Below are 144,179 nucleotides of genomic sequence, written 5' to 3'. Positions count from 1 at the left end.
TAGAAGTGATAACTCCCACTTTCTGTGTGCAGTAGGAAAGTAGTCTGTGCCCTTCAAATATCATCTCTACTAGCCATCAACACCATTTTATGAGAGCTATCATGATCGTGGTTTGTATGGTTGATCCACAGCAGCACACTGTTAAGTATTTTATTTCAAATCCAGTATACAGTAGCAATTCCAGCTCTGGATCACTCTAATATAAAACTCACATTGACCTTCTTTTCAACATGTGGCACAGTGGCTAATAAAAATTATAGATGCAATAAAACATCAATAAAATCATTTAATTAATGCTAAATTATTTAATTAATATTCAATAACTTCAGATTTCTTCCTTATTCTTTTGCACAGTATTGGTGCATTCCATAGTTTTTTCTTAGAAACTAAGCAAGATAGGTCCTCATACAATAAATGCTACTTATTGTAAAAACTATTTAAAAATATCTTAACAGAAGTAAAAATAGGTGGGTCATATTAAAAGTGTCTACATAGATGTTAAAATGAATGGCGTGGTATATAAAGAGTGAAGAAAACAGGTTTACATCCAGGATGAGAGGGTTTAAAACTCTCTCCAAACTCCCAATACTAACTTGTTGTTTAAAAAATGTATTTTGGAAAGCTATTGATTAGGGTTAGATTTTCATGACAAAAATGGTATTTTTCATCTCAACAAGAGGTAGGGTTTGTGAGTGGGGGTATTATGTGTGAGTTAGGAACATAAATAAATGATGGACAGGCTGTTAGCCTTGGGAATAGAGTTCAGAGTTATAGCAAAGTATGGCATTAAAAAACTACAGTTCTCTATAGATTGTGGTTTGTATCTGGGCACATTTGGAGACTGTCAAAGACTCAAAATGACTAAAACTAATGTGAAAACAAAACGCTTTACCAAAAGTGATCTTAATCTCATTGAGTAAAGTGAAGTGGGCATCTAGATAGGTGCACATTTTAAGGGAAACTATATGCCAAACATTTTGGTTTCTAATGAAGACAAACTGATGTTGCAGTAAGTCTACAAACCTGATGGTTTCAGTCCTAAAAGTTCATCTTCATGACCTTTAATTTAGGATATCACTCTGTGTTTAAAAAATAGTGGTAAGATGATCCCATTTTCTATATAAGAATTTGAAAAGCATGTGTTCAACTCTCCATTTTAAGGAAAGTTGTCCATATAATCATGACCTAAAAATTACTTATTTACACAATGGAGTACTACACAGCAGGAAAACATAATGAAATGTTGAAAGTTTTAGGCAAATGGAGGGATCTAGAAAACATACTGAGTGAGGTAATCCAGACACAGAAAGACAATCATCATATTACTCACTCATAAGTGGTTTGTAAACATAAAACAAAGAAAACCAGCATACAATTCATAATCCCAGAGAACCTAGACAACAATGAAGACCCAAAGAGAGACATATATGGATTTAATGTACATGGGAAGTAGAAAACAACAAGATCTCCTGAGTAAACTGAGAGCATAGGGACCATGGGAGAGGATAGAAAGGGAGGGAAAAGGAAGGCAAGGGAGCAGAGAAAAATGTATAGTTCAATTACACACACACACACACACACACATGAAATTTGGAAAATACCATCACCTGCACACTAAATATCTATTATGTCGTTTATTTCTGAGTAGGTTCAACCATTATTCAGGTGTTGGTAATTATAGGGTACTCATTTATAAACAAAAATCTCTGTCCACATTAGAAAGTTAGGTTACAAAAAGACAACAGTGTAAAGAGAACAATAAGATTATTCTACTACTATGTTACAATGCCATTTTCTTAAGCTTCTGTATTTGAAGAGGAGCTTTTATGTTCATGGCACTCTGAGCTTTTATTGACATTTTTTATCTTAGTGATTTCTCTAGGTGGCATTTGCAGATCTCATCATGGGGCTAGTCAGCTAGCTCTGTCTGTAAAAATCCTACATCAAACCTGGGCACAGTGGGCAAGCCTGCAAACACTGCACTGGGAAATACAGGCAGAGGGATCTCTGGGGCTCTATAGACAGCCACCTCATGTAATATAATATGTGAGTCTTAGACCATGTGAGAAATCATCTCTAGCAATCAAGGTTGATATGACCTGGGACACTGATATCTACATACATGCACATACATAAGTAGCACAATACACATATGTTTAACACACACATGTGTATGCAAAGACATCCTACCCTGTTTGTCAGGGCTTTTTTTGTGAACAATTTCCATTTCAGTATTAAGTGGTGCATGCATATATCCTGTTCATTGTTCCTTCTGCACACATTGATATAGAATTACTGTAGTATTGCTCTGAGGAACTTTCCACAAGGCAGCACCTTCAAGAGGGACTGTCCAGGTCCCTTATTTGATGCCTGACAGTCAGCCAGCAGTCAGTGTTCAGTTTCAAAAACCCTCTTACCCTGAATTCACTCAGTTTAGAGGTATTGTCATGTGAGAGGGAAAAAAATCCATCTGTTTTTAAAGGGAAGTACACTTTTTCATTTAGACATCATCCCAAAAGGCATAAAAAGCAATTTTCTACTCTGGAAAGTCCTGTGCTTAATGCTTTATCTTGTCTGATATCATGAAACTTGATACAGATAGGTATCACCGGGCCTGTAAGGAGTCAAAAGTCCTCAGCACAATTAGACAGTTCTTTCATTAATATGTGCCAAGCCAAACCCACACTCATAGACCTAATGACGCAGAAACAAAACAGAGAGGTTACCACAGAGAATATAATCTTACCAGTTCCCTCCAAAAAAAAACCCTTTTTGTAATGAGATATGTGCCTTTTGTTTTGCAAGGAATTTTGAGACATCTGATTTTTGCAAAAACAATATGACTTAAAAATAGATAATTCTCCCTGTGTTAGAGATGAGAAAACAGAGTTCCAAGACATGACAAGACTGGCTCAAAGCCAAGTATCCAGGACCCCATGAAAGGGACCAGCTTTCAAGCACGATGCTGTGTGATGAGCATACATGCCTGTTATGAGAAGTGTGAGCTCTTACCTTGAGGGAGATCATGGTTTCTAGAGGAAAGAATAATCCAAGCAAAAAGAGATGACTGTTTTCCTATTCAATGATTGTTTGTTATTTAGATCTTTATAGAGCACAGACAAATGTCTCACATTTATTTACCACATATTTTTAAAATATTGTGATTATTTACTTGCATGTAAGAGTTTTCAGCAGAGCTATGACAGGAACAAACATGGATGCAGGTGGTACCCCTAGAGGAGTCATCCCTGAGGCCAGAGACCTATGAGGTCCACAGTACAGTGGATCTTGCTCTGCAAGGGGTGAGGCCCATTTTGACATCAGCCTTCTTTCTTTAAAGCTGTCTACATTTCTCAGCAGCATTCCCTGGTCCTCCCCATACAGCTCTTTTAGTTTCTTATTAATGGGTCATTTTCCTGTGGTCTTAAATAATTCCAAGCAAGAGTCCATTTTCCCTTCACTGTTCCTTGTGTAGACCTCGCCCTGGCAGAGCCAATGATGGAAATGTCATTCTTCTGCCTTTTCCCAGTATGTTGGGCTGAGGCGTTTCTAAAAATAGGAGGAGCTCAGAGAGCACTGCTATCCATCAATGTGTTATTTGAAGGATATCAAGAGAATTACCTAATCACCTGTACTTCCATGATACAACCCCCTGTGACTCCCTCCAGGTATCCCGCGATCCATTTTTAGATAGCACCTTCAAATCCAACCGCGGACACAGAGCTGTAAGTCTAAGGAACTTTCAAATTTTAAATTGTAAGAATGAAATTTATAACATATGAAGAGACTAGAACGAGAAGACACCTTCCACAAAATGCACTTTGCAATTTTATCAAATATAGACTGTTATTTTATTTCCTTTTTCTCCCTTAAGTTGGGGGAGGTTACGTGCCTCATACAAACACACCCTCCTCTCTATTTGTCCTGTTGTCTGAAATACTTCATCAGAAACTTGAAAGACTGGTTTAAAGGGATTATATATACATGTATTCCTTGTTACAATTCTCTAGTTGCTTTCTTTTTCATTATATTCCATTTTGTTGTTTGTTCTGTTGAGATGGGGTTTCTCTGTGTAGACCAAGCTGAGCTTTAATGCAGAGCCTCAGACATGCTGGAATTAAAGCCACGCACCATCATGCCCAGTTTTAGATGGTTTTTAAGAACTTATCCAGCTGCTTCAGCTTTATCACAACCTAGTTCTTCTTTTTTTTCCTGATAGGAAGATGAGCAGGGGAGGTAGAAAATTCATGAAATTACCCAAATTTACAATCTCAAACCTTTAGTGAACAGGCCAAGCCTTACAGGTCATGGGATTTTTTTTTTAAAGAAAACAAAGTATCTTTTTTTCTTTTTAAATACCAATCCAAGTTCCCACTCCCACCCCACCTCCATCCAATCCTTAGAAAAGGTAAGGCACATTGCTTTGGGGAAGGTTCAAGGTCCTCCCTACTATATCTAGACTGAGCAGGGTATCATACAAAGAAACTAGATTCCCCAAAAGACAGTATATACAGTAGAGATAAATCTCAGTGCCACTGCCAGTGGCCCCTCAGTTGTCCCAGGCCATGCAACTGTCAAGAATATCCAGAGGGACTAGATTGGTCCTATGCTTGTTCCTTCCCAGTCTGGCAGGAGTTCATGAGCTCCCATTAGCTAAGGTGAACTGTTTCAGTGACTGTACCCATCATGGTCTTGACCTCTTTGCTCATATTCTCATTCCTCCCACTCTACAACTGAACTTTGGGAGCTCAGTCCAGTGCTCTGATGTGGATCTCGGCCTCTGTTTCCATCAGTTGCTGGATGAAGATTCTATGGTGATATTTAAGATATTCATCAGTCTGACTACAGGGCAGGTCAAGACCAGGCCCCCTCTCCTCTATTGCTGGGGTCATCCTTGTGGATTTCTGGGAGGGGTTGTAAAAGCATCACCCAAGACCCTGACATACTGGTCTCAGCTGGTCACTAAGAATGAGAATTTCAGGCAAGCAGAGCTTCATGGCCTCTGGAGAGTGCTGCATGCTGCATTCTGTTGATGATGTCGGGGATATGTGCTGACATTAGTGATAATGTATTCGAAGGGGACATTGTTCAACGTTCATGTTGGCCTTGCCTTATATCTTATATGGCAAAATCTAGTAAATGTATTCTTAAAACAAACAAACAATAACAAAATAAAGCAAAACTTCTACATTATGTATATTTTTGGCACTAAACTATTTTTCCAGGCATGATGTGATTAAGACATTTCATAACATATTATGCCCTTCACAGACTGGGATGGCTTCTTGAAAGTCATTCTGGACTATCATCTAATTAAATAATTAAGCCTGATGCTCAATAAAGAAAATATCCTTTGGAAAATAAGCTTAAAAGACAGACCAAGAACAATGTAGGATAGTTTTCTTTCAGTGACTTGTTTTGGAAAATATAAACTACCACATGTTAATATGTATCCCTGATTAACATAATAGAAAAATAATGGAACAGTATTTCAGACAATAATGAAAACATCAAGAACAATTTATCGGCATGTAAATATAATAATAACAACCCTTTAAAACACTTGAAAGCTTGTTCGTCTATTATAAAAGAAAGGTGAGGACCTGTTGAAATTGATGTAAACGATATTTTCAGTTTAATAAGAAACTATAAAACTTTCAACATTGTCACAGAAATGGAATTCTAGCATTACTGTGGTTAGTTTACAGAATTTACTTTTACTTTAAATATGAAATTAAATGTGGGGTGTGAAAATTGATTCCTTGCATTTGGGGACTTTTCTTTTTGATTTTTTTTAATAAATAAGTAAATAGATTTGTAGAAGGCTAAGGAAAACTATTTCAGAAAACTAAAACAATAGTATTACAATTTCATTTGCACCTCTGTTGGAACTATTTAAATTTATAAATAAGTAAAAACACAGATGACAATACAACTCAGAAAAAAATAACTCAGACATGTTCTTGGAATATTTAGTATCATTTCGACAGGATCCTGTTTGTGTAATCATGCTTAGAATAGATCTGTATGTTGATTATAGAGGAGTGGGGGACCTGAAAAGATAAATGCCTTCTAATTGAAAGCTCCAAACTAATCTTGGCCTCACAAGACTGTGTCAAGTGATGTGGGGACATCTACACATGGTATGAAGAGAACATACAATCATAGTTAACAGAAAAAACTGACTACATTGTTTGTGAAACCTTTATCTAAGTTAATAATGGACCTGACTCCATGCAGAAGACATGTGACAGGGACTCTCTTGGCAATGTCTCAGTGGTGAGCAAGTTTTCTGTGCTCAGGGATTCAAGCAATGTATACTGAAGTTATGCCAAAGAAAAGTAGATATTGAAGTTACCTGTGGCAGGAACTAAAGCAGGAATTCAAGAGCAATCTAAATCTGTGAGGACTTTGTGTCCCTTCCTAAGCAGCTTGAGCACTCTTCTCTTTCTAATGGGAGGGCTAAATGAAGTCAGGATTAGAATAGCTGTAAGCATAACTTCATACTTCACTGTTTGGAAAATGAAGAGTGACGAAGCCCATAGCCAAAGTGGGAACTCAGAAGACACGGGAAAATCAAAGTAAGTAGGAAACAGTAGGGTTGGAATGAAGGATGCAATGGGTCATATGAGATTCAGTGAGGTGCAACGTTGAGGGTGAAATCAACAAAGGACATGGGCATTAGTGTTCTTGCATGCTTGTAGTAGCATCATGATCAATGTTTTCCCACAGTTGGCATTGGTCAGGGTGACAAATGGAGAATGGGGAGATTAGAGTGTTCCATGTTCTGGCAACAGCTGCTAGAAAACACAGATTTCCTTCAGCTGGGCACAAGTTTTCAGGCTTTCATGTGAATTTTGTTGGACCAAGGTCTGTGTTTTGCAACACCTTCCCCAGGGGAGACCGGTGGTTTCTCCCAAGGAGGTTAATGGAGAGGCCCTGAGACCTTGACCAGTGAGGACATGGATGAGACATCTTGGCTTATTTCTTCACTCCAAGTGACCTTGGTACAGGTGGACAGCACAGCTTTAAGTTATGAATGGCCAGCCCTAAAGTGCCTCCCATAGCTCTGAAATAGTCTGCTTTTCACTGACCACCAGGAACATCAAAATCATAGGAGTCATCATTCCAATAAGAATGGCTATTACCAAAAGGTAAAATTATGACTATTCTGTAGGAGGACCCTATCTCTTCACCATTATTGCAGATGTAAATTGATATATCTATTACAGAAAACAGTGTAGATAGTCCTTACAAAGCTAAAACACACCTAAACTACGATACAGGAATTCCACTTTGAGACAGGTTCCAACGTGATGAAGCTAATATTTTTCAGGAGCTATTTTCATACTCTTGTTTACCATGATCACTACCGTACAATAACACTAGTTGTCAGTCAACAGGAATGAAGACCTATGAACCAATAAAGAATCTTTTAAAACTGCAGTAGTTTACACTCACTACTTATGGCCCTTATAATCCTTCTCTTCTTCTTCCCATTGGGATCTCTGGGTCTTCAGGAATGTAGCCCCTGGGAAGATACCACCACTTGTTAGATTATCTTACATCTGCTTATATACATACCAGCAAAACTAGCCAAAGTCAGTCAGTTTTTAAAAAGCAAACATTATATTGGGAAAGAAAAGTAAGTATGGTGGGGTGGGGATGCAGGAGGAAAGGAAATGAGTGATGGATTTGATAAAAAGACATTATATGCATGTATGAAATTTTCAAACATCAAAATAGATACTATAAAAATATAGTATATCTACACAATGATATAAAAGTTGGTCCTGAAAACCGAATGAAATTTTGTCATTTTCAGGAACATGGATGATCCTAGAGGATATAAAGCAAATAAGACACTGACAGATACTCAATAATCTCACTGTGTAAACTGTGGGAGAGCCATGAAAGCTGAGGTGGGAATAGATTAGCATAACAGAGGCTGGGAGAGATAAGGAACTGGGGGAGAGATGGGGTAGGGGGTGCTTAGTCATAGTGGCATGAGGGGCCATAATTGACAGTGGCATGTGCATTTCACAAAGAACAGAAAACAGGCTTTGCAATGTTTTGTTGTATTTTGTTTTTACAGCATAATGAACAATGAGAAATAGATATGTTGGTCAGACTCGAATACTCAACTAGGTACAATATGGAATGCTGAGAGAACCACACCAATATAAACCATTTATACGTCAACTATTAAAAGAGACAGAGGAAAACAAAAGCCTGGGGTGAAGATGGACAAGGAGAAGTGTATGGTCCGTCAACAGCAAGGTCAGAGGAATTTATCAGTGGTATAGAGCTCTGAGGAACAGTTACGATGAAAGCTAATTAGCTGGGCCATTCATCATTAAGGAGAAGTGACTGAGAAGTGCCTGAACTTGCTTTTAAACCTTTAACTCAACAAGTCAATCATTACTGGATACAGCTGTGAGGAGAGCCTGCACTTGTCCTGGCTCCGAGATCTTAGAAGTCCTTGCTTTTGAACACATGGCCCCAGTGTTATTTGTAGCCATCCAAATATTTCTATATATTTCTTATTTTATCAAAACTCCCTACTATAATGTCTAGGATCAATTTTTTTTAAATCAATCTATCTATCTATCTGTCTATCTATCTATCTATCTATCTATCTATCTATCTATCTATCTATCATCTATGTATGTATGTATGTATGTATGTATGTATGTATGTATGTATCTATCTATCTATCTATCTATCTATCTATCTATCTATCTATCTATCTATCTATCTATCTATCTACCTATCTATTTATTTATTTTACATCCAGGCTGCAGTTTTCTCTCCCTCTTTTCCTCCTAGTCTCTTCCCCAAATCCACTCCTCATCCATGTCGGCTTTGTGGGAGCCTAGGCAGTTTGGATGCTCACCTTACTAGACCTGGATGGATGTGGGTGGTCCTTGGACTTCCCACAGGGCAGGGAACCCGGATTATGCTTAGGGATGATGAGGAAGGGGGACTTAATGGGGGAGGGGGAGGGAAATGGGAGGTGGTGGTGGGGAGAAGGCAGAAATCTTTAATAAATAAATAAAAATAAATAAATAAATAAAAAAGGAAGGAAAAAGCAGGTCTCCCATGAGTATCAAAAAAACATGGCATAGTTTTCATTATTTGATTTCCTAAAAATAGCACATTTGTCCAACCCCAATTCTTGCTAGAGTACATTCCTTACTACAATCTTATGCTCTTAATTACAAACATTTTTCAGTCCCAGAAGAAATCCGTTACTCCTTTATACTCTGAAGTAGGAATGTTACCATACAGAGAATTATAATTTCACTATTACAATACCCATTCACATATATTCCCAATTAAAATGCAGGCCTTGAAGACAGTGCGGTATTTATTGATTTGAGAGCCCAAGTTCTTTCACTCCTTGTCTTCTAAACGAGCGAGCACATGAAATGACTGAGCCACATCAACAGGTCTGGTGGCCTCCAAACTTTGGGTTATTTAAATAACAGGATTTACTAATGGAAAGGGTGTGCCAGGCTTTTAGCATATTTATTCATTCTAAAATTATATCTAATCAGACTTGATTGTACTGAAATGGGGATAATTCTTACTGTTCATATAGGAGGGCACCAGCAGCTGTCAGTCAGAAGAAGGTAGGTGGACACATTCCTGCTGCCAGCCTAGGCTCAGTGTTTTTAGAGAAACTGTTTATTTCATACCAACTGAGTTATTAACTGGAAAATAAGCTAAACATGGGTATTCACTAAAAATTAATCTTTAAATGTTATTTAAATGTTCTCAAAAATGTCATTCCTGAGAAGAAATATGATCATTTTGGGGGACAAGTTATTGCTATATGTCATACAGTAGCAAGAAAGAAATTGCCAAATATCTCACAATATATATGATGGTAATTCTATTTAGCTGTCAAGATGGCAAGCCAGTTTACAAAAACCATGTACTAACTATCTGTCAATGATGTCTGACACATTTTCATGAAAATCTATTTTAGGTGACAATATTTTTAAAAATTTGCCCCAGACTAAAAATGAAATGGAGAGAGATCCTCAGTCATCTTCAATGTACTCTGAAGTGCCCTAGGGACTCTGGGAACTGCTGGAGAGACTTTGCACAAAGGCAGTGTGTCTGGCCTTGTAGGGGAAGAGATGTATTTATTTTGCCCCAATGTTTCTGTGTTTGTGTGTATGTGTGTGATGTGTATGTACATATGTGTGCGTGTGTGTGTCTGTAGGTATGTCTACATGCTTATTGGATACTAGAGAAGCTAGGAAAGGGTATTGGATCCCCTAGAATTATAATTACAGGTAGCTGTGAGCTGATAACTGAAACTGTATTTCTATAAGAGTCCAGCCCTCTTAATCGCTGGGCAGTGTCTCCAGTACCTGAGATAATGTGTTTTGAAGACACAACTGCTTGCACAACTCTGAAATACAGCTTAGCAGCTGTGACAAAATGCACAGCATCTGACAGCCAGATTATTCAGAAAAACACCTTCAGTCATTCAAAAGAACCAAGATTAATCCAGTTTGTGCTTCTTACATTAAACTAGAAATAGTTATTTTATGGACATTGTGCTTTCTCCATTGGTTCAATATTGCACCTGTGCATTCAAATTTTTGTGTTGTGTTGTGTTGTATTTATAATCTGGCTGCCCTCAGTCCCTCATCTTGTAAGTAATAGTCTGTAGTGATATTAATGTGGGATTGCATAATTATTTGATCCAATCAAAAATATTCTATAAATTTAAGTGACTACTGAGTTCATTTATTTAATGGAAGGCCATTAGTTATTACCACACCTATAACATTCAATTTGACATCAGGACCAGTCCTCCTTTTAGCACCTCACTGTCCTTGCCTTCACACAAAGTATTGATGGAGATATATTTTACAGAATCTTATTAGAAAAAAATCCTTCAACATTAATTTTAATTTCTGAAAGTTTTCTAAGCATATAAGGTATTATTTACCAACTTCTCTTTTCTAGATCTTTCTTGCTTGTTTTGTTTTAAGAAGTTTGTGTAAAATGGCTATACATTTACAATGTTGGGAAGGTAAATATTTTTACTATACTTCATTTATGTCAAGAGATAGAGAAAGAGGAAGAAGGAGGAGGGGAGGGAGGGAAAAGGGAAGACAATAGCTCCTTCTTGGTAACATACCATGTTCTATTGGACAAGGCAAATGCTCTGTACAAATCTTAATTCACCTCACATTGTAGTCCTGAGTGTGAGAGAATTCATGTGAGAGAATTTAGCACCGAGCCAGTGGGACCTGGGATCTTCGAAGTTGTCATGTTGTCAAGAATAAAGCCCTTATATTTCAAAAGTACTACAGATCTTCTCTTTCAGGTCAAGGTAAAGATTAGAAAATTTGGTCAAATTTCCTCATCTATTAAGGTTTTAATCTTTTCATTGATGAGAATTAGGAAGAGTGACAAGTAACATTTGGTGTCTCTATGTCTTTTATCATTTTTTCTGCTAATTGAAGTGAAAGTATTTCATTTATCTAGTAGTATTAAGACTACTTATTTGTTGTGGTAACTACAGCATGGTCTTTTGGTAAAATATTCTTTTTCTTGGCAATGCAAGGTTTCTGAATTATAAGCAGTAATTCATTAATTAGTCAGTATGTAAAACTGTAATTTTGCTTTTCCTACATGTAATGTTTAAACTGTATTTTACCTCTAAAGGTTTTTATAAAAATTGTATCATTATAAAATTTTTTTCTTCATTTTAAGTTTTTCTTTCACATACATTTCTTAGGATGATATATTTCATAACATTTTCTTAGAAACATCCAACATTAATTTTAATTCCTAAAATTATTATTCTGAACAATTAAGGTATTATTCATTGACTTGTCACTTGTGAAGGCTTATTCTCCAAGTCAATATTGAGAACAATTGGATTATTTTCTGATAAATATGTAAAAGAATATTGCATTTTTCTGACTTGAGATTCTCCCTTGGGCAGTAAACAATGATCAATTCTGGTGTGTCATTTATTTATTACAAGGACTATATAAAGCCTTTTTCATTAAGATGTTTTCAATCCTCATGGTTCTAGCTACATACAAAATTATATTTTAGTGGATTATAAGCTGATGTATGTTTCATTATGCTATATCAATCATCATAAATGACTAATGCATAAAAGCAAACTTAAATTTGCAATATGAGTGTCATGCTTTTCTTTTCTTTGGAAAACATAAAAAGTAATCACTTTCGTATTTCACTTGATAAATGGTCTCAGTCGAAATGAATGTTTTAATGATTTCACATATGAAAAATGTACTAGAGTCCTGATTCACAGTTAAATGTATGTTTACTTCTGATAAACTTCTGGACTTCTCAGAGTAAGTGAAAACTGTATAAAGCTGTTCATTGTATTACAGAAACCTATAATTACACAATTTCTCACTGCAAATAGCCCACTGAAGTGCAAGGTACTTGTATTAGGACAAAAAATAATTAAGGGTCTCCTTGGACTGGTGAATTGGTAGCATTTATAAACATTTGGCACATTTCCCATGGGATGTTAAGAATAAGGACTTCCCAGACTAAATTTTCTTTCTAGTGTTGGTTCTGATATGGGATATATTTTACCCATCTCTAATTTAAAAAGAGAAACATGGCTGTGTTTTGAGGTGGGTCTCTAAGGATGATATCAAGCTTAAATGAGGTTAAATATTCACACACACACACACACACACTATATATATACATATATATATTTGATATAGAACATATTTCAGAGTTCCATTATGATCAGTCTTGTCTTCTCTGCCCTCTTTTCTCTCCCTATTCTGTACTTTCTCTCATCTCCCATCCCCTCTGTAACATGAGGGCCCGCTTGTTGGAGGTCTCTGTCCTCCCACCAGGTCTCACAGCTGGCAGGCCCCAAAGAAAATCACACAGAGGACTATATTAATAATAATCTGATTGGCCCATTATCTCAGGCTTCTTATTAGCTCTTATAGCTTATATTAACCCATTATTCTTATCTATGTTAGCCACATGGCTCAGTAACTTTTTCAGAAGGGCAGGTCACATCCTGCTTCTTCGATGGTCTGGGAAGGACTGGGGTGAAAGGGCATCCTCTTTCCTAGAATTCTCCTGTTCTCATTGTCCCACCTCTACTTCTTGTCTTGTTGACCCACCTATACTTCCTGCCTGGCTAATCAGCATTTATTCAAAATATGATTGACAGAATACAGATAATTCTCCTGCACCATCCCTCTGCTCTCTATTCTTCTTGCTTCCCTCCATACATGTGAGGAAACATGTGTGAGGAATTAAGAAGGTCTAATGATAAAGAGATCCCTCACCTCATGTGACTTTGCCCACACCCACATTGGTTGTAGATTCTTCACCTTCACAACAGTAAGAAAAGCATGTCGTTGATTTCAACCAGTCTATCTTTGTGACAATCAAGCTGATCAATAATAGGCTTTGAGTAATCAGTTTCTTGCAAACCTATTAATATTGTGAACCAGAATTAGTTTCTATAGAAAGGACATTTGTTGTAGTTAATGTATGAAATTTTAACACAATGGGGTTAAAATTTCTCCTTGAAACCATATCTTCTGCTTTCCCAGTCTTCGCCTGTCTCTGGCTGGGTGTCTTTCCAGGAATGTTTTATCACACACACACACACACACACACACACACACACACACACACACTATGAAACATTGAAGCCTATATAATTCAATTCTGATTATTTCTACATAGCAATATAAATTTGTAACCACTGTCTCCTAAAACATGTAAAATTGTTTTTATGAGATATATACTTTTTCTCTGACCCCCTCCTTTCCTCCTGCCTCCTCTTCTACCCTCACCCATGGTTGCCATGGTCCCAATTTACTCAGTTTGTTTATATGGTGGATTACATTGATAGATTTTTGTGCATTGAATTACCCCTGCATTTCTAGGATGAAGCATACTTTATCATGGTGAATGATTTTTTGATGTGTTCTTGGATTCGACTTGCCAATATTTTATTCAGTATTTTTGCATCAATATTCATTAGGGAAATTGGTCTGTAATTCTTTTTTATAGTTGTTTTTTGCATGGTTTGGGTATCAGGGTAACTGTAGCCTCGTTTAAAAAAACTGACAAATTTCCTTCTGTTTCTATGCTATGGAACAATTTGAGGAGTATTGGTTTTATCTCTTCTTTGAAATTCTGATAGAATTTGGGTCTGGGCTTTTTTTGTTAGGAGGCTTTTATAACTGTTTTTATTTACTATAGAAATTCCTTATCTGATCTTGATATAATTTTGGTATGTGATACCTATCAAGAAGATTTTACATTTCCTTTATATTTTCCTTTTTTTTTTTTTTTTTTTTTGGATCACAGGGTTTTGAGGTATGACCTAATGATTCTCTGGATTTCTTCAGTGTCTGTTTTTATGTTTCCGTTTTCATTTCTAATTTTGTTAAAATGGATATTCTATATCTACTTTTTAGTTAGTTTGGATGAGGGTTTGTCTATCTTGTTGACTTTCTCAAATAACCAATGCTTTGTTTCAGTGATTCTTATTCTATTCTCTTTGCTTCTAGATACTTGAATTCAGCCCCGAGTTTGCTTATTTCTTATCATCCACTGCTCCTGTGTGAGTTTGCTTTCTTGTTGTTGTTCTAGAGATTTCAGATGTGCTATTAAGTTATTAGTGTGAAATTTCTCCTAATTCTTTTTTGAATTGTTTTTGTTGAGCTATACATTTTTCTCTGCTCCCTTCCCAGTGTTACCCTACCTTATACTCTCTCCCATGACCCCCACACTTCCAACTACTCAGGAGATCTTGTAATTTTCTTTTTCTTATGTAGATCCGTGTATGTCTCTCTTAAGGTCTAAATTCTTCATGTAGGCACTCAGTGTTATGAACTTTTCTCTTAAAATTGCTTATAGTGTCTCATTCGTTTGGTTATGTTGTGCATTCATTTTCATTGATTTTAGGAAGCCTTTGTTTTTTTTTTTCTCATTTTTGCCTTAACCAAGTGCTAATTTACTTGAGAGTTGTTCAGTTTTTATGAGTTTGTAGGCTTTCTGCATTTTGTGCTGTTGATGAACCATAACTTTAATTTATTGTGATCTGATAAGATACAAGGATTATTTCATTTGAGTCATGGCATTTGTTAACTCTCTTGTTTCTCTTTTAAGTTTCTGTCTGGCAGATCTGTCCATTGGTGAGAATGGGGTATTAAGTCTCCCACTATAGATGTGTAGAGTTTGATGTGTGTTTTAAACTTCAGTCAGGTTTCTGTCTAGCAGATCTGTCCATTAGTGAGAAGGGCTGTTAAGTCTCCCACTATAAATGTGTAGAGTTTGATGTGTGTTTTAAACTTCAGTCATGTTTTGCAAATGGAGGTGGCCTTGTACTGGGGACATAGATGTTCAGAACTGAGGGTTCATCTTGATGTGTTTTCCCTTGATGTATATGAAATGTACTTTTACATTTCTTTTGATTAATTTTAGTTTGAATTCTATTTTGTTAGATATTAGGATAGCTACACCAGCTTGATTCTTAGGTCCATTTGATTGAAAAAACTTTTTCCAACTCTTTACTCTGAGGTAATATCTGTCTTTGAAGTAGAGGTATGTTTCTTATATGCAGCAGAAGGATGGAACCTGTCTTTATATTCATTATGTTAGCCCATGTCTTTTTATTGGTGAACTGAATTCAATGATATTAAGAGATATTAATGATCAGTGATTGTTAACTCCTGTTATTTAAGGTGTTGGTTCTGGTGGTGATTGTGTGTGTGTATTTTTTGGCATTTTGCTGGTATGAGATTATCTATTGCCTGTGTTTCTATGAATGCAGAAAATTTCGTTGGGTTGAAATTTTACTTCTAGAACTTTCTATAGAACTGGACTTGTCAATAGGTATTATATAGATTGGCTCTGTCATGAAATATCTTATTTTCTCAGTATATGGTGATTGAAAGTATTGCTGGGTATAGTAGCCATGGTTGACATCTATGATCTTATAGTGTCTGAAAAATGTCTGTTGAGGACATTCTGGCTTTTAGAATCTCCATTGAGAAGTCTGGTGTAATTCTGAAATGTCTGTCTTTGTATGTTATCTGGCCTTTTTCTTTTGCAGATCTTTATATCCTTTGTCTTTCTGAATATTTATTGTTTTGATTATTATGTGCCAATGGGACTTTTTTTGATCCATTCTATTTGGTGTTATGTAAGTTTTTTGTGTCTTCATAAGAATGTCCTTCTTTGTGTTGAGAAAGTTTTCTTCTATGATTTTTTGAATATATTTTTGTGCCTTTGAGCTGGGATTCTTTTCTTCTTCTATCCCTATCATTCTTAGGAATGATCTTTTCATGGTGTCACAGATTTCCTGGATGTTTTGTTTTAGCAATTTTTTGGAATCAACATTTTCTTTGTCTGATGAATCTATTTCCTCTCTTGTAGCATCAGCACCTGATGATTTCTTTTTCATTTCTTGGATTCTGTTGGTGATGTTTGCATCTGTAGCTTCTGTTTGCTTACACAGATTTTCCATTTCCAGAATTCCCTTGGTTAGGTGTCTTTTTATTGCTTCTATTTCAAGTTTTAAATCTTGGACCATTTTCTTCACCTTTTTGGTTGTTTCTTTTTTCTTGACTTTCTTGAGTTCTTTTATAGGATTTATTGATTTCTTTCATTTTTTGTTTGTCTTTTACTTCATTTCTTTAAGAGAAATTTTCATTTTCTCTTTAAGGGCTTCTATTATCTTCATAAAGTTATTTTAAGTGCATTTTTGTGCTTCATCTGTATTGGAATTTCCAGGTCCTGCTGTTGTAGGATCACTTTATACTGGTGGAGCCATAGCACCCTTTGTGTCATTGAATACAGTCTGACACTGATGTTTGAGCATACAGGTTTGGGATTATTATAGGTATGGATTTTGGTCATTGTGTTTTTGATGGTTGGGTATTTTGTTCCTTTATTATCCATTTCTTTGATTGTCTTATGGCCTGAATGGCCAAGGCTTCTGGTGATTGCCAGTTTTCAGGTACAGTAGAGTCATCACAGTTGAAGTTTTGGGGGGTTGGGTGCCAAGCTCCAGTATATCCTCTTTCTCTTCTTAATGGTGTGGGCTGTACCTGTGCCTATGGATCTGCTGTGGTTGTGGGAAAAAGATGGGTGCAGGGAAGGTGATAAGGTGGGTGGGGTTGGGCAACAGATTAGGTAACAGAATCCAGTGTGTGATTGTAGTGGTGGTACAGACTGAAGACAGGTCTCTCCTGCCTGGCCAACATCTGGGTACTGCACCAGAGCAGTGGAATTCCACTCGAGTTGGGGGCAGGGACCAACTATCTAGCTGGTGATGAGATGGGGCAGGTAGGACCGCTGAATGTGCCCTGGAGCTTAGGGTCTGAATGTTGGGGTAGTTCAGTTGAGAGGCCAGTCACTCACCTGCTCTTCCAACTTGTGTGGGTTGTGCCTCTGCCTATAGAGTCTGCTTGAGTTGTATGGGAGGACTTGCCAAGGAGAGGATGAAGAGGTGGGTGGGGTAGGGTGAAGTATCTTGGGAAAACCTAATCATTCGTTTTAAATATATTTCTATTTTACATGTGTATCTGCTTGTATGAATGTATATCTCTTTCATCTTATGCCTGTAGAAACCAGAAGAGCACATTGGATTCACTTGATCTGTAATTACAGATGGGTATTAACCCACATGCAGATGCTAGGACCACATCTATCTTTCCAGTCCCAAATTAATTTTTAGATATAAAACAGATAATGAGTTTAAAAATGAATTGCTAATATTTTCCTGAACTGGAAAGAAACGTCAGTGGCAAAGTATTTTCTTAGCATGTATAAAACCCTAAGTTCAATTTCCAGAACTGAAGAGGAAAAAAACAATTTCAAAGCACAAATTATTGCTGCATATAAATAGCGATGTTGGAAGGAACATTCAGTGCAGAGCAGTTTACATTGTCAGAATGTCACAGGTGAATAAGATGAGACTTACACATCTTTTTGTCCCCATCATTATATATTGAGGCAGAGATTTATCCAGGGATAGACTTGACACCATAAATAATCACATTAGCCTTATTCCAGTGATTATAAACTAAATGCAATAGTAATGATAACTCTTCAAGGAAGCCCTTAAAATTGTAATAAAAACCTTCAAGGTTCATTTTTTTTAAAGTTTTCAGTAGTTTCCTTATAACATATATCCAGCAATGGGATACAGCAATGTTCCACCTGCCGAATAAATCTACTAAAAATGAACCAGAGAGAAGGAAACCCTTCCATTTCAATGATTTTTACACCCAACTATTGAGCATAATCACTGAATAATTTCTGGAGTTCTTTGGAACTAAATGAGTACCTGAAATGACTGAATCATAACTTCTAGAGAAAATGGACTCCCCATTGCAAATCTGAAAAATAAATTTTAATATAAAAGTCCTGTGCCCAGTAATTCAGTTTCACTGAGAGAAAGAACTGTGTTTGGGGTTTTTTTATGTGGGGTCCCACCCCTAGACAAATACAGGCAACTAATTTCTACTGTGAGTAGAATTTATCTCTCCCAGGGATGAGTCCTCCTTTTTGGCTGTCCAGTTCAGAGAGGTCAGTTCTGAAGCTGTATACGCACAAAGAACACGGGTAGCCTCAGTGGTTTGCATTTGTGTGTGTATTTATATGTATATATAAACTGAGAGAAAGAACTGTGTTTGGGGTTTTTTTATGTGGGGTCCCACCCCTAGACAAATACAGGCAACTAATTTCTACTGTGAGTAGAATTTATCTCTCCCAGGGATGAGTCCTCCTTTTTGGCTGTCCAGTTCAGAGAGGTCAGTTCTGAAGCTGTATACGCACAAAGAACACGGGTAGCCTCAGTGGTTTGCATTTGTGTGTGTATTTATATGTATATATAAACATATATGCAAATATAATATATATAAATATATGTATGACATATATACAAGTAAACATAATACATGAAAAAATATGCAAATATATCTGTGTATGATCTAGCTTCTTCTATAATATCTTAAAACATATCTATAAGGTTTCTGAATTTATCTGTATTAAAAGGCATGGAATATAAAGCACACCAAGGGAAATAATTTCAAACTGAAGTTGAAAATACAACAAACAAAAGAAGGAAGGGAGAAAATTAAAAATAAAATCTTCCCTGTGAGCCAGAAACATCACATCTGCCAAGTCTATTTCTTTCCAAAAGATCCCACAGAGTTAATACCTCAAAATTAATTCATTCCCGTTTAGAAAAGAAAATGCTGACTCAGTAGTGGCTGGATACCTTAATCACTCTCAACATTACTTTCACCAGTACAGAAGAGAACAGCTCAGACATGTAAATCATGTGTCATACATGAACGCATATACTATATTGTCATATCTGACATGGTAGTTTCTAGTATTAACCAGAGTCTGTAACTTGGAATTACAGCAAAGCAGAAATCAATTTTTACTAAACTTTGTTTGTTCAAAACTTGTGAATTGCTGTCCCACTTTACTATAAAATTATTAATATTATTAACTTTATTTTTATAACAACATCATCCTCAATGTCACAGACACTGTGAAACATCTCAGGTATCACATTTTTTTCTTTCATGAATCAAAGCTCCTGTTGCACATTGAGTTCTGGTTATAAAGGTTATTTACTTTTATAGTCATTTTGAAGTACTAGTTCAACATTTATGTGTGTGTGCGTGCACACACACACACACATACATACACACACACACAACTGTGATGTTGGCTATTCCAGTAACCTAAGACCTATCATCTGGGATTATAGGTAAAAGATTTAACACATGAAAGTTAAATTCTATTGAAAAGAAATTTCTTTATACATTCTAATATCCCCCAAATATTACAAAAACATTGCTTTTTACCTCATTTTTTATTATTAAAATTTAAAAGAAAGTATTGAGTCTGTAGAGATGGTGTCTTAGAATTTCTATTATCATGAAGTGACCCAAAGACCACAGAAACTCTCATAAAGAAAATGATTAATTAGGGCTGGTTTACAGTGCAGAAGATTTAGTCAATTATCATCATGGTCAGAAACATGCCCACATGCAGATAGACATGTTACTGGATAGGTAGTTGGGAGTTTTGTATCTTTATCTGAAGGCAGCAGAAGAAGACTGTGAGCCACATTGAGTCGGTGCCACTTGAGCACTTAAGACCTCAAAGCCTAACTCTACAGTGACACACTTCCTCCCACAAGGCCACACATTCTAATATTGCTGCTCTCTATGAGCCTTGCATCCAAACACATTTATCTGCTGGGGGCATTTCTATGCAAACAACCACATTCCACTCCTTGGCCCCCATAGTATTATAGCCATGTCATAATGCTGAAGTGCATCCAGAACAACTTCAAAAGTCCCCATAATCTATAACAGTCTCAACAGTAAAAGTCCAAAGTTCAAAGTCTCTTCTGATATTCATGTAAATCTTTTAGCTACATTGCCCTGAAAAATCAAAATCAAGAAGCAGATCACAGACTTCCAACATGAACAAGCAGAGGGTAATCACTACTGTTCGAAAGCAAAGGTAAATAAATGAGCACAGTGAATACTGGACAAAAGCAAGACCAAAAACAAGATGAACAAACTCCAAACTCTACATCTCAATTTCTGATGTCAAAACATTCTTCAGACCTCTAACTCTTTCATCTTTGTTGACCTCAACCTGCTTATTCCTCTTGTTCTGGTTCCACTCCGTGTTGTTAATTTTCCTCAGCCTATATGCCACAACTCCAACATCTCGAACATTCTGGAGTTTTCAAGTCAATCCAGGCTTCGTCTTTACAGCGTCATTCAGTGACTTCTCTGGGTATTGATACAGGGACATGCCTACCACACACCTGACCTCAGCAGTTTTTCTTAGTATACGAGGTAGATTCTGCAAATTCTTTTTTCTGTCCGTGACTCTAAAGCCAGAACCACATGGATGAAGCTGCCAAGTTGTGCTGTTTGCTGGGGCTAGAACATGACCCCCGCCATGTTCAATTACATATTCACCAGCTTTCTAATTGCCATGGTTTACTTTACTGACTAAGTTTGACTGTTCTGGAACTTGCTCTGTAGGACAAGCTGGTCTTTAACTTAGAGATCTGCTTACCTCTGTTTAAAGAGTGCTGAGATTATAGGAATGTATCACTACCTAGACCTATACTGATTTTTTATTTACTTTTCACAGAATGGAAGCTTAGCTGGGTGAGATCATGCCCTGAGACCACCACTATTTTTATTCCACGTCTTAATCTTCTTACCTCCTTGAACACAGGATGTAGCTTCACTCTACTTCCTTGTACCCCCTCTCTCCTCAATCTGTAAATTCTCTGTTTCCCTTGCTCAGCTTGCTCCTTTTCATTATAGATCCTCATAACAGTGAACAATAACTATCACACAGCAGAGTCAATAATAGGTTGTTTTGAGATTTCTTCTGCCAGCAAATTTTTGGACAAGAATAAAAGGTAGCCATATTCTTCACCAAAATATCTTAAGAACAGTCACTTGGCCACATAGTAATATTCTTCTTCTCTAAAACCTCTTGATCCAGGACCCCACAGTTCAAATAAACCTCAGCACCACTGTCTTCCATGTTCCTACTTGTATGGCCTATTAAACCTGGTTAAAGCATTCCACTACTTTCCTAGCCCAATGACTGAAAATCCATATTCCTCCAACCAACAATAAGGTCAGTCCTATCACAACAATATCCTAGTTCTTGGTACCAGCTTCTCTCTGTTAGGGTTTCCATTGATGTGAAGAGACACCATGATCACGGCAACTATTATAAAACATTTGTGCAAGCTATCACCATGCACAAAACTCAAGTCCAAATGGATCAAAGACCTCAACATAAAGTCAGCCACACTGAACTTTATAGAAGAGAAAGTGGGAAGTACTCTTGAATGCATTGGCACAGAAGACCATTTCCTAAATATAACTCCAGTAACACAGACACTGAGAGAAACACTTAATAGATGGGACCTTTTGAAACCAAAAAACTTCTGTAAAGCAAAGGACATGGTCAACAAGATAAAAGCCTACAGAATGGCAAAAGATCTTCACCAACCCCACATCAGATAGAGGTCTGATCTATACCAAGAACTCAAGAAATTGGTCATCAAAAGAACAAATAACCAAATAAAAAGTGGAGTACAGACATAAACAGAGAACTCTCAACAGAGGAATCTAAAACAGCTGAAAGATACTTACTTAGGGAAATGCTCAACATCCTTAGTCATCAGAGAAATGCAAATCAAAACAACACTGAGATTCCATCTAACACCTGTAAGAATGGCAAAGATCAAAATCACTGATGACAACTTATGTTGGAGAGGTTGTAGGGTAAAGGGAACACTCCTGCATTGCTGGTGGTAATGCAAGCTGGTAGAGCCACTTTGGATATCAGAATGACGATTTTTCAGAAAATTAGGAAACAACTTTCCTAAAGACCCAGCAATACCACTTTTGAGTATATACCCCAAAATATTCAATCATACCACAAGGACATGTGCTCAACCATTTCATAATAGCTTTGTTTGTCATAGCCAGAACCGGGAAACAGCCTAAATGCCCCTCCACTGAAGAATGGATAAGGAAAATATGATAAATTTACAATTTACACAATGAAAGAAATACACAGCAGGAAAAAATAATGACATCTTGAAATTTGCCGGCAAATGGATGTAGTTAGAAAACATCACACTGAGTGTGATAACCCAGACCCAGAAAGATAAATATCATATGTACCCACTCATAAGTGTTTTTATACATAAAGCAAAGAAAACCAGCCTAAAATTCACAATCCCAGAGAATCTAGACAACAAGGAGGACCCTAAGAGAGACATTCATGGATCTAATCTACATGGGAAGTAGAAAAAGATCTGAGTAAATTGGGAGCATGGGGACCATGGGAGATGGTTGGAGGGGAGGGGAGAGGAAGGGAAGGGAGCAGAGAAAAATGCATAGCTCAATAAAATCAATAACAAATAAAGAAAAATATTTAATTGAATTTGGCTTACAGTTAAGAGATTTAGTCCATCATCATCATGGTGGGACACATGGTGGCAAGCAGGCAAACATGGTGCTGAAGAAGGAAGTGAAAGTCGTATATTTTGATCTGCAGGCAACAGAAGGAGACTGTGAGCCACAGCCACACTGGGTATAGCTTTAGCATATGAAACCTTAAAGCCCATCTCTCCAGTATCACACTGCTTCCAACAAAGTCACACTTCCTAATAGCACCACTGCCTATGAACCAAGTAATTATTCAAACACATGAGTCTATGGAGGCCATTCCTATTGTGTTCTAGATGGCTCTATAGTTAAGAGTATTTGTTGTTCGTTGCAGACTACCTGGGTTCATTTCTCAGTACCCATGAGGCAGCACACAGCCATCTGTAATTCAAGTTCCTGTAGAACTGATGTCCTTTCCAACCTCCATGGGTACCTGCACACATGTGGTACTAACTCATGCATACATGTAGGCAAAACACTAATATATATATATATATATATATATATATATATATATATATATATAATATTATATAACATATAATAAAATACACAAGTATCAAATCAAATAAAAAATAAACAAAAGACTGTATTATTTGCTGTACTAATTCATATACCTAACATTTGGAAATCTAGAGAATTAATCTCTAAAGCAATCAAAGTTCAGTTCCTCCTCATCTTTATAGATCAGAATGACCTATTTGATTTGATTGTTCCAGAAACAAGGAAACAAATGCTTTGCTTAGAAAGTTACCACTGCTCCCTGCTTTCAGGGCTGTTACCTTGAGTAAATTGCTATCAAAACCTGAGTTCCTATGTTGTTATTCTGTTATTTTTTAAGTATTTTTGAGTGGAAAGGAAAGCTATGGGCTCCCATGGGCAGACATGACCACAACTTAAATAGCTCAACATGCAGAGTTTGAATTCAACTCCTTTGCCATTTTCTATTGACAGCTCCTACGGCTTGATTCTGTGACCCATCAAATATAAACAACATTATATTTCTAAATATAAATACAAATTACATATCTAATATTGTTATTATACATCTGTGGTTATTTACAGTAAAGCTTAAAAACCCACGTATATTTCCTGCATTTAAACGCAGATATTCTATTACAGAAATGCAGCATAGTTGCTAGATAATTACTTGCTTCATATTGCTCCTCTGCTTCACTCTGCTGTGTTGTTCTGTTCATGTGAATGGATTAAATGAAATAATTAAAACAATAAAAGAAGTATTTGAGACATGCCATTCATGTGTTTTTGTCCATGAATATACAGACTCTAGATTCCAGTCACAAAATGATACAGAATCTTAAACTCATTAAAAAATATGCATGTTCCCAATCTGAACTCAGTTGGTTCATCAGAAATTGAATTTAGCTATTTGTTGTGTGGATAGGATCTGATGTTGGCAGCTGTTACTCACAGGTCACAGGCAAGACTGTTATCATTTCTTCCTTTTATCTGTTCCATTCTCATCTACTACATTGGAGTTCACAGTTCTTAAATATCTTTGCTACTTGGAGGATCAATTTTGGAAGGAAAAAAATCCTCATTACCTTGCTACTTCAATTCAGGCTTATTAGGGAATGTAACCATCTTTGATGGTATGAAAGAGTGAATACACTAGAATTATATATGGTTGTACTAGGTGGTTTTGTGTGTCAACTTGTCCCAAGCCAGATTCATCAGAGAAAGGAGCCTCAGTTGAGGAAATGCCTCCTTGAGATCCAGCTGTAAGGCATTTTCTTATTTACTGATCAATGGAGAAGGGGTTAGCCCGTGGTGGGTGGTACCATTCCTAGGCTTCTAATCCTGGGTTCTATAAGAAAGAGAGCTGAGTAAATCGGGAGTATGGGGGCCATGGGAGAGGGTTGAAGGGGAAAGGCAAGGTAAGAGGGAACAGAGAAAATGTATAACTCAATAAAATCAAATAAAAAATTCTGAAAAAAATAAAAGGAAAGTGAGCTGAGCAAGCCTTAGGAAGCAAGCCGATAAGCAGCACTCCTCAAAGATGTCTGCATCAGCTTTTGTCTCCGAGACCCAGCCCTACTTGAGTCCCTGTCCTGACTGCCTTCAGTGATGAACAGCAATACTGAAGTGTAGGCCAAATCAACCCTTTCCTTGTCAACAATGGAAACCATAACAAAGACATGTATATAAATGCATCATACATATATGCATGAATTATATACATATATGTATATATATATATATTCATTTTATAGGTTTCTTATATAAGATCTTTATTTAGTTCACTGATAAACCCATGCTATTTTAGGTGATGTGCAAAAGCACATTTTAAAAGGTCTCAGAATTATTTTATAATGAGAGATTAGCGTACAGCTTCTTAAAATGTTATATGTGGCCTATTTGTTGCTGTGATAAAACACAGAAGTTAGAAATAAGTTGACCTGTTCCTTCACAGGGTTAGAGTCCATCATAGCAGACTGAAGCCATGAGCATAGGAATGACTGAGAGCTTGCGTCTTGATCCTCAACTGTGTGACAGAGAAAAACACTGAAAAATCATTCTAGTCCTTTGAAACCCCAGAGCCCAACTCCAGTGACATAGTTCTTCTGCTAAGACAACACCTCAATCTTTCCCAAACAGTTGCGCTACCCAGAGACCAAGCATTCCAACATGTGAGCCTATTGGGCCTGATCTCTTTCAAACCACCACAGAATATTATTATCAGTTATTACCCATAACATTTCCTCATGAATGTTGCAAAATTTTCAAGCAGAAATCACTAATTTATTAGCCCATATCTTGAAATTAAGTCATTTGGGGGATGTATGTAAATACTTTCCAATAAAACTACAATGAGCCAAGGACATTTTGTCATGATAATTCTAGGCAAAGTATCAGAATCAAGATGATTTTTAGTACAGTGCGAATGACTCTAAAACTGTCATTATTGAAAATTGCCATGGTTATCTTCACACTATTTAGTGCTGTCATGAAAACAGCTTGTCAGGAGTTCCCCATTTAGGTAAAATTAGTTGCATTTCAATCCAAGAACATCAAGGAAGTTGGGATAAATGCATCCTATTATATAAAGGCACGATTTGTCCTTTTTTAGTAATAAGGTATTTTTATTCTTTATTTAAATAACGAATATTTTAGAATGGGATATAAGATAATATTTAAGATGCAAGTTCACAGGGAAGTATTAGAAAATATTAGGGTTTTAGTTCTTAATTTTCAGTGTGTGTTTGAGTGTGTGTATGTGGTGTGTGTATGTGTGTGTGAAAGTTTGTGTGTGAGTTTGTGTGTGAATGTGAGTGTGTGTGTGTGTATGTATGTATGTATGAATGTTAATGTGTGTGTGTGAGTATGTTGTAAAGAGGTTACTTGTTCATTTTCTGGCCACCAAGACTCACAATATAGTCACACAGAAACTGTATTATTTTAATTACTGCTTGGTCAGTCACTTAATTGTATTGCTAGCTAGCTCTTACATCTAGTATTAACCCATTTCCAGTATTTTATATTTTACCATGAGGCCCAAGGCCTACTGGCAAGGTTCCAGCATGTCTATTTCTGGTTGTGGCTCCATAGCTTCTCTTTTGACTTCGCCTTCCTTCTCTGAGCATTCATTCAGTTTAGTTTTCCTCTAGCTCTGTCCTACCCTATCAGGCCAAGCCAGTTTCTCTATTAACCAATGGTACTAACAACATACAGAGGGGAATCCCACAAGTGTGTGTGAGTGTGTGTGTGAGTGTGAGTGCGTGTATGTATATATGTGTGTGTGTGTGTGTGTGTGTGTGTGAGTATGTGTGTGTGTATCTTAGCTGGTAAGAGCACTTACTACTTAGACTTAGAGAGCTGCAGCCCCAGGCGATCAAGTTCTCTCTTCTGGCCTCCAGAGTTCTTAGAATGCACACACGCACACACATACACATCATTGAAAATATAATTAAATATTAAGCAAAAAGAACTTGCCAACTAAGGTGAGTTCTTCCTTGGTTCAAAGAGAAAAATGGCATTTTGAAATAAGCTAATCACTGTCAAATACTGACAGTTCCCCACTGTGTGAAGAAGAGACCAGAAACTTCTCAAAATACCAGGTATATGGTTGTTTTTTTTTAAAGAAGATACTGTTTCTCTTCTGTTTTTTCTAATTTCCAATAAAATCAGAGTGACTTTTCCACTCAGAAAAAAACAGAAATCTAATATGCTATAAAATACGGGTTTATATATAATATTTTGCTGAAGTTGAAGAAGAAAGAAGAGAATACGAGTAGTAAATTAGAAATTACTCTCCACCCAGACCCAGAAAGACAATTATCATATGTTCTCACTCATAAGAGGTTTGTAAACATAAAGCAAAGAAAATCAGCCTACAAATTATAATCCCAGAGAAGTTAGATAACAATGAGGACCCAAAGAGGGACATACATGGTTGTAATCTACATGGGAAGTAGAAAAAGACAAGATCTCCTGAGTAAATTGGGAGAATGGGGAGTACGGGAGAAAGTTGAAGGGGAGGGGAGAGAAAAGGAGGGGAGCAGAGAAACAAGTAGAGCTCAATAAAAATCGATAAAAAAATTACTCTCAAGACAAGCTAGTCATGCAGCCTCATGTGCTTTAGGTAAGGGCCCTGAACTGCAGTCTTCCTTCATCCAGACACCCAGAGCATCAGAGACAAATCTCTGGGGCATGGTGATAGCATCCTAGCTGGAAAACTATATATCTTTAAACACAATCTGACAGTGACTGGCAAGAAATAAACAAAACATAGACATTAAATAGTTATATGGTGAGATATGCCTAAGCAAATAGAGATCTGCAAACAGAGATACACTCAGGTCATGAGAGCCAACTATCAGCTTCACTGGTTTTCACATACTCAGCTTTGAATGGGTAATCAGAAGATTTTCATTAAACTCCTTACTGAAGTCTATTAGTTGCTAAAGAAGACATATACAAACTCACTGAGAAGAAGAGAGAGAGAAGAGAGAGAGAGAGAGAGAGAGAGAGAGAGAGAGAGAGAGGCTAACAGCTCTGTATTACTGCCTAATCATGTATACTGCATCAAAGAAATGTGTTACAGACTCTCTCATCCAGACCACAGGACCACATTTCTGATATTCCAGTGAGTCATTTTATTTGAAGCCTATTCACCAGATGACGAGAAAGAATGGACACGTGACTAGTAAGAAAAAGTGCATGATTAGCACTGAGAATGAAGACACTGATAAGGGTAAGTTGGGAGGTAGGTTTGATAGGTTTGATTTTAGTGACTCATGACACTGATAAGGGTAAGTTGGGAGGTAGGTTTGATAGGTTTGATTTTAGTGACTCATGAATTTACTGTTTCATTCCTAGTCTCTTTGAAATTTATTGGATTACAATAAAGTATTAAATGCTTGATTAAATGTTCAATAAAATTTTGTAACTATCAAGAATATATTTATTCTACTTTGCATAATGTCATGTAACATAAATGACATTAAATTAATGTTTAGGTTATTGTCTGGCATATAGAAAATGCAGAGTTTCTTTGGACCCATGATTCTTCTTTTAAACCTATTTAAGCTTATTCAACCAAAATACCGAGTTCTTTTGAATGCTTGTTATAAACTGAAGATTTGCCTTTGTGTCTGAGCACATATAGCTATGAGTCTCTATTTTCTTCCTGACTACATTGTCTGCACCTTCACCCTCTCCCTTAATTATTTTTCATTGTCTTGATTAAAACTTCTGTTGATCTTAAAAGTACAAAGTCATTTAGTTTTCTCTGACAGTTATTACTGAGCCCAAGCTTACTTTTAATTTTATGAAAACATCTTTCTTTTGTTAAAAAAATCTCCTCACATGCTCATTTCCCTAGGACTTGGTACTCAGAGTGAAGGTATTGATGGATTATGAGGAACTTAACCACAGCGGAAGCTACCTTGAGAAGATACCACAATACTTTCATGGACTCTCCAAATTAAGCTGAGAGTAAATTGTCAGCGAGTCTAATTTCAGTTGTTTTTTCTTGTTCCCAAGGTTCAGCTGTGGTCTGTTCTTCTCACAGGTGTCCACCATTTTAATAACACTGACCAGTATAAAACCTACCACCATAACACCATCAACCTCTACGGTACAACCCATCACCCTAATGCCACTGTATTAGTTAGGATTTCTATTGCTGTAAAACAAATAAACAAACAAAACAATGACCAAAAACAACTTGTGGTAAAAAAAATTGCTTCTTTCATCTTACAACTAACCTACAGGTCATACTTCATCACTGAGGAAAGACAATGTAGGAGTCGAGACAGAAACCTGGAGGCAGGATCTGATGCAGGGGTCATGGAGGAGTGATGCTTACCAGCTTGCTCATCATTATTTGTTCGGCTGCTTTCTTACAGCACCTATGACCCACCTGCCCAAGGGTGAAAACTGACCTCAGTCCCAGAGAAATGAGTCATCTCACATCAATCATTAATCAACAAAAGGCACTAAAGATTTGCCTAAACAATGTGACAGAGGCATTTTCCCAAATGAGGTTCTTCTTCCCAGAACACTTAGCTTATAACAAGAGACCAACCAGGACACCAACACATGAAAATAGCATCTGTGATCACACACACACACACACAATCTACCACCACAACACCGCCCAACATCACAACATCATCCAGCATCATAACACACCCCCTTTCTAGCACCATTTACATTTAGTACAAATCACCTTGCTATGCCACTTACCTGTTCAAACAAAACTCACTTTCCTCTTGTCCACCCTGCATAAGTACACATAAGCTCACACATACACATCACTCAGAGGACAGGATATTCATTACCCTAGGTCTAAAGTCAAGTCTTGCATTCACATTTATTTTATTTATTATGGTACTTGTGTATGATGTATATGGGGAGGCACGTGGAGGCCAGAGACACACTCTGTGGCATCAGTTCTGTCCTTTCTCCTTTACCTGGGTTCCAAGAATGGGATGGAAGTCAGGTTGTCAGGCTTGCTTGGCAAGTGCCTTGATGAGCCACTTTGGTGATTAATTCTGAATTACTTACCTCATGAAGGTATTTTTCACAGACTGGCCCTGAAAACCTGTCTCTATCACTGGCCTCATTTGAAACTCTTGCCTTGCTTTGATTTACCATTGAACATTGGTCATTACATGAATTGATACTGCATAATAAGGTTTCTATTTTCTGTCTCCATTAGTAGAGGATAAACACCAGGAGGTTCTAGATTTTCTGAATGTGTCGGCACATACATAAATCTTTATTGAATGGAAACAATTGTTTCCTACTATCAGCTCATGGATAAATGTCAATGGCAAAAGTTTCACTAAAGGATGTAAGCTTGCAGGTGCACTGGTGTGAGTATTCTTCCTCCGCCTCGTGTTCACCAACATTCGCAGAGCAAGACCCACCACATCTTGCTCTATCCCTTCCCTAGGAAGCTTTAACTAAAACCTGTTTGGAGTCTGTTACCTCTTCCAAAGCCTATCTGAAGCTGTGACTGTGACTGCTGTTGTGGGGTGAAGATCTTCTACACTCTAGGACTTAGGATTTGTTGTTGCTGCTGTTAAGATTAACATTCGGCTTGACTTTCCCCTATCATTCTGGCTCACAAAAGATATGGATAGAAATAAATGGTGAATAGATGAGAAGCAAAATATACTCTATTAAGATTTATTAGAGAGCACATCTGAAACTTATTCTGTATAGAGTTTATTTCTCAAAGAATTTGAATAATTTTCTCTCTGTGGACTATGGAGGCTTTGATGAACACATACATCTTTACTCTGGGAATAAGAGTTTAGCATTTCAAGAAGGGGTTGTCCTGTCCTTTGCTGAGAGAAGTATGTTTTCATCATTTTAAAAATGCTAATGTCTGTCTAGAGATGATTCCTGAATAAGATAAAGTACCTTCATATACATTTGGGCCAAGCAATATGCCGAGATTCCATTAAGCCTGGGAGTAAATAAGAAGTGCTTTCCAAGGCACTGCTTTCTCCCTGGGCAGGAAATTAAGATCCATGGAATGCGTATTGATAAGTTGTCTGCTCAATATTAAACAACATATCCAGGCTTGGTGTTGATGGCTTGTAATCCCAGCTATGTATGAGAGGTTAAGGCAAAAAGATGAAAGGTTCAGGGAAAATCTTAAAGAGAGAGTTTGTAGCCAACCCAGGAAAAGTAGTGAGGACTTGTGTTGGGGTTATGGAAATATGTTAATGATAAAGGGCTTGTCTTGCATTGGCTAGGTCCTAGGTTCAATTCTCAGTACCACCAACAAAACAAAACAATTCATGTTCAACAATATTTGGCAACAATACAAAATGGGATTAGGTGAAATTCTCAGGAATGTTTCCTCACTGTGACATCAAATTGTAATGCATATGTCCATATCACAAGATACCAAAGGCAGATTTGAGAAGGTAAATATTGAGCTGGATTATACAGAGAAGAAATTTATTACTTGGCTGTTTGTATTGCAGTAGAGTCGTGAAGATTTTATTTAGTATATTTATTTGATCAGTCTCCTGCAAAGCAACTACTTATGAGACTTAATATTAGGGGCAGGTTAAAGGAGCAATATGTCCCAAATAACTCATTTGACTAATCATGGGTGCCCTTCCTGTCTTTGTTCTGAGAAAGAAAGAGTGTCCCTGTCTAGCAGTGCTGCCTTGTGCCCATAGATTATCTTTCATGGCTCAACTACAGGCAAGGTGGTCTATGTAAATTTCTTTTAAAGCTGGACAAATGTGTGAGTAGTTGGTTGCAGGTGCCTGATCTGTTTGCTGGCTACTTGGTTCTGCTCTGTAGTCACCACTTCCGTTTGAAGTTTGTTTATGATCTACACTAGCTAGCTCCCCCACTCCACTCTTGGTATTGATGAAGTCACTGGGAGATTTAGTCCTTATTTAGATTCTCATTTTTTTTTTTCTTTTAGCCAAGAGTAGATGTTTGGATCATGATCTGAAGAGTATCAACTGAGATTCGAAATGGGCATATTCTAGATCCAAACAGCAGAGATGGAAGCCACAGCCATGGGATAACTACAACTCGGGACAAAAGACCTGGTTAGAAGCCAGAACCATGGCCACCTCTGGGGAAGTCCAATCTTAGAGCACTCAGTTACATATTCACAAAGAGCACACTCGAGGGAAAAACCTAGACTCAAGAATCAGCTAGAAGCTGGATATATGTCTCAGTAGTCGAGACTAATCTTGCAGTGAATATGGGATAATTTTCCAGTATTCTCATCAAGTGGCTCATAGCTGCCTATAACTCCAGTTCCTGAGTGTCTGACACCCTTGGAGCTCCAAGGGCAAGGCACACACACCTGTGTATGTAAGCTCAGACAGGCAAATACACACACATACACACATACAAACAAACAGAAAAAAATCTTCAAAACAAAAAAAATGAGATGCTAGTACAATATCAGAACACCTGGTAGATCTCTACTAGCACGATCATTTTTCTGAACTTTTTAAATAAAAAGTAAGGTTTTCTTACAATATATTTTGATCACGTTCTTTTCCTGTCCCCAATTCTTCCTACACACTCCCATCCAAATCCATATCCTATCTCTTGCTCTCTCCCAAAAAGAATAACCAAAAATACACAATTAACAACTATTAAAACAAGCTAAAAATTTTAAAACTAACAAAATTAATATTTTTAAAAAAGGAAAACAAAACAAATCAAACAAAAGAATACACATACAGAAAACAGGGAGTTCAGTTTTTGTTGACCGAATTCTCCTAGGCCTAAAGCCTGACCCAGAATGCTTTTGATGTTCCCACTGAGCTATTCGGGAAGAGCTAATTTTTTGTTTTCCAGCAATTATCCATTACAATTAGCTTCTTATTTAGAGGTTGCACTCTGTGTCCAGTTTCCTTTTCAGTACTAGGACTCCATCTGACTTGGATCTCTGCAGGTTCTGTGCATGCTCTCACAGCCTCTGTGAGTTCTTACATACACGAGTCCTGTTGTGTATGGAGGACACTGGTCTTTGATTCATCTGTCACCTGTGGCTTCTGCAATCTTTCTTCTTCTTCTGTTTAGGTCCTGAGGCTTGAGGGGAGGGGTTTGATGATGACATCCCAGTTAGGGCCAAATGCTGCAAGGGTGCTCTCTGCATACTGTCCAGCTGTGGGTCATTTGTATTTTCTTTTGTTTGAAACACTTGTCTTCTTTGGAGTCTCATGATGCCTTGGTAATGAAATTATATAGAATAAGCAACTGTTGTTAATACTAATGGAATGATGGGCACAAATAAGTTTTTCTTTAAGCATTTTTGATATGCAAAGCTTGCCTAGGTAGAGTGGAGAGGCAAGAAAAAAATTACATCTAATGAATTAGAAATTTGATTTAGCTCACACTTGCTTAGAAATGATAAGGATGAGAATGATGCTACCTTTGGGTTCCACATGAAGATGATAAGATGTTGATTAAATTGCATCTGTGAATTCTCCGGCTTCCATCTGCAGCCTGATTTAATAATTCACAAAAGCTGATTACTCTGAGAATTGTAGGAAGATCCATGTGGAGTCCCCTTTATTATCAGCTGCTTCAGAGTCACATGAACCTAAATGTTACTTGAAGTTTACTAATCATTCCTACAGTCTTCGTGACCTGTACACGGTTGTACAAAAAGTATGGGTTCGTGTGGGAATTTAGTTGATTTAAAACCAATTTGAAAATAAAGTACTACTTGCTAGAGAGATTGTTTTTGATGTTAGATACATACTGTGCATTTTAAGTGTGTTCTCTTTGTTTCTACAGAGTTTAAATGTTTGAGACATAAACATTTTCTCTGAATTTTTCGTTTAGGGCTTTGTCCTCTGAAGTCCTTTGATGAATATTGTATTTATCGCCTCTGATGTCAGCCCATTTAAAATACAGTTCCTTTAATGGCCTCTTTCAACGGTGGCATTAGGGGCATTCTGAGACAGGCTGCACAGACCGGTGCATTTCACATCCTCTGCACAGTTTGTACAGTTAAACTTTCAAGTTCTAATGAAAGGTCATAAAATTGTACAGAACTGACCAAATAGATTTCCTAGAACGTTAAATCCCCCATGAATCCTCCTGCACCACTTTAAGCACAGTTAAAATTGCAAATCATAAATACTGAACGCTTTCTTCCTTAATGTACGCTCATAGCTGTAACCTTTCCTGGCAGGAACTATCGCAGAAAGCCCGCCAACATCTCCATTACCCTCCCTTTATCCAAGGAGCAGGCTGTGCCGTTCTTTTCTTTACTAGATGCTGAAAATGCTTGTTCTGATTTTCACGGAAATCAGCTGATCTTCCAGCTCTTTGGGATCCCATATTACATACATATATGTAAGTGGCCCTACATGTAATTACATGGGCATGTGGAAGACAGAACTCAATGTTGGCTGTCTTCCTCAATCACTCAGTCAGGTCCTCCCTCACTGAACTTGGAACTCACTAATTCAGCAGCCAGGCAGGATAATAAGCTCCAGAGATCTGGCTGTCTCTGCCTGCCCAGATCTGGAATTACAAATATGTACTATCTCACCCGGCATTTATATGACAGGAATTCTAGGGGACTGAACTCATGCTTGTGTGACAAGCCCTTTAAGGATTGAGCCACCCCCCAGCCCTACTTGTAATTTTTATGAACATGCTAACAGTGAAGATTTAACCTGATAATAGACTTAGTTAGATCACCGTGTGCATATCTATATATGTAGTTCTGTCCGTAAATGCATATCTGTGTGGGATAACAAATACTATTTGTTCAGAGCTTGGTTTTCTTTGTGTAGAAGAGAAGCATCGCATAAAAAATGTCTGGAAATACCTCTACAAATTTAACTCTTTTGCTTGCCCTTGAAAGGTATCCCCCTCACCCCCAGTATGGCAAGAACTTGAAGTATATCCCAGGTTACATTGTTCTGTTCTAAATGCATTTGATTCAATTGACGAGACTATATTCAATGTGCTTTAGGTGTGTTTAAAGTTAATGGCAATCCACTTTACTCCCATGTCTTTCAGTGTTGTTTAAAATCTACTTGTTCTTTGCAGTGTCTTGGTGACCTAGTGTGGGGCCAATTTATAGGAACTGCCTTTCCCTGTGCTTGGCAGTAAGGAGTGACTTCCCTATATTGAGGCAGCAGAGGAGAGATACAGAATGGTTCCAGAAGGAACTTTCTGGCTGTGTGAGTCATTTCTAAGTTTACAACAGTACTTAGAAACATCCTGTCCTAGAAAGCATGAGCTTGTCACTTAGGTCTGCAGATGCCTGATGAGTACAGGTCTGGAATAAGTATTGAAATCTCTGTCTTTGTTTTTCTCTGATTGCTTTCATCCTAAACCTCGGGACCAGATTCTTGTCAAACTCCACATGTATATACACTCACTACTTAAGAGACATCAGTGAAGATCTGCAGAGGCATTTAATTGTTAAGTTTTACAACTACCTGCCAGTTTCTGCACTAAACCAGCAGTCACCATGTGTTTCCGGAGCCAGCAAGCTTCACAGACAGATCAGTGATGTTGTTCCTATGTCATCAAGAGTCACTGACTCCTATTGGAAACCTGGACTTCCCTCAAAACAGGAGCAGTCAAGCACCTCAAAGAATTCAATTTTCTATTCAAATAGAAAAATTCTCTCTAGAACCTTCTTGCAAAGCCCAGACTGGGTAAAGTCCAACCAGGTAGAGTCTAGAAAGACTGCTTAGCTTGCAACCCTACCTCCCCTCAAGTCTTCTTATATTTAAACCAACATCTCTTGTCAGTATTCTGAGGGTTGTCAAGATGTTTCTTTCCCATCACCCCAACATTTCCATATTGGCCAACTTTCTTTCTTGCCCTTTCACCATTTCCGTCAACTTTCTTTGGGGTGAGTGGCTAGCTATGACTTACAATCTCCACAGTGAAGTTTCTGGTTTAGGCTTTTGAATACAGTTCCATCTCCAAATTATTAAGTGTTTAGTGGGAAATATTTGTGATTAGGGATAAGAAACATAGCCCCTTTCTTTGATCCTTGTTTTCTATGAGTATTTGGAAAGAAGACGTGATATGATCTGGCCTAGTACGTTATAGCATTTTCTCAAGCCACTCTCCATTCCATCTGTGTTTATCATAAATGCTATATAGTTGGGGAAATTGCTCATGATGTCTTAATCCAACTCTTTGCTTTCCTTTGATACTAAAAAGTACATAATAGCCACAAACCTGAGAAGGATTTTCACACTCTATATCGTATAGTTCACGGCAGATGGTTATAATAATTACAGATGGGACCTACACATATAGGATACTTTCTTTTTACAGCAACTGTATCAAATGACCTACTTTGTTACCATCAATATTGATTTTGGAAGGCATCATTATTGGCAAAGACTTGGCAATACTTGAAATATTCTTAGTCACATGCCAAAGTGGCTGTGTTTATTTTCAGCTATTTCTGAAATAAATAAAATAAAAAGTTTGTTTATTACCCTTATTAAAAACAGATTATTTTCTCATATGATATATCATGATTGCACTTTCCCTTCTTCTATTTCTTCAAGTTCCTTTCCCCCTCTCTTCCTAGCCAGATAATCTTCCTTTCTCTCTCTCACTAGAAAAGAACACAACAAAATGAAATTCAAAATGATAAAGCAAATCCATCACATTGACATTGGTCAAGGCAAACCAACTGAAAAATAAATGTAGAACTAGGTCCTAGAGTAATGGCTCTTAGTTGGTCTGGGGTCTATAGAGGGGACAGGAAGAGATGATGGGCAAAGGATGAAGAATTGGAGGAACCCTTAGGAACATGTTCAAGAGAGACATTTGATAGCATGCTGACTACAGCCAGTGTCTATATACTGCATTCTTCGTATTTCCATCAGAAGATATAAGGGTTATTTTTATATAAATCTTTAATTAATACATGATAATTAGCTCAAATCAGCCATTTCACAGCACATATAACTTCAAACATGTTGAACTTGAGATGTATGTATAATTTTATTTCTCTATGATTTTTCAGAGACTGGGCAAATGGATAAACATGTTAAATCCTTTTACGTGCTATGCAAGATTCAAAATGTTTACCATCAACAACTTTGAAATCAAACAAATTACTCAGAGAGTTAAAGGACTGTATAGGTAAGTGAATGACCCCTGTGGGAGTAATCCATTCTTGGCTGTCTTCCAGTCTTGAGCAAAGATAGATCCTGAACAATTGAACACTGCACAGCATAGTTGAGCTGTGTGCCAGCTGAGTAGATTCAAACAGTTTCTAAGCATATCTGCACTTTTGAAAGTTCAGCTGCAAGCATCTGCTAAAAACATGTTTGACTGATGGACTTTGACAATCGACAGTTGGCAAATGGTGACCTCTAAGTTTCTAAGGTGTTTCCATCATTAATCTCTGTCAATGAGGGGCTGAAACTTATTAGGACATAGATTGCCATAATCCCTCAGAGTTCAGAAACCTAAAATATGAAGCAGGGCTTGAGAATTTGCTAATAGGTGCCTAACCGATGTTGTTGCTAGTACTTGTCACAAGACTATTTGACACCAGGGATCCTTAGATCATTCTTGTGAAGGAAAGGATAGAAAGTAAACACCTCCCTTAACAATGAAGTTACCTTCTAAACTGAATATTTAGCAACAGATTCCCTCCTCCTCCTGTGGAAGCTGTTGACCTGGCCACAGTCTTTCTTCAGACTCTCCTGAGATCTTTTCAAGAACTATGTCTATTGTGGCTGTGAACAAATTAGTTCACTATATTATTTAAAAGGATGAATCTTTGACTTTAAATAAATAGTACATATATGTATACCTACCTATTTTATTACATATCTATGATATGTTTTATCTAATTTCTTAGTTTTGGTAGTAACACATGCTTGGAAATTATTCTATTTTATATATATTAGCAACTTAGTGACTTAAAAACATTTTTAGTTCTGTGTCTGAAATAAGCATTTTTACACATAATTGACCTTATTTTATGACATACACTACTAAATATTTCAAAAACAAATGTTAGTTATGTTTATTTTGTAATATTTTCTTAGTGAAATGTGATAATTTTTAAAATTTTACAAAATAAATTATTGAATATCAACAGGTAAATTGTGTTCTGATGTTCATGACTCTGGATAGTCAATCAGTTTATAGATGTCAGAGAGCAGGCTAAGACACTAGACTAAACAATCAAGAGGGACTTGATGACACCAGGTGCAAACTTGGTAGGAAGTAAGTGCTCATTTCCCCATCTGATTTGTGCCTTGCACTTAGATGACTGTTTAGTTTATGTTCACTGTGGAATACAAATTAAGTGTAAATCATGTTAAATGTTTGCTTTTTGAGTGCTAGACCATAGACCAAAATATCCATTGTCCAATATATATATATATATATATATATATATATATATATATATATATATATAAAACATGCATTTATTCTCAGCTCTACTTTCCAGTCCTATGCAATACTCCAGTGAGTTGTGAACTCACAAGCCAGCCATGGTGGAGGACCTGTCACAGGTGCCTCTCTGTAACCTCAATGTTTGACTCAGTGATTTCCAATGATTATGGATTTTGTAATGTTGCTGAATTTGCTTTAAGAAATTTTCTGATTCTGCTGATTCTGAGCTGTGAAAGTTTCTAGAAAACATAGCCGTTTTTGTATGCCTTCCTAGGTTTTGCCCTTTTAACACCTCCTTTTCTTTTATTCTACTGCAAATCCCAGACTTCTCAGACTTTGTACATCCAGTTTTACATTTATAGACTGTATTAATTGGTTTTCTCATAAAAGTCTCACACACAAAAATACCCAGCAGAAGCAGACAAAGGGAAAAAGAGTGTACTGTGGTTCAGAATTGACAGGCAAAACATGCCAAGAAGAGCTGGTCAGTGTATGATGCAAGGGTCACAGAAGACAAAGAACACAAAATGGGACCATAAACACCCCACCTACCTAGTTCCCCAACACGGGAACACAGCCTTAACTTGTCCACCTCTTGATTGAATCATTGGGTTCTTAATTCAGTAAAGGACTCATCTAGTGTTGGGTCAGAAATGGCCTCGCTAAAACATCCAGATGGTGCTTAGAATCCTCTAGACACTAATAAACCCAGTCATGCTGAGGAACAAATTTAGCTATCACCTGTGTTAAGTCATTTCTAAAGCATAACATCTTTTTGAAAAACGTGTAGAACAATGAACACAGTCAAAAAGCAGAACTGACACCCTGTTGTTGTCTTCTTCTTCTTCTTCTTCTTCTTCTTCTTCTTCTTCTTCTTCTTCTTCTTCTTCTTCTTCTTCTTCTTCTTCTTCTTCTTCTTGTTCTTCTTCTTGTTCTTCTTGTTCTTGTTCTTGTTCTTGTTCTTCTTCTTCTTCTTCTTCTTCTTCTTCTTCTTCTTCTTCTTCTTCTTCTTCTTCTTCTTCTTCTTCTTCTTCTTCTTCTTCTTCTTCTTCTTCTTCCCCTTCTCCTCCTCCTCCTCCTCCTCCTCCTCCTCCTCTTCTTCTTCTTCTTCTTCTTCTTCTTCTTCTTCTTCTTCTTCTTCTTCTTCTTCTTCTTCTTCTTCTTCCTCTTCTTCCTCTTCTTCTTCCTCTTCTTCTTCCTCTTCTTCTTCACGTTTCCCTGTGAACTAGAAAGTTGCTAGCAATGTGTTTACATATTTGAAGTAAAAAGTCCAGAATGATATTCATGGGAAAGATACATTGAAAGGGAAATATAAGAAAGTTAACTTTAGCAGAAATTCATTAAAATGAATATTATATGAGATTTCTCTCGGCAAAGGAGATGCAATGGGATCATAGCACCCTTCCTTTTCTACAGAGATATATATGTTGGTGCTATTTTAAACCTGCAGAATCATTATGAAATAATTAGCTTAATGAAGCCTATTTGTTGTAACATTAAGGGAAATATTTGACAAATTAAATATATAGTCTACAAAATACTGCATTTGCATCAATATAATTAATATGTGACTATGTGAAACAGAGCCTGAGTAATGATTCGCCATAACAACTGGTAAGCTCAGACAAGTGTAACTGTTTTAATCAGGCTTAAAAAATGAAGAGCTGAAACCCACACCACCACACGCTTATAATTCGCCATTAGTTTATGTGTAAGAGTAATGTTCTATAATTAGACTGTAAACTTCCTGCAGGCATATGCTCTTGATGTTATTGCTCAGTTTTGCTTCCATGTTTGAGTCAGTCTTGGAAAACCATTCGCACATGAGGATGAACTAGCTGAGTTGTGATCACTCTCCTCCACCTCTTCTTGCCTTTTTGCTTTAACGGCGTCATCCCAACCTTTCCTGTTTAATTCAGATGAATTAACAGTGTTCAGCATCTTAAACCCGATTTCACACTTCCTTGGGAGTTCTGTGAAATTTCCATGCCTCATCATTACAACAACTCACAAAAGTTAAGTGTGAAATAACTGTGAAGGCATGGCAGAAAACGTGAGATTCAGCATTCAGCTACGAATAAAAAAGACACCTGTATACATGGTATGGAAACAGGATGGACTTGTTCCCTTGACATTCAGTTCCAGCGCAATAGGCTTCTCTGCCTGTCTGATAAACTGAAAAACGAATTCCCCAGGGCTGCCAAACTGAGCTGACACTCTAATTACCAGTGCTTTCTAAAATTCCCCAGCTTTCTCCACTTACTGACAATGGCATAAGCATAGTATAATCATGTCTTATCCAGCTGAATTATATGTTTCTCCCCTTTAACTAAGCTTTTCAGCAACCCTTTGTTAAGCAGCAGCTTCAAAATAATTTTAAAATCTTATAATTTATCGCTTTCTACCTCCTTACACTTAACTTTCTGACAAATCCCAGGTACGCAACTGTAGACACAGCTTTGAGAGGCGTAATTGGCACAGTTATTTACGAACCTTCATGCTATACAATTTGCACTCCAGTGAATGACGTAGACATGCAGAGGGAGCCATCCCTCTTCCTTGTGATTCTTTTCAACCTCTTTGAGGATGTCATCATAATTCAAGCAGGTTTATTGAATGCTACTCAGAGAGAGAACTGGAAGCTTGATTCCAAGTACTAATAGAAATTTTCTCCATTCAATTTCTATTAAAGTAATTTCGATTCATCAAGAAATAATCACACTTCATTTTCTATTTTTGACTTTTTGTACGGTCAACACCTACAGAGCCGTTGAGGTGTATGATAATCAAAGACTCGTTCATGGCTGAATAAATTCAATACCCTCTTTCATCAGTGTACTGCATTAAAAAGTCCCTTGGCATATTTAGCTTGATTGTTTTAGATATTACAGTGGATTTTTAATATTACAGTCCTCAAATACAGCATGAGCAAAGTAAGAATCTGTTTTTAGCCATCTCTTACATGCCATGAAAATTGGATCAAAATAATTTTCTCTCTTCAAAACAAGCAAATGTATTAGCAAGCCTGTAATCTAATCTTTGCATGATAAAGGGAGAGTAAACATTAATTTTTCTTTCGGGTAGAAAGAAGTACTCTGATCAGGTTTTTTCTATGTCTTAGACAGGCACAAATCCCACAGGGATGGAAGGGCTAAAAGCCATTGGAGGAAAACACACCATTGCTCAAATGCCGTCTACATAGGGTGAATTATTTTATAAGTTTAACTACTACCAATGTTCCACATATAATCAGGGTGTATAAATATAATTCAGTAGTGCTATGTAAGAAGATGAGTATTTCTCAGAAAGCTCATGTTAAGTATGTATTAATTATAAATATTAGACAGACAAAGGCTGTCTAAATTAACACATATTTAAGTACATATTCTTTCCCTCTATATCATTTCATAGAGTTATACATGCAATGTATATTTGCTTTACTATGTGTTTTTACCTCAGGTGATCAAAGTTCTTTCATGTATAAACTGTATTTTAAAAATACACACAATTTCAGTGGCCAATTAATATGTTCTACAGGAAATACTTAAATTGATAGGATACTGATACTTAGGAAACTTGGGGAGGGTTAGAAAAAGCGAATAGAGATTTTTAAAGTCTAGGCATTTTTGGTGGAATGTGCTTGGCATTCTAAATATATGCTGTGATTAAAATTCTTTTTAGGAATCCTTGGAGTGACACCAAATCTGTCCAAACCCATGTTTAGGGTGTCTATCTTGCCTATCTACTCATCATCTAGTTGACTAATAGTCATTAAATTTATAAAAATATTAAATAGTTTTTGACCTGCTATCTACCAACCAATATTCATATAGTATATTTGAATATGATGCTTAATACCTTAAGCCTAAAAGGTCAATCAGTAAAAATGTAGTTCAATAATAGGTAATTGGATAACTTCATTACACTGAGGACTTGGATATCCAGGACTTAAATGTGTGTGATGTCTGTCTGTCGTCACAGGAATATCTAATGGCAGTTTACTGGGAAACTAGAGCTGGGGGACTCAAGAGCATGTCCCAAGCACGGGCTCACATCCCATTTCATTACAGTCTTGGTATTTAAATGCTCTTGGAATGAGGTAGAGAGACACCTGGGCATGGTTGACTCTTCTTTCTACTTAAATCTGCCCAATATTGATTACTGATCTATGACACAGGACGGGCTCATCCCTAGACACCCTGTTTTGTGACTGTTCAATTGGTCCCCTGCATCCTGTTAATGGTACTGTTTTCCAGAAGCTCACACCTTCCTACTGTGAGAAAAATACTTTTGTTTTTATTTTGGCTGATTCTCTACGTATTACTTTTTCAACCAAAGCTCCTTCTTTAAGAGCTAAGAGTTATTGAGGATTAACCATGTGTGTGCTTTCTAGCCACAAAATACCAAGGGGTCTGGAAAATTGCATCATAATAAAAGAAATCTATACAACTCTTCATTCTCAAACTGACCCATACATGATGAAGTCACAGAGAAGGGGGTGTTTGGACTTCGCCAGTAGGACCCTTGTGACAGTGTACCCTTCATCCTAGATTGGGTTCTCACTTCACACAAAAAGTTACACAGTCTAAACCTCTAACTGTTGATTATATATCTGCCTTTCTTTTTACTCATTCAGTAAAGTCACCCACACATGCCCAGATACACCCATTCTCCCTGGTCTTCTTACACTCCTACTCTACATCTCCCCCACATTGAAATTTGTGGTTGATCATTACATGTGCTTGCATACCGTGTCTCCATTATTTTCTGCCCTTTACTTACTTTATTTGCTGGAAAACAATATTTTTTTTAACAATATTTTTTTAGTTTAGATAAATTAAACTTTCTGCTGAACTCCTATTCACCCTTCTATTCTGTTTATGGCTTTAGCTTTTTGTACATATAATTGAATTTATCCAATTATGACTGTCTTAAAATATTTAGCTTCAGTCTTCTCTCCCCAGAGTCTGCCATCTTTCAGTCTGTCTTATCAGGTTGACATGTTACTCTTCATTTTTATTTTATCACCTATTTTTACTCCCATACTTTTCTGATATCAGAGATTGGACACAAGGACTTGCACATGCTAGTCAAGGCCCCTACAACCGAGTTGCACACAGTGTAAATTTACTTTTATTTTTATAAGCATATATCTCGTTCAAGTTGGAAAGGCGATGGAGTTGGAAAGTCTTAATTGTGGGTTATCTTCAAATATTTACTGAGTTTTTCTTTTAAAGATACCAAAACAAATGAGAAAATGGTGGCAGGCAGAGAAACCCAGAGATAATTATGTGCCAGTTTCAGTAGTGTATGAAGAAAAGAGAGTCAAACCGGTAGAAGCCTAGCAGTCGCTTCACAAGAACTGTTTAAACAAAACGGTGTATTGTTTAAAATCAGAAAGTAGTTCTGTTGGGGGAATATTTTGGGTCAGTGTTGATTGAATAACCAAATCTATTCTTAGCAAAAACCACAAAGATGATTTTTCTTTTGGAAGGCTCATCCCAGGATTAAATATTTCCTTTTCTCTTGGAATGTAGGGTGGAATGGAAAATCTTGCTAGAGTAATGAAATTTACTAGCCTGGCTCAAAGTACTGACCCTTTTTTACCCCCTCTGAAACAAACGTTCTTGGAATAAATGCACTGTAAGCTGCTTGTTATGTCAATTCCTCCCGTTCCTCTGGTCCCTTCCCACCCTTACCAGTCCACAGGAGCTGCTCTCCCTTGGAGTCAAGTGTGTTGTCATCTCAGGCCCTGCTTGTTATGGCCAGCAGCAGCATTTGAAACCTGATTTTCTGCACAGTGCTTTCTTTACAGAGTTAGCTTCCATTAAGCCAACTCAGTAGGTTTTAATCTCATTTCCTCAGCTGTTCCCTGGCACTCTGCTCTGTAGACCAGTGTCTTTGCATGGCCACTAAATACTGCAGACTCTAGAGCTGGTTGCTTATTCCCATCCTTTTACCTCTAGCCCTGTTTCATTAGCATCAATAAATTAGTGGCTCTCAAATGCCTTTCTCCAGAACAGTCTCTCCTAATGTAAATAAGTCTAGCTATACTTGGCATTCTGTATGTTTCAATTATTATTTTTGCTTGCTTAATGTAGAAGAGACTCGTCATGTTGCTTAGGCTGGCCTCACAGTTCTGGACCCAAGAAATCCTCTTTATTCCTCAGTCTCCAACATAGCTGAGATGACAATGTGCACCAACACCTATAGATCCTCTTTTCTTGATATCTCTGCTTCAATCTCTGACCCAAATCCTGAACATATCATCTCTAAAACCAAACTGATTGACACCTTTCTTCTCAGGGAAGAGATAGAGGAAAAACTGAGTGCCGAGTGTAACATCTTCCCAACACACCTGGTATTAACTTCAAATCACTGTAACGTTTCCACTTTAATGGTTGTCATTGATTTGAGTTAGTAGCACCTACATGTTTCCAAGCAATACCTATTTATTCAGCTGTCTTAGAACACATTCTTCTTCATCACCCATGTATTCCACACCCTTATTTTGAGCGTTTTAGTCATGTCTGCCTGATTTCTCAGGACTTGGAGTGGGGCCATCTCCAACATTGTGCATCTCCATGTGATTTATGCTATTTCAGTTGTTATCTGCACTTTGATTATAATCTAGACTTCTCTGGTCATACAGTCTGCCCTGCTAGCCTGTACCTTCCTTGTGGCAAAAGCCTTGCCTGAGGAGAGCAAGAGCATAAGATGGCATTTCCTAAGATGAACATGAAAGGAAGGCTTGAGGTGGCTACATTTGTTTCTTTGGCATGTGACTTGAGACTGGGCTACTCACTTATTCTGGAACTTACATGATGGTGATTCAGAGACAGCACTGTCATTAATATCAGCCAACATACAACATAATTGGAAGAAATATCCTTTTTATACGAACAATTAGACTAAGGTTTTACTGCCTCAGCCTCAGCTGGTGGGAATGACTGACATTTTATGTTTTACTCTCATGCTGCTGAAGATATTACAGTATCTGCACTATGTTTATATTTGAGGATTAAATCATAATATTCTACGCCTAAAGCTAGACTGATCTTTCCATCAAATGAAAAGTTGAGATCCTCTCACTGAAAACTTGAGCATCTTTTTTTGCTAGCCTCGTCTCCTCACACTTCACATATTCCTTCTCACCACAGTGCACGCATCGCCCTCCATGATATTGCTTGAATCCATAAGGCACACATTGGTTGCAGTGGTTACACTCACTTTCAGTGACACTCATATTTTATTGTACCTTTTAGTCACGCCGTTTTCTTCTATTAGAGTGTAAATGTCACATAGACACAGATCTGTGTTTCACTAAGACTTTCCATGAGGTCGTGAAATACTGTGAGGTAACTGGGTCTGTACAATTGTTTATTGAATAATTAGTTCATTTTACGAAGACAAAATTGTAACCTGGTACTCATCTGTCAAATCTCCTGCTCCTCTTTTATGTATTCTCCATCTGAGTTGTCAGCCTATGTCTTAAGACTCACCTTGTCTGTTCTTTGAGGATTCATGGCAGATGAATTTTCTGGAGAAAAACAAACAGGCACATTGAACTAAATGATCTAAAATCCAGTGTTGTGAAACTGCAGGGCCCTTTGCTTGTCTGGGCAGGTATTAGCCATTTCTCTGTCCCATCTGCTCTCCACTGAAGACAGATTGGTTATTTTGCCTTTTGTTCTTTTCCTATGCATCTAAGTGCTATTTCTTTTTCCTTAGGATCTCAAAAATCTTGTTTTCCATTTTCATTAACAGAAACTCTTGTAGGAGTACCACAAGCAACAGCAGTTAAATCAACAATAATTGTTTTTTTTGTTTTTTGTTTTTTGTTTTTTTTTTGTCATATACTCTGCCTTTCCCCCTTGTTTTACTGAATAAATTCCCCACACTCCTCAAGACCACCACTTCCAATTAATCAGTGTTCAGTGAGTACTCTTCTTCCTTGGATTCTCAAGAATATCATGACTCAGGCATCCCCCTCTTCTTTTCCCTGGTACAATCATGTTTCCAGTCCTTAGAGGTTACATTCATCATTATACAAGCACTGCAATTCTTCTAGAAGATGAAATATTTGTACCCAACACTGCCCATGAGTTACACATCTCAGCTCTCCATTTTTCCTTATAATGAAGTCACTGAGGAAGGTGTCTATCATGTGATGTTTTATTCTTTTGGATTTTGAGGGACCCAACACCCAGCTCCCAGAAAAATTACACACACAGGCTTATTCTTAGTCATGAATGGCCAACCTTAGCTTGGTTTATTTCTAGCCAGCTTTTCTTATGTTATCCCGATTACCTTTTGCTTCTGGGCTTTTATCTTTCTCTGTTTCTGTATACCTTTCTTAACTTCATTCTCCATGTCTTTCTGTGTAGCTGGGAGGCTGGTCCCTGATGCCCTCCTCCCTTGCTGTCTTGTTCTTTCCTTCTCCTCTCACATTTCTCTTTGTATTTATAATCTCTGCCTACTAGCACTGCCTATCCTTGCTCCTGCCTTGCTATTGGCCATTCTTCTCTTTATTAGAACCACCAGGTGCTTTAGATGGGCAAAGAATTGCAGCTTCACAGTTAATCGAATGCATCATAAACAAAAGTAACACATCTAAAAAACGACATTCCCCAACAGGTGTCTGTCAATGACATGCTTTCATGAAAGAAGTCCTTTCATGATTCCACTATTCTGTTTGCAGTTTTAACAAGTCCTTCGAGTCCATGGGTGCTTAGTTGGTTCAATGAGCGGGGGGAGTATTACTGCATAAGAAGCAAGATTCTACCTAAGTAGAATTTACTCAGAAACTGACATAAAAATGATAAGAAATGAGGATGTTTCATGGTCCGATTTCACACAAGACAAAACAAAGAACAAACCCAAACACAGCAGACAAATTAGAGTAACTTTCAAGACTTTCAGGGAAATTAAATTTAAAACAAGTACATAAATGACAATGAGATTGGAGCACTTGGGTCATGGAAGTCTATTGGTCTGCAGGACTCAGTGACTCAGTCCAAGCACCTTCCTGGAACCAGGAAGAGCAGAGAAGAGCTGACTCACAGATCTCCCTCCTGCAGAGAGCGGAAGTGATGCACAGTCTCTGGTTCATGTGCCAACATAGGCAGCAGATCTCCATTTCGGGAATGCTCCTGAAAATTCTGAGAAGACAACACAAGGGAGGTAGTGGCCAGGGACAATAAGAGATGAGTGTCCAGGAACACTGAGCCCCCTTTCCTATCCTTCTCCTCTTATTTGTTTAAATTCAGTATCAATTATCAATTAAAACTCACATCTCATAGAACCCACTCTCCCTGATGGGCTTGCATGTTACCTCAGTTTTATAGCCCAGCCAATACTAAACAGAAGACAGTATGATTCTTATTTTATAAAGAATCCTTAAGCCTTTTCTATAGTCAGAACAACTCTCTGCTGTGGGACAATGGTCTTGTAACCTGTAAAGATTTGTCAGTTGCATTGGTTTAATAAAATGGTTATTGTCCAGTAGCCAGGCAGAAAGTATAGGTGGGGCGACCAAAACAGAAAAATTCTGGGAAGAGAAAAAGCTCAATCTACAGTCATCACCCAGATGCAGAAAAAGCAAGATGCCTCACTAATGAAAGGTACCAAGCCACATAGCTAACACAGACAAGAATTATGGGTTAATATATAAGAGTTAGTTAAAAAGAAAAACCTGAGATAATAGGCCAACCAGCTTATAATTAATGCAGGCCTCTGTGTGTTTCTTTGGGATTGAATGGCTGCAGGACTGGGTGGGGCAGAAACCTCTGTCAACAACTCTATACAATCTCTAGTATCTACCCAGGAGGCTGACGCTGCTGCAAGGTGAGATTGCCACTCTAAAGCGCTCTCCTGTTTGGCTTGCTTGTTCTGCTTTTCTCTGATATTCTGTAATCAGCAGCCTTACTGGAGAATCGAAAGCAGTGCCTGACTCCTCATTTTGAGACATTGACCCACAGCCACATTTTTCAGTGTTAGGTGAAAGTATGTTCTTAATTCTTTTACCTTTCCTCTGCCCTTTACCTTCAGAGCATTTATCATTTCCGGGACATGGTAGCAAATGAATACATAAATAAAGATAGCCTGATGATATCTCATTCTTTTTAACTGTTAGTTATCAGAAGGATTCCACAAATCAAGTCTTCTTAAATAAAATTAAAAGAGATTACCATTTACTTATTATTAACAAATTAATTGAAGAAGGGGCAACATAAATTTGAAATTACATCCCCCAACTTATAGCACATGGGCTGTTCTGTATTACTTTTATCCACAGTCAAATGTTTTCCTCTTTCTGTAAAACATTTCTTAAAGACTTGATATTGAGTATGGACTATAAGCTGTTCATGTCTCTGAAATATATAGAATACAGAATGTTCGTACAGTAGGAGAAAGAATTAAAAAAAATAACAGTACTTGAAACAAACTGCTTTCTTTTTCATATCCCTCCAGGAAGCAAGAACCCAGTATATTAAATATATATACTTGGGTTGTCACACTCTCTCTGTGTGCCTGTGTGTGTGTGTGTGTGTGTGTGTGTGTGATTTTATGTATCAATACCAAGATATAACTGTGAAAACATTTACTTTTAGTAAAGAATAAAAGGGAAAATGTTTTGTATGCGGCAAAATTCTTTACCCAATTCTTTGGCCACATCTGAAGTTCTTGCACAGTCAGCTGGTAACAGGGAAGGGTGCTAACTCTTAGAATTCTACAGATTTCAGCAGTTGATTTGATTTTGCAGCCATGTGGCTGACCCAGAAACATTCGCTCTGTGTTTCCTCACAAGGATTTGGAACTATACCAAGTAGGGCTGAAGACTGTGGTCTTGTGATACCTGACTTAATGGCTGACTATAGGTCATTGCATAGATCATAAATTTGAATGGAAACAGATAAATCACACTTGAAGATATCATTTTATCTAGTGGTACCATAAGCTAGGATTTAAGAGCTGGGGGAAGTCAGGAGATATTTTATAGAAAAATCATTATTTTACTATCCTCTAAAATGCACAGAGGAGAAATGATGGGAATCAGGTCCCACAGTGAGTTCTGAGTGGTCTAGGCATTGAGATGCCTCGTCTGCATCCTGTGTTGGGCAGGATGCAAGTGATGGCAGCGAGATGTCCATTCTGATTCAAACTCTTGCTAGGTCTCTGCTAATCACCTTTTAAGCCTCAGTGTGTGCATCCTCACAATGTGTACCTAAAAGTCTACTGCCCTACTGTAAGATGAACATGACAGAGGGGACGCAAGCAGCCGGCACCGGAAGTAGAACGTTTGGGAGGTGTTTCTTAGGGTCCAGATCTCTCAGGTTTTATTCATTCAAGAAACATTGTCTTCTTACTTGCCTTATGTCAGTATCTACATCTCAGGAAAATTAAGAGCAGGAAAGTGTTTATTGTAAACTATAAAATGTTTATTATTAGCTTAATCATAAAGTAGAGATGGGATTTTCATTGACTCACACACACACTTTTCATTGAGAAATTTCCTTTTGTACCTCCCATCTCCATGTGCAGCTTAGGCAGGTATAATAATGTTTTCAAATCCCCATGCAGGAATTTATAAGCTGTTACAAATGGAAATCATAAATAATAATAAGGAAAGAAGTATAGATTTAGAAAAGGATAGGGGTGATCTGGTTTTCAGTGAATTCGAAGCAAGCTGTTTTACAGTCTCAGGTTATACAGAAGGAGGGAAGGCTACAATGCACTCTCTAGTGCCTGACCCTGACACCAATAATGAACTAACTATGCCAAAATGTAGCTTGAGGGGATGGGGGGGACAAAATGGCATTGAAACTGGGGCATCAGCTCCAATTTTCAAGCTCGTATTGCTCAAGCAAATATCAAGGGTCTAACAATTTGATAGGCATGCATAGCCCAGAACTCTCCAATTATACCATGTGTCATGACACCTTTGCAAATGCTACCCTTGACTTGATGAGAGAAATAAAGTTTAAAAATATACTCTAATGTTAGTGCATTAACCTGCTCTTGTGGTCCAGCAAGAGACAAACTGTGTGTCAGTCACGTCTGACAGAAACCTCTGCTTTTGTGCTAAAAGGCCTATTAGGTTAAACACAGTGATCATAAGGAGTTATTTAATGTTAGTTTGAAGCCTGTTACTGAGCCATTACTCTCAGTTAATGAATTCTGTTACTGTGCTAATGTCTTAGGCATGTAGGCACTGTGGAAGACTTATCTATGGGACCTAGATTTAGAGGGCAACATATCATAACTACTTTAATTGGTATTTTCTGAATGTCCAGGGTGTGTCCCTTATCAGGATATGGTACCTTGGTGAGTCTCAGAAATACATAAAGACCCCCTCAAAGGTGAAGAAGGACGCTAAAAAGAAATCCCACACTAGCTCTGAACTGAGTATAATAAAAGGTTATTAATTTAGGGGTAGACACACAGATCACAATCCTCTGCTGGAACAGGGAACAGCAACCAAATCCCGCAGCATGAAAAGAGGCCAGCCATGCTCTACATCGGCATACCAAGTGGGCAGGTAACTTAAAGGCTACCGACAGTAGGAATTCATACAGCACCTCCCCTTTTGTTTAAATAAGAAAGTTCTAAGCCTAATACAAAGTTATATACAATACGAACAAATATCAGGTATAAAAATTAGAATTACAACCAGCATAAACAATATGAAGCAAGAAACATGTAATAAATGTTTCAATAATTATTCTATCCTAAAGAGTTTAAGTCTTGTATAATAAATAACTTGGCCAAGTCATGAGAGAAAGTAACTACAACTATCCTCCAACCCCAACAAAGACCCAAGAAGGGAAATAATATTACTTGAGTGAGTGGGAAGTGCAATCAAGCAACTTCGAAAATGTGCATCAAATGACAGAGATAACTGGATATCTGAGCAATATCTTAGCAACTTTGGCTAAGACCTAGAGTAACTGACAGACCATTTTCAGAGACAGGAAGTTTTCAAAACCAACTTATCCTGCCTTGGTAACTTTTGACAGTCTTTTTTCTAGTATCCTGTTTGTTTTGTACAGACATCGTGCATTTTGTCAGTGGTCAATGAATGGCAATTCCTTGCCCAAAGGCCAGTTTTGCCAAGAAGAAAACAAGCTCCAAGTGGAGTGTCTTCAGTGCTAAACATTCTCTCAGAAATAGACCAGTGCTGCTGGGTGGTGGTGGCGCACGCCTTTAATCTCATCATTCAGGAGGCAGAGGCAGATGGATCTCCATGAGTTCGAGGCCAGCCTTGTCTACAAGAGCTAGTTCCAGGACAGGCACCAAAAACTACAGAGAAACCCTGTCTCGAAAAAATAAAAAAATAAAAAAAAATAAAATAAAAAAAGAAAGAGATTAGTGCTGCCAGGAGCAATTGTGTCTCACTTCAACTGAACCCTAACCTACCTATACAGAATACAAGCTCTATGTATCTAAAGACCTGATTAGTCTAACTATAAGTATGACAAACATGGATGACTATTGACCAATGAATCTTAATACCTATATAACTTTAAGACTTCATATTAGAATATTAAACAATTTTTAAACAACTTGTGTAACAAATGAGGACAATGACCTCAAAATGTAAACAATGTATAAGTATCTTGATCAGGAGTAGAAATGGTAGGCGCATGCATGCATACAATATGACAAAATAACTTCGCCTATATATACAAATACTGTAAATGAAAATAGGAACATATTCAAAACAATTTAAGTTTGTATCAGTGTACAAGAATCTATATCAAGGTCGGGTGGTGGTGGCGCACGCCTTTAATCCCAGCACTTGGGAGGCAGAGGCAGGTGGATCTCTGTGAGTTCGAGACCAGCCTGGTCTACAAGAGCTAGTTCCAGGACAGGCTCCAAAGCCACAGAGAAACCCTGTCTCGAAAAACCAAAAAAAAAAAAAAAAGAAAAAGAATCTATATCAATGTAAATTGCCTATAAATAATAGCTCGCAAGTATTCCCTCTATTACTCACTATTATCATTAGTGTGAGTAAGCTCACACTAATCTACTGTCCTATCTAATTCCCCCCCTTTTTAAGAGATTCCTGATACTATATAATTTCAACCCCAACCCCCAACCCTATACCAATTTTATAATCAACCCCTCAATGATGTCCCTAACCCTGAGGACAAACTTTGTTGGGAGAGGGGACATCAAAGGCCCTGGCGAGAGCTAGAATACTGCCCTCCTTTTTGCTGTTTCTCATTCTACTTCTGTGGCAGTCAGGCTGCTTAAACTGCCTTTCTCTCATCTTCCAGTCTTGCCATTATTTTCAATAAGAACCCTTTAAGATACAAATTCTTGAAAACCAAAGAAACATTTCATAAAACAGCTGTGCCCTAATAGAAGGCTGATTAATTTCAGATTCTCTTTAACATAACTAAGTAGGGCATCTTGACTCTGTCTCGACTGAAAATCCTTTTCTTCTGTCACCAAATTGGCATTTATCTAATAATCATAATGAAGGCAAATGCTACTTGTTAATATTTCTGTAAAACTGAAAAGAGCTTAGGAAAAAATCAAAGTAATTTTACTTAACTTGGAAGAAACATGTTTCTGGAAGTTTTCTCAGAACTTTAAGCTAATTCAGACCTATTGAATCTGATTTACTATCCTTGTGCTTTCTAAGATAGCTTGTGTCTTAAAGGAACCACAGTGGAGTGGAGTTGCCGTACTGTAACAGGCCCTTGTTTCAGCTACTCCTATGTTTGCTCTGTAGTCAAACAACTTTCTTTTTCTCTCCCCTACTCTTTTTGGGGTTTTTTTGAGATGGTTTTGTCTATGTACCTTTAGCTGTCCGTGGGCCATGCTCTGTAGACCAGGCTGACCTTGAACTCAGTGATCCACTCATTTGTGCCATTTGAATTAAAATTTAATTTTATTTAATATAAATCCTGGGAGGTAAAAAGAAAGCAGTAGCTATGGACTGGATGTACAAAAGTAAATTTCTTCCAATTACTTTCTATAACATAAAGCTTATACTTTAAAGAATTTTGACAATGTATGAAATGATGCTCAAGATTTCTGTACTTGAGCAGCTGAGAAGATGGCTCAGTGGCTAAGAACTTCCTTGTCTTGCAGAGGACTCAGACTTGATTCTTTCTCCCCTATATGGTGACTGACAAATGGATGTTACTCTAGTTCCAAGGAATGGGATGCTCTCTCCTGGCCTCCCTTGGCACTAAGCATGCAACTTAGACTATACATATACAGACAAAATACTCGGGCACGTAAAAATAAATAAATAATAAATAAAAAGAAAATAGAGGCAGATAAATAAATACTTAAACAAACAATAAGAATTCTGCATTTTCTTGGTTATATTTGGTGACATGATTGCTAAGATTATTTTACATACTTCAACTTTTTTGAGTTGAATCTCCACACTGACATAAGAGTCTACATTCATTGAACTTGGGTTGATGCACTGATTTCTAGAAAAGGGATTGATAATCATGCCATATCTTGTTTTAACCCTTCCTCCAGAAAAATCAGCTAATGTGGAATAACATTACATGCACAATGCTAGCGAGACCTTTTCAGCTTTGTATATTGAAAGTTTTGCTCATTTAGAGTAATATCGCGTTCTCTGCCGTGGCTGCTTCTGTGTCTCTTAAGTAACCCTGTGTAAGGTCCCCACAATGCAAACATCTTCTGTAGAGATTATAATTACAAACTTTAGTCTTTATATCTTTCAGTCTCTAGCCATTTCTTCCTTAGATGCAGATAACTGGACCTGTGGTAAACTGCTGTGCTTTATAAGTGAGTTTACACATGAGTCCTGGGTGCTCTCTTTATCCCAGGAGCACGGGACCTCATGATTGTTTTCCTTTCTCTCATCACACAGAGACTGAGACTCTTCCTGGATGACAGACTAAAGTCATTCCTTTTACTGACCTAACTGTTTCCAGTTTGATACAAAGTCATTGATGGCCAAGATCTGAGAAGATCCTGGCCATGGAGGAGCTTTGAACACCATTCTGTTTCTGTGCAAAATGGATAAGGATTTTTGCTTCTTATGCATCACGAAGTTAATTAGAAAATCTTGGTGTGCATAGTTTGCCTTTTCACAGTGGACTGTGCCATGTCTTGAGGGATCGTAAGGCTCTTGTAAATGTTCTTAGCTCCTGAGCATTTCAATTCTCTGGGCTATGGTTTTGTAGCTCATGTTTCCTATCTGACCTTGAATTTTAACCCCTGAAATCCTCAGGTTTTCATGTAAAATAGGATAAATATATAATATATTGTACAGTATAAAATGAGATGGCTTACATGAGGGTTTTTCTAGTCCCTAATGTATTATCTATCTCTCAATTCTTAAACATCTATAAACGAGCATATTTTTCACTATCAAACGCATACTTCTAATTTATTTTACTAAATTATTTGGAAACGATGTCAAACATTGATGGACTCACTGATACTATATTTAAGATTTAGAAACTGGTTTTCATTTCCATAAATGTTCACTGAGGTACTTAGGATGGATGTAGTTTGATCAATAAATTAAGCTTTAATATTTCAATTTACTTGTGATATCTTTGTAAATATATTTTGATGAATAATTTATTTCTTTTGTACTATTCTGTTTTTGAAAGATTCTCTTTCTCCCCCAACCCGGGTGTATACTACCAGGGCTATTTACTAATAACATAATTGCAAAATGAAAATATCTAGACTCACCAAATTAAATTTTATTCACTATTCATGTTTCATTATGTAGGACTGACAGACTTGAGAAGGTGTTATCTCCCCCTGTATCCATTTATTTTTATTTGCTCCAGTGTATTCTATAGGAACCAATGTCCATGTTTTCTCAGACACTGAACAATCCACAGCTTATCTTCCCTGTTCCTAGATTCTTTTCATTGGCTCGATCTCTAGGAACTCTTTCACAGATGACTTCATCTCCCTCTCTTCGTACAGTCTCCACAGTGCTCACGTTTCTGCCTGGTAATTATCTTCTTTCATTTGAGGTCTTTTTAATTACTTCTTATCCCTTCTAATTTCAGTTTGAAGGCTGCATGTCCAATTCTTACATTATATTTTCAAGTTCTCAGTATCACACAGCAAGACAAACACTTCTTTAGCTTAGAGGAAAAGGTGACCTTTTATTTGTGGTTCATTGTAAATAGTAAGGGCTGAACATGAAGCTGTGTCTATTATTGTCCCAGATGAAGACATTAACAATATACTTTGAATTAAAATACAGAATTAATGGTTTTTGAAACAATTTTCTATTGTCAGAGTTAGCCAATGAATACCAGATCCTATATTTTAGTTTATTAGGATCAATGGAAATGTGTGGGCTAAGCGTGACTTCACAAATGTGGTGTAGCCTTGCCAGAAGTTTGTTCATCTCTGGAAACCATTCATAATAAAAATTAAGCCATTATTGAAACATAGGAGACTTTTCTTACAACATGTATTTGGTCATTTGATCCTTCTCATTTCTCTAAGCCTGGATTCCACTTGGCAGGCTTATCCCATTTTCTTTACCTGTACTTTTCTGTAGCTGGTGAATTCTCCAAGGAATATCACTCCGTGGAGACCAAGCCAGGCAGCCCAAGTATAGACTCTGTTCTTGAGATCCTGTTTTCAAGTAATGATTCGGATAAGCTGGAGATTGGTTCCTATGCTGTGTCTCTGGCAGCTGGGATATTTCTCCAAAGACTCCTCTTTTGCCGGGCGGTGGTGGCGCACGCCTTTAATCCCAGCACTCGGGAGGCAGAGGCAGGCGGATCTCTGTGAGTTCGAGACCGGCCTGGTCTACAAGAGCTAGTTCCAGGACAGGCTCCAAAACCACAGAGAAACCCTGTCTCGAAAAACCAAAAAAAAAAAAAAAAAAAAAAAAAGACTCCTCTTTGGAGCAAACAGATGGTCTGTAGACATGTGCTTTCCTTTTGATTGTACCAGCTTTGAATAATTTAAACTTCCAAATCTCTATAAAACTCCTGTATTCCCATTTCCCAATACAATTTTTTTCTATTTTTGCCTCAGAAATTCCTTCCTTCTATTTTGACATTTGGCTAAAACTTTTCAGTTTTGTGAGGGGCTTCATTGTTGTGTGCCTCCTGTTGCTCTTTGTTACAGTTTTAGATAAGTATGGCTTTAGAAAACTAAGATGCTCCGAGAAACTCCTGTGCTGATGATTTTCCAGCTAACCATTTGTAAAGCACTTTGTATACATAAACAGCACATTAGCCAAGCGATGCTGTTATCACAGCTCCTTTTGGTCTGCACTCAGCTCTTGCTTTAGAATTGCCCCAAATAGCTTCACTGAATTTTATCATTGCATTATGAAGAACTCAATAATATGTCTGAACTTTGGTGATGATTTCTGTGCCATTTTACTTGAGAAACAGCCAGTCCCATCTCTGCTGAAGGTTCACTTCTATTCCTTGGGAAACACAATAATCCAGTCATATTCAGATTTTTCTCAGGTTTTGGACTTTTAATTCCAAATCTGAGGTATCCCCATCCTCAAATTAAGACAGTGTAATTTCAGTCCACATGTCTCCATGTGATCCCATGACCTGAGAGTGGACCTTAGTCTCCTTGTACAGAGGCACAAACCACGTCAGTTTCTACTGCAAACAGAAAGCCCTGACATCCGAGACATCAGAGTCATGACTCAGTTCTCGTGTATCTTCTGGGCTATGCTCAGCTTTATTGGCACTTTCTTTCTCAGTAGTTGCTGAGAGGCAAAAATAAAGACAACTGAGCTGTGTACACAAGCCATCAAGACCATAATCAATTTAGAATAAGATGTCAGTCACCTTGCCAGAGGAGATTAAACCAGTGTTCTCTACAGCGTGCAATTAGCTTTCACCAAATGATTTTCAGGCTGCCTTGTGTTTCAGTCATCTCTTAGGAAGACAATACTATCTTGGAGTGTACTATAAAGCAGAAACTGAAGCACCAGAGAAACTGTGTCGTAAAGAGATTCAACCAGTCGTGGGAACAGAGCAAAGTTTGTGCATTATGGCACCAGAGTCTCTACTTTCTTACATGGAAAGAAAAAAATAAATAGCAGGCTGTTTAGGGAACAACCAGAAATATGTCATCCAGAATACTACATTTAAGAAATAAGATATGTAAGTAATTATTCTTTTGTTCAGAGTTTGAAGAATAAAAACTCAGAACAAGTGAACAGTACTATGAAAACTCAGGTGTTTTACAGAATGCTTCTTTGTGGGATCTGATGCTGAGAATGCAGAACAAATTAGCAGATAACCTTTACTCACATAACATACCTGCTGATTTCAACCATCCATGTGTGCGACATCACGCATATGTTTGGCAACGTGCATCCACCATCTAGCAGATTTCCCTGGCTGGGTGTTTGCCAAGTATTTCTTCCAAGTAATCATTCTTTGCTTCATCTCTGCTTCCCTTTGAAGGCTAGATTTTCTCAAGTTGACAAAAGCTAGAGTCATCAGAGAAGAGGCTTCGCTTGTGAATGTGCACCAGAAGAGCAGTCGGTAAGCAAGCCTGCAGAGCATTGTCTTAACAAGTGATTCATGTGGGAGGCCCAGCTCACGGTTGCAGTACCACCCATGGGCAAGTGGTACTGAGCTGTATTAAAAGACAGGCTGAATAAGCTATGAGGAGATGGCCACTAAGCAGCACTCCTCCATGGCTTTTGTGTCAGCCATTGCCTCTGTTTCTTTGCCTGAGTTCATGCCCTCCCGTCCTTCACAGACGGGCTGTGTGGTCAAACTGTAAACAGAAATAAACCTATTTCTCTCCGAGCGGCTTTTGCTCATGTGTTTTATTACAGAAACTCTAACTTCTAATAGCTCACAAAATCAAAATACATCGCTAAATTGTTTCTCATTCTACACATTTTAACATTTGGCCAACTGGCACTTTCTTCTTTGATTCTTTGCTTTCTCGGGAGTCACATAAGCATAGATTGCTATGGCTCAGCACAAAGCAAATTCCAAATACACCATTTAGAGCATTTTCAAGGTGTCTTTTGGCTGAGAAGCTGAAAGTCACTCCTGACTGTATCTTATTCTTTCCCTGAGTTCCTCTTAAGCCAGTACTGAAACCTCTGTTAAAATCACCTTTGGAACTACAGCTATGTATTAAAGTATCAGTTTTTATGCTTTTCAGTTCAAAGAAGAAAGTAAAAAATGAAAATGTGAATCCCAAAAATTAAAATTGCACAGTAATTCTGTCTAGGGGCTCCTTCATTGAAAAATGTGAGAGAGGGGTGGGGAGATGACTCAGGAGAAAAGAGAGTTCATTGCACATGTATGAGGTTCTGATTTCAAATCTCCAATGCCCAAGTCAAAAGCCAAGGTACCATGGATGTGCTCATAACCTAGTGCCCTGGGTAGGCAGAGACAGTGGATTCATTTCTCAATACCAACTAGCCTACAGTCAGATTCAGTCTAATACTCTGTCCTAGGGGAACAAAGCAGACAGTGATCGAACTGGTTACTTTATGCTCTTAAGCTTGGTCTAATTTCTTGAGTTCTTTATATATTTTGGATATCAGACCTTTGTCAGTTGTGGGGTTGGTGAAGATCTTCTCCCAGTCAGTGGGTTGCCTTTCTGTCTTAGTGACAGTGTCCTTTGCTTTACAGAAGCTTCTCAGTCTCGGGAGGTCCCATTTATTCAATGATGTCCTTAGTGTTTGTGCTGCTGGGGTTATACGTAGGAAGTGTTCTCCTGTGCCCATGTGTTGTAGAGTACTTCCCACTTTCTCTTCTATCAGGTTCAGTGTGTTTGGACTGATATTGAGGTCTTTAATCCATTTGGACTTGAGTTTTGTGCATGGTGATAGATATGAATCTATTTTCATTCTTCTACAGATTGACATCCAGTTTTGCCAGCACAATTTGTTGAAGATGCTCTCTTTTTACCATTGTATACTTTTAGCTCCTTTATCGAAAATCAGGTGTTCATAGGTTTGTGGGCTAAAGCCAGGGTCTTCTACTTGATTCCATTGGTCGACTTCTCTGTTTTTATGCCAGTACCAAGCTGTTTTCAATACTGTAGCTCTGTAATAGAGTTTGAAGTCAGGGATGGTAATGCCTCCAGACGGGGCATAACACAGCATCTGTGCATAGTTTGCACACACATGCATACGCACACATGCACACACGCGCACACACTTGAGAACTGATAGAGAACTGACATCTCATAAAGTGCTGCTCTATCATGAAGGAATGTTTGAGCATTGCTGAGGCTTTCTTCGAGACACACCCCATTAAGAAGGAAAGGTCTGCTAGTGAATTGGGAAAGGCACAAAAGGCTTGTTTCAAGGGTAGAGCTAAAAGCTTTTGCCTTGCTTTAAATGTTGTAACCGAAACCCGGAGAATGTCACAGGCTAATGATTATTTTTCCTGTTTCCTCCCCTTTCTTAAATTCCAATTCCAGTTCTATTTCATTTTCCCATTTTTTATGACTTCCAACTTGTTTCATTTGATGTCTCCTTGAACTCAATATTTTCCTCTTAGAGTTTACATGATTATATTGTGACCAGACATGACTGACATTATTTTTAGGATATAACTTGAGTGGTAACAAACAATATCATATGTAATTCAGCTATATTAACCAAAAATGTTTTTGTATTTAATTGAAATAAAATTTATTTATTTATTTTTCCAAAAAAAAAGAAAGTAAATTACTTTTTTAAAGGCAAGGTTGTAGCTTCACTTATCCATAGTTGGTAGTGACATCTATAAATACATCTTTATCTGTGTATTTACAAGTGAATGATAGTATACATGGGTAGATTAAGGCACAGAAGAAGGGCATGAGTTCATTATCAAGTGCCAAGAAAAGATAACAAAAGTGCTTGCTGGGCATGATTCATACAACTGTTCTACTCAACCGAGAGTTCACCAAACACCTGTAAGCAGCCACTGGATTAGTAGAGTGGATGAGAAGCCACAGGGCATAGTCCCAGGTGATATGCTCAAGGAACTCTGTGCTACTATGTCTCTTCAGAGCAAGGTATGGTGCAGGGTCACAGTCAATATTGTGGAGAACATGGCACATGGGCAGGGTCGATACTGTGGAGAGTATGTTGCAGGGGCAGGTGACGTGGGTTTTCCCTCTGCATGCTGTGATGTCCATTAATGAATAAAGTGCTTTGAGCCTATAACAGAGCAGGGCAAGGCAGAGCAGAACTTGGAAGGAAGGACAGGACTGAGTGCTGGGAGAAAGAAGGGTGGAGTGAAAAAGAAGCCATGTAGCCCCATAGGAGCCAGACAGAACTTTAGCTCATAAGTCATAGCCACATGGTGATACACAGTTAATACAAATGGGTTAAATTCATATGTAAGAGTTAGCCAATAAGAAGCTAGTGTGAAGGGGCCAAGCAATGATTTAAATAATAAAGTTTCCGTGTGGTTATTTTGGTTCGGGGCAGCCTGCTGCTACAAGTGGGGTTGATACTGTGGAGGGTGTGGTGCAGGGGCAGGTGATGTTATGGAGGGTAGGTAGGAGATGCTTGTGAGGAGAATCCGGGAGTCGTGACTCATATGGACTTCAGAAGATTCTTATTAAATTTCAATGTGGCTACTGTGCTAATTCCATAGTCTTCATTTCTAAAGGAAGTTTTTATGCCATAGTTCACAGACTGTAACAGATTTCCTGCTTCATCTTCAGAGTACTCTGAGGCAGAGATGGCATTGCTTGCAAAGTTTGGATTGTTTAGTTTTTCCCCAGATTTCTAACATTATTCGAGTCTCTAAAAAGTGACTGAAAGACTTGATGCAAAGATAAGAATGTTTTTCTATCATTTAGAAAGTCGGACAATAGCACCAAGTGTGCCTAAACTCACTCTGGCAGGAGACAAGTATTTGGTACTGTAGTTTCTAGGTCTTTCCCTTTCTTTTTTGTTCATTCTTCAACTAACACTCCCTTGTACTGTAATGCCTCCTAACATTCTGTCCTCTTACCCAATATATCAGTTGTTGCAATATGAAACTTAAAAATATAAATGGGAGAAAGATACAGAATTTGAAAATGCCATTTCTAAAGTTAATTCATAATTATGATATATGGCCTGAAGAAGCTTTCTGATTAGACACATTTTAAACTTTACTACATTTACTGTTATATGTTTATTATTGGTGGCATGGACACACCAAGTCACAGAACAGCCCCAACCCCATATAAAACACACAGAAAGAGGCAAGGACATTCACAGATACCCTGCAACCCCATGGGTCTTCAAAGAATGCTAGGTAAGGAGAAATCACAAATCATGTTGCTTTCTTCCCTGTAGGATCTAGAATGCATCTATTCTGATTAAAATCCCTTCTACCCTGAACACTGAGACTGCAGACTAACCCCGTGAGACTGATGGGTCGGTTGGGACCACCGGTCTTTTCCTCCTGGAAACTGAGCCCATGTTGTGATATCTCCAACTCTTACAAAACCTCCCTGATGAAATCAAGGTATCAGATTGCAATTGACTCCTTTTTACATTCTCCCACTGTAGTCTGTTGACCTTTTCAGTATTCGAAGCAAGATTTCCAAAGAGCTGCCCACTCCTTTCTCCTCCTATTAAAATGTCCAGTGACTTGTTGCACGACTGAGATGACTGGCCAACTGAGATGGAGAATTTTAAAAAGGTCAATGCACCGCATATTTCTTGGGATTGGTAAAGTGCTTTTAATATGCACTTTAACTATTTAAAAAAAAATAAAATTCAAACAAATGATTCCAAAACAGAACATACTCTGTCAATGCCTTTTCTAAACTGGATCTAGCTTGTTTATTGCCTTTTTTATTTAAATCAGTTTTGCTTGTGCTCCTACTTAGAGAAATGAATGTGCACAACCCAGATCATAATGATAAGGTTTCAAACAGTGGGGCAGCTATTGTTAATCTTCGTGAGCCCAGGCACATGTGTACCTCCGAGTGTCCACTCAGCCAAACCAAACTTAAGAACTGAAACATAAAACTCATGCAAACAAAAGACACTACTCTCTGCTTCTTCAGGGACACCGCAGTAATTTTCATAAAGCAAGTCATCAGAATTGGTGACATCATATGCAGGGGCACCTGCTTTGCATTCGTGTACAGCAATAAGAAGTTAGTTTAAGGACGATTTGGCCAAAGCAGGGAAGTAAACATGTTTCAGAGGTGTATGAGTGTCCACAGGCCTTTTTGGGTCAGAACTAAATTTCTAATTCCTTGCACAACTAAGGTCAATCATATTAGAAAATGAGGCAGGGCTTAAACAGGGTAGTAGCACACACTCTCCGTGATATATGTAAATTCCACAAATAGTTGAATAAAATTCATATAAAACAATTATTTCCTCATTTTATTTGGTACCAGGGGATATAGCGATTGCCTAGATAATCAATTGGAAAAATACTGAATTGGGCAAGGAATGGGAATTGGGTACAAGTATATAATTTTTACACACAAATTGTGAAATTCTTCTAAAGGAGTCATGAAAACTAAAAGAAGGGGTAAGCAAGTGTAGTTTAAACAAAAATTATATCAGCACATGATAAATGCAGAAAAATAAAGATAGACTACAGTTTGCTATTATGAATTCAAAAGTGAGACTTTTTTTTAATTATGAGGGAATAAGCTAGGATCCTCACACTGGAACTATAGAAAAAAATGAATAGAGACAGTGCTTATTTTCATACTCAAGAGTTCAAAATAGTAGTCACAAAACCAGGCTCAAATTTTGAATATGTATTTATAACATCAGTGTGTGTGTGTGTGTGTATGTGTGTGTGTGTACCTCTCTTTCTCTGTCATTTAGATAGACAGATATAGATATAGATAAAGATAGACCCATCCCCTGGGAAGACTTTTCCTATAAAATTCTGTTAATAATATCTGTTATATGAAAGAGAACTGGTGATGGGTGTATTGAATTAATAGCTTTATTTTTATACTTAATACTTGGAACTATCTTGAGACATAAAGGCTTGAAAACCTACTCACTAAAAAAGTCTATGTTTTAAAATGTCTACAATAAAGTCCATGTAGTAAGTTGAAAATGAATAAGAACTATATAAGAGGAAATATCTGCCGTGAAATTATAGCCTTAAGGAGGGATTAGGACCCAATGAACATTCCATTCTCAAAAGTAGCATCTTTTTAACATGGTATTTTGTTACTAGATCTGTCTATTTCCTATTTTATTATAGTTAAGGGAAACATACTCTGCTTACCTAGGATAATGCAAAAGTGCTCTCATTTTGGACACATTAGCAAACTGGGAATGGGCTTTGTAATACACCCCAACCTGAGAAATTAGCATATAATGATTAAAATGTGATGAGCTACAGGTTGGATAGATTTGTGTCATTATAAAAATTTCAAATGTAAGATGTGTTCCCTGTGTTTATGTTTGTGCTTAAAATCCACTTGGAAGCAAAAGGTAGCATTAAAATAATCTTTCTGATCTAAAACTATTCCTCTAACAGGTTTTAATTAACTAAGTTGTTTTATGCAAGCTATCATCTCTTCAAAGTAGTGTAAAAGTACATACATGTTTCCTTATTCAACATGTGGAGCAAACATCAAACCATCCAACGTCTTGTGTCCGCATGGGACTACTGCGGTACTCTGTGACCCTGTGTTGACACATCATCCCTACAGAACAGGAAGGCTTACTCTCAGTGCAGGTGCTATGATTTGGTCAGATAGGAACTGGAATGAGCCGTTGTTGACCACGGAGACGAGCTGACTGTCCTGTGAAGCCATTGCTTTTCGGTGCTTGCTGTCACCATCCCACTCTGGTAGCAACCTGTCTTTCTGGCAGTCACACTTTTGTCACCCACTGAACACCATAGGGAAAGATCCATCCAGTCTTATGTTTCTCACTGTGGCTTCTTTCACTGTTTGGTTTCATCCACAGCCCCTCCTTATCTTTGGGTGGATTTCTGGCCCACTCTTTGGAGGTCCTCCCCTTCTGAAGAAGGTTCTGTGTACTCCTATCCTTTGATAATCCAGTTTCAATAAAACCCCCTTAAAATGTGTAATGCTTCATTGTAGAAGACCAAAGCCTTCTGGGTTTTGTGGAAGGGATGGTAATTTTTTAAAATATTATTTATTTTCATTTTATGTGCATTGGTATTATGCCATGGGTGTTGGGAACTGTCTGGAACTGGAATTACAGACAGGTGTGAGCTGCTATATGGGTGCTGGGAATTAAATCACGGTGTTCTGGAAGAGTAGTCAGTGCTCTTAACCACTGAGCCAACTCTCCACCATGATAGTGTTTTTAAATTAATGAATTAATCAATTAACCAGCAACTACCAAGCGGCATTCTGTGATATAATCCTCCTGGACAATAAATGGGAAGACCCGCTGGTGATAGTGGTGTCGGTTTCTGGGCTCTTTCCAGGAGCCATATAATACTGAGCTCCTGGAGTTTTCATTTGGAATTTCCAAAGATGCCTGACATCAAGTTCTTTGCTCATATTCACTTGCAGTCTGTGGATAATCTTTGCTGAACTGTCTGCTTGAATCTTTGGTCAATGTTTCAATTAATTTGTTCACTGTCCTAATACTGAGTTTTAAGGAACCACTGTGTATTTCAGATAGCAGTGTTTTGACTCTTGTAAGGTCTGCACATACATTTTCCAATCTGGAGCTTATTGTTTGCTTTTAAATTTTACTTGACAATGTCATTTGTTGGGCAGTTTTCTTTTGATAGGTGTTTGCCTTATCCGGTTTATTTTATGCGTCTGTCTGTCCTTGGATATTGCACCGAAAACTCATCATCATATCACTTTGTGTAACTTACTATTTTTAGACTCAGTTGTATTCTGAATAGTTAAATCTCAGTTGTCATTCACTTGTTTATGCTGCATACGGAGCCACGTCCCACACGAATCAACAGATAAAATCTCTTTACTCAGAAAGCGATGTGTGGAAGAAAGAAAAGTAGAATGGTTCGGGGGCCAATTTCACACACAGCAAAACAAACACTGCAGGTGAATTAGAGGAACGTTTGCAGACTTTTGTAAATAAGTTAAATTTAGGTCTGGACAAAGTTCAAAAAACTGCAATCGCATTAAAGTAGGAAACTGAACGTAAGGACACACCATCACAAACTAAGATAAACACATAATAGTATTGCACACTACATTCTCCTCTTGGGTTTTCCATGTGGATGTCTGGGGGCTCCACCATCTTTGTTGAATTATAGTTTTGCACCCAGGTATTTTCTTTTTTACTTTGCCCTCTATCCTGATCTTTTGGTCATCATTTCCCAGCATCACACATCTTTATTGCTCTCAGTCTGGACCCAGTAGCATAAGAACATTCAATTGAAGCTAAGTAGCAGAACACCATCTCCTTCCCCTGTGTAAATGTTGGGCCAACTATTGTGATTCTATGACCTTTCAGTTCACAATGTCACACCAGTTTGCTTTGCTTGAGCATGTGGAGTGTAGTGGAGCAGCAAACTGAAAAAATACATCAGTGTTAAGTTCTTCTAGTCACGGTGGTAGGGTGCCTATTTGTTATTATTTTGGTTCTTTCTTAGATATACATTATCATTGAAATAGTTTTACCCATAAATATCTTTTGTGCTGTGCATGAGCTATTGAATGCAATCATGATACATATCGGTTACACAGCTAACCGGTTATATTAGATACTTGGCTCTCTAAAACAAATAATAGTCAAGCAAATGTTTGTAATATTTGATTTTAGGTACACTCAAATGATAAAATGTGGTTTATTACATTGGTCTTTTTGATTGGCAATTGTGTGTGTATACATGCAAGTAGATTTTACACATACTGTATTAGATTTGTGCTGAAGCATCTTAATTGAGGCAGAGTGGATGGTAAAGTAATGAGAACATGTTTCTATATTCTATTCATCATCTGTTCCTACAGAAGGGAGAAGAGTTTTATGGGAACAGGGCAGCCCACTCATTTGCCATGATTGCTTATTGATTCCAGGAACTTTGTGGCAATTCTTTCAAATTTTCTACATGGCTAATCATATAATTTGTAAATTCAGATAGTTTTACTTCATGATTGAAGATTCATGTATGTTTTCTTTTACATCTCCGCAAACTATTAGAGGCACTGCTTAGCAGGGAAGTTCTTCCCTGGTGACTGGTTCATGCATCTAAACTTGTGATTGTCTCATTCTCCAGCACTTTATTCTACATTTCCCAACTTCCTTCAACTTCCTTCCTTCTTCGACCTTTCTTCACCTCCCAGCAAAGCCATGGGATTCTGACAGAGCTTTTTAATACACAGTCCGTAGGGAACACGATGTTCCCATCTGTAATGTTCTCCATCCTACCTGCACAATAGGTTCATGTGAATCTTACAGTTCAAAAATGTTTGTGGTTTATCATTGAGAATCATCTAGTCTTATCACTTCTAGTATTTATGAAACGTCTAAATTCTAAATTAAAAGTCTTTGGCTAAACGGCTGCAAACCTCTGTGGAAGCCAATAATAAACCACATACCTTCAAAAAATGATAGCGTGCCATCAACATTCCATTTCCACATGGGTGCAATCTGGGGAGAATAGGGGGAATCAGTATCTCAGCAGAGCACCCGTGAAATCCTGATCCGCAAAGATGTGGTCTAGAACACAAGGCCCAGTCATGCCGTGCTAACAGTGTAAGTCCCAAAGGCTTGGGAATGCTCCACAGGTTCTCTTCCCTGCCTGTAGTTCCCTTCCAGAGTTTTCGGAGCTCCTCCCCCATCGAGCATCCTGGGTTTTCATTGCAGGTTTGCCTTCAGTCCAACAGCTTCACACACTGCCTTGTCAATGGATGCTTATGGAAACTTGGTACCCAGACTACCCTTAAAATCTCAATGGAAACTTCTGCCGCTCAGTTACCACACGTTTGCATGTCTGCACAGATGACGTCACAGATGTAATGCTGAGTCCAGTGACCTCTTGGCTGCACCAAGTTTCTCTTCACTCTGGTACCTCTGAGTTCTTCTACAATGCAGCAGAACCTAGGTAACCAGGGTGATTCAGGACTTAAACATCACACTTGTTCCTTGAAAGCTTTTTAAGCCAACTTGTACCTTCAGACTTTTGAACCAAGGATGTGTAGTGTCTAGCTGGTCTGTGACACACCTTCGGGATTGTTTTTTGGAAATACCTGCTTCTTTTAGTAAGGTTAATATCTCTACCAACTGCCTCTTCCTTGGTATCCATTTAGCACACTTCTTTTCCAGCCAAACTAAAAGTTTTCCAAATGTTTCTTCTCTATTCTTTTTAAATCTTGTTTCTCCCCCTAAACCTGGCAAAACACAGACATTAATGCATATGTCGAATGCTCTATTTTGAATATACATCCTCTATATTAACTAGTATATCACCTCTAGACCCAGCTTTCACAGTGTCTCAAACATTGTAATAATGTAATTAAAATTTCTGTCATGGAATGGAAAGAACATCCCTCAGTCCAGTCCCCAAGAGCCTCCATTCCCCACAGAAGCATGATGCATGTCTGCCAGTTCCAGTGTCTCAATGGCTAGCAGAATGCACATTGTCTGCTCCTCCGAACTGCCCAAGCACCTGCAGCTCACATACAAAGATCCTTCCATATCACATGGTGTAATGAATTCCGCAGCCTGCTTTTCATCACCAGATCTTCCTGTGAGTTGCCGCTCTGTCACAGTTACTAAATGTCAGATGCTCAATAATTAATTTACAAGGATGAATGTCTTATTTGGGCTTCTTTTAGAGGTTCAGTTCCACGCTTGTTTGATGATTCTCTTTGGTCATGGAGCAGTAAATAATGGTGCCAACAGGTGTCCCAGGAAGCTCCTCGCATCGTGGTACCTGAGAAGTAGGAGTGGAAGGAGTGAGGTTCCAGTGAGGTTTTAGCGATCAACTTCTTTCAACTGGATTCCACATTCTGATGTTTCTTCTGTCTTATGTATGCTAAGGACAGAGGACCAGTCTTCAACATGTGGCTCATTGGAAGATAATACTTAAGATATAAATAATAAAAATAGAAAACCCAAAATTATTGCTTATGATATGTGATATAGGAAAACACCAATAAGGTTTTTCTCTTTCTTTTGGTTTATCTCATGATCATCTATCTTCTACCTATCTTTCACTATATCTATCTTTATTTAACTATTTATTTATCATCTATGATCTATTTATCTATCATTTCTTTATCTACCTATCTATCTATTCTCCTCTCATATAGAAGGAAAGCCACTGCATTTTTCAAAGAAATTACATTTTCTTATAATATATGAAATGTTTATTCCCTGAATTCACTGCACATTAAAATTATGATTTTAAGTGACATATAATATGATATTGTCCTACATAAATGACACTGAAGTTTGAAAATTTAGCTGTATAATACTGATAGATGTATTGGTAAAATTTAATATGATGCTAGCATTCAATCCAAAACGTGAAGCAATAGATAACTTGTCAGGAAGTTTATTACTTAGTCTAGTGTGATTGATAAATTTGTTTCAGATAACAATGAGTTCCTCCAAGGATAACAGCAGATGAGGACTGAATATACCATATTTGAAATAAAAGTGTGAGCTACTTTCAAGCTGTTTGAATGAGTCCTATTGCAATTTAATATTAATCTAAAATTTGTATGAATTCCTAGATTATTTTTGAAAACCAATACATTACTCAATCTTGACTTAGTATCCTAACACCACAACAAATAATGCAAATGCTCTAAAATAATTAATTTTCAGAGTTTACATAATTGATTACAATTGATAGAAAATACCCAATGTGAAATTTATGAAAGGCTGATTTGTTTGGTAGAAAAAGGGAAAATGGGCCAAAGTTTATCATATTATTAATCAGAGGAAACAGCTGAGGATGTTCAGGAGAAATGTTCTTACTTCAAGTTCACAGGGGAACTATTTAATAAACTGCCACTTTGATGTGCTAAATGGCATCCCAATGGACAGAGGAGATGTCTCTCAAACTCTAATTTGCACTGTGGGAGCAATTTGCTCACTGGCAAGTTCAGGCCTGATGTATCAGACTCCAAAATGCCTGCACATTCCCGTCAATATAACTGACAACAAAAGAACACAACAAAACTGCCTTCCTCCTCCTTTTTCTCTTCCAAATGTGAGTTCCTTGATTCACCAGGGTATGGTTTAAAGAAGCCAGTTTCTTATTGAGCTGTCGGGACCTCATCTGATGTTTTAACTCAACGAGATCTCCCCAGGGTTTCAGATGTGGTAAGAATCAAATGGTTTCAAAGTCTTCTCAGGTGTTTCCACTGGCTATGGATGAAGTTTCAGGAAGGCTTTTGGTTAATATAGCTTTGGTACTGAATTAGTTTCCTTAGTTTATATGACTTTTAGATATTTTTCAAAGTATTTGGAACATAAAAAACTATAAAAGTAGTGCAGTGTTTTGTAAAATGTTCTTGGCAAACATTTTTTAAGAAGCTATTTTTGAATTTTCGGAATGAGTGAAAGTGCGGTACCAGAAACACGGCTACAGTTTTCTGGAGAAGACAAGCTCCTCAGTATCACTTCGCTGAGTGCGCAGCACTGTTCTCTGCTTGATTTATTAAAACTGACTTTTGATGTGTTCTTTCAGGGACATTCTACAAATTATAAATGAGACTATTTAAAAAGAGGTAAAATAAAAAAATCTTCGGATGTGAATACATAACCTGGATGAACTGTATAAACCAGGTTAAAAAAAATATTGCTGAGGTAGGGGTAAGAGAGCAAAAGGGCAATAGCATGGCACAAGTGATTCATGGGAGAAATATAACACACACACACACACACGATATTTTTATATCCCAAGGCTAGTGAAGTTCCGGATCTTGAAGGAGAATTTACAACCTCGGCTTTACTAAGCCAGCATAATCCCTAACTGTATTCTTAACCTTTGTCCTTATATCAACAGTAAAATGAATTCTTGATGCCTTGTTAAGAAAATTTCTTTTTGCAACAAAAACCATTACAGAGAACTACTACCAATAATAACGCAGAGTAGTGGAGCCTAGTCACAATGGAATCAACTACAAAACAAGTTCTGTACTCAAGACTCAGGGGACATTACTGAAGAGGGGGTGGAAAGACCGTAAGAGCCATAAGATCAGTGAGTTCCTTGTGAGAGTGTGTCTGCTAGTAACACTAGAAGCTATACCAATAAAAATCTTACCAACACAATCGCCTAAACATAAGGTGGACAAGGACAAGAGACATATTTCAAAGTGGGTAGGAGAAAACTCATAAATTCTCAATGCTACATAAACAACTACAGATTCTTAAGGAACCGTGAGAGTAGGAGAAATTATCAGCCCTGAAATAATGCATTCAACTAAAATTATACAGACTAAAGGGACTATATCTTGAAATATATGTATATATACATATATACTATATCTTGAAATATATATATACATATACAGTCACACACATGTACATACATATACTTACATGCATGTAAAAAATAATTAATGAAAAAAGAGGTAATAATTTGAAAGAGAGCAGGGAAGGGCATGTAAGTGGGTTTGGACCGAGAAACGGGAAGAAAGAAATTATTTATATTTTAATATCAAAAATAAAAGAAATCAAAAATGCGGTCAAGATACTCCAAAAGTCTGTTCTGGTTGAAGGGGACAATTGAGTAGGACATTGACAAAAAAGTCAGTTGGAAAGGTTAAATGGTAGATTTATTTCACCTTGATCTAAACCCTGGGGTTTTTAATACCACCTTTTAAAACCTCATATCCTATGTACTGTGAAATTTTGAGTGAATGACTGAACCGTGGAATTTTAGGGTTAGAAATAGATTTGCAACCTGTTCCAATGCCTTCTAATAACATCAAAGGAAGGGATGTGACTAAATTAGTATACAGTTAGATAATGGAAAGGAGCAGGATAGAGCCATGAGCCCCACCTGCTAAGACAATCTATTTTATAGAATGATCAAAATAATTTAAACCTTTACATAAGGTTACAAAGCACAAAGCAAAATGAAGAGAGAATCGTTATCTTTTAATTGAGAAGATCCTGTTGTTTTTGTTTTATGTTTATAAAAACTTACTCAAAGGAAACCAAGAGACGGTATCATCAGACTGCCTCTGTTTCCTCAGTGCTCCTTCGAGAATAATGAACTTGTGAAAGTTCTGGGATTTTATTAAACACTCCTTAAATGGAATAAAACTCATGTTTTAGAATGAAGGACTAATACATCTTGCAAAACATTCACTCTAATTTCTCCTGAAAAATTAAGGATAATTTTGCTATTCAATAACAAAACTTGCCAACTCTAAGAAAAAAGCACAGAATAAGATATAGTGGAATTACCATCAATTTGGGTTATGAGAAAAATTACTATCTTTTAGCTACCTGTGGTGTACAGGGTGAGGATGAATCAAATGAGGAAACCAAAAATTGATATTCTGAACTCTGTGTTCTGATTTGTGCATGCTAGCTAGATCCCAGGGTTAAGAAGTGTATCACATAATTTCAAGAAAAGCTAACAGCAGGAATTCTTTGTGATCTACAAAAGAACAGATGTATGTAAAAGGTTGGGTACCTATTTGAAAAAGCATGTATCTTTCATGTGTCTTCTATTATCCAATACATTTGTCTATAAACCATCTTCTACCTATCTGTCTATCTATCATCTATCTATCTATCTATCTATCTATCTATCTATCTATCTATCTTCTATCTATCTATCTATCTTCTATCTATCTATCTATTATCTATCATTTGCTTTTCTTCATCTGTCATCTATCAAATATCGTCTCTCATGTATTGTCTATGTATCTATCATCTGTCTATCCATTATGGATCTATTTTACATATACCTATGGCTACTTTGTCACCTATTTATCTCCAGCATATCCATCTGCCTGCTACATTGTTGTGTGTTTTCTTAAGTAAATATCCTGATAGAGACTTACCGCAGACTTGCAAGAATATACATACCACAGCATCAGCAAGTGGGGGAAGGGTTTGTAGATGAATGTCAGGTCTGCCCCTGGCTTTCCTTTTTCAAATGCTACATTCAAAGTATTGAGAAGTCATCACACACTCATGGAAGGCAAAACAGGCCAAAGCAAGGAACGTGGAGCCATAAATATTCACAGACCTAGCAAACATCTAACTGTTCACTGACAACTAGAAGTAATCCAGGGGGCGAGCATGACATTGTCAAAGGCCAGAAAAGTAATGCTGCATGATTCTGTCACCAGCCAAGAGGCTACAGGCGTGAGTTTGGGTGATGGGGTAGCATGAGCAGTCAGCCTGATTTTCTATTGCTACCGAGGACACACCTGTTTTCCTTAATACATCAAGCAGAAAAGTATCAGGGAGCATATACTATCATACTAAAAAGTACCCTCCAGTGAAATGTCTAGGCTGAAAGGGAAGCTGTTTGTGTGTAAGCTATCATTTTATTTTAATCATCTTTTCTCCATAAAAACAACCCATTCTTTCAAAGTAGAATGCAAACACATATAAAAAGATGTAACTATTATAAACCAGGCTCTATTTGAGAAAAAGGCATTTTAATAACAAGTACAAGAAATGAGGAAAGAAATGTCTTAAATGGTAGCAAGAAAATGAGTCAACTCAAGAAAATGTACATTTCTACTTTAATGAGTTAAATAATAAAATGTGAAAGTTCCAACTTTAGGACTTCTAAAAGAGAATGTAGGAAATACATATTGTTTTTATTTGAGGATAGCAAATAGATTTTTCAATAAAAAGAAATAACCCTAGAAAAATTTATCAAAGGAACTGAATTAAAATTATAATCCTGTTTGTCGTTTTTATTGTTTTTATTAAGCTATATTTTTTTCTCCAACCCCCATCCTCTCCTCTCCCCTTTTACACTCTCTTATGTTCCCCATACTTCAAATTTACTCAGGAGATCTTGTCTTTTTCTATTTCCCATGTAGATTAGATCCATGTATGTCTCTCTTAGGGTCCTCATTGCTGTCTAGGTTCTCTGGGATTGTGAATTGTAGGTGGGTTTTCCTTTGCTTTGCATCTAAAAACAACTTATGAGTGAGTACATAAAATAATTGTCTTTCTGGGTCTGGGTTACGTCACTCATTATGTTTTCACAATCTATCCATTTGTCTGCAAATTTCAAGGCATCATTATTCTTTTCTGCTGCATAGTACTCCATTGTGTAAATATACCACATTTTCCTTGTCCATTCTTTGGTCAAGAGGCATTCAGACAGAGGGCTGATCTTCAAAATATACAAAGAGCTCAAGAAATTTGGTCATCAAAAGAACAAATAATCCAATAAAAATGGAGTACAGACCTAAACAGAGAATTCTCAACAGAGGAATCTAAAATGGCTGAAAGACACTTAAGGAAATGCTCATCATCCTTAGCCACCAGAGAAATGCAAATCAAAACAACTCATAGATTCCATCTTATACATGTAAGAATGGCCAAGATCAAAAACACTGATGACAACTTATGCTGGAGAGGCTGTGGGGTAAAGGGAACACTTCTGCATTGCTGGTGGGAGTTCAAACTATTACAGCCCATTTGGATATATGAGTATGGTGATTTCTCAGAAAATTAGGAAACAACCTACCTCAAGACCCAGCAATACCAGTTTTGGGTATATACTCGAAGGATGCTCAATTTTACCACAAGGTCATGTGCTCATCTATGTTCATAGCAGCATTATATGTCATAGACAGAACCTGGAAATAATCCAGTTTTTTAAACTGCTTCAAAAACTAAAGTTGGCAAAGGAGGTATGGGATGTATGTAGCACAGATCAACCAACTGATTATTAGTAGATCGCATGCATTCAGTATTCATTGCAGTCTTTAATGAGGAGACAAGCAGCCTCACATGACTTTGGCTGAAGGTGTAACCACGTATTTGCTCTGACATGAAAATGAATTAACATTTGAAAGTGAGGGAAGATGTTATCCTTGTCAATAATACAAGAAGTCAAATTAACTCCATAATAAGATACAGTTTTCATAGGCTATGTTGAAAGACATTAATGAGTTTTGGTGTGATAAATGAAAACACAAGATACTAAATTTACAGGTATGCATATAAATATTTTCAGGAACAATTCTAGTCTTGCTTATAAAATTATCAATGTGTTATGTATGGCTAGTGTGACACTCCTTTTTAGTGTTACCCTCCTATGTACTGGAGTGCTGCATTGTTCATATTTTTTCTAGTAGCAGATAATGAATAAATGATAAAAGTGGGAAGTTACCAGTGTTAAACCAACTGCAGGAACCAGCACTAGGTGATGGGAGACAGAATATGGAGGGAGACAGGGAAAGGCAGGTACTGATACTTGGCACCACACTGTGGAGTTGAACATAAACATTACTCGAGCCTGGGAGTGTTCAACTGGATGTGCCATGGGTGTGATTAAGCACACGTAATAAGTGTATTGCCTTCTGTCAGTCACTGAGATTCTGACTGGATTAAAGTCTTCAAAACATGAGGAACTCCTCAAACCAAAGTCTGCCTCAGATTGTACAATTGTTGCATCCTTCTTGTTCATCTCTATCTTCTATCTATCTGTACTTTGTCATCTATATCTATATCTACATCTATATCATATATATCTGACCTATGATCTCTATCTGTCTATCTATCTATCTATCTATCTATCTATCTATCTATCTATCTATCATCTATCTATCTATCTATCTATCTATCTATCTATCTATCTATCATCTATCTATCTCTCGATCTGTCATCATCATCATCATTATAATCACTATCTGTCTATCTATAGAAGGAGTGGTAAAATATTCACTTATTCATTGATATAAATCCTTCTTGGAATTAATGCTAAGAGTTGGGTTAAATTGCGAGGCTATGAACTTTGATATCATTTCATTATACCCTGAAGAGAGGTATTATCTCTTTTATACAATGAAAGACATTAACTAAATAAATCTTTAAAACTGATCCAGTAATTTGTATAACGTGAAGTGAAAACAAGAGCCTTTAAAAAAATTTCTCGGGCTTTTCCTATGCAGGATTTCTATTTCTGTCTGATTTGTTTTATGTATTCTCTGCTTTGAGCAGCTCTCCTCACCACAGCCTTGCTTGCTTCCATGTTTTTGACATGGAACAGGAGAGTCATCTGCTCTGTTAATCAACTTCTGACTAATGTTTTCATTAGAATGAACCATACATGGGAGACATCAGTACTCAAGATAAGTGGCGCGTCCTAGAGAAGGGTTGTATTTGACCTTGAAAGCCCCTATTCCAAGCCTCTCTATTAGGTGGCTTAAGAGAAGCTTGCCTAGAGATGACCAATGTGTTCCTTATATGTTCTCAGAAGTGTGATGTGTCTTGGATCTTCCTCTTCTCCAGCATGTGGTGTTAGGTGAAATTCTTTCCTCGCAGAGTGTTCCATTAACCTAGGACATTTAAAGACTCTCTTCCTGTATACAAATGACAAATATCTACATTTTATTCATGGGAGGCTTTATAAATGATTTTTCTTCTACTGTTATAAGAGGAAACATGAAGCAATGCTGTAAATATTTACATTGTCCTCCATTTTATTAACCAAACTTTTTATGTGATTAAAATATATTTTAATTGATTAAATTAGGTGAAATAATGTCCATGTCTTTTTAAAGCATGCTTTTTATATCTTTATCTAGTGTTTGTGTGTGTACATGCTTGCACAAGTGTATGCTTGCTTGCCATGGCAAGGGTGTGGATCATAGAACAGGTAGCAGGAGTTGATTTTTTCCTTCACTGTGTGTGTCCTAGGGGTAGAGTTGATGTCCTTACACTGATAACACGCATCAACCCATTGAGCCATATTTCCAGCATCTTGCAAGTCAGTTTCAATCCCGTCCTGCTTCATAAGCAGCTCCAGATGCCCACTTACGCTGATTTGAGTTATTCTCCACCATGTAGGTTAACAGCATATTAAAGTTCTTGATTCCAATACCTAATATTCCAATCCCTAATATGGGAATATCAGAACACATAAAAGCACTAACAAGCCAGTGCAACCAAAAATGCAATAGTTCCAGAAACCCTTTTTATGACTTCGGGAGATGGGTCAGTGTGTAATAGGGCTTTCTATCCAATCAAGAGGACCCACAAATAAAGCTGTACATGAATAGTCCCCCATGAATGGTAGACAAAGACAGGTACGTCCCTGTAGCTTTCTGTCCAGCCAGCTGAGCCCTAATCACTATGGCAAGGTTTTTACTGATAGCCCTAGTTTCAAATAGTAATATGGAGAACAATAGAACAAGACACTTGACATTATTCTGTAACCTCCACATGAGCACACATGGGAGCAGACACACTGCATGTGCACATACACCACACTTACACACTCAAATACAAGCATGTGAATGCACACAGATGACTGCACACATACATAAACTTGCAGCACATACAAGCCTGCTCGCATACAAACATGGGTGCACAAACCACACACACACACACAATTCACTGCATAAGCTCTTTATTAATCAGAGCATGGCATTATTCAGCTGCATTTCAACATGTGATAATGATTCTTACATGGACGTAGTATTAATTCCCACGTTCTCTAATAACCGAATCAGTGGAAAGTTTAATACGCAAAGTTCAGTAATATATAAAATGAAGTAACCTGTTTCTTCCATATGATTTCCAATTACATCTCAGAAATTCTTTGGAATCATTTTATTCCATCATCCTGCCAATATGCATTATTTACAGTTTGACTTTCCCTTTGGAAGACACAATTCTTTACAAATTCACACTTCATTTTTTGTTTGTAGAAAACAGCCATACTGCCAGCAGTATTTTCTGAATTCCTTCTGTAAACTGCAACTTAAATACTGGCACGACCAAATGTTCATGGCTCTGGGCAAAGGCAGGAAGCACTATGTACACCCTAAAATAAGTTACATTTAATTGCTATATTCTTTAATATTTATTTATAAAGTAATGGTGTTTTTTGATTACGAAAAACCTGACAATATTTTTTCTTAATTCAATATTTTTTTTTGCATACAGAGAAATTTATTAGATACAGATGTGATAAAAATAGTGGGCTAGCTTAGTTCGAATAATCCAGTTAATAAAAATATTAGAGTCATTATTATTTCGATAATACATATCAAAATTATATGAATATTATGTATTTATCACCATTTTATATATACACTAAAACAAATCTTCAATTTTCATTACAAACCCTTTTTTAGATACATTGGATTAATAAATATGTTATTAATTTAGTATTGTTATACATAGAGTTTACTCAAATAAATATGTATAAACACATGTATGTATATAAATTAGCAAATCAAATATGATACGCAATTTTGTTAAAGTTTTTTACAAGGAATGTAGCATAATATCTTCACAAAAATTATCATTTAACATGTTTTATGTCATTTCTCACATAATGATGTAGGGATAGTTTATTTAAGATGATATTATAACACTTAAACTTTCATTGCTGTTGTTGGTTTACTTTCATATATGTACAATTGGAGAGAATGGACGAGGCTACAGTTTCCATGTAGAAGTTCTTTTCCTAGCCTGTGGGTTCCAAGATGGAAACTCAGGTTGCCAATCACTGAGGCACACATCCTCACCTACTGTGCAGCTCACTGGAACTTTAGAACTCTAGGAGTGTGGATCTTTTGAAAATTAGGGTAATCATTCTCACACTTAAAATATTAATAAGCCATTGGCCTTTTAATATTACGACTTCCGTGAGTGTGTGAGTGACTTCAAGGCAGCCTTAGCATTCATGTTTATTTATATATATGTTTTAAATAACTAATGGTGCATTGCAACTTGAGAAGATAGGACAAAATAGTAATTAAATTTACGATTATATGTCTTAAGACACGGAGGGTGTATCACCATAGTAATAAAGCAGGCTGCCTCACCATCAAGCTGTATTTATTGGCAAGGACAGGTGTTAATTCAGTTGTTTTTATAGCTTTGATTTTGTAAAACAGCATGGATTCTCACCACCTTAAGCATTTTCAATAATTACTTTGTGGTGTTGAAAGTTACAATAATATGGTGAATCATTTAAGGACAAACAGACAAAGTACTGGCCAGCAGAAAGTGCTATCCCCATGCTAGGGTAACAGGGAGCCAAAGGTTGTGAACCTATATGTGGTTGGCTGCACTTTCCAATTTAAAACTGGTAAGTTACTGTAGAAAGCCAGATTCTGCTACAAGTTGGGAAAATATATTTTTTAAGAATTTGGAAGTAGATAAACTGAAAATGTAAATTAGATCCCCCCTTACATCCTTAAGAAAGTATTACAACTTCACCAAAACATTGAGGTCTTCTAATTAAAATCTATGATAGAAATTGAAACGAATTCAAACAAAATTAAAGAACAAATTTAGCTATTAAAAAAAAAGAATTTGGATTTAAGCAAAGTTAATCTCTTAGCTCCTTTTTTATATTGTAACATTTTCTATGTTATCTGTAGCTATTAGAGAATACCAGAGACATAATAATTCTGTAAAATATTGCTCTCATAGTTTTAGAGGGTAAGAAAACAAAAATGAAGTGGCAGCATCTGTCACTCCTGTGGATAAATCCTGCTAAAATCCCCAGCATTCATGAGCATGAGTAACAAGGGTTACCATGGCCTTTATAGGGAATCCCCAGCTCTCCTAGACTTTAGAGTGAGACTCTATGGGTGTTATGCTCTCCTGAGGGCCTCCTGACTGTGTCCTCACAGGCCTGAGGAGGGCATACAAGCAGTGGGATCAGACTCCCTCACATCTCCTGACTGCTCCACTATCAGGGCACATCCCATCACAGTACCTGTCCTCTATGACATCTCTTCACCTTCATTCCATTTGGACAACCTCATCTGAAAACAACTTGCATGCGTACGTCTGAGGATTAGGTTTCCAAACATCTCGAATTTTCAGGTCACATTCAAACCACAGCAGCTTTCATTGAGTCCTTAGAACTGGACCGATGTAAATTTGAGAGTATAAATATGTCTTGCACCCAAGACAGAAACTAGAGTTAGCCCGTCTGCAAAGAGAACAGCAAATAAAACACAGGGTGGGAAGAACAAAGCATTGTAGGTGAAAGGGACATTCGATGAGCAATTATCGACAGAACCTTTGCTAGTCTAGTTTCTTGGCAGCTTTTAGACTTTGATACAAACATTCATGAATGCTGAAAATTTGTTCAGCCTTTTTGATACTTTAAGGCAGCAATCTTTTCCATACATGAACCTAGCTTTAGGCAAAACACTATGCTGTAAGTGGTTACAAATAATGTGGCATCCTGAATTCAATGCAAAAAAAAAAGTTAGGTATGTATAATTTATTTTCACCTGAAATGATAGAAAATAAGACTCCATGGATTACAACTGTAGAATATTTATTTTAATCATATCTGGGAATCTAAATGAATCTATCCAAATATAAAATATTAGCTGATATTTAATGAGCACCTGATAGGCACAAGATTTTATTTGTATTATACTTAACATGGTCATGCTTTTCCCTGTGCTAGGGTGATCAACTCCTGATGATTTTGAAAAGTATATTTTAATGCCATCGTCTCCATAATTTTAAAGGTGAAGACACCACAGGGACACATGATTAACCATTGAGCAATCTTTGCAATTTAATCTAGAACGCTGAATGTCATTCCCAGAGCTCCTATTCCTGAGCCTATACCGTTATGCATGTAAATTTCTTTTTCACGTGTGTTCTGGGAGAACCGTACAAAAAAAAGTGTGGTGCTATAAGAAATTTGCACACTGTGTGAACATATTATTCTTTGATTGGTGTCATATAAAAGTGAATGGCTAAGAGCTAGGTGGGAGAGTATAGGCAGGACTTCTGGTAGAGAGATTTCTGGGAAGAAAAAAAAGGAGGAGTTACCAGCCACAAACAGAGGAAGCAAAATGGGTGGAGTGGGGATGAGGTAATGAACCACATAGAAGAACATAGATTAAAGAATATGGGTTAATTTAAGTTATAAAAACTAGTTAGGAACAAACCTAAGCTAAGACCAAGCTGTCATGATTAATGGTAAATCTCTGTGTTGTCACTTGTGAACTGGCAGTCATGAAAGAAGAATCCAGCAGCATTTGGTATTCAACATTTGGCACAAACACATGGATGGAAAAGTCAAGCAAGCTGGCTTTGCTGGGGCCTCATATCAAGCACTCAGAGCAGGTGGCTGCCTATTGCAGGGACTCCAGAAAGTAGGTTCAGCAACTTCTCAGAGCTAAGGTGGTAAACACACCTCCCAATGGTACCTGTTGGCATGAGACTGAGCCCTCAGGGAACCAAGAAGGTGGTGCAGATCAAGCAACCAGACCACCAGTCTACTCCTTGTCTATCAGTTTAAGGTTTGGCTCACACAGTCAGAGAAGGCTGCAGACATCCAGAAAGCCAGGAGGAGGCTGACAGAAACTCTGAACAGATATAGTATGTTTAAAAGTGTGCTTAGGTACTAAAAAAAAGTAAAAGAAAAGAAAATAGGTAAAGACAGTCAGGGAAAAGAAGTTTTAAAATAGCAAAGTCTTTAAAGTAAAATAAAAAATAAAAGCCAGGTAAAAATAAGACATACAAAGGGTGTCTGGATCTTGTATGGTGCTTAACTAACTTTGAAATTTTTAAATGCCAATGAAGAAAACAAAAGCTGATGAAAGACATTGGATTATAGAAAACATTAAATTAAACAAACCTATATATTTTAAGGCTGTCTTAACTTCAAAATGGAGGTCAGAAAATAATATGTTAGAGGAAAGGCGGGGGATGCTATTGGATTTCTTCAAAATATATAAAGATCAGATTTGATTGGTGGAGGCTTCCTGAAAATCTTGACTACAGACATGAAGAAAAAAATAAACCAAGGAGCAGGACAGGACAGGTGATGCCTATGTTAATCCCTCAACACAGAAGCAGCTCTGAGACTGGGTGAAACATAATAAATCTCATTGGTTACAGGGCCCTTATGACTTACTATATTACAGTTTGGAAATGTATAAAGTTGATCAATGCCTTTTGCCTACATAGACTAAAAAATCTAGAGGTGACTTGTGCACACCGAATTCCATACTTGTATTAATGTCACCTTGTAATATGTTACCTTTAAAAGTTTATGTGTTTTCAGGGAAAAAAAAAGATCATATGCCAATAAGGCAAGTAGCCCAGGTGATTGAACCACTCAGAATGCCTCTGTTGCAGTTTCCTCAAAATTCTGCATCCAGAACAATTTTAAAGCTGTTAGCTGAGGTGATATTGTCTCATAGACTACTTTAGCCCAGACTTCAAATAAACCCTGTACTTTTCCCATTATACAGAGACAGGAAAAAAAAATGCATACATAGTTTTCCTAGGAACTGATCATTATCTCAATTTTCTCAGGGTTCCCTAACGATGCTATCATCCCCAAGACAGTAGGAAGGAATTTTGAGAACATGATGCCTACATTCCTAAGAGGTGAGATGGGTGGTTTTAGGTCATTTGGTGAGTTATGAATGTTTGTCATAGTTTAGGGTGGTCACGGTAAGGGAAGAAACTAAGCAAGGGAGGTTAGATTCAAGGATCTCTTTCTGAAAAAAATAGGGGGTATAGGGATGATAGGTAAAAGGATAGATTGTTGAATCTACTTTAAACTAAAACAAAACTACAAATCTCAAATATTTTACATTTGTATGTGTTTTGTATATTGGCACAATTTTAAGGTTATTTTTGTTACAACATGCTCTGTACTTTAAGGTATTTTTTGTATAGTGATTAAAATTTAAAGTTATTTTTGTTCTACCGTTTATATGTGTCCACTCTTCTCAAAGTATTGTACTCATGCAGCTCATTTTAAAATGCAACATAAAATTCTAGCCTTAAAGGCTAATATTGCAAACCATTTAGATTAATTATGAAATATAGATTAGTAGTCATCTATAATAATCAAACATGTATTCATCTTAGGTATGTAGTAAAGGTTAAACAGATATATTTTAAATAGGTAGTCAGGTGGTCTTTAAGCACTTCAGAGACCTACAGAATATGGAATTTAAGAATTTTTAATAACATAAGGCTTTTTACAATAGTGAGACATCTGCTACTGGCAACATTAATCTACTTCAGAGAAGATGGTGGGAATCGAAGAGCCTCCGCATGGAGGTTGCTTTCATTGTGGAAAAGTAAGCCACTTGGGAAGAAACTGTCCTTGCCTCAACTACTGACAGAATGCTGTCCAAATTGGACAAGCAGGACACTAGAGAAGATGACTGATGAACTTTGCCAACACAAGTAGGACAGTTCTTCAAAATTTCCACTACTCAGAAATGTCTGTCAGATATTCCATTTCTATAGGCTATAGTTGGATGCCCCAATATTTCAGAGGAACTTTGGATGACTGTCCATGCAGGCAGCCTGGATTTGTCATTTCTGTAGTTTTTGGAGTTGTCTGCTTTGCATTTCTTCTTTACTCAGGTAATATTATATTCATCTCAGGTCTCTAATGCAGCTGAAGAATAGACAATTCAAATTTTGTAATTTGCCCTGTTACAAGATTCAGAAGAGAAACTTATAAAAGAGTTGCAAAGTTTATAAAGTTGAGAAACATAAAAGCTTAAGTTGTTTATCTAAGAAGACATTTAAGATCTAAATGATATTTTTAGGATGGTTAGACAAGCTATTACTGAAAAAATGGTTTAGGTATAAAACTTGGAACTTAGAAAATATAGGATAGACAATACAGTACTTTCTCCTAATTTGCCAAATACATATGGACCGGACATTGTAAATGTAATTCTACCTGATAATTGTACTTATTATATACATTTCTACTGTTTGCAAGTTAAAGTTTTTCTTTTTATTTAGACAATACATGACTATTGTTCTTATTGTATATAGCTTTGCTGTGTTAGAGTTAAACTCTTTCCCTCTTCACTTACACAAAAAGTAGGTAAAGGTTGTAGAATACTGTGTACACCATAGAGATGTGTTTTTGCCTAAGGCACCTTCTGATTCATTTAATAATCTCTGTTATTTGCCAATTACCTATGGCCCGATCACTAGCATGCATTTCTTTCTTGATGTTGTTCTTTTTGCATGTAGTTCCATTTTGTGTATGTTATTACCCTTTCTTTCTCCTAAATAATAATTGATAATTGTTTTCATTGTATATAGTTTTGCACTAGGTTTAAAACCTTCTCATTTAGACAACAGAGGGAAGTGTTACAAGAACTCATTCTGCCAACAGCTCTGGGGAAACAAGGACTATATGCTATGTGACAACTGGTAAGCAATGTGTGTGGGGGGTGTCTCATTCTCTTGCTCTTTCTCACATTTGGTGTGGTCACAGGTGGCCAAGAGGTGATATGGGATCAGCAGGGGCATCTGCATTGCTCCGTATCTGTGAACTTGTGTTTTCATTGCACTCCTTAACAAATTGGTGATTATACTTTTATGGATTCTTGCATCACCAAGAGCTAGGGAGGAGAGAATAGGTGGATTCCCAAGGAGACAGACAACCCTAGGAAGAAGGGAGGTAGAGAGACACTAGCAAGACTGGAAACAATTTAGACACACAGAAGAGAATAGAGGTAACTGGGCCAAGTAGCAGAACATAGATTAATAGAAGCAGGTTAATTTAAATTATAAGAGCTAGTGGGACAATGCTAAACTAATAATCAGGCTTTCATAATTAATAGAAAATGTCCATGTCATTATTTGTTGACTGGCAGTCCTGACAAAAAAGTACAACTACATTAAGGCTCAGATATAAGAGAATAACTCCCAATATCAGTGAAAAGTAGACAACTGCAAGCAAAAGAAACTAGCATTCTCAATATTTAATTATTTTAACATTAAAAAAATTACTTGAAATCTTTCAACAATTAAGAGTTCTGACACAATCAGAGAAGCTAGATTTGGAAAGAAAGTTTATGATTTTGGAGGCATACCCCTTTGGTGGCGTGTTTACCTAGCTTGTGCAAGGCCCTGATTTTGATTGCCCATTCGGCCCTAAACCCCACAGTCATCTAGGAATGATTTTTACATTGTAACAAAGACACTGATTTTAGTTGGAAGCATTGAGTGATTACATTTTCAGCATAATATGTATTTCTGGCAGTTTCTGTTTACTGATATGTGTGCTTTGTCTACTCAAAGATGCCTTAAGTACAGAAAGGGATCAATCAGTTATTAGGCAGGCAAGACAAAAGCCACCTCCCTTGATGTTTAAAATAATTACCCATAATGTTTGTGAAGCCAGTAGAGTCGATGCCCTGTGTCATTTTATTTCTTCTGATTAAAGAGAGAACCTTGTCCTGAGCACACAAATCAATACACACCGCAGGACTGCGCACAGCAGCATGGCCTTCTGGGTCCAGGTGTTGGAGGCAGTGGTAGTAATTCTCTAACAGATTGTGAGGGAGAGGCCCTTTTTTCTTTGACCCTGGTGTTTTACAAACAGACTCCCATGACATTGTGGATCTGGGCAGTCTCAAGAAGGAGAAAGGCAGCTGATTCCTGTGTTGGAGGCAAAGAGGAAAGAGAGTCACAGAGCCCCAAGTAGGAGGCTTCTTTCAGAATTTCAAAAGAGCACAGGGGTTCTGATTATACATCATAAAATGGATGGTCATAGTGGTGTCATAGGGTTTTTTTAATTAAACAATATGAATCTATGACTGAATTTTCCCTTCTTTGTATCTCTCAAAACTGTCATTGAAGAATGCTTCACAGACTTCTTGAATTGAATTTGAAAATATATAGGATATTTTCTGCACCCCAAAAATATTCAAATATATTTATTTTATTTGAAATAAAATTTGACTTTGAATTTTGTATACATTTTAAGTTGGCTTATTGACATGGTTAGAATATAGCTTTTCTTTTCTTAGTAGTTAATTTTTCTTATTGGTAATGTGTGGTTACCCATTCAACATTTGTTTTAAAGTTCACCTTGACCTTGAATGAGATACCTGTGATTACACTGAAAAACAGCCACTGCAAGGATATCTTTGTTCCTAGATAGTCCTATTCCTCTGCCCCTGCTACATTCCCTCCTGTTGATTCTGTTTGGTTCTATTCTATTCTACTCTACTCAACATGAACCAACTCAGTGCTACTCTGTCCAATACTATCTTATCCTCTTCTCTCAATATGACATACCATACTGTCTAATTATGTCAGGTGTGAGGTAAAGCCTTAGAACCTGTAACTATTTTATTTGGAAATTAATCCTTGAGCTAACTTTGTGTCAATCTGCCAAATTTTGATTCTTATGTCATAATCATTGGTTCTTTGGTTTGATGAATTTTATTTGATTTTTATAATTTTATATAATTGAAGTGTTTTTATCTATAAATTATCTGTGCTTTTTTCTGCTTACAAATGATATGAGACTTCTTGATATTTACATTTAGTAACAATCCTTACAGTAATCCTGTGAAATAATGCTTTTATGCTGTAAAGATCTGTCACTTGTATTAGGTTAATAAAATGCTCATTGGCCAGGCAGAAAGTATAGGTTGGGCCACCAGACAAAGAATTCTGGGAAGAGGAAAGACAAAGAATCAGTCATTAGACAGATGCAAAGGAAACAATATGAGAATGCTTCACTAAGAAGAGGTACCAAGTCACTTGGCTAAACATAGACAAGAACTATGGATTATTTAAAGGTGTAAGAGTTAGTTATTAATATGCCTTAGCTAATAGGCCATACAGTTTACAGTTAATATAAGACTCTCTGTGTTTGTTTGGAACTGAACAACTATGGAATTTAGCAGGACAGAAACTTCCATCTACAAGCTTAGCAGTTTCTCTGTATTGGTTGGCTTTGTTTACTACCATTAATTGTGCTGTGGGACAATGGTCTGTATCCTGTCAACTGTATTTTAATAAAATGCTTATTGGCCAGTAGCCAGGCAGGAAGTATAGGTGGGGCAACCAGGCAGGAAGTATAGGTGTAGCAACGAGAACAGGAGAATTCTGGGAGGAAGAAAGATTCAGTCTGCAGTCATCACCCAGTCACAGAGGAAGCCAGACAGAGAAAAGCAAGATGTGACTACCTCACCAAAAAAGGTACCAAGTCATGTGGCTAACACAGACAAGAATTATGGGCTAATATAAGTTATAAGAGTTAATAAGAAATCTGAGCTAATGAGCCAATCAGTTTATAATCAATGTAGACCTCTGTGTATTTTGGGGGACTAAACAACTGTGGGATCTGGCAGGACAGAAACCTCAATCAACAATAATACATTAATACAAGATATCTTTTAAATTCTTAGGTTTTTAATTTTGTTATAGCGCATAGTTGCAGACTCCACTATGCCATTTTTATTGTATATTATTTAAGTAATCAGTTTTTCCTAAAACATATTCATGAATTCTTATGCTATTTCCTGAGTTATCATGATATCATACATACTTCAAAGGTAGTGAATGAAAAACAGGAATCTTCTATATGCTTTCATAAATCAGACTATGACACTACTTCTACATACTTTCAGAAATCCAAATATGACAAGCAATGGCCAAAGGAGAATCAACGTCTTTAGTTTAGTAAAGAAACTTCTCTAACACATGCCATAAACAGAAAGGCAAGTGCTTTATAATAGTTAATGTGTCTAAATATAAAAATGCATCTGTAGAAATTATCAATAATGAACTCCTTGATTGTATTTCAGTTTGAGCAAACTCCAGTATGTCCACAGATTCTAATATGCATCAATAAATCAGTGAAATGGAAGACACCGTGATGTTGGTTTATGGGAGTGATATATGAGACCCTCTTTTTTTGCTTATGTACAACGCATCTCAGAGTACAATTGTGCACACAATCCATTCCTGCCAGCAACAGGGGAAATTTAAATAGAAAAGTTTATAGTTCTGATCTAAGGATATTTATGTTTACCATTCATTAGAACCCCACTTCACATCCCTTACAGTTCTCTATTAACTCTGCTTTAGGTACTTCTAAAATAACTCATGGGGGAACACCTCAGGACATCCATTGCCTCAGTCTATGTCATCAGCCTTTGTCATTGTTGAGGAAGGCAAGACTCAATGCCACGGCCTTTGCCGTAGATTCGTCTCCTGTTCCTCTGAGGTTCTCAACCTTGACCCACATTCATGACATTAGGTTTGGACTTAGATTTAAAAGTCTGCCTCCCCCAAAATGGCTCTTTATGGTGTGGAATCGCTATCATTCCAGCTCAAGGCTCTAATCTTGGCTGTCTGCGATCAGGTCCTTGGCTGTTCTGCCCTGTGTAGTTGCACTGTGCAGTATCTGTTTCTGATTCTGTTATCCAGAACAAGGTTTTAGTATTCTCAGATGCACACCAACCTCCATTACATTTCCCAAAGTAGATGACTGATTTGGCTATAGCTGTAAAAGACAATTTAGGGCTACAGACTCTTCCAGTACAGTAGTTACACATGCGTGTGTGATTGTCAGGGCTCATCAAAAACTACACTTTGAAGTGAACAATTAATTTTCTCTAAATTAGAATTAACTTTATCAGGTACTGGGAAGAGTAATGCCCAAATCAACAAGTGCATATTGCATTTCCTATATGAATTGAGTTCATTTTGAGTGATGTTTGAATAGAATATATACATCTTATAGAGTAATTTTATGTTTGATATATGTATAAATTTTTAATGCTTAAAAACTCACTACATTTACCTTTTCAGGGCCTTTAATATTCCTACTTGAAAAATATTTTTAAAAATTCTTGCTTTTAGCTTTGTATAATGTGCAGTAAGTAAATAGTCGCTTTCTCTGAATTCACCCTGCTAGAAGTTGTTCTATAATAAAAATAGATTGTGAGATACTGATGAGTACTGTAAAGTTTATCATTGATATCTATCAGGTTGGGAGAAGCATACATTCTATGAGTGGATGGAATTGGTATACCCATGTCCTGTTCCTGTTTTATCATTCAAAGAAAGAGGAGTGATGTTGAGGAGAAAAAAAAGGTACAGTTATACTGGGTGGAGTTCTCAGTGAGTGACAGATGGCTCACTGGGGCTCATACCCCCACATAATTACAATCTCTCTGCTTTATCTGCTTGTCGATAGCCATTTTAAGGTAGATGAGAAGCAACTAAATTAATTATGACTTTCTCAAAATTATTCTTTTGTTATATACATTATAGTTAAAATCAAATTTATTGAAAGAATGTGCTCATGGATTCTTTTTTCCAGCCTTTGGGTTAATAGAAAGTGAGAACTGAGAAAGATTTTAAATAACAATACAAATTATAATTCATAAAATCATTCATTTTGAAGGCTAGAAGAGGCAGAATTTTAAAACGTGCTTTTCTGAAAGATTACAAGCTCTTTGTTCTGAAGCATGGTGAAATCAATTTCTTTACAGGCTTCTCTCTGGTCCTCCTTTCCGATGAAGGATCAAACCTTCTGCTCTCTGCCATCCATGGTGGCTGTAAAATTCCTGTAAGTCTCATCACATTAGAAATTGTTCTTAATTCATATAACCAAATAATGAGAAAAATTCTATAGCACGATCAGAGCCACAGAAAGGAGGGCATGGGGCAGGGAGAACAGGGAAGCTCCTGGTCATCTATGGAATCCTCTGATGCAAACAAATTTAGTTGTAGCCTTACCAATGGAATAGATGCATCTTATTTCAAACATCTTCACTCAAAATGAAGCCAGGTTAATACAGAAATGGAAGAACAATAGCAAAAATAATTCATTTACTTAATATCAGTGACTTCCAGGCTGCATTAGGAACCTATATATGATAGAATTATATAATCACAATGGAAGCATATTTTTTTAATAAATGATGTTCAAATCTCAGAGACTGACACCCTTTGGTGCTAACACATATAAGACACTGGTGCTAGATGTGAATCCAAAATGCTGTAAGACACTGGGCATCCAAACATTTTTGTACTTTCAAGCATATGTTTATGGTATAAAATTGAGGTAAAATGCACCAAAGAAGACAAGTACCTCCCATTTCAGGTGGCATTGTAGAAATAACAGTATTTTATATTCAAACCCACTATACTTTCAGAAAAAAAAAATGGCCAGAGAGAATTGACTAAATTAGAGTTCCTTTTCCTTCCATCTGAGCACTGAAATTCTTAGAGATGAGTAAACACTTAAGGGTGTCACAAAATTACAATGGGAAGTAGAGTCAGATAATATTCAGAAAATTACCGAGGTATAATGGAGGAGGCTTTGTGTGTGAAAATGCATGTTGTTTTTTAACAATGCACATAAATGTTGATTCTTATTTGTAAATTTCACTAATCATTACAAAATTGCAAATTTAAAAAGAAATCATTGAAATAAGATAACCAGAAACACTGAAATGTGGCATGATGTATACTTATACACATACTTATAAAATGTCTCTACAAAGAAGAGAGGGATGTGTATTAATAAGAATTTAGCTCGCCTGAAAATTATCCTCTCATTTTACACTATAAATTAGCTAAACATTTTCAGTGAACAACAGGCATAGGTCTTTAGACTATGCTGTAATTTAAGTAAAGCTGGATCTTAGGTGTAATCTTCCTTTAACTTAAAATATGTTTATAAAATTGGTCTTTAATGACATACAATCTCACGCTTATAATCTATGCAAAGAGAGCTATTGTGTGCATAGGGTACAATGCCATCTTACAAAACAAAACACTGAGCATCAAGCTTTGTAAAGCCTACAACAGTCACTGTCATTCTTCCTGAAGTAACAGCTGTTGCCATGGTGAGGATCTGACTGAGATACAAGTTGCTAGTATTTCAAAATCCTCTATGTACCCAGAACAACCGAACACTCTCAAAGGATTTACCAGCTGCATAAATACCTTCTCTGCATGTAATAGCTATGCAGTATTTAACAGATGATTCTGTAGTCAAAGGTACCTATTAAAGTTTCATTGTAATTGTGATAACATAATAGGCTACTTCAGAAGGACAAAATGAAACAAGATGGCACAGGGCATGCATTCAACAGGGCTAGATGGCATGTAACACATTAGAATTGAAATTCAGTATTGATGGAAAATATGATGCATGATTCCAGAGATGTCACAACATATAGCTTGTTCAAAGACTGATAAGATGGTTGTGTAGAGAGATGTGGAAATAAATGTGGATCGTACCAGAGAAGAAAGATGTTCAGGATGTGAGGATTGAAGGATCTGGATGACTTTCAGATATCAGGATGTGATCCCCTGAAAATAACTCAGGGATCCTAAAGCTTGAGGCCCTCACTGTCCAACTGTCTGAATGTACTCCGAGCAAGATAAGAGCTGAGACAGCGAAGCCCTGAGACAAAGACAGAGCCTCACTTTCACAGTCATGCAGAAGTCCGGATCTCTGGGCCAATATTTAAAATAGATTATTTGAGTTATAGGCTTGTTCTGTACCTCTTGGATAGTCTCACTCATGGCTTCAGTTGAAGATGTGTCTGAGTGAAATTGGCAGACTCTGGTGCTAAAGACTGAGAAAGGCACTTGTCTCCTTGAACACACCACAGGTGCTTTACAAAGACTGTCAAATTGTATTTCCTGATGGAGTGTTCAAAGCCTCCTAATCGTGATGATACGCTGGAGTGGTTGGATCCCTCTCAGACTGGGCGTCGGTTTCTTTGACAGATTGTTGTTCATGCTTAACTATAGAAAACAGTTCATGCTCCCCTCACGACAAACTGCTCAGCACAGCCGTCACTACTCTTGTCTGTGTTTATTTGAACTGTTCTCTTCACCCTAAGAACAGGTCTCGGTGTTTTGCAACCCCTTTCTGTTTGATTCACCCAAGAATATGCAACTGTTTCATCGAAACTTCCATAGTCTTTCCTTTTCCAGCCATATTTCTACAAGTGAAAGACTTGTCCATTGTGCTTAGCAGTGATTTCTTCCTTACCCAGACCAATGCACGTTTCTCCAACATGAGATCTGGGTGATTTTGCAGACTTGTGCTGTGTAAACACAGCCCTCCTCAGGCCCCTTCTGCCATTTTAGCAGGTCATTTCTGCTCCTTAAGCTTTTTCTTCTGATATTTTCCAACTAACGTTTGGAGTTTCTTTCTGTCCAATTTTACTCTGGTCATGCACATGTCCATGGATAACCTTCCCTATTGAAGATTTTGAATAACTGACATATCTTTTTTTTTGACTGACATATCTTAATACTCAAAATTGTGTATAAACTCATACTTATAATTGTTGACTTAAGTTTCTATCCCACCAGATCCCACAACCATTCAATCTCAAGGAAACACACAGAAGTATATATTAATGATAAACTACCTGGCCTATTAGCTCAGGTTTATCATTAACTAGCTCTTACAGCTTAAAGTAATCCATAATTCTTGTCTATGTTTAGCCACATGGATTGGTACCTTTTCTAAGGGAGGCATTCTCATCATACGTTCTCTTTTCTGACTGGTGACTGCATGTCTAATTTTCATTTCCTCAGAAATAGTCTGGTAGCCTTGCCTATGCTTCCTGCCTGGTTACTGGCCAATCAGCGTTTTTTTAAATCAATACGAGCAACAAATCTTTTACAGTGTACAAAATCATTACCCCACAGCATATATTTGCCTGTTATTTCTCTGTTTCAATAACATCAATGCTGCAAGTCAATTTTAAATGATTAAAAAATCTCTCATGGTTTTGTCAATATGCTTCCCTGAGCTCCATTTCATAAATTTGAGAGTTTTACAATCCCTGTATTTTCTTTTAAACTCGATGAATTCATTTAGTACTGCCTCTATGTGTATGGGTGCAGGTCCATCTACTTGGGTCCCCATCTTTGAAAACAATGAATGTTTTCCCTCTGCCAGAATCCAACAGCTTCCAATGGCTCCTCAGTTTGGTATGAGCCTTTGTGAGACCTCCCCATTCATGCTATGATTTATATGGATTGATACTATGAAAATCTTGTGTACACAGTCAGCAATGCTCCAAACAGTCCTGTAATTTTCGCTCCCCATTTTGAGTGTGTGTGTGTGTGTGTGTGTGTGTAACTCACAGTGTTTTGGTTCTGTATATTTGCTACATTTCCTCCTGATACAAGGCAGTAACCACCCTGTATTTACCTGTCCGCACACAGAGGATTTGCTTGATTGTGTCATATTTAAATTCTCTTAATCTCAGAAAGTCTGTATTGTTCCTTTTCCGTGTATCTTTGTAATAGAAAAACACCTCAATTTCCCGTTTTCCTAATGACTATTCCCAGGCTTTTTCAGAATTTGGAATAGCTGTGGACTAATGACTACCCAAATGATTTCCACGATGCACAATATTTTACTTTCTCAAAAACAAAATTAAAACTATGTAGATTCCTGCTTTTATGAGAAAAGTAAATCCATATACCAAATATGTTGGAATATTGATCAATGTTTATTGAATAGTGTAGATACACACTACTTACTGTGTAAAATGTTTGCACTCCAGACATTACAACACATTGCCATATTTGAAAAATTAAATGTTGTCCATAGCTTCCAAATTTCATTGTTAGCATGCATGCTGCCAATCATTTACACATATCAAGGCATGCCAAGAGTGAAAAAGCAGAGTACAAAGAGGACAAAAGAAACCCAGATTTTTCTACTTAAAAGAAACATAATTTTAAGACAGTTTATTGATAAATTAACAAAGTTTTGATATTATTCTATTTTAATATAAAATGTGGATTTATTTTTCTTGAATTTAATGCATATATCAAAGCATTTTGAATATATCCACCCCCAACTCCTTTCCTGCAATACTCTTTATTCCTCCCAATATATTCTCTACCAGTCTTAGGTCTTCTTATTGTTATTTTCCCTTGTTTTTATAACTGAGTTCAATTAGTGCTTCCATTATACCCAGAGGCATGGACCATCCACTGGGACAAAAGCAGCCTGTTAGTAGCCACACCTCCACAGAAATCCGATTCACCTTCCTCCAAGAGGTATCAACAGCCAATAGTTCATCTGCTTTGGGTGGGACCTCATGAACGCCCCCCCCCCCCGAAAACATGCTGCAGTTTTTGCTGAAAGTTTGAAACAAGTCTTTTGAAGATCACGGAAGCTACTATTTGTTCATGGTGACAATAGACATGTCATGTCCAAAGGACAGCAGTTCACAGCACTTCTTACCATCCACTAACTCTTATTTTATTTCTGCCCACTCTTCCATGATGTTGTTGTTGGGAACAGAGACTGATATCAATGTCTCATTTAGAGCTGCTAATTGAAAATCATCATAGAAATAAAGAAAGCAAAACATGGTGATTAACAGGCTACCCATGGAAATTAGTATTAACTTGTAGAATTTTTATACAAATTTTAAACATACAAAAAACATCAATCAGAACTATATGTATGAAAAAATAACCAAAACTCAGACGTTAGCAGATAGATGTAACTGCACAGGGGAATAAGAAATGAGTTATAGAATGAATTGTGGGTGGGTTTTTGCATACTGTGTTTGAAGAAGTACCTAGACCAGAAGAAACAGAAGAAATGAGAACCATGCATTAAATCTATTAGATAAAATATTTGAACATGTGAACTATCATTATACTAGGAGATGAGGAAGGTTTCTACATTTTGAGAAGATGCTGAAAGAGCTCTTCATAAACTAGGCAACCTGAAAGAATGGAATCAAAATTCTTAATAACTCTGGCAGCTCAACTTCTATGAAAACTGCTGGAGAGTCTTTATTATCAGAGTACTGAAAGACAAATAAGGAGATAATAAAGAGGTTCCTGGGGCTGGTTTTGCCGGAGCAAAAAGTCAGTCAGAATGAATACATGGGCACAGACTTAAAGGAGTGCAGAAGATTACTTACCTCTACAGAGTGGAAAGGAAGCAAGTACTAAACTGGAATTATACTCTAAGCAAAAGATCATGTCCTTTAAAGACTGAGTGAAACTAGATTCATGTAGACTGTCAGTAAGGGGGTTAGAGGTTGGTGTCCAGCATACCCACTCTTGTAGAAACACAAGAGCTCTACGGGCAGAAGAATGCATCTATGAGAACATAATGAAATAAAGACAAAGAACTGAAAATTGTTACAGCAAATGATTCTTGTATTATGGTGCTAAAAAGACACACAAGATCCAAATGTCTGTGACAGCACAACTTCTCCTGAGTTAAATAATGCTATAGTTGATTATACAATATGTTTTTTTAAAATCATACATGACACACGGAGTCTAATCATCTATTGCACCATGAAGCAAGTCTAATTTTATCTATTCAAGTTGGCTTTATCTGAGTCTTTATTCCTCCACTGGACCTGGATTTGGTCCCCAGTACTCACATGATGGCACACAATGGTCTAAAAGTTCAGTCTGAAGAGAGTCTGATGCTTCCTTCTGACCTCCAAAAGCAACAGGCACATGTGTGGTGCACAGACATCCATGCAGACCAAACACTATAATGCACAAAAGTAAAGAAATGTATTAACAAGGAATCCACTCTAAGAAACATATGCCTTTTATTTTATGAAAGTCAATCATGAAAAAATCGGTAACTGGGTTTACCTTTGTTGTTATTATTTGTACACAGGATAAGCAATGTTAATTTTTCTCTTTCTGAATAAACCCCCAAATTCTCTCAAAATTAACTTCAAATCTGATAGATGTTTGAAGCATTTGATTAGGGTATATCTGACTAAAATGTGCTTTAAATTGTTAAAGCTTTCCAGGGAACATCAGCTGATTTCATTCCCTCGTAAATTCACAGCAACCGTACAGCTTCCTCTCCTTTTCTGTCCTCACTGAGCCTGCAGCTTTGAGGGAGAAGGCAATGATCATGACTTGGTGGTATTTGATACATCAGAATAATGCCAACACGGGCATCTTCTTTGCTCTCCACAACATCTTTAGCCCAGAAGAAAGGACTCAGAAGCTCCCTCCACACCCTTTGCACAGGGTCCTCCCTCCACCAGCTGTCGGTACTGTGAAAAGGGATCAGGGTGTAGCTGTCTTTATCTGGAGAGAATGTGGGCACTGCTGTCAGAAGAGAACTGGATCCTCACTATTCCAGCCCTGTTCTTTCCTATTTGATTAGGGAAACTTTTCCTTCCACAGCTTATCAATCAAGACTGATAAATGATTTTACACCACACATCAATGACGTTGTCACATAAATGTGGATTTGTATATGAAATGATCTGGACTAAGCAAGTGTACCATGGGGAATATCTAGAAACTACCTACATACAGAAGGGAGAATGGGAATGGAGAACATAAATTATATTGCATCTCTCTGAAGTTTCCACACCTGTGACCAGAAATAATAACCTCTTCTGCGATCAGCATAGTCTCAGACACACGATTACTGTGCCCTAAGGCCAAAGCACACATATACGGCATGTGGTATGTTGACATTAAGAAACCTGTAGGTCTGTCAGGTGATGGGTGGGAGAGAACTGGAGAGGTCTGAGTGAATTAAAGAGCTGAGAATCTGCTATCAAGGTGTCCCTGCTGTCTGCCTCAAGGTATTTGACCATTGTAATGGTCAACAGAAGCAGTCAATCAAGAGACAGCTGTCTCAGAGGCAACAAAGTGAAAGGGGAGATGCTTGTAGCTAGGGTTCTGTAAAGCAGGTTTTACATCCTTCTCATAACCCAAATGGAGTTGATATTTAAGCCTCGTGACGCTTTAGATTGGGTCTGTACTTGAATACAAAGGAACTACATCTGGGTGTAAATACACACAAAAATGATCACGAAGATGTCTGTGGTGCACATTTCCCACACGGGAATAGGTTCCCTCTGTTATAAAGGTGATGGCTAACACAAAGCAGGGGTAACTGTGTGACAATATCTCAGTAAAACTAAGAAAAAAATCTCTGACCCATAATCAGTTCTTGGTGTTTGTGTGGCTGTTCTCATTAACTTTAATACAGTGGAAAGTCTGAAGAAAAGCCCGTGCAATGTTAGGGAACGATGATTCACTTCTGATTGAGATAGGAAGGCATGGAGGAAGTCACTTGTCTCTGATGGTAAATGACATTTATCCTCCGTTTATGAAAAGTGACTGAGGCCAGTGGAATATTCTGTATAGCACGAAGATGACATTTTTCTTGTCTTAGCAATGAATTACACAAATAATGATCACACTGATGGAAGAGAAAGAATCCTATATTGTAATCAGAGGAATAGTTTTACAAGTTCAGCATTGAACCACTTAAAAAGGTACAAGAGAATATTTTCAGATAATAATGGTCTTCATATTTTTAATAAGGACATTGTTTATTATAAAACATATATTAAACATACATATATTTTGAAATGTAGCTTCCAAAATATTTCAAAATAATAGAAAAATAGAGTTTGAAGAAAAACTTGTCATTGATACTTGGTTTTACTGCTCAGAACAAATGTGTGGTCTTCAAGTCTCCCTTTATTTTAAACTGCTGCATTTCTTAAAGGTTTGCCTTTACTGTGAAAGGTGACATCACGCTTTATAATAGCCACAAATAGCATAAAATAAATCAGAGTAACTCTAGTCAAACAAGTGGAAAACCTGTATGAAAATAACTTTAAATATTTGAAGAAAGCAATTGAACAAGACACCAGAAAAGGGAAAGATCTCCCATGTTTTGGGGTAGGTATAATTAACATAGTTAAACGGCAATCTTACCAAAAGCAACCTACAGATTCAATGCAATGTCCATTAAATTACCAACAAAATTCTTCACAGACCTTGAAAGAACAATACTCAACTTCATATGCAAAAGCAAAAAACCCAGGATAGAGAAAACAATCTTGTAAAATAAAGAAACTTCTGGAGGCAACACAATTCCTGACTTCAAACTCTACTATAGAGCTACAGTACTGAAAACAGCCTGGATTTGTCATAAAAACAGATGGGAGGACCAATGAATATGAAGAATCTCACAGTCTATCTTCCAGGGAGCACTACTGTTTTTCCAACCCCACCAGGAACTGTACAGCCACGACCCTTGACTTGAAGTCAGTTGTACAAACTGTGCTCCTCTTCCCAGCACAAACTTACATTCAGGTCTCCTAGATATATAACTGCTTACCAGCGATAGTTTTCCCTTACTTCTGCATCAGAGAGTTTATTCTGCCCTCACACTACCTCAGCAAACGAACAGCTGAAAGTCTCCTTCTAAAGTAGCCACATTGTCCTGCTTTGGATTCACAAGGCAGATGCTACAATTACTGGGGTCTTCCTGAGTTTGCTTGCCCAACTATGGGTTATCTTTTATGCACAGTGAATCCTAGACACTGATAAGATCACTCCAGCTTCAATTTTTTTCAAGTTATATTATCTGTCTAATTATGAATTCAACTTTATGTAAAACATAATTACTAGACTGTGGTTTATTGCTTTGATAATTGTCAATACTTTTAGCTAATTGACCTGAAAACTTTATCTATTGTGATGGGTAATATCTGGATAATTATAAATTAATGGGGTGGGTTACAATTTATTTTAACATTTTATGAAAACATAAAATGTATTACAGGAAAATATTGAAAATAATGGAGGAATAAAGAACATTTACAATTTAGATATCATTTATGAAAGAAAGGTATACATTTACATCATTTTTATATTTTAATGAATATATACAAATGTAATGTCTAAATTATTCAGAAATAAAGACATATTTACAGTAGTTTTAAATATATATGGAAATCATTCAGTGTGCTAGAGTATAGAAGGAGGTGATTTCTGACTTTTTATAATGTTTAAGCCACTCTAAGTGATATTCAATTGTTTATGCGTAGGTCAGAAAAATACATACTTTCAGCTCTGATTAATTTCCTGAATCCATGAAGGATGCTATCGTTTCTTTCTTTTAATAAAATATGTTTTAGTTAAAATATAATTACATCAATTACCTCTTTAGTCCCTGCCACCCTTCCCAGCTAATTTCTCTCAACCCCTCTCATGTCCGTGTCTTCCCCCAACTCAAGTTGATTGCCCCATTTTCTTTGATTATTATTATTGCACATATATGTATATATATATGTATGTATATATGTATATATGTATTGCACACATATACACATGCATTTTTATGTATATATGTATGTATGTATATATTGATGTGTTTGTATGTGTTTGTTGCTTGTGTATATGGCTTCAAGCTGACTACTTTCTATTGGACAACTAGTAAGGGACCTCACCCATGGGAGAGGCCAATTATCCCTCTCTCAGTAGTCATAATTTTTCTTTAGTGCTATAAGTGTAATCTCACAAAGCTCTCCCCTTCTGTATCAACATGGCCACCAATATTGCCATTTTTCTTACCTTATTTATGCAGCCATTTCAGGAGAGAATTTTTCACCGCAGACTTCCTCGTTGTTACAGTCTTTCCATGTTTCGGCTGTTACAACCTTTCCATGTTCCGGCTGTTACAACCTTTCCCTTTTCTGGCTCTTATAACCTTTCCATGTCCCAGCTGTTACAGTTTTTCCCTGTTCTGACTGTTACAATCTTTCCACCCCATGCTCTTCAATATTCTCTGGGCTGTAGATGCAGGAGTTTTGACATAGATATATCCCTTGGGGCTGAGGCTGTACTACTCATATTCTGTTGATCTCTGAATTGTAAATGTTGTATTTTAAATAGTTAGTAAGGCAGATATTATGGCATCTGGTCCATGATGTTGGCCTTAGTAACTAAGGCATGAATGTAGCAATAGCTAACTTCTGATTTAAAAATCTGAGAAAATCAAGGAACAGGAATATGCCTCTAGGAGACTTTAAGGTCTATGCATACCCATCATCTTTTTCATACTGGGTGGGATCCATCATAGAACGTGAGCACAGCATTTCACCATCTTTTTCCTGGACATCAGTGATCATGTATAGACTTAACACTGACTCACTAAAAATGAGCCCTCCTATGTGAGGATCTAAAAATCAGAAGTATTTTCAGGGTAGCTTTTTCTACATCACACAGAGGTAGAAGTTCTTCTAAAACTCAACCTTGAATTCGTACTGTCCTCATCTCTTATTTTTTAAGTTTTTGTTGTTACTGAATTTCTTCCCACTGGCACACTAATAGCAGGTTGTTTCTAAAATACTATTACACCTTTTCTTGGTATCTATGTTAGTGAATGATGCCTTTATCAGATCATAAGATTGAAATTGTTTGCTTGCACGTTTTTTCTGCTTATGAAAAACATTAAGCTAAATATTAAGATCCAGAGTTACACTTTGTAGAATTCTCAAACCTCTATTGCTTTCACATTAGCGTCCCAGCATCTGCAGCTGTCCACCTAGCTTCCTGTCATCTCATGAGAATGCCACAGAATTTGCAAAAGAATTCCATCACTGTGGTTGAGAGTAAACACACAGCTTGTGGACAGAAGACAACCTAATACAAAAAGAAATGTCTTATTTGACATCTTGCTGGAAATTACAGATGTGTGAATGTCAAAAGACAAACTGTTACCGTTTATTTTTCTCTTTTTAGGAATCAAACTTGGGTTTCCAGGATTACAAGTACCAAGTCCTCTTATCGCCACACAAAAATTTTACAGCTGAGGCTAAAGAGAGTAACTGCACCTTGTTTAACTACAATGCTCTTAGAACACATGGGTCATTAAATGAAAATCTCATAGCCAGGGATGGGTTAATGTTTAAGACCCATGAGTCAAAGAGGTCTAAATGCCTAGCAGTTATAGTTACACAGTGTTGAAAATATAAGAAAGTAGCTTTGGTGTAACACTTATTCTGAAGTTCCAAGCATTGCACCTAAATATCAAAGCTTTGATAGCTATAGATTATAGTAATATTGATGATTGAGATGAACAAAATATATCATTATTTGATAAGAAATCTTGTTTATTTAGCTTTCAAGATTAAAATCGTGACATATTGGACTTTGGCTTTTAAATTCATTTTTATAAATGCATTTGACTGCCCTTATTTACAGTAACAGCATTCTATAGAGTATCTATGATCTATAGATATTTTGTCAGCAAATACCAAGTGATTATTCATCTAAGATGTGCAGGCATAAGCTTGGGTGAAGTTCTGGTTACGTTTTCAGCAGCAGATCCCATGTAGGCTCTTTTTTTCTCCACTTATATACAACTTCCTACGAATTGTCAGTTGATATTGAATTCATGGCCAACAGCACTATAAACTGGCCTCAAACTCACAGAGACAAGCCTGCCACTGTCTCCTGGGTACTTAAATCAATGGCGTGTACCAGCACCTCCTGTCCTTTCTTGATTTTTTTTTTGTTTTGTTTGCTTTTTTTTTGGTTGTAAGTGGAATCTGAATTAAAGATTATCCAGTTTATGTGATTTCCAAGCCATATATCACCTGTCTTACTCTAGGAACACGAGGCAGGAACACTTTAGGTTAGAGGTTCCTTCGGTATGATATTATTATAAATACTGGACTGGCTTAATGGATGAGTAGTGAAAACACCTGCTTTCATTGCAGGGCAAGTTTAATTTCATTCATAAAACATACCAACATTACAGAAGGTGAGAATTGCCTCTCATCAACTCCCTTTGACCTCCACAGGTGACATAAAATCAACACTGAGCCTGCTCTTCATGTACACATGTGCACACACATTGCAAGCAAAATAAATATAAAATAATAATTTAAAATGTAAGTGTGGAAATCCCCAGTATAAAGTACACATGTGCAGCAGAATAGAATATAATCAGGCTTAGCAGAGGCTCCAGGCTCACACCAAGCAACCGAGGGAAAGAGCAGTATGTGGTGCTCTCTGATAAGGCACACGGCATTTCACTGGGCCATCTCTGCACATGTCTCCAAAGAGTCCAGAAAGCAACCACGGGGACTGCTGTAGGTAACACATCTTACTGCACAGGCACATTGGTGACTGTGGTCCTCCTGGCGACGTGCTGCCACAAGAACCGGTGTCTTCTGATGTTTGATGAGTGAATTCAGGCTTGACTGACAGCAAAGTGACTACAATTGTCAGATTCTCTCTCAGGCCTATATTTATAGATAAATTCTCCATGGCAACCACGGATGCTATGGAACGGTAAAGGTACAAGGTATAATGCCTGTCAGCCGTTATCTTCTCTCCAGACAAATAAATTATATTTCGTTCGAAGATTTATTTCCTTATTTAAACACAGATATTGACATCTGATAAGTGTGTGAAGATGACAAGACATGAAAGGACGTAAATACCCATAAGCAGAGTGGGCAGTCACGATGAATTTATCACAGTGTTTAGTCTTTCTAGCTTTCTCGCGGTCAGAGCTGATTGTCACTGAGGAGATATAGGACTTTGTCATTCTGGTATCGTGTCAGGAAGTTTTATTACCACCATCGTTAGGAAGCATGCTTACATTCCATAATCTTATGCATGCATATTTCTGTTTCTTCTATCAAGTTAATTAAAATGATAAATCAGTGTAGTTCTTTTTTACTATTTTAAAACTTTCTAAGGGTGAGTTCCTAGTAATTGTCAGTTGTAACTCCCCTCTTGATATTTATTGCAACAATCTGATACATTTTAATGTGTGTTCTCTTTAATGGAATTTTCAAGACATCATTTTGCTACAATTTCATGTAGATGTTATTTATTATATAATGTGGTGATTTGGTTTTAATGAGCATTTTTTGTTTATTTCCTGGGCTTCTGTGTAGAAATCACATGGCATTCTAAGCCATATGTCACTGTCATCACCCTTTGAATTCTCAAGGGTCATTTTAGACATGCCACAGTAATCTGGTTTCTGGACACCTTTCTTCCAATTCTTGTTAATCGTGGATTTTACTTAATACCAGGAGAGTTCCTGACCCATGCCAGGTGCAGAGCAAAGCAAAGTGCTTATCACTGCTATTGTCTGCACAGATCTCAAAGAATCAATCAGTGTAGCAGATTTATCCACTATTCCACAATTTGGGTCTTAGCCAAAGGATCTGCCACTCAAAGAAATAATTCAGATAATCCTCCCCATGAATTTGAAAGTTTTATTACATTTATTAAAGATCACATCATTAGAAAAGCAGTTGGCTGAGTGAGTAAAAGCAGGAGACAAAGTTCATGCTGCTGAACTTCCCCCAATCTACTCAGTACTAGGGACATGCATGTGGCAGATGCATACACACATACACACCTATAAATACACATCTACCCCCTTACTGTGCACACCTACAAACACACTCACATGCCCACCTCCAACACACAGTTCTCTGCACATACATGTACACACACACATGTGTGGTCCCTTAAACAATTACACGCGCACACGCACACATGCACACACGCACACACACACACACACACACCTCTTCTTGTTGCTTAAAATTTGAGCTAACAAAGAAATGCTAATGCAAGCGGTTGACAAGGTCCATACCCTAAAGCAAAGTGTCCTGTGGGGTCTTTAACAACCCTTCCCAGTCTCTGCTGTGGCCTGCACAAGAGGTGGACCTGATCTAGTAAAGTCCCATGAGCACAGTGACAGCAGAGTAGCTACATATGTCCTTGGGAATTTAAAGAATACTCAAGACTCAGTGTTAGTAGGTGACACATTCACACTAGTGGCCAAAAACCCTTCAGATCAAGGGCTTCACAATAAAAATGAGTAGGTTTACCATGAAGTGTGTCTAGAAGAAACTTAAACTGAGCATGAACGAAAAGGGAAGTCTATATAAGCAGAGTGTAAAAGAGGAAGCTTGAAATGAGGTATCCAGAGTTATCATTGCTGAACAATAAAGTAAATAAATCAAAGCTCTCTATATGATAAAGTGCATAGTCAAGGCATTGCTAGAACAGTCAAGAGAACCTTCCAGCTTCTTCTAGTGTAATCCACAGTCTCTAGATTTACTAGACATCTGCTCTTTGATTTCAACGATCACTTGTATTCACTTTCAGTTTGTATGAATGGCATAAACTTCACTTTCTCCATGTGAAAAATGTCCAACAGCATGACCATGAGATGGTTCACATGTAATGTAGACATGCAGCTTACATTTTATAATCAAAAGCTGCTAGGGATAACCATGCATACGTTATTTATGGGCATACACATTCAGAAAAACAGTGATGGGATGAATTACTTCCCATTGTGGTTATGGCAGGCTTTTAAAGACTACTACAAAACTATTTTTACAAACCTGTCATAACACAGCGTACTAAGAAATCATGAGATTCTCCTTCACAGCCTTGTACTGCTGACATCCTGATAGTTGTGAAGTTAAGGATAGGGCTGGTGAAAGATTAAGATGCCCAAGGTCATCTTAGTAGAAGCCCATTTTTGAAAGCTTGTGCATTTTGAGTGTGGGTTAAAGGAGAAGAAAGGAGGTGTAGAGAACAGAGCACAGGAAGGAGGGAGGGAAGAGAAAATAGATTATAGGCACACATATGCACTTCCTGCTTCTTGTTGTGCTGAGTGTGAGTATGGAGTAAGTATGTATGTGTGGAAAGGGTCAACCATCACACAGCTATGCTAAAAAAAACAACAAACACACCACAACAACAGGTTCTTACTTTGGCTTCCTACATTCCAGGTGCCCAAATGAGTTTCTTTTTTTCAAAAACACACCTTGGCATATTTCATTATAATAGTTATCAATAAACAGACATACTCACTTTAATAGATATTTGCCTGATCCTATCCCTTTTTTGAGTCTAGTCTCAGTATTGAATTTCTTGGTTCCATGTTTGAAGATAATGGGGCAATGTGTCTATGGGTATATTTATAAATTATACTCTGGTCCATTTAACTACATAGTAAGCCTCATTAATAATACATAGCTGTCTTGATCACTGAGTCTCTATATCCAGTTATCAAACAAGATGAAAAATTTATCTATTGATTAAAGTTGTAACTCTTTCTTTCTTTTTTATTATTTTATAAATAATACCATTCAAAATTTCCACTTTCTCCTCTCCTCCCACTTCCCTCCTGCTCCCCCACTCACCCTTCCCCCTCCCACTCCAGTTCTTAGAGAGGGCAGGGTACCCTGCCCTGTGAGATGTCCAAGGCCCTCCCCTCTCCACCCAGGCTTAGGAAGATATGCATTCAAATAGCCCATTGAGACAGTGTGCCTGATCTAATGGGAGTTCACCAAATCCAGCTGTACTGGGACTGAATGAGCATGGGATCAAACTGGACCCTCTGAATGTGGCTGACAATTGGGGCAGACTGAGAAGCCATTGATAATGACACTGGGATTTGTCTCTACTGCATGTAAAGTTGTAATTTTTAAACAATTTCCAGGTCATTTTTGTTTCCAGATAAATATTCAAAAAATAATATATAACAAAAATCCCAACTGGCTTGTAGAAGTTTTGCAAAGCCTCTTCTTATTAATGGTTTGGGGCCTAGATTCATATCTCCATTTATGTTAGAGTATTTAAATAGTTTGCTCACGTAGATATTGATGGAGATACGTAGCTACATAGATAGATAGATGGATGGATGGATAGATAGATGATAGATAGATAGATAGATAGATAGATAGATAGATAGATAGATAAATGATAGATAGATATAGATAGATGATAGATAGATAGATAGATAGATAGATAGATAGATGATAGATAGATAGATAGATCATGATAAATGTATTTAATATAAAAGTTTCCTGCTCTTATGTTAAATACAGCCACAGAAATTTATGCACATGACTCGCCCCAGATTTACTCAGGGACTTGGTTGCTTACATTCAAACTCATCTCTCCAATAAGTTTTAATTTTTTGACAATCTTTTCTTTAATCTACTGTTACTTTCATTTCACTTCACTCTTTGATTTTTATTGTACTGCAGTGTTCTTACAAAGATTCTCATCTGTATTGACTCCTGTCCCTAATATTTTTTCATCCCTGGGGCTTGAAGCTTTGCTGAGATGATAGAAGTCTACTACTGAGCTGTACCCAAAGACTTATATTTATGCAGATATTTATCAGCTTCTTATCTCATGATTTTACCTCATATCTTAAACAGTTTAGACTCTTTGAAAGAAAACACTTCCATTTTTTAAAATAAAAAAGATTAGTATCTAATAGTTTTGCCTTGTTTAACTGTTAAGTGTTAGAACACAATTATTATGTTGATTATTTATTGTCTTGCTCTCATCAGATGCTGAGAGTTGGGATTTAGAAGACTCATACAACTCTAACTCTCTTGAATGTTCTGGATAGCTTTTTGTCAACTTTATACAAGCTAAAGTTATCTGAGAAGAGGGAATCTCATCTACAGAAATGCCTCCAGAAGATCCAGCAGTAGGGTATTTTCTTAATTAGTGATTGATGAAGAAGGGCCCTTCCCTTTGTTAGTGGGGCCATCCCTGGGCTTGCGGTCCTTAATTCTATACTAAAGCAGGCTGAGCAAGTCGTGATGAGCAAGCCAGTCACAGCACCCTCCATGACCTCTACATAAGTTTCTCCCTCCTGTTTCCTTTCCTGCCTGAGTTCTAACTTCCTCCAGTTGTGAACAGTGCTGTGAAGTGTAAGCCAAATAAACCCTTTCCTCCCCATATACACTGTTTTTTATCATGGTGTTTCATTATAGCATTAGAAACCCTAACTAAAGATTTGAGCATAACCTTGCTTCCTAGTTGCCTCTAGCAAAAACTAGCTTTTGTGCTGGTCATTTCATAGTGTACTATCTTGTGTTGTTTTTGGTAAAGTCTTTTGAGCTGTTCTGCTACAAAAAGATTGTATTTTTAAATGTGTTGATTAAAATAATTTAAGGATTTTGGAAAAGTTCTGCTACTACATAAAATATGGACATGTAGGCATTCCTTTGTAAAAAAAAAATTGAACTTCATGTAAGTTGGTTGTTCTCAAGTTCTATTTCTTACCTGTTGTACACTGTTTAATTATCCATGTGTCATTGTATACAAATATGCCATTCAGGAAAATCTTTTACATACTTTAAAACCCTAACACATGATTTTCTGTTTAATTCTTTTCTATTTGGGGAATTTTGAGCATTTAAAAATTATTTTGTTCCTTGAATCACTTCTTCTGCTCAGGTCATGATAATTACAGGACATAAACACTGTCATTTCTGCCCTTCTGCTTGTTTGCCTATGGATGAGAACACTGAACATCTATCATTCACATGGGTCTGCTTGCATGGAACCACAGAAACTGACTAATATTAAGATGTACCTGCATATGTCTAAGACATACTTTATTTATACGTAATCAGTTTATACACGTCTGTGTTAGAAATATTCATATTATGTTTATATAATATTGGTGAATATGTAAACAGATGATAGATAACAGAGAAATATAATACAACAATAAAGTAATAAATAGAGTAATAGGGTAATAAAAATACATGATGCATAATAATGCATAAAAGTAGTGAATGTATAGATAGATGGTGATAAATGGTAGATGATATATACATAGCTGTATCCTTATTTTATAGAATATATATAGCTGATATATAAAAAACAGAAGATATATGATACATAGATAATTGATAGATGGGCCCTAGAAGGTAATTTGACAAAATATACCAAAACTCACTAAAATTTCCATGTGTTTTGGTAATTTTTTCATTTGTGTGTTTATTATAAAGAAACAATAAAGAATCACAGGAAATTGCAAGTGACTCAAATGTTTCCTTAAGGGAGTTTGAGCATGGGATGTTTTGTATTACTGCAAACTGATACTGTAATTTTGTTAAAATAACATTTGCAAAATGGCAAACATTTTTCTAAGCATGTCACGTCTAGTTGCTCATATTCCTCCAAACATCACTATTGAGCTGTTAATGAAATTAAAGCATGAAAGATTTGAGAAGATTTCCTTCATTCACACGAGTTTTGTATTGGAGACAGCAGTAAGCTCCAAGCAACCTTGTGGTCCACGAGCCTTTGCCCATAACTGTGTCTATTTACCATGGTGTCAATCGTATTTATTAAAACCTTAAGGTATTATCTTCTTGAGAATATTTGACATATGAAGTTATTAAAATAAGAACATAAGACAGTATACTGTAAGAATGCAATGTAAATGTTGTCATTTTGTCAAATATCAACAACGAGGATTTGTACCAACTTTACCTTTGAATAATGGACTTATTGGTGATAGCAGAGATGTTTACCCCTTGCTCCTTTGAATTTCTACAACAAGAGAGCACTGTGAAAGTTATTACGCAAAAGGTATATCTATGTAAATAAACAAGCAGTTAAATTACAGTCTGTATTTAAGCAGGAAATGCAATAAAGTAAATTACTCCAGAACTCTAACTTATTAATGAGGCTGGAAATATGTAGGCTGCTGTTTTGTTTGCTCATGAGACCTGATATTGTGCAAAATCCTTATTGGAGGAGGCACAACTTAGAATAAGCATCAGGATAAAAACAGGATAGTCAATTGTGTGTGCCTATCTTTTTTTAAAAAGAAGGAAATGAATAAGGCCTAGTCACCTGAGAGAGAGAAAAACAGGCACCCAACCTGGCAATTCTTGGCTACTGAATTAGGATCCCACATCAACCTGAACTCCTCCTCTATCCTGAGCATTGCTTAGGCCCTAATGTAGATGGAGACTGTTCTTTCATCTCCCACCCACCTAGACTTGAATAATTATAGAAAACTACATTAGCAGAAAGCACTTCAATATATAAGCATGAGATGCCACTGTAGAAACAGACTCTGAGATGTGCAGATAATGCCTTAATATGCAAAGTCAATTTTTAAAAACTATTTCAGAATTATAACCAGGCAAACATTCTTGGAAATCTTGACACTTCCTAAAGAGACAACAGAGGAAAAACCTAAGCTGGATCTATAATTACGTGTTTGCGCTTTGAGTATTATCATCCCTAAACAAGGTGAAAATAGAGTATAAAATAGGAGAAAATGAGTGCACAGAATAAGTAATAGTACTTAGTAATACAATTAAAAATCCATAAAGTTATCTTTCAGGTCTGACTGACTGATCCACATGTTCCTGAGAAAGGGAGTGTGTACTGAGGAAAGAAATAGACAAGAGACAGAAGACAGAATCTGGAAGGCTTCCACTGAATACTGTAACAAAAAGCCCTTAGTTTATTGCTTACAGTCCTTATATACCTCAGTCAAAAGAGAGGGCACAAGACTTCCACGATCCAAAGAACAAACAAACATAATTACCTCTCTATGTCTCAGAACATATGGTAACCAGGGCCTAAGTCAAACATCCTGTTGTCTGGCTTTTGAGGAGCAAGAAAGTCTCAATCTCAAATGTCCTCTAATGCTCTGTGGAGGAAACAAATCTCTTTGGCCTTTTATACCAGAAGTAGAAGTTGTAAATATTGGTTATGGACAATGACTGAAGGCAGACTTTTGTTTTTCTGCCTTAGTCTTCTTTAAGTTGGTGAGATATAAAGAACAGTGATTTCTCCATTAAACACAGGCCTGTGGTATCTCCCTTTGAGTCTCATGCTCATCAGCATTTCCTCGGCTGATGTATCTTCACAGAAGAACGTTACAGTGCACATAGAATCCTAGCCTCCCCTTCTGTGACAAGAGGCAAGGCATTTCTCTCCATTTCAACCTGGAAGTCTTTCCACAGAGACGTGGCTTGTTCACCAGCTGTTCTCTGAGACAGGGGAAAGGGTTTGTTTTATGAGCAGAACATCACTGTTGTGGATTTACAAAGTTAAAAATATAAGTGCCAAGAAAATTCTGCCATACTCCTTCATCCCTAAAATTATAGTAATAAAATGTTAATAATGTGTCTATCCCATGTAATATAAGTGCCTTAATATCTCTGGATGGGAGATATCAGTGAACAAATTCATCTCTGCTTTTGGCCAGGGGCACTGTGTAGAATTAATATCTGAATATTTTGCTTTTCAGATGAGAGATGTTAGAGTTTCTGTGACAGGAACTGCTACAAAACAGACTTCATATTTCAGACAGGCTGCATTGTTGGAAATTTCTACTCTTTTGGTCTTAAAATTATTATTTATGTCAAAACTTTTCCTGGCTGCCTTTGCTACGCATCATAAGTACAATGAGTTACCCTTGCTTTCTTTATAAAACTCACTTTGAATGTTTAAAACGGTGTTTTTTTTTATTTTTAGTCACAATAGACTTGCTTCTACTTGTGGGGCACAGTCTAGCCCGCAGCTTCCTGCAGGCTCTCGGGTACCCTGCGGAGCTCCACACAAATGCCATTACAACTGTGCTGCTAGCTACCCGCGGCTTGTTTACTTCCTAGTCGCAGCCTAGCGTTTCACTCCCCAACACGGTGGTAGTTACTTAGCTCCGGTGACTTTTGACAGACTGCTAATCCATATCACGATGTATCTCCAGGTTGAGGCAGTAGTCATCACTGCTCTCCCGGTATATGTGATGGAAAACAGAAACACAAAACAACATGGTAGCATTGAGAGCTCAGACAATGATCGGGTCCTACATGATTTCTAGTCAACCGAAGACGCTGGTGTGGAAGGCCAGACGTGACAGATTAATATTAGAACTGATGGTTTTTCCTTAGGGGTGTGGGTACTTCGTGACTCCAAGGCAGCCTGGTCGCACTCCATAACACATTGGATCTGTTTTACAAGGTAGGCAGGCAGGCCATAAGAATGATTTCCTTTTCCTTTTGGCTAGATTGGTATTTCTTCCTGGTTGTATCACTTACAAGATAAATCCCCAAGCTGTGACAGCAGAAGGAGGATGAAGTCAGTGAAGTACCAAGATGTGGCTTCAGTCACAAAAGATGGCAGAACAAAGCACTCTCTAAGTGTGCAATTTTCCTGGGTTGTTTTCCTTCATGAGAAGAACTGCAGACTGATTCCAAAAGTCTGGATGAGACTCTTCACATACTGGAGGATGGGGTTGCAGCTGATGAGGCCTACCTGCCATAGAGTCAGGCCAGACGAATCGCTGCCAGACACTGAAAGTGCACTTTAGATTGAAACTAAAAAGATAAACAGATTACCCATAAATCAGAACTTTTTCAGCCACCACTAACTGCTGTGTGCCACACTGGAGCAAGCCACCTCCTGTGGAGACTTACATTAGAAGAATGAATTTCCCAGCATTTTTTCCATACGCTTCTCAGCTGTGTTAGAATAACAACCCCCACATTTTCAATTTCTTACGACATCAAACAGCTGTTGTATAGTTTGGGATTGGAGGACCTTGCTTCACCCACGTTCCTGGTCTTGAGGGCTAACTGGAGGAACGCCTGTTCCTTGGATGGTGCAGCTTCAGAGGATAACATTAAGACACACATCACCCCAGGATGACTTTATTTGAAACAGCGTTGGCCGCCGAATGTTCTGTACACTTAAGTTACTACTCAAAGTAAGATACAAGTAGGAATTTACTACAAACCTCATAAGCAGCAACACTTATCCCTGTACAAGGAAGGCAAGGCATGATTTTAAAAAAACTACAACCCCTTAAAATCTCAGAAAATATGGGTTCAATGCGTTAAGAAGATCCTGTGCTTCTTTTTCGTCATCCATGGGTCAGACACACACACACTGAACTTGAGAAGCATTGAGCTGAGAGGGCAATGGTCATATTCAGGTGTCTCTTACACAGTGTAGCAGGAGCTACCTTGTGCATGCGTATAAAGAAAGTGTTTGTAGAAACCTGGTTTCTGAAGATCTGCTATTAGAAGCATCTCTGTGTTTTCCTGTGAAGTGGAGTCTATTTGAGATTTGCTAATTGATAAAATCAAACGACTACATGATGATAGTCATAGGAAGGAAATTATGAAGTAAACAGAGGTGAAATGAGACTTGAAGAGATAAGTACTCAAGACTAAATAGTCTGAATTAGAAGCATTGATGAGTATAATTTAAGATGCACAGTATGAAATCTGCACTGTGGAGAACTGCCATAACAGATGTAAGTATAGGAGAAAAGGTAAATGAGATTAAATAAATATAAAAGGAAAACAAGTCAGAGGATAATGAAAATTTAATATTAAGAGAAACGAGACTGGTGAGGTGGCTCAATAGTTAAGAGCGCTGGCTTCTATTTCAGAGGACCGAGGTCCAATTTCCAGAATTCACATAGCGGCTCACAAGCATCTGTCACCCAGTTCTAGAGGATCCAGTGTTCTCCTCTGTCCTCCACAGCACTAGCACAGTGCACAGACATGGTCAGCGACAGACATGCAGACAAAATGCCCAGTCACATAAAATACAATAATATTTAAAAAGAAAGAAAACTGATAAACCAAATAAAAAAATAAGAGAAGAAAATACATGGAAAATAATATAAATACGATCTTTGATACACCTCCTGGAAAGAAAAACTAACATGCATATTTTTCAAAAGCTGAAAAATGAAATTAGAAAGTTCAAGTTTCAACAATATGATATGCATATGCCATAGAGCTGCATGAAGTCCGAATTTGAAGAAATGATTTCTAATATCCTGGAGGACACAAGTCAATTTCAATCTCTAGTTTCTCACCGTGGCCTGAGATATCTGAACTTGGAGAAGTGTGAGCCATTTGAGCACTGTGTGCTGACTGCTTGGGAAAACTGTGCTCAGACATCGCTGTTTCTGGACCACTCGCCCTCCTTCTCACCGACAGCGGCTGACTTGCGCCTTACCAACCTTCAGAAAGCATAACCATCCCCACTTTTCCTCTAAGGTGATTCAGGAATAAGAGTTTCCCAATTCTAGCAGTGACCAAGGAAGATCATCAGAAAGATAACAGAACACATGAATATAAATGTGAAGACTGAAAGTCAGGTGAGAAGAAGTTAAAGGGGCCCAATCTCACTTTTGACAGCACAATGCCTAATGCATCCCGAAGACGCAGCAATATGTAATAGATTTATAGAACCCAAATTACTTTAAATGTCATAATATTTAGAGCAGTTTTGAATAATACTGACAATCCTTCTTTATATCACATATATACATATTTATATTATTTGTGCATGTAGCTATAAATGTGCACATATTCATATGTGCATATAAATACGTCTATATGCATGTGTACATCTATATACTTAACATACAGAATTTGAAAAGAATTTAATGGCACACTATGATGACATTGTAATGAAATTCCTTTTACTTGAAGGCATATAATTTATTAAATAGTTTTCTACTGAATTAGGCCACACTGACTTACAGACAGCCAATATGAGGAAGGCATATAAGTTATTAAATAGCTTTCTACTGAATTAGGCCATACTGGCTTAGAGACAGCCAGTATGTAATAGGACACACTTAATCAGAAGATCTACTTACTTCTGGAAGTATCTACCCATTGTTTAAAATACTAAAATAATTCTACGATGAATTGCAATCATTAATTCCTAGTTGCTTGAATTTGAAATGTCCCTTAGAGAGAGAGAGTTGTATGTTTGAAGGCTTGTTCCTTCACTAGTAGGGGTAGATTGTTTTTAAGAAGCATATGGAATGTAGATGACAATATCTGGTCTCTGGGATCTATTATCCCTGGCTCCTTTCTTTTTCTGTGTAGTGCAGTCTGTAAAGAGCATCTAAGAACATCGCTGACAATGAAAAGATCATGGAGTCTTGGGTACAGAAAACTGAAATACAAAAAAACAGTGAGCCATGAACCATGTTTCTGTCAAATATTTTGCTGTTTGATGGTAAAGGTCTCAGATACAGAATGCTGGTTGTATTGGCTGGCTTCATTTTTCTTTGTTGCTTCAGACACCCGACAAGAAACAACTTGAGGAGGGTTTTTTTTGATTTCATGTTTGAGCAGATGCACCCATCCCTGTGGGGTTGGAGTTACAAGGCAGCAGGATTGTGAGGCCACTGGTGGCCTTGAACCCCCAGTCAGGAGCCAGAGTCTATGCTGGTGCCCAGTTAACTCTCTCTACTTTGTGTATTGTTTTCTTCCTTCCTTCCTTCCTTCCTTCCTTCCTTCCTTCCTTCCTTCCTTCCTTCCTTCCTTCCTTCCTTCCCTCCCTCCCTCCCTCCCTCCCTCCCTCCGTCTCTCCCCCCTCCCTCCCTTCTTCTCTCTCTCTCTCTCTCTCTCTCTCTCTCTCTCTTCTTGTTTTGTTTTTATATACTTTTTAATAGACAGGTTTTCCCGGTGTAGCAGCCATAGCTGTCCTGGAACTGGATTTGTAAATTGGGGAGGGGGGTTGAAATCACAGAGATCAGTCTGTCTCTCCTCCCAAGTGCTGAGATTAAAGGCCTGTGACACCATACCTGGCTTACTTTCTCTGTTTGATTCATCCAAGGCCCCAAGATCTCTAGATGGTGCCCATCACAGTTAAATCTTTCTAGAAAAATCCTTGAGGATAAATATAGAGGTTTATTTCCATGGTGATTCTAAGTCCTGGTAAGTTGGAAGGCCTAACCGTGAACTTGATACTGAGGCAGGCTATTGCTCTAATTTGGCCCATGTGGTTCATAGATATAAGGAAGCATTGCAGAAGAGAGTTTGGAAAGCTCTGGAATGTTGTAAGCAGAAACAACAACTGATTATTGTGGAGACTGGAAAGATCAGAAATCTTAAAGAAATTTGGGCCGTAAGACTCTGCTCAGCAGTTGTCAGCGAGGACTGTGCTGAGATGAACCAGCAGCCAAGTTTGTTAAATCCTAAGACATGGCTCCCTTCTCTCTGAGTTCTGAAAATCCAAAAGAAGGTGAATTCAAACGTTATGCATTTGGGTTATAGAGGAAACGCCATCATTGCTTTTGGCTTCTTTTAGTGCGGTTTATAATCAGAAGTCTGAGCAAGAAACATAGTAAAATGTGAACATGTGAAGTTTGGCAGAAAGTGGCATGGTGTATGTTTGTACAGAAGCAGACAAGTCAGAGAGAGACACAGTATCTGTGAGTAGTAATAAACAATAGGAAAAGCCCATTGTGGGCAGGCAGGACCCTATCCAGTAAAGGCTCCATTATGTAGACCGTAGACCCATTTGAAGAATGTTCATTGAAGTATGCTCCCAGTAAGACAGGTATTCCCAGGAACATTGCTTATTTTCCCAAATTTTTTCCAAGTTCAGCTGTGCAAGCAGACTCCATTATCCATCTGATCCAAGGAGGCTAACATAAGACTTGTAAGAGTTGTAAGACTTGTCATACATATTATGATGGTTTGGGAGACACATAGAAATCAAGCATAATGCCGTCATGAATTCTTGCACCAAATATCATGAAATCCAATGAGACTAATAACTGTGTGGTACAGTCAGATTCCTTGTGAAGGTTACACATTGGGGTAAAAAAATGTGTCAAGCTTGGGAGGCAGAGCTAAGTTGCAGCAGATAGTGCAGGGTCCTGGAGTTATCAATAAAATGGCCTTTTGCTTTACAGGATATCAGGGCACACACAGATGTAAGCCAATCCACCTTGTCTCTAGGTCAGAGAGTCTGAGCTTGGTTTCCTCCCTCAAAGCTGTTAACAACAGATGTCCTACAAGCAAGCAGTCTGGCCTGGGCTGTGGTCAATTAGTATTCTGAGTGTTGAAGTAGACCCCCCCCCTGGACCAAGGGCAGGAGATTCCAGCCCAACCCTTGTGTCGTGCTGATGAAGCCTGCTGCCGCCCCGCCTCCCCTTTTGGAGTGAAGTATATAAGCCTGTGGGCGAATAAACAGGCAGATTCAGTATCCACTGAATGTTCCTTGTGATACTGTCCTGTATTTCAGTCTCTTATTTCTCTTATATCTTTGGTCCTTTTCCCTATTAAATCTAATCTTTATGCTCCTACCCTGGAATGTATGAGTTTTGTCGAAGCTGACTTTCGACAAGGAAGATAGAGTGCTGTCCAGAGCAGGTAGGGAGAATCCTAGCCAGAATACCTAGGCAGAGAGTTTCAACCTTGAGTCTATCATTTGGAATACATCCCTATAAAAATTTCTTTATTGTCTTTAAATGTTCACTGAATTTAGTTACAAAAACGATGTTCATTGAAAAGGCAGCAAAATCTTAAAAAAACTTAATTTGCATCAACATATTATATTTTATTCACTTGTTTACTATTAGTTAGAAGTGACATTTGCTAAGTAAGTTATCAAACCTTTGGATGCCAAAACACATAAATTCCTAAAAAGGTAAAATATTACCTCCCTTTTCTCATTCTTCCTCTTTGTGTTTTTATTTAACTCCAATCCCTCCTTTCCTCACTTCCCTTGCTCTGTATAAAAAATAACATACTATAGTTCATAAATTATAAACAAATATCTAGGATAAAATTTGATAACATGACAACTTATTGAAATACCATCAGTAGGTTGACCCTTAGGGACTGTGATTTCCTCATTCACGGTCTCGTGATGTTTATAGTATCAGACATTCCTCTTGTTAAAGAGGCGCCAATTTTAATTATAACAATTTTTAAGAGTGGTTGGTGGCTGGGCGGTGGTGGCACACGCCTTTAATTCCAGCACTCGGGAGGCAGAGGCAGGCAGATCTCTGTGAGTTTGAGGCCAGCCTGGTCTACAAGAGCTAGTTCCAGGACAGGAACCAAAAGCTATGGAGAAACCCTGTCTCAAAAATCAAAAAAAATAAATAAAAAAAGAGTAGTTGGTTACTCATATAACTCTTGTGTCACTATTGCACCAGTGGACACAACTTGCCTGGAGGCCAGTATTGTAGTAGGTAGGATCTGATTTCTCCATATCCTGCAAACAAAATGGGAAGCATCGTCATAAATCTAATCTTAATATTTCCTTATTGTGGCTGACCAAACCCAATACCAACTTTCTTAGAGTTCATATCTGTATCATGTAAAACATAGCCAATATCTGTTATTGGTTAATGCAATACAAATTTACAAATGATAGATGAATTGAAACTAATATCTCATTATGTGACTCAATTCTTATCAGAGAAGCTGAAGCAGGAGCAAAGGAATGAGTTCCAAATGCCTGAAAGCCATCACCCATTCCCTGGTATTTCTCATTTAGACACAGAAAGAATGATCACAAATGCCCATGCTTTTAGTAACTAAAGGAACCATTAATGCTGCTCAATTTGTGAACTTCCAGTACCTCTGGTTTGGGTGGAGCTATATGAATAATTTAGGGAAATTAGTTGATAGCGCTTGTGGTATTTGCCTAGACTCTTTGGTTGTTAGCATGAGACTTCTTTAGGTATTCTGCCTGACATTTTGTTATTTCAGACAGTGGCTACTTCATGAGTCTGGATCCAGAAGGAAAAACAAATGGAAGCAAAGTTCTTCATCTGTGACAAACACCTTAATGCAAGTGTTTCTACAGAAAACAGGACATGTGTAGAGGACATTAGAAGACTATTTGCCAAATGCCATCATCAGTAATTGTTAGGCTGGAAAATTATAGTCTTGTTTTGCTTGTGTGAATTTTATAAATTGTGCTTAATAGGTCTAACATACTTTGTATTATAGATCACAGCTTAAGTGTATGTGTTTTATTACTGTAATTTCAAATGCAACAACTTGATAAATTGAATGAAAATATGAATATGACATTCATTTATATAATGTGATCTTTTCCTTGTAGGACTTGTCTTTTATGCACTTCAAACCATTTAAATCATTTCATGGGTCTTTAGTGAAGTGACTTCTTTTCCATTACCATAAGTAAAAAGTAGATAACATTTTTTTCATAGAACATAACTATTGTGCATGTGTAGGGTGGGTGTGGTGGAGGTGGGTACATGTGTATGAAGACTTGAAAGTCTATACCTGTAGGCAGGCAAGGAAGCATACTTCAGCTGAAGTCCAGCTACTGGTCAAGCTTCTTGCACAGTTGTTCTTAATATTTTTTTGTCATGGTGCTTAACTGTTTAATAGGCATGGCTAACTTTTACTATGGCAGTCCAACAGATTTGCCTCAATTCCACTAATTTAAGAATTGATCACTTTCTCAACCCCCTGCGTACTTCTTCCAAGAACAACATTATCTTAAATCACCAGAGTAGAATCATGAAAATCTAGAAGGTACAATGTTGATATACAGGGCTTAAGTCTTAATAGGGAGAATTTTCTTCAAACATGCATGGATTTTTTAATTTTATCTGAAGCACCACATATACTGGGAAAGTTGGTACAAGTCTGTGGGCAGGTGAGTCAGTAAAACTAAAAGTTCAAGTCATTCATGATTGCATAGTGCCTAGCAAGATTAAGCCCAATTTAGTATGAGGCTCTTATTTAGAAAGTAAATTTTGGCTGGGCAGTGGTGGAACATCTCTTTAATCCCAGCACTCAGGAGGCAGAGGCAGACAGATCTCTGTGAGTTCAAGGCCAGCCTAGTCTACACCATGAGTTCCAGGACAGCTAGAGCTCTTACACAGAGAAACCCTGTCTCAAAATGAAACAAAACAGGAAGAAAGAAAGAAAGAAAGAAAGAAAGAAAGAAAGAAAGAAAGAAAGAAAGAAAGAAGTTGGTAAATTCTACTCTACACTTTGTATTTAAATTCCAACAATATTCAAAATATGTATACTATTTTCTCCCACAACACAATTTTATGAATTGTATTGCGTGTTCATATTGCACAATCAATCTCTAGACTTGTTTATGTGTATATCTCTACTCTGCCACTTCTCCAACAACATTTGCCTATTTTCTTACATACCACTTTTATTCTTTAATTCTCTATTTTTGATTCCACAAATAGAGTGTGGCACAAATGAGAGAGACCCAGAATGAATCCAGACACTGAGTACACAATGGGATTAGTCTCCCCAATAGTGCTGCTAGGCAAACAGGAATTCTACATAGAAATAATTGGACCTTTATATCAGTCACATAAAATGAGTTTAAAGTAGAAGTAAGAATTATATATCAAACCCAAAACTAAAAATTTTTCTATTAGATTGGTATTTTTAGAAAGGACTTTTGCATAGTGAAAATTAACTACTTTATACAATGAAACATTCTTAATAGATGTTACATATCACTTAAATGCATGTTTTTGCTTTATTTTGTTAATTATTTACTAATAACTGTATATTTTATATTTATTTTGTACTATGGAAATTGCTTTAGACAAAAAGCAAATCTGGACTATTTTTCTTATTAGAATTTAAGGTGGGTTAGCACTCAGCAGAGACATCTCATGATATCAATGATGCATTAGCCCAGGAACTGCTAATGAACTTACAGTACAGAGGTACTACAAGCAGATTTTTCAAAGGATAACCATGGATTTGAACTTGGTCTGCAAAAGTGTTTGTTGTTGGACAGTGGAAACCTGAAAATCCCAATTTGATTGCTAGAACCCATGTAAATGTAAGGGAAAATATTCTATAAAGTTGTCCTATGTTCTACACACACACTTTCATAAAGGAGATTAGGACTTGAGAATAAGCAGGGTTGCAGATGGCCACAAAAACTAGCAATGGCCAAGAGTGTAGTCCTGGAGTCTGATCATCTCACAACTTCAAGAGAATTTCCCAGGGGCACAACACAAATTATTCAGCAGTTGTGTGTCATTTAAAACAAAATCAAAACATGAAAAAGTTCAGTCAGTAGATGCCTCATGAGTCTACCAGTTATTACAGGTCTAAACTGCTGACCACTCTTCATCTTCCCTTATTGACTACATCAACACTTTTTTTTTTGCATTGCTTGGGGAGGGTACCTCAGTGGTTGTATCAAAAAGAAATTTATTCCATTCACTTCCTGAAATAAGAGATGACAGCAAACAAAGTTGGTGCAGGACAACTGTCTATATTCTGTCAAGTATGTTTAAATATAAATAAATGCTGATTGGCCAGTAGCCAGGCAGGAAGTATATGTGGACAGCCAGACAGGAAGTAGAAGTGGGTCAATGAGAACAGGAGAATTCTGGGAAGGAGGAAGCCCATTCCTCCACAGTCCTGTCCCAACCACAGAAGTAGGAAGATGTGATCCTGACTCTGTGTATTTTCCATCTTTTCATGACTTTATTTTAAACTCTATTTATTCTTTTTCTTTTTAATTTTTGGTTTTGGGGACAGGGTTTCTCTGTGTATCTTTGGCTGTCCTGGAACTCACTCTGTAGACCAGGCTGTCCTTGAACTCACAGAGATCTGCCTGCCTTTTCCTCCAATGTGCTAGGATTAAAGGTGTGTGCCACCATACCCAACTTCTCTCTCCCTCCCCCCCCTCGACTTTATTCTTTTTCTTTTCTCTCCCAGACATTAAACATATTCTAAATCATTTGGAGTTTTTTTTTATCTAAATCTATATTTAATGTATACCTCTCTTTTTCTGATCACATAAGTCTTTAATTTGTTAAGCAATTTGGCTAGGAGAAAAGTTGTGACTTTTGAGGGCTGAATCTACCCCATTCCTTAGCTTTCTGAGAGTCTAGCCTCATGGTGGAGGTACTGGCTGGAGGTGTGTTTATTGCCACAACTCTACTGAATTTCAAGGTCCCTCCCACTACTAAAAAGCATACAGTAGGCTACTCGTCAACACCATTTAAGTGTTTTGTGGTGGGGCCTCTTAAAAGATATGCAATGTTTTTGCAGCCAAAGCTGAGTCAAGAAATCTCTCTTAAATGAGATGTACTTGCCTCTAACGAACCAAGCCCATCTGACAAAATGCTGCTATCAAGGAGCCATGCTTAACTCTGTTTTTTGTTTGTTTTTTGTCTAGAATTACTTCCCAAACTCTCTCGGGTTTTAAGTGAATGTAGTTGTCCACATTGGCGCCTTTTTGTTGCCTGAGATTTCTGTCCCACCCAGCCCCACAGCTGTTCTATCCCAAAGAAATACACAGAGGTCTACATTAATTACAATTTGGTTGGCCTTTTAGCTCAGGCTTCTTATTAACTTACATTACCCCATAATCTTGCCTATGTTTGCCATGTGGCTTGGCATTCTCATCATACTTCCTCTGTGTCTAAGTGATGACTGCAGACTGAGCCTTTCCTCTCCCAGAATTCTCCTGTTCTGTTTGCCCCACCTCTACTTCCTGCCTTGTCACCCCACCTATACTTCCTACATGGCTGGTCAATCAGCATTTTGTTAAAGCAATATAAGCGACAAATCTTTACATGGTAGAAGACCATTGCCCCACAGGAAATACCTTTTCAATATAATTCATTAAAAAGTTTGAGATCTATATATCACTATGCGATATCAATTCAATTATTACGAAAGTCAGAAGACAAGTGTGAAGAATGTAAAGAAGAGATTCTTGTAACTGGGTTTTGCAATGAAGATGCCTGAATGAATTACAACAGGGCTTTCCTTTGTCTTAGCACACCCCTGTCAGGACATGTGTGTATGGAGATGAATTCATCATGCTGAAAAGACACCTGCAGTTTCACAGTCATCAAAACTTACGCTGAATCACCATGTTCCTGAAAACTTGTGAGAGTCGGCAAAGAAAGAAGGGAGGTATTGGGACTGTAAAAGGAAATCTCTGCATGCTTGAAGATTGAAGACATCGTGCAAAGCAAAGTAAGCTGAACAGAAAGGAGAAGATGTATTTATATGCAGGAGGCAAAAGTAAACACAATAATCTCATTAAGGAAACAAAAGTAGCATCCAGAGGAATATTTAGTCAAATATTTGGGCTCCATTGCCCATTAAGACACTACCTAAAACTAGCTTTATTATACCCAGGTGGCTAGATTGAGTTCACCACTACTGAAGTATACCCAAGTAAAATTCATCCTTGGGAATAATCTGAATGTTAATGTTATAGTATATGACAGCTTGTGAGCTCTAGATTCCATTTTCTCACATTGCACAAGAAAGGGGAGCATACTCCTAGAGCTGAGCTCACCATAACCATATTTAAATAAAAGATTGCCTTTCTGTACACATGTCAGCTTAATGAGAGTCCACTGGGTCTTCAGGTCAAAATCTACAAAGGGCAGTGTCTCAAAACCTTATTTCATAGGAAATTTTGGAGAAATGGTATGTCTTCAACTCTCAGCACTAGTCATATTAACCTCACTGTGATCTACCATGTAGATCTGCTGATGGACACACAACACTCCAGAGAACGTCTACTTTGGAAACAAGTGGCTTATTGATTCTTTCATTACATAAGATGCTGTTATTTCTCTTAAAGAACAGATCATATCATAAATTTATTTAGTTTTGTGTTCAGCATATCTTCTTATTATTCCTTGGCAACACCCACATATTCTGTGTCCTCTTAAAATAATAGCTTTGAAGAAACAGTATGTTATGACTAGTCTACAGAAGCATCTGTATAACAGAGCCGTGGCCACCGCCGAGTTTGAGAATTAAAACACAATATGCTCTCTGTGTTTGCTGATTTAGAAAGCAACAGGTCAGTATTTGCCAATCATAAAAAAAAAAAAACCCACAAAGCACAGCATCCTGCCAGCCCACCATGGGAAAATTATTACAAACAAATTGAAAAGAGGAACTGATAGAGTATGGGTGGCAATAACAGCAATAACTTCAATAAAAATCATAAAAGCCTTTGGATCAACTCAGTCTAGCCAATGCACTTCATTAAATTTCATTGTCACACAAATTAGGTTGTTTGTGCACTAAAGACACTTTTTCCACACTATGTACTCGGCATTCCAGCTTTAAGGAAAATGTCACAGCTGATGCTAACATTTTAGTTGACAATAGGTTGCTCCCATTCACTGTCTCTCCCATCACGCCCTATCTGCTTTGTGCTGGTCTCTAAATCTTCCACTTTCTCCTGTGTCCTCATGTCTTTACGCCTCAAAGCCTGATGGATATTTTCCTGTTTCCCTGATGATCCAGCCACAACTCTCCACATAGTAGACTGCCACAGAGTCACAATATAGAATAAAATGCAGAAATGTAATGAAAATGATGTCATAGCATACAGATCAGTGTTAAGTGCCAGCATTCCTCACTGTGAAGATGAACAACAGATAAATGTCTCTCCCTTTCTCTCCTCTTGTGTAAACTGCAATGCCCAGGATAAAATGAGGACTCAAAAGGTCACAATTTCCTTTCCTACTACCTATGTGATGAAATTCAATTTAGCTCTCAGTATTTCTTGTTTGTAATATTTAATTTATAATTTATTTATGTGTATGTCTGTGCATATATATATATATATATATATATATATATATATATATATGCAAGCAGGAACCACAGAGGCAAGAGGAATCAAGCTCCTTGAGATGGAGCCAAAGGTGATTGTGAGCCAATGATTAATATTGATTGAACTCAGAAGTTCTCCACAAGAGCAGTACGAACCCTAAGCACCGATCCATTTCATCTACCCTTCTTAATATTTCTTTTGTATTACTTTTCATCTCTAAGACCATGATCTATGAAATAGATACGTTGCTTGTATTTTGCCCTAATGAATTATCTTGAATTATTTTTGCCTCTTCTCCATTAACTTAGCCAAGTGGTATGCCAAATCTAGCTTCTCTGGGCAATCCACTACCTAGTTTAAATGACAAATTCAATGCTGTGTGTGTGTGTGTGTGTGTGTGTGTGTGCACGCGCGCAAGCGAATGTGTAGCTGGAATTCCAGATAGTTGTGAGCTGCCTGGTGTGGGTGCTGACCTCAGTTTCTCTGCCAGAGCATTCATTACTATTAAACAAGGAGCCATTTTTTTTTTCTTTTTATTAAAAATTTCCACCTTCTCCCCTCCTCCCATTTCCCTCTTCCCCCTCCCCCTCCCTCTCCAGTCCAAAGAGCAGTCAGGGTTACCTGCCCTGTGGGAAGTCCAAGGTCCTCTCCCCTTCATCCAGGTCTAGAAAGGTGAGCATCCAAACAGGCTAGGCTACCACAAAGCCAGTACATCCAGTAGAATCAAAACCCACTGCCATTGTCCTTGACTTCTCAGTCAGCCCTCATTGTCAGCCACATTCAGAAAGTCTGGTTTGATCACAGGCTCCGTAAGTCCCAGTCCAGCTGGCCTTGGTGAGCTCCTATTAGATCAGCCCCACTGTTTCAGTGGGTGGGCGCACGCAAGAAGCCATTTATACAACCCCTGAATTGCGTAGTATAAATACAAAATTTGCTGCTTGTATGAATATGAGTTTTTAGAAGTGGTTCTGTAATAAAATATTAGAAACATATAGTCAGAGATTTTTTTCTCAGTATTATTCAACCTGCGTGCTCCTTAAAATGCAAATCACATGGAGTTAAAAGATAGCCTTAGTTAAAGTGAATATTATTATTAATTAATTCATTCTATCGAGATATCCACACACCATTTTTCAATAAAATAAAATTTGCAGATGTATATGTGTGGTAGTTTATTTGCATTCACATACATAGAAATATCAAATACAAATTTTACTGAGAGAAGCAAAATAATAATGAAAAGGATCTCATTGGTTTGGTTTTCTTCGGTTGTGCTGTTAAAACAGAAATTAAATTATTTGGATTGAAGTCAGATGTTTTTTATTGCATGCTATAAAGCATCTGAAAATGCTTCTACTATTGTCTAAGATAAAATATGAAGGAGTGGAAATAGAATGATTGCTTATGACAGGGTGTGGCCAAATGTTCAGATGTGTGATTATATTTTTGCATAATTATTGATTGTGTTAACTCATAAAGCGGTATGTTTCATTATGACATTTGCATCCATGCAAGCTATTATCCAAAGGGCTATCACTTCATGCTTCTCTGTCTCCTGCTGCTGACCCATGGCCTCCATTCTCCTTTGTTTATTTTTCAAGTTATCTAATTCCGGCTAAAGAGAGACAGTAGGTATATTCATGCTAAGGTATAATTTGATATTTTGTTAGCTTGAGGGACGAAAATAATCACATGCTGAACCCAAAGAAACTTCAAACCCAAGATTCCAATTCCTACAAAAACAGTAGGTTTACTCTCAGGCACCCACACTCATTGATTTTCTGTACTTCACTAACGGTTTTAAAATATAAATAAGTTTTAAGATCGCTGCCAGATCTTATTGCTAGTGACAATAGTATTTCTATTAATACATGGCCCGGGAGAGTGGTGATGGAACCTTCTCTGAAGTCTGATCTCCTGTCTCTAGGTTATGAGAGCAAGCAGGAGAAAAATAAGCTGGGTATTTTCGCTGTCAAAGCAGTTGCTTAAATATAATTTTGTGGTTGAGTGACTCAAGAGTGGATTAGACTCAAAAGTCCTGATTCCTGCCACTAGCTCCTCAAAGTGCTGAAGAGCAAGGAAGAGCGGCTGGATTCACCATGTGCATTTAAACAGCAGTGTGGGACCAACAACCACCTGCCTGTAGCCTTCATTGGGGTTCTCGTCAGCGCTGCAGCCTTGTTTAAACAGCACAAATCACAGAGCCATGGATGTTTGTGTGGAAGGACATTTGCTTTCTCTGGCATTTATTGACCACAGGGGATTCCCAGTTGGGTCTGGACAAAAGCAAACTCAGGCTTGTGTCTCTGCAGGTGGCACACAGCAACCTCCAGAGCTCCTGGGCTTTGCTTGTAGTCTGCCTCTTGCTTAACCAGCTTCTCCCGGGAGAAGATTTCCTTCGTGTACTCAGACAGTTTGCAGAGTAAGGCAATAAAATGCTTAAGTTAACATTATTAGGGAAATGTAAATACCGTTTTGATAGATGTCACGAATGCGCTCCAAGTACAGGCTCTGTTGTAAGGGGACAGCTGGCTTCTTACTTATTTTAAAAGAACAGGGATACCGAATGTGGGGTGTTTTTATCGCCTTCTTTCTCCAGTCAGATCTAGAGTTGTCCCTGGAGAACCAGTGCACTTGCTTGTGTAAATGGCATAACCTTTGGTGTGATTAATGGATATTTAGATCTTAAATGCAAGTTCTACATAATAAAGTCATTTTTTAGACTGACTTTAATTCCTGGTCCATCCAGTTCTTTGATGGAACAAATTATTTACAAATGCAATATTTTTACATGTCCTATTTCATTATAATACTAATATGCACATTCACCCCTGTTTTAGGAGACTTTTCAAAATTTATTTATTATCAGAAGACTGCTTTTATTTTTTACCCACATTTTCACTTTACTTTTTAGAGTTGCCCTATTTTTGATTCTTTAGCAATTTCCCTTGAAAGACCTTATCCTAGCAATGATCCCTTTGGGGAATTTTTAAGGCAATTTTTAAATATTCGTTATTGTTATTGTTGTTGGTTTTGAAAGTCAGATGCAAAAATCAAGGCTAGGTAAACAGGATTCTGAATTTCTTGGGCAGGATACAGCAGCAATTGTGTTGCCTATAGTGTGCTTAGAGCTGGCTCCAGGGCCAGTTTTCTCGCGGGAGGGCACCTGGCATTCCTTCCCTCTCAAAACAGCTGACAAAAGGCAGAAGGCTTATCTGGGCTTGTGTTCTTTTTTTCCTTTTTTCTAAAACTAGACAATGAAGAGCACAGACATAAGTTCTCCTTTTCGTTACGTGGAAATAGACAAAAAGGAAGCAATTCAAAGCTCTGTGAGACCTCACAGCAGAGGTGATGTCTCTTCAGTTGGCTACTGTAAGTCTTTATTCTTTCTTTTGTTGGTCACCTACACAATCTTCAGATAGCATTCTCTGTACAGATAATTTTATTGGCTGCTCCTACTGGACCACTTTAGAGCTGAAGCTGTCCAAACCAATGGAAACCATTATAGGTCAGAAACTATTTTATTTTCCTTTGAGAAGGCTGATCATCAGGAAATAGAAGAAGCCAAGGAAGCCATCTTGACAGCTCTCACTGATATGCATCTATCTATTGCTAGAGTTGAAAATCTGAAAACAGAATGACGCTCCTGAATCTGTAACTTAACCTTTGTCAGTGCTCCTTTGATAAAGCTAAACTACTGGATTCTCCAAAACATATACTATGTCTTCCATCAGGCCAGATGACAGTCACCACAGGTGCACAAAGGATCCCAAATTTAACACTGCCACACCCATGGACTGCTAGGTTGGTCGTCTTTGCTTAAAACTGTCTTCAGGCATTTAGGTTCTAATGGATACCATTAAATTAACTCTTTGGTAATTCCATACAATGTATTTTTACCATGTTCACCATCCCCTACTTGTTCCCAAATTCACCCGCCATTTCCTAAATACCCAGCTTCTCATTCTCATTTTTTAAAAACCAACCAAGTCCCATGTGTGCTGCACACACACACACCTCTGTGTTCCCTCCTACCGGAGTTTAGTTGACCTATCATGGATCCTAGCTTAAAGAAAACTGACCTTTCCTCTTCCAGCGCTTATCTGTTGCTGATATGTTTTCAGATAGGGGTTCGGCTCCATGCTCATCTCCCTCCTCTTGGTGGGGTTTTGTTTTACCTGACTTTTGCAGGTCAGTGTATGCTGCCACCTCTGCTGTGAGTCCATAAGTGCTTTCACCTCACTGTGTCCCTAAAACATCCCTTGTTTGTGGTCATTAGTCAGTTTTGGTTCTTACTATTTCCCCTCTGTCTCTGAACCCTCATGACCACTGATGGAACTGAAAGATAGCAAAGTGGATTATTTTTTTTAAAAAAATGTCTAACTCGTTGGATGAATTATAGATATTTATTTACCACACTGAAAAGACTAAAACCAAAACTTTGGAATACATGATTTCATATTAGTTTGTAAATTTTCATTATAGTAAAGTGCTAACCCAGTGGTAAATACGGAGTTAAGTCTGAGAAAGCTGAGATGATAGAAAACCCCGTGATTATAAGCATGCTGTCATTTATTTTTTAAAAATGGAGGAACATGTGCTTAAGTAGGTCACATGGCTTTCTAAACAGTTTGAGTGTGTCCCTTCCAAAATCAGGGCTTGTCCAAGTGATAGCATCTGAAGTATGACATTAAAATTTAAGTAGGATACTGAGTGTGGTGCTCATATCTTTAAACTCAGTCCCTTGTAGACTGAAACACATGGATCTCCGTGAATAGAAAGCTAGCCTGGTCTACAGAGCAAGTTCCATTTCAGTCAGGGATGCACAGTGAGAGTCTGTCTCAGAAGAGAAACTAGTTAATCAGATATGAGGGTCCCAGGAAGGAAATGACCCTCCACTGACTACCCTCCATGAGGGTTGGAATGTAGAGCTGCCCCCGTCAGCAGATGTAGCAGCAGGAGATATCAGACAAAGTTTGAATTTCTGACACTTTGACTTTAGAAAGCCAGCTTTCAGAAAGGCAAGGAAATAAACAACTAAGACACATAAATAATTCCTAAATAACTGTGTCTTAGGAATTCCTAAGATCATAATGATAAAAGGAGGGCTGCCACAACCTGGGTTGCTAGTAACAGTGTGAAATAGAACAACTATGTTCTAGACATCACTTTACCATAATGATTCCAAAAAAGATCTAAATCTCATTATGCTACATCATAGCTGTGGATAACTTTGAGATCTTTTTGAAACTGGCATGTTTAAATATAAATTTTATTGACTTTGTTTTTGACAACCTTGCACATGTTTATACCTACAATAATAATCACTGCTGCTTGTATTTAAGACTGAGTCAAATTTTTTTCTTCCAAAACCTATAACATGAACAAATCCATCATGCACTTCTACCAGATCAGAGCGATACCATCCAACAGATTGCAAATAGCCAACTGAGTCTCCTTGTCATGTACTCAACAGTTCACCATCACTAATACACACTTGTCATGCTAATATCCGAACAGTGAAAGTACCTACACAAGCTAATGGAAATGCAAACTTGGTGTGCTAATGAACCCCTGTAACAAGCAGTGAATTGCAATCCAACATTTAATCTTAGGCTGGGCTACATAGTAATAACACACTATAACATTTTTAAAAAGAAAATAATGATAGAAAATTAGTTGTTGATAATTTTTATGTTTTTAAACCTTATATTTTCTCTTTTTACAAGTGGATATAAATTTTGTGTGTATTCATATGCACATATGTATAAAATATATGTAAGTCTTACGTATTTTCATATGTACTTTTATGTACTTTTCATTTTTAATCTCTTATAAATCTTATGATAGAGATGATGAGAAAATCTGGTGAGAAATGACACACCCTATGCTCTCCATCCTTAACTAATTACTTTCCAGTAATGTCTGTCATTTTCCAACACAGGATGTATTGTGACTAATTCTTAATGTTATAAGTGTGTTGTTATGTGAGCTCCACATTTTAGCAGCATCATATAAGGTAAATATATCAGAAAGCAATCCCATGGCTCTGTTCATGTTAACCCCAGCAAAATAGTTTCCCTTATTTCAAAGTCAGTGATAGATTGCAAGATAGCCCAATAATATTGTGTCTCAAAAATTCAGTATGAAAAAATCAGATCTTCTGAACCTTATTATAAAAGGTATGAAATGGGAGGTAAACTCAAAATAACAGGTTTGAAAATAAATTAAAGATTAAATGGATAAATAAACAGTCCCTCTGATACCAGAACAGACCTGATTGCATCTTTCAGAGATGGCTATTGCTGCTGACCTTTACAATGACCTCTCAGGACCAAGGTAAGAGTGTGATGACTGATAGACACAAATATAATGAAGTTGGAGAATATGAGTTTAAGACATGCTATGGGGGTCGTCTCTTGCAGTCTCATAAAACATCTGCCAGAAATAAAGGCCTGTCAAATAAATGTATGTAGAAGAAATATCATAAAACAAAATTGGGATATAAAGTTAGGAAATGAGAAACAATATAATGCCTTAGCCCTCCGTGTTCTATATTAGTCTTCCTCAGAGGAAAGTGAGTCCATTGTTTCAGATTCTTCCTAAGTAAAGATGCAAGAGGAAAATAGGTAATGACATTTGCAGGAGTTAAGGATAGATGTTAAAAGACGAAGTCTATAAAAACATCAGTTCTTGAATTCATTCCACGCTTTTTGTCCTTTCCTGTAGACAGACCCTTCATGTTTGTGGTGTAGTCTATGGCAAATAAAAGGAGGAAATTCAGACGCTGTTGATTTTGTACCATGTAGAAGTGACAGGTAAGATCTAGGATTCCAAAACCCAACTTCTCTGTTTATAGACCATTTCATATTGTTCTGTTCTCTTTCTCGTTTTACTTTACTTAATTGTATTTTGAACCCTGCTTTGGAAGGCTGGATAGAAGGAAGATTTTCTGATGCTCCAGGGGTAACTATGTTCTATTTAGAACTAACCTGTGCCCACTTTCTATGGAGTACGTTGTGTTGACCAACATTGTCATATAATTACCTAAAAGAAAAAGAGCCACTTACTTTGACTTTCTGCTAGAGCTTCTCATATGTGCCTTAAGCAGTATGGCAGCCAACTGTTGAATGTGGGTTCAGTAGACACCCCAATTCTATAGGGTGCTAGAAGGAAGAATGTTGAATTCTTAAGTTGCAGTTGTCAATATGTGAACAGTATGATGGGGAGTGAGACTGGCTTTACCTGGGTAACATTTATCTTGCAGATTCAGAACAAACTATGATATGTGTGGAAAAACACTGACTGAGAAGTCACAGGTTTGATCACTTTTATAATGCAAGCACAGGTTAAAAAACCATGATTAATAACAGTTTATGAGTAGAATCAATATTGGGCTATTATTTCAGATAAGCACCGATTAAGAAATCAACAAATGTAGGGGTAAAGAACATTACCATCTTTGGTCTAAGGTATATGAAAAGTTATGGGCAAGTTCAGAATTTGTTTGGCATTTTCTGTACTCATCCGTTAACAAAATATATCCCATTGTATTGTGGTGGCTAATCTTAGGTATCTACTTGACATTTCTGAGCATAGGGGACGACAACTGAAGAATTTTTCTCCACCAGACTGCTCTGTGTGAATTCTTTGGAGACATTTTTTAGCTGCTAATTAATGTTGGAGCACTCAGCCCATTATGGGCAATGTCACCTCTGGGAAGATGGTTCTAGTGTAAGAAAACAGGCTGGGCAAGTCAAGGGGAGCAAGTCAATAGCAGTGTTCCTCCATGGCTTTTGCATCAGCTTCTAGCCCCAGGTTCCTCCTAGAGTCCCTTCACTGATAAATTGCAAATCAAATAATCCCTTCCTTCTCAAATTGCTTTTGGCCACATTAACAGAGAATCAAACTGTAACAATATGATTTAGCTTGAAAAAGATATAATATGCAACAAAAAGGTTTATAGAAGAAGTAGAGGGATCAATGCTTATTGATTCCATTATATAATGGATCAGAAGTAGGGAATTTGATACGTTGTTTTAAGTTCATCTCTTGAGAGTACGACATTTCTTCTCCTCATGTTACTTACATTCAGTGTACTGGGAGACTCCCCCTTCAGAAGGTGGGACAAACACAACTACTCTTCAGAACACCTTGGCAAACACAAACAGCAAGAAGTTTGTAAGGCAGAGCTGAGTCTCAGTTTTGCTCTGTGTAGAAGGTAGAAACAAGTTTTAGATGACATGATTAAAATTGCCTGAGAACTGGAGAGAAAGCTATGCCTGGAGAAAGATCAGATTGATATTTCAGAGTAGGTTTTGAATTTTTGCTGAACACTGACATGTGCGTGTGTGAGCACAAGATACAAAGATCAGACAGGCTCTACCAGAATCTAAGAAGATGAAAAAAAATAATAAAGAACTAAAATTATCATGTGCCTGGAAACACTTTGCCTTCCCATCAGACAGAGCAAAGGGAGCTTCTAAGCCACAGGCATGAGTTAGCATCTCAGAAAAGCATTGCTAGTTCAGGTCCTTACTGTAAGAGCCACTGAAAGTCAAAACTGAGGTGAAGGCTCTGCTGAACACCTGCTAAAGAATAAATCTCAGGGGAATCATACTTGGAAGATACTTAACTAAACGACAGAAAAGAAAAGCGAAATGTCCACACAAGCTAAAGGGATAGAACAGAGTTCATCAGTCAATAAAGTGCATGCTTTGTACCCAATTAAAAATGACCAAAATATAAAAAGGAAAATTGCATAGCAGGAGAAAGATCAATCGATAGAAACTTCTACACAAGCAATAACAGAGAGTAGGAAATCAATAGACAAGATCCTTAGAATGGCTGTTTTAAATATTTCTATGATAAGAAAGTAAAGAAAAGTGCAAACATGAGTGGGGAAGAAAAAGATTGTTTAGAAGCCCACATTGAAGCATTAAATGGAGGAAATACAATGTCAAAGCCTAGGAGATTAGTGAAGTACCAGTAGTCTTTAAAATCAATGTAGACTATATCATAAAACCAACGGTGAAAATTGAAGAAAGCTTCATAAGGCCCTCATACCCACTTTGTGCATAATTCCACTATCATACAAGTAAAGAGAAGATAGAAAAATAACATAAACAATGGAAATATTTTTTAAAAATCTGATTACATTTATCTATTTATTTAGAGACAGGGCTTCTTAGGTAGCACAACTCAACTCAGACTGGCCTTCAACTCATGACAAATGTCCTTCCTCATTCCCCCCAATCCCAGGATTCCAGTTGTGAGTCATCAAACCCAATTTCACTAAATTTGTTTGAACGTGTACATTTAAAATTGAAATAGCTCAAGCACTGTGAAGAACTCAAGGGTGTGGTCAAGAGTTTATTAAAGGTGAGGAGACAGACTGAAGACTGAGACTGTGGCGCAAGTAGTGAAGTGCTTCTCCTGTAAACCTAAGGACCTGAGGCTCCAGCCTCCACACCTGAGGGAATACTCAGGCTTGAGACTAATTCAATGATGTTGCTGGATCTCACAAGAGGATAGCACTGGGACTAAGGAACAGTATGGACCAGCAACTCAGCTATATAACATTTTCCAGACCACTCTAGGCTACAACAGCTCCTTGTTATGAAGAAAGACAACAACAAACTAACATAAAAGCAGAACAAAACAAAACAGATTATTGTGCTGATCTGATGCTCTGGTTGCTCACCAGTCATCCTCCAGGCAATCTGGGCTTCACTCCCATGCTATTCTTCGTAATCACACTCTGAATCTGTTCATTTACATGACCTCTCTCCACACCCAGGTTCTTCGTAAGCTGGCACAGGTTCACTCTGTCTGAAGTGCCAATGCCTTACTCGTATTTCATATTCCAGCTTCTTGTATTTTTTATTCTTGTCGGTCGTTTTCACTATCTATTTCTTCCAGGGGGATTAGTTAAGGGATTCGGAGCTGATCAAGAAAAAAATATGACTACCAGAGGCAATACCATATAATTGATTTATTTGGGTTGTGTACAGACAGATTTGAATGAAAAAGAAAGTTCCCAGCAACAGGAGTCTGCCTAGAGACCAAGGCTGATATCACTGCACAGAATGAGCAGGAAAAGGAACGGGTGGAGAAAGGGACCAGTCAGAGCCGGGACGGCACATCTGTAGGCTGCATGTTAGCCTCTCTGGGTGAGCAGCCTCCTCTGTAGCTAGCAGAGTAAAAGTCCGAGTCTTGTCAGTGATGTGGGCGACGCTAGCTAATATGGTATGAAATGCGAGATGCCTATAAATTTTAGTTTAGTGCCAGTGGGGTTTTAAGTTAACCAATCTCAGTCTATAGCAATAGCACCAGCCCAGACACCATCAGAGATGTGACCCTGGCTTCACATGCAACAGATGTTTCCACATCCCAAGTTCATAGCTCCTTCCTGACCGTGAGTCTAATTAGAATGCAAGCCAAATAAGACTTGTTTACTTTGTTCACTATCGAATTTTTGTATCTTAGTATTATTATTAGCATTATCTTTTTATTGATTCTTTAGGAATTTTGCAATCACGCACCACAAACCACTCATTTCTTGGCCCTTTCATGCCCACCCTCCACCCTTGCAGCCTCCCCCCACTAAAGAAAAGAAAACAATAAAAATAATACTTAAGTCAAACCCACCGGGCTCCTCCTAGTGGCACTGGGGCTCTGGTGTATCACACAGTGTGCTCGTTTGCCCTTTGCTATCAGGGTTAGCACTGCTGTGCCCCTGGCACCACCAGTGTTGCCTTACTGTAGCCAGCAAGGGTCAGGGTCCTCAAGTGTGGACACAAGTGAGTGACTGGACCAGCTCTCCTGTGAGGGGCAGGACCAGCTCTCCTAGAACCATTGAGCAATAAGGGTCAGCTTCCCCATGCCTATACACTGGGGTAGATATCTAACTGCCATAGCCAGTGAAAGGTGGAGCAGATTTCCATAGGGCAGCAAGGGATGAGACCAGCCTAGCACACCCTGTGGACATCAACATGGCTTCAAGCAGCAGTCCAGATCATGGGCCACCCACATGGTCTTTGGGGAAACACGGAACACAGGCATCAATACACACCCTGGCTGCAGCAGAGCCAAGGATCCAGACATGGCTCTAGACAGCAGCACAGAGCCAGAGAACTCACGCGGCCCCATGTGGCAGTGCGGACCCTTCGCATCAGCCTGTTCCTCACTGCCATCCTGTCCCCAGTTTGGCCTCTCTCCACAGCAGATGAACACCTCTCCCATTTCTCCACAAGACATTTGCTTCTTATAGTAACACCTGCCCATCTTCTACCCACCCATGCTGCGTGGTGGTGGGTGGTATCTTCATATTTTGCCAGCTACCAAGCAGGTGTTAAATAAACAATATTTATATCATTGAATAAAGAGTTTATTTATGAATGGGAAATGTAACTCAGCCTGTACACATAGGGGTTGGGGAGTCAAATAAGGAGATATTGATTAAAAGTTATGAATATTTAAATATTGAAACATTAAAATGAAAGTAGCATTGTAATTGTGACATGATTTTAAAACATTCAAGTCTTTCTCTATAAAAAGCAATCCCTTCTTGTAATAATTTATCATAAAACTAATATCAAAAACATTGTAAGAAAATACAAGATTCTCATATCATAAATAAAGTTATATTTTTTAAAGCAGAATGTATAGCAAAAAATATTGCTGGCATATGGCTGCTCAAAATAATACTCATAAGCTTATTGGTGAAGACACAGATCAGCACAGGGGTTATGAGTGACACCAAGCCTGGCCCAGTGGCCTTGAGGTATGTCAGCATCAACTCTAGTGTAGCTCTCATGGAAATATTCCTATTGCTATGAACAATTTGGAAAGTATAGAAAATATATATAAAGTGATCATTTCAGGAGGGGGATGGCTGCAGTGCAGGCAGGTGCTCTGAGAAGGGAAGCCAAGAGGCTGAACTTGTGACCACCTGGCTTCCGTCCTGAGTCAGAAGTGCTCAGGAGGAGTGCACACCTGCCTGTGGTCCTGCTGCACTGGAAGAATGCAGTTTAAGGAAAATGATACAGCTGGAGTTCTAGATAATGAAAGAACTGTGTATAAAGTCATTCCAGGAAAATCTATGCAATCAGTCTGCACATTTGGCCAATAACAGATATGCACAGATTTTAAGTGCAATGAAGTAAAGGTAGCACAGATCTACTACAGGGAATACAAAACGACTAGAAGCCAGAGGACCTGGTCTGTAGTACGCTGAGGCTTACTTAGAGTAGGATGATCCCTGACACCTGGGATCATTTAGTCCAGGTCTGAGGGGTGTGTCGGTTCTCACATAGAGGGGGGCTGGTGGTACTGAAAATCAGCTTTCCATCAGGCAACTGGATTTCCTACTCAAAGAACTGTCTTCTACACAAAATAACCACTCAGGTTCAAATTAGAAAGTGACCAAGGTGGAGTGTTGGATATCAAGTCATCTCTGGGATTGATCTAGTTTGGAAGTACATGAACAAGAATTAAAATGAAGCTCTGCAAGACGTGCTTACTTAACAATTAGTCAGCTCCCAGCCAGACACAACTCTACATTATTAAGGGAAGAAGATACAATATGAATACAGAACAATATAATAAAGACAGTGTTGGTAACCCAGTAATACTGTGATCAGTAATGGGAACATAAGTTATACCCCATCCATACCTGGGGAGGGGACCCGACCATGACAACAATGCTGACTAAGCCGTTAGGAACTTTGAAGTGTTCTTACACATACATTCAAAAAACTAAAAGGGAATGTGAGCATAAAGTGAAGGGGAGGCATACCAAATAGAATCCATAATTGAGCTACAATACCTGAAGTAAAAATAATTAGTTAAAAAAGATGTACTGATAAGGAAGTGTTGAGTTTCACACACTTGTGGGGGAAAAAGCAGTAAGAAAAGATCCCATGAACTAGGTGTTCATTGTTCCGTTTACATGAAATCCCAGAAAAGAATAGAGCTATGACTAGGATTTTTTGGGGAGACTGACTGTAAGTAGTGTGGGAGGAGTCTGGGCAATGGTACATTCCTTAATCATGATGATACTTACACAGCTGTATATGCTATGCAAAAATCCAATGAACACCACACTTAAAACTGGTTTATTTCATAATATGTAAATTATTTTTTTAGAAAATTGAAAAAAGATGAAAATAAATAGGATGCAACAGAAAGAATCGAGAGGAAAAGGAAAGAGTCAAAGAGTGAAAGACAGACAACATGCAGAAGGAGGAAAAGAGAAAGAGGCAGGGAAAGAAAGGAAATTATGAAGATAGTCCAGAGACTACACTGTTGGGTGCCTATTCCTGAAGATGTGGAAACAAGCATCTGGTGACCCCAGATAGGGCATGAACTACACGAAGCAAACCAGGGAATTAATTTATCAGGGCCACTTCCAGGAGTGCTGGTGACTCAAAATCACTTCTACAACCCATGAGCTCAACACCAGTGGCAGCTGACAATGACTGTGTAACTGGATCCTCCTGTCTCTTGAGTGATCAGCATCACTTCTCCCTGCACCGTCACTGTTGAAATGACTGGTCGGAGTCTTGTGGGTCTTAGCCTCTGGAACTCATGAATTCTATTTACTCCCTGACTTTAGAGACTCTCTCCTTTCACCAGAAGGGAATTGTTCGGGGCAGGTGGAATAGCTACAAACTGCATTCATCTTCCAGTGCAGAAGAATGTACTTCAATCAGTTCAAATAACAACCTGGGTAGTAGTCACATGTTACTGGGCTCAGGGATAGCTACATACGGGGGGCTTTCTGTGATTAGCAGATAAACATAGCCAGAGACACAGTCCTGCCACGTTCCGTTGTCCTCTCTGCTTTTCTGTCTGAAGTTTGCATCAGATGGAAATATGTGTCTGATAAAGTTATGCAACTGCCATTTTTCTCACCCTAGAATCACAATAAAGACAGGTTAACTTCATGGAGTAGAAATAGAGGGGAAGCCAAATAATCCACCATACCGGGTAAGCGCTTGTCATGGCCCTGACCTTCCTGCCTGTCTGATCAGAGAACCAGACTTCAAGTATGACTGTTTTTCAGAGCCTCTCGACATCTGTATCACCACCTGCCTTTCTGGACTTTGCAATCTCTCCATCGCCATCTACGCTTTGAAGACTGCAGAACAGCAGCCGCCTCAGCCGATTTCACATATGTATGTCTATTATTGTGACTTGTCTCCCTCAGTCCATTTTTACAAATTTTTAGGAGACTTCACAGAGATTTTGCATGCTCCTCCTTCATCATGCATATCTTCTTATATTCTCTGGAAACACATATATGAAACCTGAGTTTTTTTTTTTTTAAATTATGCCAAAGGTTAGTGCTGTGGGCGGTCCTTCTTTATATGTGTTACTTTTATTAGATAATAAATAAGGTTGTTTTAGCCAATGGCTTAGCCAAGTAAAGTCAGACACGAACCCAAACAGAGATAAAGAGAGTAGGCAGGGTCTGGGAGATGCCATGTAGTTGCTGAAAGAGACAGATGCCAGAACCTTACCTGGTAAGCCACAGCCTCATGACGATACACAGATTAATAGAAATTGGTTAATTTAAGATGTAAGAGCTAGCCAATAAGAAGCCTGAGCTAATAGGCCAAACAGTATTATAATTAATATAGTTTTTATGTGAATATTCAGGTCTTGGTAGCTAAGAAACCAAAAGCAGACTCCAGCTACAGGTTAAATGAATCCTAGAAAGGAAAAATATATACAGAGTCAACAAACTATCTAGACTGTATTCTTGTAGTTAGAGAAAAGTTTGCACACAAGCAGGCACAGGCATTCTTATTGCTATTTCTGCAAAAAATAATGGTGCGACATTTTTCAGATAGTTTGAGGGGTGTGTATACATGTGTGCATGTTTATATATGTGCATGTCTGCATTAATGTGTGTGTCTACATGTGTGCATGCATATACATGCATGTAGGAGTATGTGTGTATTTGGCCCAATACCGTTAGTATAGCTGTAAATTTTACTTGACTCAATTTTATCATAACGACATTATCAGCTTTCATTTCATGTTCTTTAAATTTATCAGCCTTAATGATGTGTTTAAATCAAAAACGTTTATCAGGGACAGACACCATAGCAGGCCAATGTATCATTGTCAATAATATTAAATGTCTACACAAACCACGAAATTAAATGTCTGGGAATGTTACAAAGTGCCGCGTTTGCATAGGCATAAATAGAACTTAGAAAGGAGGTCCAGCGGGGGATGCATTTGCATATCATTTGCACTGCCACTACTGTCAATTAGCTCATACACATGCCAACTTAGTAGAAACATGAGGCCAAGCTGAAGACAGTATGCCAAACTGGTTTATAGTCCATAGCTGGAGGTACACACAGAGCCATATAATAGAAAATTCAAAAATTCAAACCAGTGTTTCCAGGATCTGTAGTATGTGGGAGCTTTAATCATGTGCATGTGTATGCATGTGTGTATGTGTGTGTGCATGTGTATAAGTGCATGTGTGTGTGTGTGTGTGTACATTCATAGATGTTCCTTTCCAGCCTAGAACAATGATTTGGGAAGGACTAGATGTTTGGACTACAAAACTATGCATTCACGTTTTTGAGGAGCAAAATATCCCTTTTGACAATTTGAAACAAAGCATTTAATGAGGCTGAAAGATTTTGAGAACCAGAAGGAATTGGGACACCAGGGAAACGAGGCCTTTTAGATACCATAGGACTGATATGTACATGAACACACAGACTATGTCTTCCTGCACAGATTTAAACCTGATGGGGTTCTGACCCTGAGAGGAGAAGTGAACATCCCTAACTACTTCCAACTGATAATGAGTTAGTGAAGTCTCACTGGGAGTTAGTGAAGTCTCACTGGGGGTACAGACCACACTTCAGGTCAGGTCCTACGCCTAGGAATAGATAGACAAAGCAAGATCTACTCAATGGGATTTTTGTAGAATTTTTTTGTTGTTCTATGTTACTTCGTTTGGGCATTTTTTTTTTCTTTTAATCATTCTGCTCTTTTGGTTTTACGTTATGGTATCTGAATTTGTTTCCTTCTAGGTTTTGTGTGTATGTTTGTGCTTTTTTTCTTTTGTTATTTTTCCTGTTTTAAAAGTCTGTTTTATTTTCTTTTGTTTGCCTGTTTATTTCTAAAGAGAGAGAGAAGGCAGGGTAGAGTTGGGTGGGTGGAGTGATGGGAATGCTATGGAGGAGTTGAGAGAGAATATATTGAATATAAAAACATTTTCAATTAAAAAAAGAAAAGTTAGACACATAAATTTTCAAACAAATGTTTGGTAGCACCCACACACATTTATTTTCAGTCAGGCAAATTTCATATTTAACAAGTAACCCTCCACATATGAACCTGTCATAAATTTTGGAGCTGCATTTGAGAAAACTGGTAAACAACCTTTTGTTTGTTTGTTGAGTGTGTCTGTGTGTGTGTGTCTGTGTGTGTGTGTCTGTGTCTGTGTGTGCATATGTCTGTGTTTTTGTGTGTGTAGTATGTGTGTGTCTGTGTGTGTCTTTGTGTGTGTCTGTGTGTGTGTCTGTGTGTGTCTGTGTCTTTGTGTGTCTGTATGTATGTCTGTATGTGAATGTCTCTGTGTGTGTATGTGCCTGTGTCTGTGTGTGTCTCTGTGTGTGTGCCATGTGTGCACTAAAACCAGTAGAGGTTAAAAGAGAATCTCAGATTTCTATCAGATAGAGATAAAGACAGTTGTGGGCTGCCTGACCCGGGTGCTGGTAACTCAATGTGGACATTCTGCAAAAAAAACAGAAGTATTTTTAACCATACAGACATCTTTCCATGACATGCTTTTTTAATATTTAGAATAGAAAAGCAAAGTATATCACTTGAGAATGAAATGTAGGATTCTAAATCTTTTTCAGCCTGTTCATCTTAAGTATTTTATCTTCCTAATAAAACTAGGACAAAGGTTGTGAAAAGATGAACTGTGGATTAGGAATCATTTTTTGTGTTTCTTCTGACTAAAGGAAAATATAATGGCATCATGTTCTCTGCTGTTCTTAATGTCTTTCTGTATGCTAATAGTGTCAAAATGGAAGTTCCCTTTTTATGTATGTTTATTAGAGTGTACTAAGTATCAATAATAATATGGCTTACTCTGGCATCTTAATGTATGTATAAAATTGATTTTGATCATATTCATCTATCCCCTGTTACTCTCTCTTATCATACTGCTTCTTTTCCCAGCTCTGTCTTCCTACCACATTTATGTCTTTTTCCCCATTAAACATCATTAAGGTCTGTTTACAGGGCCTGGGCACCTTATCAATGACTGTATCACTGAAGGCTATGTCTCTCCCCCCTCATCAGTGATTATCTGCCTATAGACCCTCGAAAGTGAAGCTTGTAAACTCTTATCCCCTCACTAGTGTGAGCTGGCTGCAGAATCCTCCCTGTTCTGGGCCCTCTTTATGTACCATCTACTCTACTCCTCCACCTTATCTTTATAGAAGCATGACAGGAAAGAGTTTAGCTACAGGTACATGAAGCCCTTTACTTTTATGTAACCATGGAAATGAACTGAGTTAGCAGCTACCTGAAAATTAACCTGGAACCATGGGGCATTGTGGCTACTGTAGGGGATGCCAGCATCTCTAAGCACAGCCTGTAGCTCAGGGTTGTCTGTCCTGTAAGGTAACATCTTAGCTGGAGCAGAGAGAATGTTTGACAGTTCAAACAATAACTAACAACTTAATAAATAAATCACTAAATAAGTCTAAATATTGCAGGTTCCTGGTGTGAATCTTTGTTTGCCAACGGGCCCCCTGAGACCCACAGAACGATATAGTTTGTTTTTGCTATTCTCAGTTGCCTACCAGATTTGATGGTAAGACCTACTTTCTGAAGACACCACAAACACTGGTTACAGGACATGAAGAAGTCAAGCGATACTCACCTGGAACTACTTGACCTCTGCTATAAACCCCATGACCTATAATAATGACAGAGAAAGCTTGACAATATATACATCTTAGTGCAACCAGGGCATGAAGGAGCGGGTGGTAGCAAAGCACCTTCTGATTGGATTTAAGGGTCCCTGGGTCTGATACTGAGTGATGTGAAATGAAGAACTTGTGGCTAGAAGGTCAGAAGCCTATGGGAGGAGCTGTTCCTATTATGCTACAAAATGATCTCAGTATCAAACTGCCTTCACAATATGTACCATCATCCTTAAAACTTAGTGCACATCTCATTTTCCATCAGAGAAGCTTGTCTTCTGAGCAGATGCTGCTTAGTACAGAGATGTGCTGCTGTCCCTAGTGACTGCTCAGTCTTATATGGAGTCTGAATCAAAAGGAAGTAGAAGAACAAAGAGCCAGAGGCAGCAGAGGACTGAAGAGACTTTGTCTCCCAGACATGGCAGGGATGTCTTGCACATAGATTCACAGCACCTCTTGTGGAATATGCAAGGCCTGCTGAAGATCAAGCCAGACAACATTCCAAAATTAATTGGAAGGGAGTGAGCACCAGCACTGCAGCTGAGTGTCTGTTGGCAGTCCATGGATACCGGGAAAAGGAACTTTGGTTCTCTCTGAGGATTGTATCTATTTGAAAGCATTAATAGTAGCTTCAGTGGCTCATCAAATGTGTCAGTGGCTTATCAAAGAAATTAAAATACAGTCTCCCTTGGTATAATTTAATCAAGAGTGAGATAAAACTGCAAGATTGTAATTATTTACTTCTCTGCTTTCTTCTACTGCCCATGTCTGTCTGCTGCATGAGTTTTAATCTATTCTTCCCTAAATGTTGTCTTGTGCCTCCCCTCGTGTGTGTGTGTGTGTGTGTGTGTAGAAAGAATGGGAGATACTAGCAACATCCAAAAGATGTCTTCATTGGGTATTCATTTTATAAGGTTGCTTTCAACTTGCTCGTTATCTCCACAATGTATTACTGTAACACAAACACACACACACACACACACACACACACACACACACACACCGTGTTATTCTGGGTCAGCAGCATAAAAAGCACATCATTGCATTAGCCTGGGTTGTAAAACTGATTACATGGGAAATCCAAGGTAAGTGAGGATGATTGCTACATTGTCCTCTTAGAGGCAGATTAAATGAACAAACTGAATTCCCAGTAGACTATCAGTACTAAGTAACTTCAGGATGTATCCCAGCCCCTTAGAATGTAAGTTTTGTCTTCATCATAATGTATGGCTCTAGCAATACAGCTCCAGGTTGGTTGTTCATGTTTCAGGGGATGGCCTTACAGTCAGGAACAGTTGATCTCAGTGGTTTAAATAAAAGATCTTATGAAGATGGAAAAAATGAGAGCGGTCTGGGGAACCTGGAAGTGGAGGAATTGAGGGTAGATTTGACCAAAACATGCTGTATATATGTATAAAATTTTTAAATAATGAATAATGCTATATTTTAAAATACTTGAAACTGACAAACATTTTATCCACAGTATTTTAGAGCATCTATTTTTCAACTTTAGATCTTTTTGTTTCTTAATTCAGAAAAAAATGTTTGTGTCTGTCTCCTCTTAATCGTTTATATACCTCTTCAGCTCATTTTTAAAAGAATTGTATCAAAAACATTTATTATTTATACAATATTTCATGGTTTAAATAGGTATTGTTTATATGAAGATGCCAATACAATACAATGTACATCACTAAACACTACATATTAAAAAAATTCATACTGAAAAATTTGTTCTATTTTATTTTTAAAAATGCTTAAGATATATAATGTAGATAACTATCTACCTGACAGCTTATTCTAAAAGATCCAATCTAATCACAGCCAGACAACTCTGGACTTGTAAAGATTTGCCTTTTTACTTTCTTTCTTTGTCTTTCCTGCTTTTTTAAATTTCTTTTGTTACTGTAGGTTTAACTTTCTTGTTATTTCTAGGTTCCACAGAATTTGTATTTTTTTAATTCTACCCACTACTTTTTAAATACATATTTTTATACTTTGTTCAACATTAAAAAGTTTACTGTAGTTTTGCAGTGGTGGTGGTGGTGCATGCCTTTAATCCCAGCACTCAGGAGGCAGAGGCAGGAGGATCTCTGAGTTTGAGGCCAGCTTGATGTACAGAACGAGGTCCCAGACAGCTAAGGATGCATAGAAAACCATGTCTTGAAAAATCAAACGAAGAAGAAAAGAAGAAAGAGGAAGAAGAAGAAGAAGAAGAAGAAGAAGAAGAAGAAGAAGAAGAAGAAGAAGAAGAAGAAGAAGAAGAAGACAGATTTTTTTTTTTTTTTTTTTTTTTTTTTTTTGCATTTAAACCTCAGTGTGCAGTGCAAACTATGGAGTTTTTTACACGGAGGGTTTAAATATCTGGCATTATGCGGCTATTGAGAATCCATACTATTCTGTCTTTGTTAGCATTTACTTTCAGCTCTGTCTGAACCGTGGTGAGATGAGCATTGGAAAGCCATAAACTTCAGAAGGGAGGAATTGCCGAGAGGAAGCAGTGCATGTGAACAAAACTGGACCCACATTCAAAGGTTTGTGGGGCGGAGAAAACTGGCTCAAAGACAAGTTACAGGGAACCTCGCAAAAAATCCTACAAAGTCCTAGTTCCTTTAAGAAATAATCAACTGGAAAAGATACGTCAAAAATGGATTATAAATATAGCAGGTGTATAGGGAATTTCTGAAGGCTTAAGTGGATGCTATTGTGGGTTTAAAGGAGGAATGGGGATGCTTTGCCGTATGAGAGCAGAACCGTAACATCTTAGGGAAGAATAATCTGAGAAGAGATATTTCTGGTGCTCAGTTTCCTTTCTATATGTCCAATTAACCTTTATTAACTTAAAAAACATCACATTCTAATTTGATTGGCAGCATCAGAGCTGGCGCCAGGAAGAGGAGTGGAGAAGCCCTGCTGTAAAATCATGGTTTATTAATACATCATTAAGCACTTTAAATGGATTCCAATGGTGTACTTCTAAGGGAGGAAATAATTCAGTATTTGTTAGTTATGACAGAACAGAATTGAAATTTACATTATAAACCTTACGTTCAGAGTCCTAATGTGCCAGCAATTGGATTACGTTTCATGAAATTGTAGTGGGAGCCACCCGCCTCTTTACCAAATAGAGCCATAAATGCTAATGATTATATACTTTTATCCAGACAAAAACATATTATCATCGAGTAATCTGATCTAAAATGTTTGAGCACACATAAAATAAGAATTGGATTTATTGGCACTGAGCACGTAATATGATTTCGTCTATTGGGATCTGGCTTTGGAGAAAACTGAGCGTAGATAACTGGATAACTGGAGTTGTAGGTGCATCTGGTGAGTGAGCCATCAGCGAGACCACCATTGCGTTTTCCTCTGTGTGGGAGCAGAGTAAATAAAGCCAGGGAAAGTAGAGGTTTTTTTTATTAGACATTTGCACCTTTACTTTCAAATATCAGATTAAACAAGGGACACATCAACATGTGCCATTTATTTTCTGTGCTGAATTTAAAGATTTAGGAAACTTTAAAGAGTACTGTGAGTAGATGTGGGATATACAGATACATTATGGCCGTGCACACTGGTGTGAACGTCGCAGCTCAGAGGAAGGGGCCAGGTGTCTTCCTCTGCCGATCTCTACCCCATTCCCTTGGCCTTGACACAGAATCTCTCAATAACACTTCAGAAAGCCCACCAGGCGGAAAGCCCCAGGGGTCTCCTCTGTCTGCCTTCTCACAGGGAGGGGTGTAGGCGTGGGTGGGGTTTTCATGTGTGTTCTGGGTATTGGAACTCAGCTCTCCTTACATCTTCAGCGAGAACTCGGCCCTACTGAACCATCTCTCCCTGCCACATACTCTGTCGTCATATGTGAATAATTTAAGAAAAATTAAGGTGGAAGATTCTCGTTTATTTATCATCGCACAAAAGGCGCAAAATTAATTCCTTCCTTGGAAATATTTGACTTTTCCAAATCTTAAG

This window comes from Chionomys nivalis, chromosome 18 (genome assembly GCF_950005125.1).
Source record: "Chionomys nivalis chromosome 18, mChiNiv1.1, whole genome shotgun sequence".
NCBI lineage: Eukaryota > Metazoa > Chordata > Mammalia > Rodentia > Cricetidae > Chionomys > Chionomys nivalis.
The sequence above is the reverse complement of the archived record's forward strand: the minus strand, read 5'-3'. Positions refer to the sequence as shown.